This window comes from Protomyctophum bolini, assembly GCF_963924005.1.
Source record: "Protomyctophum bolini genome assembly, chromosome: 14".
Classification (NCBI taxonomy): domain Eukaryota; kingdom Metazoa; phylum Chordata; class Actinopteri; order Myctophiformes; family Myctophidae; genus Protomyctophum; species Protomyctophum bolini.
In genome coordinates this window covers 7,360,415-7,504,593 of record NC_137875.1, presented here as the reverse complement: position 1 = coordinate 7,504,593, position 144,179 = coordinate 7,360,415, and the positions used below count along the sequence as shown (strand labels likewise).

General features: G+C 42.2%; 5 protein-coding genes across 7 annotated transcripts in view; 2 read left to right on the top strand and 3 right to left on the bottom strand.

The window, feature by feature from the left end:
• The window catches only part of slc35f3b (solute carrier family 35 member F3b), a 90,016-nt gene extending 59,227 nt beyond the window's left edge, over positions 1 to 30,789 (top strand). The window contains exons 3-10 of the mRNA XM_080781511.1: positions 13,777 to 13,916; positions 14,082 to 14,296; positions 19,236 to 19,455; positions 23,570 to 23,695; positions 27,252 to 27,444; positions 28,738 to 28,827; positions 29,948 to 30,207; positions 30,541 to 30,789. Coding sequence (XP_080637637.1) covers positions 13,777 to 13,916; positions 14,082 to 14,296; positions 19,236 to 19,455; positions 23,570 to 23,695; positions 27,252 to 27,444; positions 28,738 to 28,827; positions 29,948 to 30,195 — 1,232 coding nt within the window. The 3' untranslated portion in view covers positions 30,196 to 30,207; positions 30,541 to 30,789. The remainder of the gene's footprint in view (positions 1 to 13,776; positions 13,917 to 14,081; positions 14,297 to 19,235; positions 19,456 to 23,569; positions 23,696 to 27,251; positions 27,445 to 28,737; positions 28,828 to 29,947; positions 30,208 to 30,540) is intronic.
• Positions 1,222 to 3,243, bottom strand: LOC308328271 (broad substrate specificity ATP-binding cassette transporter ABCG2-like; the record flags this gene model as incomplete). The annotated part of the gene is made up of 1 exon (XM_080782042.1): positions 1,222 to 3,243. The coding sequence occupies one exon, from the start codon at positions 3,241 to 3,243 to the stop codon at positions 1,222 to 1,224; it is 2,022 nt and encodes a 673-aa protein (XP_080638168.1).
• A 52,627-nt stretch (positions 30,790 to 83,416) lies between the features above and the next one.
• Positions 83,417 to 119,768, bottom strand: tarbp1 (TAR (HIV-1) RNA binding protein 1). 3 transcript variants are annotated; one of them, XM_080781349.1, is made up of 32 exons: positions 119,296 to 119,768; positions 116,597 to 117,129; positions 114,300 to 114,486; positions 113,787 to 113,884; positions 113,435 to 113,504; positions 112,289 to 112,443; positions 111,048 to 111,100; positions 110,849 to 110,946; positions 110,407 to 110,542; positions 109,846 to 109,942; positions 109,074 to 109,163; positions 108,753 to 108,849; positions 107,965 to 108,216; positions 107,588 to 107,688; positions 106,594 to 106,752; positions 106,043 to 106,275; positions 105,669 to 105,800; positions 104,776 to 104,887; positions 101,602 to 101,784; positions 100,269 to 100,483; positions 99,643 to 99,714; positions 99,342 to 99,462; positions 98,448 to 98,558; positions 97,908 to 98,057; positions 97,346 to 97,432; positions 90,716 to 90,939; positions 90,292 to 90,373; positions 89,993 to 90,164; positions 88,983 to 89,219; positions 86,699 to 86,823; positions 86,232 to 86,368; positions 83,417 to 84,277 (listed from the first exon to the last, which is right to left on the bottom strand). In XM_080781349.1, the coding sequence occupies exons 1-32, from the start codon at positions 119,675 to 119,677 to the stop codon at positions 84,124 to 84,126; spliced, it is 5,055 nt and encodes a 1,684-aa protein (XP_080637475.1). In that variant the 5' UTR covers positions 119,678 to 119,768; the 3' UTR covers positions 83,417 to 84,123. The 3 variants fall into 3 exon arrangements, with proteins under 3 accessions (XP_080637475.1, XP_080637477.1, XP_080637476.1); XM_080781351.1 differs by having other exon boundaries at positions 88,983 to 89,180; XM_080781350.1 differs by having other exon boundaries at positions 114,300 to 114,477.
• On the top strand, positions 102,870 to 103,166 carry LOC308328270 (SRA stem-loop-interacting RNA-binding protein, mitochondrial-like; the record flags this gene model as incomplete). The annotated part of the gene is made up of 1 exon (XM_080782041.1): positions 102,870 to 103,166. One exon carries the CDS (start codon positions 102,870 to 102,872, stop codon positions 103,164 to 103,166), a length of 297 nt encoding a protein of 98 aa, XP_080638167.1.
• A 2,736-nt stretch (positions 119,769 to 122,504) lies between the features above and the next one.
• Positions 122,505 to 143,670, bottom strand: LOC308327813 (FERM domain-containing protein 6). The gene is made up of 15 exons (XM_080781366.1): positions 143,533 to 143,670; positions 138,528 to 138,737; positions 137,567 to 137,657; positions 133,701 to 133,780; positions 133,163 to 133,239; positions 132,023 to 132,218; positions 131,338 to 131,493; positions 129,979 to 130,044; positions 128,785 to 128,853; positions 128,439 to 128,613; positions 127,352 to 127,641; positions 126,891 to 127,029; positions 124,800 to 124,967; positions 123,948 to 124,018; positions 122,505 to 123,281 (listed from the first exon to the last, which is right to left on the bottom strand). The coding sequence occupies exons 2-15, from the start codon at positions 138,603 to 138,605 to the stop codon at positions 122,997 to 122,999; spliced, it is 1,941 nt and encodes a 646-aa protein (XP_080637492.1). The 5' UTR covers positions 138,606 to 138,737; positions 143,533 to 143,670; the 3' UTR covers positions 122,505 to 122,996.
• Positions 143,671 to 144,179: the final 509 nt, after the last annotated feature.

Below are 144,179 nucleotides of genomic sequence, written 5' to 3'. Positions count from 1 at the left end.
GCCTAAAGGGCGAGGTTGTGCACTGTACACGCATATGCCTGGGTGACGGCAGACTGCTGGGCGAGCACTGGCGCTTTGGCATAACTATGAGCTGACTATCAGCTCCACATATGGAAATCCATGTGTTGTACCACCTTGTTTCATTTGCAAGTGTGAGTCGCGTGAGTCGCGTCACAGCAACCACACTGGTTATCATGAGACTGTCACAGTATGGCCATATATTGACATTCCCATATATGGGCTTAATATTGATGACAAACCAAGGATTTCCATATATATGGGCATAACAATGGATTGTATTAGGGCATCGTCTGGGAATGCCCATATAGCCTATATATATGGGCATATATGACCTTATTTTCTTTTATTTTTTATTTTTGAGAAGTCTATTCTTCGCCGGCACTATAGCCACTGGTCGGATTTCCATTACCGTGGTGTCCACTTGTTTGTCACTGTTGTGTCTCCAGCTTGACTCTGTTTATGAAGACATGACTGGTCGAGGTTACTTTTTGAAAGACGTTTTCGAATGCAGCCCCATCAGTGTCTCCATGATGTCACGAGATGCGATACCATAATATGGTATCGCATCTCATGACATATATTATATGGAGAGACATGGGTGACTAACTAACTAACGGACGGAGATGCAGGTTTTCATAGTATACGCGACTGAACTAAGGTTGCAATAAAACAAATTAAACGCAATCACATTATCCACAAAAATGCACAAGGGTGTACATTATTAACTTCACTGGCAGTTGTCGAGCAGTTAAAGGGACACTTCACCCTTTTTGCAAAATAATATATGTTAATGACATTTAGAAGATTTAGAACACTTTCCTGGAGGTCTTTGTGTGTGTACTATGTGGGTTTAGATATTTTAGATTTTAGCAGTGAGCCCAGTGTCTCTGATGTCATTGACACTGGGCCTACTGCTAAAATCTGAAATATCTAAAACCACATATTACACAGTTAAAGACTCCCAGGAAAGTGTTCTAAATCTTCTAAACGTCATTAACATTCTTTTGCAAAAAGGGTGAAGTTTCCCTTTAACCTAAAAAATGACAGTTGAATTACTTTGTCATGATACGTGACCTAACAGATAACTGACTCTGTGTTTCTGCTCTTGTTCTCTCCTCTGTCTGCTTGATTGTGCACTCACCCTCTCCTTCTCTGGCTATCTCAGTGAAGAGGAAAATAATCTGTACCAGAGACATGCTCTTAAGTAAACTTCTTGATGAAGCGTAGTTTCAGGTAGGCGATGGTGAGGTAGGCGACAGCCATTAGAATCAGAGCCAGGTGATTCTTCCACAGACCCCATTGGTTGTATTCTACTCCTAGATACTCCAGGTACTGTTCCCCTGTGCACGCTATGCCCACATTGCAGTCGGTGGAGACATCGGACATGGTGGTATTGGGCATGACAAGGTCATCGCAGAACGTCAAACCCACAAACTCGTTGATTGCGAGGGCCGCCAGACCATAGCGAGGAATGCTGAAGTACTTGGCCCAGGCCAGCCATAACTCGACTGTGGGCAGGTTCACCAGCAGACCAGAGAAGATCATCATGAAGGCGAACACGATGGTCATCAAAATGTTTGCTAAAGTGACCGTGTTCAGGTCCGCTGATATGGCCATGGTCATGGCTGTGGCGGTGTACGCCACTAGAGCCACTGTCAGCGTGAAGGTGGCGAAGGCGGCAGCCGTGAATTTCAACCCGATCATGTAGTAGGCGATGACACTGAAGACGATGATGGGGACGGTGCGCAATATGATGATGTCGGCGAGGATCTTAGTCAGGAAGTAAACGGACACTCTGTAGTAGCCGCTGATGTATTCGTGCATGAAGAACTTTCGCTCCGTGATAAAGAGTTCCGCTGCGGACACGGCGCTGAAACACTGGTAGGTAGAGATGAAGAAGAGGACTCCCATCCTGTTCTGGATCCCGCTATGGTCGTCTTTGATGTCGAAGAAAGTAGCGCCCACGATCAAAGCCAGGATAATGTTCACTGCCATCTGGGCCACTGATGTCTGTGGATTCAGCATGAGATCCCATAAGGTTCTCATGAACACAAAGCGGAACTGGTGAAAGAAGGAGGTGTTGTAGGTGATGACGTGGGACCTTGGCTGGGTGTTTAACTCTTTACCGTTGGTGATGCGCTCCAGTTCGGCCTGCGTGTCCCTATAGTTGCTACTGTTCCTGTACTCCTCCGCCAGGCACTCTTCGATGGTCTTTACGGGGCTGCTCGACTCCTCGATGTCCAGTTCTTCAGAGCCTGGCATCTTGATGACAGTGGTGATGGTAGCGTCCGCCAGGCCCTCTTCAATGCTCTTTACGGGGCTGCTCGACTCCTCGATGTCCAGTTCTTCGGACCCCGGCATCTTGGTGACAGTGGTGATGGTAGCGTCTCCATTGATGATATCCAGAAAGAAGTCTGCTGGGTTGTTGTGAGGTTCACAGGCATATCCAATGTTGCTGAAGTAGTCCAGAGCATTCGGTGCAGGCCCGTGGTACACCATTCGGCCACCAACCAGCAAGGTCAGGGTGTCAAAAAGTCTGTAGATGGAGTACCGTGGTTGGTGGATGGTCATGACGATGACGCGTCCCTGACTAGCTATCTTTTTCAGCAGCAGCAGCACAGAGTTGGCCGTGCTGGCGTCCAGGCCCGTGGTGGGTTCGTCCAGGAACATAACGGAGGGGTCCGTGATGAGCTCCATGCCAATGCATGTCCTCTTCCTCTCCCCGCCCGAGATCCCCCGTTTCATCGGTGAGCCCACCTTTGAGTCGGCCACCTTGGTGAGTCCCAGCTCTTCGATCAGGTGGTTCACGCGAGCCTCCTTCTCGCCCTGAGGCACCGAGCTGGGGAGGCGCAGCGCCGCAGAGAAGTGGAGGTTCTCACGCACTGTCATCGTGCCCATCACCACATCGTCCTGAACCACGTAGCCCGAGGAACACTTGAAGTTGTGAGGCTGCGGCGCTCCGTCTATGAGGACCTCCCCGGAGAGACCTGCCGGGTCCTTCCTCGCGGCGAGGATATCGAGGAAAGATGACTTTCCGCTTCCCGTCGGCCCGAGGATAGCGTTCAGACCAGGTCTCATGATTCCATTGATGTCCGTCAGTATTTGCCTGTGTGTGGTCTTCCTCTTGCAGGAGACGGCGGACTTAAGGCCCACTTTGTACTGGATGTTATGAAAGCTCAAAGTGGAGACAGATGGCTGCCTGGGAACCTCGACAACTGTCATGACTTTTGTCAGCTGAGCACCAATATAAAGACTAATACTACTCAAACTAGTGCTGGTTGTCTGGTTTAGGATCAGCACTTAGCTGGGATGTCGAAACTTCTAACACAACGACATCTGGGTTGTAAGGCCAAATATTCCGTCTCGTGCCGATGGCTTTAATGTATCTCACGACAAGAGTGGCAGTTGCTGCTAGCTAGTAATAAACCTCTTCTGATTCTTATATGGGACAGCCATCTAGGTGTGTGTCACAATGATGTCAGACGGTTATATATGAGGTTTCTACATTAGTCTGATGTCAGTGCTGGATGTCGCTGTTGTCCCCATATATGGAGGTCCGATTACATCGGGGTCTTGTTCACGAGTGAGGGGAGGACGGAGAAGGAGATCAGCCGCGTGGAGAATCAGAGCGGCAGGGGTGGTATTGCAGTCGCTGTACCGCACTGTTGTGACGAAAAGAGAGTTGAGCCAGAAGGCAAAGCTCTCCGTCTACCGAGCAATCTCCGTTCCTACTCTCACTTATCGTCATGTGTGGGTCATGAATCATGGCCGAAAGAATACGGCCGTGAATACAAGCGTCCAAAATGAGCTTCACAACATAGGACCAAATGAAAAAGGGGTCAACATGATCCACAACATGTCAAATCTGCTTGGGTTTGGCACAAAATACTAATTTCAATTAATTTAAGCTTGTACTGTAGATATTTTCTTTCTCAAGTCTTTAGGTCCTCTTTTTAGAGTCCAGTGTCCCTCTGTGACAAATAATCCTCCCTATCCACGGACAGGAGTTGGTTTGGCCCAATTAGTGCTCAGCTGTGCTTCCACCTATTTAAAGCCACAGAACCAATTGAACAGGTTTGATGGCTGAACAGAGATATACTGAGATCTGATTCGTTTGTCGTTTTGTATGTCCATACCCTACCTAACCAGTGCGCACTACACTACTGACAGGCATTTAATGAGCAAAACATGAACTGTGACAGGGTGGGGTCACTCTGTTACACCATGTGCACTATTTTCGGAGCTCGGGTAAGCCTGAAGACCTCTACTTCAGTCTAGGGTCATATAGGATCATATTACCAGTAAGACGCGCAAACGCGGGAAGCGAACGCAGCTGAGACCCTGCAGATCATGTCTGTCTGTCTGTCTGTCTGTGTGTCTGTCCCGCTGTTACTGTATATGTGGACCTGGCCCCTTTTGTGCCCATATATGGAGCTGAGTGGACCTGGCCCCTTTTGTGCCCATATATGGAGCTGAGTGATTGCTGATGCAACACACTCCATATTTGGATAGCGGGACAGACACACACACAGACAGACAGACATGATCTGCTAGGTCTCATAGTAAGTGCTCACTGCGTTCGCAACCAACACCTGGGGAAATAGTCCTGGGTACAAAAAGCACCTTCTCCTCCAAATAGACCGACTGCCTAATGCTTCTAATGGAAGAGATTGAACAGTATGTTGCAAGTTACTTTGCCTCACACTTTTCTGTGAAACACAACAGAGGAATCAAACATAGGTGACACATCTTTGGCAATAATGTTAAAGGTATATTCAGTGATTTCACTTAATTCAAATATCACTTCTTTTTTTGTTTTGTTGTGATAATCCTCAATACTATAGGGACCGCTGACCATAAGGAGTTGATCCCAGTTTAGTGGGATGGGGGGGTTTTGTTTTTGGCTAGGTGGCCCAGCCTTCATCCAATCAGGATAGAGAAGGGCCTTCCACCAATCATGATTGAGCGGGGGCGGGCCTTGGTGTGTGTGCTGTTGGTCTGTTGCGTGTCCCCCCACTGTAGTGCGTGCATGTGCACATCTTGTTACCGGGGCAGACCGGGGGGGGGGTTTTCCAAATCACCCAAATCACTGAATGCTCCTTTAACAATTCTGTCATGCCTGGCTATATACAGACTCTATGGTCTGATGGTAGACATAAGGGTCATGATTATTTATTGGGATACCAGATGGACAGATTCAGTTTGGTTGGCAACACTTGGAGGCGTGCCTTTACTGTGAAGATGAGACTAGACTAAGCACTTGACCTATTGGAGAGAGTTATAACCTTGACGCTCGAGTTTTTGATCATGCAATGATGAGGCTCATCATTGAGCCTCTGGAGTGTGAAGCTCGTTCTCTGCCACTTAATTTGCGGAGGATCCCTTTTCTCTCGCTCAACCACTCACTCAACCGACACCAGCTTCCATCTCTCTCACACACATGTATTCAGCAGCCTGCATGTGCACTCCAGCACCAAGTCAAGCAAGTCATGGTCGATACTGTTGCCATATGTCAGCATCAAACAAAGGTGTAAAGAAGCACATTACCACTAGCTCACATTACTAAATGCTCCAGACAGTGACAAATTCTTGCACGTGTGCATGACCGCACGCACTCACACACACACTCAAAGTGGGGTCCGGGGACCTCCAGGGGTCCTTGGGGCGTTTCCAGGGGGTCTCCAGCAATAGTAGTTAAGTTAACTATAGCATCACAATCATTTTAACCACTTCATCCATTTTGGCTCTTCAAAAATAGCAGACCTATACAAGCTCACAGTGTGTCACTTCGTGCCACGCTGCGAGCTTGTACATCTGCTATTTTTGAAGAAAATTTTAGAAGAATATATTATATTATATATTTTTTGCGTGGTGCAACCACTCCCTTATGGAGCTACAGGATGTGTGTGGCTGGGTGGCTGGCTGGGTGGGTATGAGCACGAAAACAGCATGGTTGTTTTTCACCACCTGTGCGCAACCTAACACACACACAAACGCGTACAGTACAGTACAGTACAGTACAGTGCAGTACAGCAGACGGACACACGGTAACTGTCATTTCTCAACCGTTTCAGACGCGGGCGAGCTCGCCGGAATCGGCCCCGCCCCCCTGGGTGCGTTCCTGGGGGTCTGGACGTCCCGGGGGACCCCCCAGGGACCCCCCAGGGACTCCCCACATGGTCACTCTCTCATGTCACTATACCGTTTCGGACGTGAGGCGAAAGTCAGGTCGGCACCCTGACTGTGGTCCTGTGGGTCTGGAATTTCTGGGGACCCCCGGGGACCCCCGGGGACCACTCCCTTCACACGGTTGAAGTATATCATAAAGTCTGTGCAGGTAGATCACATGACATGCCCATAAAACATATATAATTTAAATTAAAAAAATATATAATTTGGAATCTGACACTTGAATTGAATTAAGGTGACTTGATTGATTGACATAAAAAAAAATACCTATTAAGCCACAAAGGAATATTTGTTTTCAAGAGTGTTGAGCACAAACATCAGTAGCATTACAAAGTTAGACATACAAAAACTATTTCCATTTCGCCCCCTCAGGTACATTTGTTACTTGCGCAAGCAGAGCGCGCAAGTAATCGTTTCGCTTGGTCTCTTCGAAGTGAAGACAAGTTTTCTTCAACGGTAAATCTGTGCCTGGTTTGCTGGGACTAGTTACAACATTACGTCATCCTTGAGAGAGTACATGGTGTGTATATGACGTAATGTTGTAACTTGTAACTTGTAACTTGTAACATTACGTCATATACACACCATGTACTCTCTCAAGGATGACGTAATGTTGTAACTAGTCCCAGCAAACCAGGCACAGATTTACCGTTGAAGAAAACTTGTCTTCACTTTTTGGAACCAAGTAACCACAGTATACTGCTAATCAAATTACAACTACATACTCTATATGTAGTTGTAACTAGAACAACTACATACAGTCTGTGCCTGGTTTGCTGGGACTAGTTACAAGTTACAAGTTACAACATTACGTCATATACACACCATGTACTCTCTCAAGGATGACGTAATGTTGTAACTAGTCGCAGCAAACCAGGCACAAATTTACCGTTGAAGAAAACTTGTCTTCACTTTTTGGAACCAAGTAACCACAGTATACTGCTAATCAAATTACAACTACATACTCTGTATGTATCTCTTACGTCATCACTGACGTAAGTGTTTATATCACCGTAAGTCTGTGCCTGGTTTGCTGGGACCAGTTACATACGTATACACACCATGTACTCTGGTCCCAGTTCTCAACGATGACGTAATGTTGTAACTGGTCCCAGCAAACCAGGCACAGACTTATGGTTGAAAAAAACTTGGCTTCACTTTTTGGAACCAAGTAACCACAGTATACTGCTAATCAAATTACAACTACATACTCTGTATGTATCTCTTACGTCATCACTGACGTAAGTGTTTATATCACCGTAAGTCTGTGCCTGGTTTGCTGGGACCAGTTACATACGTATACACACCATGTACTCTGGTCCCAGTTCTCAACGATGACGTAATGTTGTAACTGGTCCCAGCAAACCAGGCACAGACTTATGGTTGAAAAAAACTTGGCTTCACTTTTTGGAACCAAGTAACCACAGTATACTGCTAATCAAATTACAACTACATACTCTGTATGTAGTTGTAATGTGATTTGTAATTTGTAAATCTGTGCCTGGTCTGCTGGGACCAGACTACACAGATGACCATATCTCTTACGTCATCACTGAGAGCTAGTCATACATATACACACCATGTACTCTGGTCCCAGTTCTCAACGATGACGTAATGTTGTAACTGGTCCCAGCAAACCAGGCACAGACTTATGGTTGAAAAAAACTTGGCTTCACTTTTTGGAACCAAGTAACCACAGTATACTGCTAATCAAATTACAACTACATACTCTATATGTAGTTGTAATGTGATTTGTAATTTGTAAATCTGTGCCTGGTCTGCTGGGACCAGACTACACAGATGACCATATCTCTTACGTCATCACTGAGAGCTAGTCATACATATACACACCGTGTACTCTGGTCCCAGCTCTCAACGATGACGTAATGTGGTATCTGGTGGGACCAGATTACACAGATGACCATTTCTCTTACGTCATCACTGAGAGCTAGTCATACATATACACACCATGTACTCTGGTCCCAGCTCTCAACGATGATGTAATGTGGTAACTGGTCCCAGCAAACCAGGCACAGACTTACGGTTGAAAAAAACTTGGCTGTCACTTTTTGGAACCAAGTAACCACAGTATACTGCTAATCAAATTACAACTACATACTCTGTATGTAGTTGTAATGAAAAAAGTAGAACACGTATGTATACATGTAAAAAATAAAGATCTATATATCATTCTTATGTACAGATCACCTAAAACAAACCTTTCGGAATTAAACACATTTCTCAAAAAAATGGTAAAGTATCTATCATCTCCGACTTCCACAATTATGATAATAGGAGATTTCAATGAAGACCATTATACTGAAAAAGATATAAATATAAAGACCTTCATGTCAAGATTAGGCTTTAAACAATTAAATACAAATCCAACTACAGATTTCGGAAGTATTTTAGATCATGTATATTTCAACAAATTTGTAGTAAAGTATTATTACAGAAATTGAAGTTAGAGACACATATTACTCTGATCATGATTTAGTATTAATATCACTATAGTACAAAATGAAATACATTTAAAACAATTGACAATTTACAATAAGTAATAAAATAATTATACTGTATAATATATTTTAATTCAGTTTATATACCTTTTTTTCATCACATATCAATGATTCATTTTTCTGTAAAAAAGTAGTTAGGTAGCAAATAGTTACACGTAATGATTATACATTTCAAACGTTCCTTCACAGAGATACTGAGATGTGATAGTTTCCAGCGGTTGAAAGTACTTGCGCGCTCTGCTTGCGCACTAGTAGGCCATTTATGGCCTACTAGTGTGCAACAAGCAAGTATGCACTCGGCAGAGTGCAGTTCTAGTTTATACTATTTTCAGCAATGAGATCATACTTCTTTGTGGGTAGATCTTGTTGAGCTGGTCATTTTTAAAGTAGCTCTTAAGTCAAAAAAGTCTGGGCACCCCTGATCTAGACTCTAGAGTCTAGAGAGTGCATAGGGTGCATAGGCTGTAAAAAATGGAAGCCAGTGTGTGTGTGTGGGGGGGGGGGGGGCAGTGTGACAGGAAACGTCCGACGGCAGTATGGTTAATGTTGCTGTGACACTTTTGTGTTAGCCGTGTGGAACGTGTGCCAGGAATGAAAGTGCTTAGCTGGAGTTCCAGCGTCTCCCTCCCGCGGAGCTGATTGGCCCGCCTCGGTGCGGGGCCCGTCACTGCATTTGGAAGATTAATCCATTCTGGGCGGGAACCCCTTTTTGGTGGTAGCATTACGTTGTGCTTTAGCTATTTAAAAATAGCAGATCTACAAGCTCGTATAGCGCGCCACTCGGTGGCGCGCTACGAGCTTGTAGATCTGCTAATTCTTTTTAAATCGAAGAACGACTGATGTAGAAGACATTTTTAGAATCTGATCTCAGGTCAGAATGGAAAACTGTCAGGATGTAGAAGACATTTTTTGAATCTGATCTCAGGTCAGAATGGATTAAACTGTGGTGCAGTATGGAGCCGCTGCTGGGCTCAGGTTGTGGAAGACAAGGTCCATGAAGGACAAACTGGGCGGCGCTCAGTGGCGGGGGAAAATTACTCACATTTATTACTTCAGTACAAGTATCAATTAAGTGGAAATACCCTAGTTTCGAGTAAAAGTCTGGAATTCCACTTGAAAGTATACTAAGGTATTGGTATCGAAATGTAGTTAAAGTATACCACAAGTTGAAAGTACTCATTGTGCAGAATGAATGCACCCATTTCACAAGTTTTCAAATGTATACATTGTATACAAATCTTTTGAAAATAGCAGATACAAGCTCTCAGTGTGCATTGTGAGCTTGTAGTAATGTATTCAGGGCTTGAAGTGGTTAATGTATGTTTCGTTATAATAATCTAAATCTTAGTAACTATAGTAACTAAAGTTTTCAAATACATGTAGTGGAGTAAAAAGTATGTATCTTTTAAATCAGAGATGTAGTAAAGAAGCAAACGTATCGGAAATTAGAAATAGCAGTAACATACAAATACGTCAAAATAGTACTTAAGTACAGTAGTTGAGTAAATGTACCGGTATACTTAGTTACTTTTACACCACTGTAAGAAATGACCTTAACATCAAGAGAGAAACACTCTAGAACAGAATAAGCTCAGTTCCCACCCTTTGTGTAAAGATTTGGATAGTGTGTGTGTGTGTGTGTGTGTGTGTGTGTGTGTGTGTGTGTGTGTGTGTGTGTGTGTGTGTGTGTGTGTGTGTGTGCGTGTGCGCGAGAGAGAGAGAGACACACACACACACACACACACACACACACACACTAGTGTCTGCCTATTCATCATTTTCATCGCAATAGCAGACACGGCTTCTTGAATTGTCTTTCACTCCCAAGGCCAAGTATGGTTTAAGTGCTGTCAGTGAAGTGAAATGTGTACAGTATTATTGTATCAATCAAACTTATGCTTGCTTGGGATGCCAGGGCGTCAATATTGATATACAAGTCTCCCGATCTATCATATTGGCTAGGGGGCAGTGGCGAACAAAGAGAGCCCAGTAAACAATGGAAATGCAACCCCCAAGCCCGCTATGCATGATGTGATGGATAGATTAGTACTGTAGTTACTATCTCTGAATGTGAGCCATTCAAATGGTGATTTCCCTGCTTAAGGGTTTTAACTTGACCTCTAAGCTGTAGTTTAAAAAAAACGATTCACTCAATCTAATTAACCAATGTCTCATTCTTTTTTTCTATGGTTTTCTGCTTTCATCTGACATGAAAACAAATTGCAAGACGACTTTAAGCTTTATTAAAAGTCATACAGTATTGTTGGCATACTGTATTGTACACACAATGAATTAAGAATATTAATTGAAGCTATCAGCAATAGGTTTGGAATCGGAATCGGTATTTTTAATCTCCCTAATATCAGTATCAGCCCCAAAGATCATATTATTTGTATTGTTGGGACTCTACTGGGCACATATTATGTCTGTATGAAGGCAGTCACCAGTCCCAACAGAGCTGCAGTACAGCATATCTCTGTTGGGTGGGAAACCTCATAGCGGTATGTTCAATATTGTTACTTTTCAAGATTCAAATAAAAAAATGGCAGATCCTCAATCTCAAAAAGCTCTTTCGCTCTTTGGTGCTTTAGTGTGACGGGACTACCTTTTTCTCAGAGCTTTCAACCAGGTTGGCGTGGTTAAAAACCCTAATCTTAAACTCAAAGCTTTGCGACAAAGGTAGTCCCCTTTGTGTGATGCTGTACTAGACAGGCGTTAATTTATAGCAAAAAAGACACAAAAAGTTAAAATATGATAAGAGAGTTTCTGCCCAGGCAGCGATGATATATCTGACCTGCATGACGTGTTCAATGCTTTGCAATAATTAACACATCAGGTGTGTACTGTATATCTTTCCTAGATGAGAGGTCCATGGTGGTACGTGGAGGGAGGCTCCCTGGAGAGCGTCGAGGCATTAGGTCTCTTCCAGGCATGAGAGTCGATAGTAATCACGGAAGGTAATCTGCGGTCATCTGGGAGCACACCTCAAGGTCAGATGCAGCAGTGCCATCAGAAACACAAAGGAAGCAACTCTCTTATCAAAGACTCTGATCAGCTTCATTGAGCTTGATGAGTTTTTAATTGGGTTAACCCTATTCAGCTATTGAAAAAAACAGCTGATCTACAAGGTCACAGCGTGTTGTGAGCCCTCCCTGGCCCAAACTCCTTTCAGATGGTAGATCAGTTTGGGGGCACGCCAGGTCAGAAGTACTTAAATGGTATTATGCCATAGAGAGATGTCCCTTTGGTGAGTGTGCACTGTGCAGTAATTAAACAGGACCAGAAAGCAACAGAGAAGCAGTCTAACAATCAATAAAAGAGAGATACATGACTTCTAAAACAATTATGTGATAGACTTCAGTGTAGAGTTTTCTCTCACTGAGGTTATTTTGGTCTATATTTAGAAACGGAATGCATCAGGATTCACTTCTTTTTTTGTCTTGATGAAAGTTGGCAAAGCCATCGGAAATGCACGCTGTGATTTATACGGCTAGTTACATAACCAAACTGATACGGGATGTCGTCGTTTCATTTTCAATTACGTAAGCCGTAAGGGCTCTCATGTTCTGGGTCCTCGTGCTTAAAATAAAAGTGTGTCGGTTTTGGCACCATTATTTTGTCAGCCCAGAGCAGTGGTTCTCAAACGTTTTCATCTTAACCCTAGAACACTAAACATGGGTGATTTTCACCCGGACGATTATATTTTTTTGCAATTTTCATAATGTTGCTGATGTCTGAGGTGGGTGGGTCTTTCAGTACCTTCATGATGCTCAGTGACATCATAGAAGGTAGGTTTGTGTCCCTGCCCACATCCCTGGTTTTTCCTACAGGCAGGTGTTCGGGTGAATTTCACCCGTGTTTAGTGATATAGTGTGTGAAAAATCCAATACACACACAATGGACTTTAATTTTTTTTGCAAATGAATTGCGATCAGCTCAAATAATTGCGATTCCGGGATCATGTAATGATTGTGACATCAACTGACATTCCAATAGCGATAAGCCACACATGATGAATCCTGTAAAACAACAGTGGCTATACAGTAGCCTATATATTGAAATTACTGAGTTACGGAGAGTCACAGAGAGTCAGCATAGATTATCAGAATGACTGGAGAAACATTAAGGATGTAAGCCAGGGCCATTATGTGTGACCACTAGCAGTTATGTCATTGTCGCACCGCAGAGTTTGCCTTCATCAAAGTACATTTACTCAAGCACTGTACTTAAGTACAGATAAGTACGATTTGTTTGGTATTTTTGAGGGCCCCAGCTTTTGGTGTCTGTATAAACACAGACATTGAAGCTTGTACATCTTTTGTAAGTTTAAAAAAAAATCTTGAAAGTGTGAGAACTACTGATTTAGAAGGTCTTTGTAGAATCGGCCTCATGCAGGTCTCAATGGATGGTACTCGAGTAAATGTACTTTTTGCTTAGGTACTTTCCACCACTGTATTGAATGTCAGACCTGTCCTCTCCTGTCCTCTGTTTGGACCGCAGCCTGCCACGCACGATCATGTGAAGTTCTGGTCAAATGTCTGATTGATTACGTTACGGGTCAATTCAACCTGAGCTATTTTTATCCACACACATGGAAAGACTGCATGACCCGAGGTCACTTGAACAATTTGGAAGATCCTCATGAATTGACGAGAGGAATTAGGGATTTAAACCGTGTGACGAGATTATATGTAATGTGTTTTACCAAAGGCGGTTTACCGGCCGGGCACTTTGCAGTCTCCTCTAGTGGTACTGGTTGCCCTAGTGCTGATTCCTCTATCGGGCTTCCTTTTAATGAATTCCCTCAGAGCGGGGCCGGCATAGTCCCTGTAGGGCCTATATAACAATAGCCTGACTTTAAAAATGAGAAAACAAAACAAAAATTACTTCTTCAGAATGTGACAGCGGTGATACGAATGAGGTTTCTTGTCACTTTAAGCGCACTCTTGTACAGTATAGCTGTTCGATGGGTTCGAGAACCGTCACAATCGAATTTGGTTGTGAATGTATAACCTCAGTGTGTGTGTGTGTGTATGTGTGCCTACAGGAGAAGACCGTGTCAGGGAGACTGTGGTGGCTCCCCCAGATGGACAGACGGCCTCCAGCGGGACAGCGCTGGACTCCACCAGCACCAACCATCGCAGCAGGTGTCATGCCCGTTGCTGCCTCAGAGTGAGCGCCCTGCAGGTGTGTAGGCCTGGCACAATATTATTACATAGGATCCCGAGGGGAGTTTTCAACGTGGCGTGTGTGCGTGTGTGCGTGTGTGTGTGTGTGTGTGTGTGTGTGTGTGTGTGTGTGTGGGTGTGGGTGTGGGTGGGTGTGTGTGTGTGCGTGTGTGCGTGCGTCCAGGTGCAGAAGGTGCTGTGGGGAGTGTTCATCGTGGTGTGTGTGTGCTCGTCATGGGCCGGTGCCACGCAGCTGGCCAAGCTGACGTTCAGGCGGTACGACGCGCCCTTCACCCTCACCTGGTTCGCCACCTCGTGGAACTGCCTCTTCTTCCCCCTCTACTACATCGGCTACGCCTGCAAGAACCCCGAGAGGCAGACGCCCAGGCAGAGGTTCAGGTGAGAGGACATATACAGCCGCATTACGTGGTCATACTACAGCCGAGCGTCACACAAAAAGCACCGAAAGTATTTTAGCAGATCCACAAGCTCGAAACTGCTGCGTTTGCTATTTCCGTGGTATCCGTAATTCCGGATAAAAACTAATCCAATCCTGAAAAGTAACATAATGAGGTTTCCACCTGGCAGAGGTCGTGTAGAACACAAGAGACAAGAGAGCATACCATTACCCTTACCACATTTCTGGTAATTCTTCTGTATGAATATAATTTTGGGGCATAAGCATCACTCGCAAGTGAAAAGTGTTTTATGGTGTTTAGAGAAGTTGTAAAAAAACAAAAACACAACAACACATTTATGTGGAACGCTTACTGTGGAAAATATACCAATTAAAAGATTAACTGACATTTTATTTTGTTTAATTGAAAATGTTGCACAGTATGATGTTAACTTAGATTGAGTGTACACTCAATATTCTACACTAGAGCTTTCAGATTCATGCCTGTTGACTGGAGTCAATGACATCTCATTTCTTCATCTGCAGACAGACGTACCTGTGTAGTGTATATACTGTACATACAATCACGTCTACAGTAAACAGTCTTATGATTAGCCACATCCTGTCTTGTTATTTGCCGGCTTCGCAGGCTTATCATTTAATTAAATTCAAAGGCCCATTTATCAGGATGTATAGCGGGGAGTCTCAAGTTGGTAACAAAGTACTGTGACCGCTGTGATCTGGAAGTGTAGTAGAGACCACCGCAGGATCCGTCCATTAATTCTGAGCCCTCTGACAGGGATCTTATCTTTTCTCTGCTACTGTATAGCACCTGCTGCATTCCTGTAGCACAAAGACTACTAGAATAAATTGCATTACTGTCTGGTAGTCCGAGTTACAGCTGGCCTTGGCTCTTCTCATGCACCTCATGTCTGGTGGAAAAAGTACTCAAATGTTTACTAATAGTAACTATAGTAACTAAAGTTTTCTAATAAATGCAGTGGGGTAAAAGTACAATATTTGGATCCGAGATGTAGTGGAGTAGAAGTTAAAGTATCGGAAATTGGGAATACTCAAGTAAAGTAGAAATTCCATAATTGCATAGTGGTATAGTCAGAGTTGGCTCATGCCTTGGGACTGCTTCAGTCCAGCAGCCTCGCTCTGAGACTCCCCCTCTCCCTTCACTGTCTGCAGGATGTGCACGTGCTCGGAATCCCCAGCACACAATCTGCTTTCATTCAACTCGCCATCTAGTATGAGAAAAACATGTAAAAATGTGTTTTATGCAGGACAGTACATGGTTTTAAATCCAGTATAAAGGTGCTTGGGCTCACACTACAAGATAATCTGGGATATTTGAAGTCGGGCAGGGCTGTTGCAGAAAGCACTGAGGGGGCAGGGACCCAAACCCAAGAAAAGGGCACGTGTGTGGTCTTTTTTTCTGTAGGGTGTATTTTGGCAAATTATTTTGGCAAATTATTTAGGCAAATAATTTGCCAAAATAATTTGCCAAATTATTTTGCCAAAATAATTTGCCAAAATAATTTGCCAAAATTGTGCCCTTGTGCCATTTCACACCAGAAATGTGGTAGGCCTACATTGGATGTCCTATGCTAAGATGTTCCAAAATAACTTGGCTCATGTCATTGGACATTAAAAGAAGCAATACATTAAACATTAAAATATTGATGATGATATATATATATTTTTTAAACCTGCCCCCATAAGCCCATAATGTTCGAGAATCATGCAGTGTGTCATGCCCCATCATTTTAAAATCTTGTAATGTATGCGTGTTAGAATCTTGTTATATAAGTGTGGTGTATGATCCTGTAATCTGAGCGCATCTTAAATTAATTTGTACACACAGGGCTCAAAGGTTGTGTGAGCATCACTCTGAACAAATTAATTTTAATTCAAGCCACTGTATTCTGACATTTTAACACTGCTCTTGGCAGTTTTAATTTAGCATAGAGGAGCCTTGTCAAATAAACATTTATGTTTTCTTGTGACGGACAATAGAATTTCCTTGGAGCTTAAATTACATGATTTAATAGCGAGCATGTCTTCATAATAGACAATGTGACCGTCCAACACGAATGAACTCCATTCTTAAATGTGGTTCAAGAGTCTGATGCTCATCTCTCTCCATGATATTGCCTTCCCTCTTCGCTGACTCATATTGTACTTGTGTAACCCTGACAGGGATAGCTTTCATTTGAGAGTCTGACAGTCTGACAGTGGTCTTTCATCACAGCAGCTTTACAGGTGTAAAGAAGTGGGTGAAATGATTTGTGTAGTTTCTGTGAGAAGAGCAGGAGAAAATAGAAAAACACATTGCCTGGCTTCAGAGTCCAGACCAAAGACCACGCCCCGTGGCGCCCACCAGTGGTGGAAACTGGTAAAGAGATCTGTTGGGAGAGCACGTATAAGTTATAACACAGTTTAATAACATAATGAGACAGACACAATTCAGACTTTTAAAGTATTATAATTTTATGAGTTTTCGAATACGGAGCCAGCCTCAAAGCGTTACAATGGAACACCACGTACGGACTCAAAGCACAGCAGCTGAACGCGACCCTTTTATACTGCTGTCGCAAACAAGTCACTTATAATAACGCAGCTGACTCCCATACACAGAAACAGGATTTGCACAGAAAGAATGAACACAGCTTTCAGTTTCTCAAATTAATAACATAAAATCAATAGCATTGCTTAGTGTATTCCAAATTTCCTCGACAAAACCATGCACTCCTGTGCTTTCAGGAGTATTTCCAATTTCCAGTCATTTTACTTCTACTCCACTACACCTCAGAGGCAAATATTGTGCTTTTATTTTACTCCACTACAATTATTTGACAGGTTTAGTTACTAGTTATTTTTTAGATTTAGATTCAGATTTTGAGAGAGAGAGAGAGATGGAGAGAGAGAGAGAGAGAGAGAGAGAGAGAGAGAGAGAGAGAGACAGACAGACAGAGAGACAGAGAGAGACAGAGAGAGAGACACAGAAGCAAAAGGACAGACAGATAGAGGGGGTGAGATCGAGAGAGCCATATAATAAATGTACAGGTCGATGACTGTCTGTCCTTGGCTGATATACTGTTGACAGTGTGATACCTGTCGTTCTTCACTGTCCATCTTTGGTACAAAGAAATGCCTCCACTGCTTTCCTCAGTCAGCACATATGTCAACGTATCAAGGCATGGGGCTTAGCAGAGATGGAATACTTCACATTATATAAGTACACCTATGTCACAACACACGCACACACACACACACACGCACACGCACAGCACGATAGCAGAACTGACACCCGTTGCAAAAGGCAGGCTGTTATTGTTATCGACTTTTGGAGTATGGCCAGTTTCAGTGATGCCACGAAGCTATATGCTTTGACCCACCTTTCATTTAGGTGTGTGACCCGTTTGTAAAGTAAAGAACCGAACGTTCAGCGTGTTTCTGTTTTAGTGTCCACTCAGCTCCCTGCTGGACCCACATCTAAACAATACGCTCATCATCATCCTGGCCTGAGTCCACAGTCTGCCTTCTGTTGTTCATGCACTTATTGACGATGACTCAGCGTGTCGCTGCAGTCGGGCAGAAACTGAAATGAATGCCCTACAACTTGATCACACTACAGTAGTGGTTTTCAACCCTATTCATATCGAGGCCCATTATTTATTTTGCATTTGAGCCACGGACCACCATTTGATGACACTATAGCCTCTCAGACCCAAAGCATAGAATATTTTGTTGTCGGTTTTTTACACGAGCCAACTAAACATATTGGCTTTGTTGCGTATTGGCTTTGGTGTGTATTCAGAATGAGAGTAGGGCTGCAACTATCAACTATTGTTAGCTATTGTTCCATTACTTTCGCAGTGGATCGAAAGGTCCATGCTCCCAATACTCCGATCTTGCACGTTGGAAGAACTCTAAATGTAAATTGACTTGCAATCAATTTAGCTGCAGTACATTTCGGTTTGCATTTACTGTACATTTACATTTACAGCAGAGCAAGATGGGTCCAAAATAACCATCATCAGTATATTTGACACACTACAACTGCTGACTGCCACATGCAAATGTCTGTAGAGAGGAGCTCGAGTTGAATAAACTATTTCAGAGTTAACTGCAGTATTAAATGTGCTCCTGCCAATGTTAACTACTGAGTGTCAGAATGTGTTATTCATTGAGTCATTGTCATTCCTGGCTGCTGTAGCACAGATCTCGTCAATGCCCGCAGCCCTAGCCCTTTATCTTTCAGCTCTTATCTCCTCTTATCTTTTACATGTTTATGTAATATTACTACTACGTTAGTACTTACAGTACTACTACTACTACTAATAGAGGGTATGCATTGTGATTGTCTTCTATTAAAATAATCTAGTCTAGTAAAATAGTCTGCACACTGAATCCAGTTCTAAGTAGGCACATAACGATATATCGTAAATCTATTCAAAGTTAAAAACTTGCGCGTCTTACTGGTAATAAAAAAAGATGTTCGATAATTTTTCTTGGACAATGTGTTTTGTATTGTTGAAAAAGAGGGTTCCAGCCCTCAGTGTGTTCTCCGAAAACTAAATAAAGGTTGAAACACTTCGGACGTGTGTTCTCTATGATCGCTGTTTAATTGTTTTATGATTTTGGGCGTGAACCCCTTTTGGTGTTAGCATTACGTTATGCTTTAGCTATTGAAAAATAGCAGATCTACAAGCTCATAGACGAGCTTGTAGGTCTGCTATTTTTGAAGAATCGTGAAAAGTGACATGAAAGTGTTTGAGAACGACTGACATAGAAAAACTGCTTTTTCAAGAAAACAGTCAGGATTTAGAAGACATTTGCAGAATCGTTCCCAGGTCAAAATGGGTTAAAAGCTCTTATCCTGCTCTGTGCTTGTGTGTGTCGTGTGTGTGTGTGTGTGTGTTGTGTGTGCAGAGAGTGTTGTCGGCTGTACGGGGACGATGGCCTCACAGGGAAGGTGTTGGTCACCAGAGTGGCTCCGTTCGCCCTGCTGTGGATCCTCACCAACTACCTGTACTTGCAGTCCCTCAGGAAGATCCACAGCACCGACGCCTCAGCGCTCTTCTGCTGCAACAAGGCCTTCGTCTTTCTGCTCTCCTGGATTGTGCTGCGAGACCGCTTCATGGGCGTCAGGGTGAGTAGCCCAGTAATAATGTCATTTGACCTCAATCTAATTGCAAAAAAAACCCCAAACTCAGCTGATTTAGCAACTTGAGCCCAATGAGTGTTTTTGTGCAAAGCTAATGCTTGGAATGGCTTCAGCATCATGAAAACCCATGTGTCACATGCCACTCAAAGCATAAGGACATTTAGAGAATATTGCCTTATAATAGGATGTCAATGGTGGCTATACTATACAGGCCATTTTCAACACTTTCCCCTCAGACAATTCCAGGCAACTTTTTTTCTGTTATTCAGGATATGCGATATTTTCCATAGATTTCCTGTACTAGAGTCAGACCTGGGACTGTAGACCACGTACTGTTTCCCAAATGGTGGGTCGGGACTCGGACCCATTTTGTATGGGTCACGACTTGAGTAAAAATCCCATTTTCTTTTAAAATATATATATAAAATGTAAAGTTATGCGCAATCGTCCTTTCTTTCACCCGGAAAATACATTGTGTAACCGCGATCATCTGTTTAGGTATTGGCCCGTGGATAAAGGTTGTTTTGGCCAAAAATAATCCTATATGCATTTTTGTAAATCTATTTACATTGAGTCGGATGGGATCATTTACTTTTTTATCAGTTGCCTAGCAACCTAGAACCATTGAACCGTTGGCGAAGGGCGTAATGTATTAGGAAAAAACACTAAAAAGATCATAGGACTTAAATCACCATCTTAAGCAGTCAATGTGTTAAAAAAGAAAGAAAATGAAATGTGTTTCATGCACATCCAAAATAGCAGGGAGGGATGCCTTCCGACTATAGTTACTAGAGGAAGGAACCAACACAGGGAAAAATACCCAATTTTCTTGTGGGGTTGTGGCCTGTGTGAGATTTTTGTAGGTGCGCAAGAGGGTCGTTTGCATATGCAACTGATGTGTCTCCAAGTATGTTTGCGTAGGCAACCGGTGTAACAGAAAGTATGTCTGTTAATTTGGCTCAGGCTCCCCCTCTCACAGGCTGCAAATGAGAGGTGGCATTTCTGGCCCTCATTCATTCATTCATTTCTTTCTCCTCTTCTCCCAGTATCAATGACTATCTGGTAGTCATGCAGTTCAAATAACTCATTGTCAATGCCGGACAGTAACTACACATTCTGAAAATGTATGAGTATATAGTTGCTATCGGGCAGAAACCTCTTATCTCCATATTCTAACTTTCTGTGTTTTTTTGTAAATTAACTTCCTATTTGATACTGTCATGCAAAATTATCAAAAGTAGCAGATCTACAAGCTCGAAACACTGTGCTATTATTATCATGTTAGTATCATGGTCAATGTCATGTCGAAGGCCTTGCATTTTTCATTTCCAAATTATAAATGTGAAGTCTCTCTTTATAGACGTCATAATGAAGATTTGTCACACGCCACCTGCGTTCAGTCTTTACCAAGGAGAGCTTTTCTTACCAGAGATGTCCTTCACCGTATATAGTGGGTGTTCTACAAGCTCGTTGACGGGGGACGGGTGTGGAAGAGAAAGCCTGCATAAATGTGTCGCTGGTGGCTTCAGTAATAAATGTGCACACAAACATTTTATACTTGCCCAAGGGCAATAATAAAATAAACATAATAAAATCTAAAAATAAACCTCAATCCCCTATCCCACCCTCCCCCCACCCACAATCCCAAGGATTGTGCACACAAAAACATTTGACAGCAATGATCAGATAGTGCCCTCTCTCTGAATTATGGAGCTTCCTTTTTTGTAGTCCCGGTTACTAGAACCTTCATACCCTGAAGAAGACATTTTGTTGGCCGAAACGGTTCAATAAAAGTTCCGTGCATTGTGACTACGAGCTGTTTTATCTCCTGCGGTCAGCACCTCCCCACTATAGGTGTGCCTCTTTGTTTGTACAGTAGAACCTATAACATATGGGCTGCCTGTTAGACTGCATGTTGGGTGTGTGTGTGATACAATGTGCAGGTGGGGAAATATGTCTGCGTTGAGTAACAGGGATGAGGTGCAGGTCAGCCGAGTGGATTAGCGCTGCATTAGGGAGGTGACAGCAAGATAAATGAGAAATGTTTGTTGTTGCTGCTGCTTGGCCAGAACCCAGAGGCACCCTGCATGGCCTCTCACTGCAGTGCAGGCTGCCTGTCGGTCACAAACTGTCCCGTCCAATTCCTGGAGAGTGCTGATTCTTTCACTGGGTCAGACACCTTGTATGTGTCAGTGTTTTCTTTTTTTTTTTACTGCGTCAGAGAGACCCCTAACTCTGGATGTTTCAGCACAATGCAAGCATCAGAGAGGAAATTAAATTAACCTATTAACGTCTGAGGGCGATTATACAAATGCCTTCTAAATCAGGTCTCACACTTTCAAGATGTTTCAAAAATTACTGAGGCAAACGCTCCCACCAATTTCATTGTGCATCAAGGTCCATTCAAGATCCACCATTTGTAACCCATTTCTTCACACGGTGCCTAAACTGTAATCCTGGGCGCTACTCACCCTCTGACAAGTGACAACCTGGTGAGAGCCCCAAACTGAGCCCATGCTTTGTTCAATGCATGAGGAGAGAGCAGGCCGCTTCTTATCACCTGACAGGGGGGAGTGTAGGACGTAGCGCGTGGAAATTACATATCTGTGCAGAAACATCCTATTCTACATTCAAGGCAATAATAACATACACCTTCTATGACCTATGAGAATAAACCAAGGCAAACCAGGCTCGGTTTTTTTCCTCACTTTCTAATCCATTAAGAGTCGTAATTCAAATAATTCTGTGCACACTACACTACCCGTAACTCGGAAGCGTCCTTGTGTGTGATGATGAATGACCTCTACGGGGGGCCTATAGGCTGTAGCGGTGCTGTACATCACCTAGCCAACATTACATTGCTGTTGTTGCACATAACAAGGATGATTGGATTTGACTCCCCCACACCGTGCTCTCCTGCCTCATTATCATATGGAGGAGCCTCAGATGCCCTGCATTGCTGCAGACGTCAAAACACTGCACTCCTCGTCGTGAGAGGGGGGGGGGGGGGGAGATGGGGGCTTATAATGTTTACCTAAGGCAATAGGGAGAATGGGATACAGCTGCTGGTTCACAACATCGGGGCCGTGCGACCACTGGTCCATTTTGGTTCCATTTGTACACCCTCAAAGTTTAATTAACACTGAGGATTTGACAGTGTAGCCCATAGGGATACCAGAGATAGGGCATTGTATCAAATTGAAGTTTGTGGCCTAATGCATAACAAACCGTGCAGGGGGTCCTTGAAATGAACAAAAAGATTGAGATGGAGAATGGTTGGAGTACAGCCTGGGGGAGAGATGGGCGGGCTGAATGAATGGTTGGGTTACAGCCTCGGGGAGAGATGGGCGGGCTGAATGTATGGTTGGGGTACAGCCTGGGGGAGAGATGGGCGGGCTGAATGTATGTGACAAAGACACAGTGGAAGAAAAGGGGGTGACAGATGAAGATGTGATGAAACACAGCTTGGAATGCACTTCCATTAACCTTATAGGCAGCCTCTTTGGACTGCTTTAAAGCACAGCTCAAGACCTATTTATTTCTTTACGCTTGCTTTTAGTTTTTTAATCTCTGTGTTGTCCTCACTGTTATGTACGGAGCCCCTGAATGGCCATGCATTAAAATATATTTTTTTATCTTGTCCGTACAAGATAATATCTCGTCCGTACAAGATAATTATTATCTCGTCCGGACAAGATAATTCACTCTAGTCCTGGACAAAGTTTGGGAACATAATGAAATCGTCTCAGGTGGAAACCTCATTATGTCCAAAACAGTTACTCTTCAGGATTCAAATTAAAAAATAAATAACAAAAGCAAACATGACAATTTGCGCCACGTTTCGAGCTTGCAGATCTGCTACATTTGATGATTTTGTGTGACGCTGTTGTATAGTATGATATCAAATTGTATTGCATTTATTTAGGAAAACAATAAAAAGTTAAAATAGGTATGGAGATATTAATGACGTTTCCTCCCAACAGCAACGATATAACGGAGAACTCATTCCGAGACTGAACACACTGATGTGAGCAATGCATCCTTGAGACTGAACACACTGACGTGAGCAATGCATCCTTGCCTGTTCTCCTCATTCCAGATAGTGGCGGCCATCTTGGCCATAGCAGGCATCGTGATGACGACGTATGCGGATGGTTTCCACGGTCGCTCCGTCATCGGCATCACTCTGGTGGTGGCTTCTGCTTCTGCATCCGCACTCTACAAGGTACACACTATGACACACAATGACACACTCTACAAGGTACACACTATGACACACAATGACACACTCTACAAGGTACACACTATGACACACAATGACACACTCTACAAGGTACACACTATGACACACAATGACACACTCTACAAGGTACACACTATGACACACTCTACAAGGTACACACTATGACACACAATGACACACTCTACAAGGTACACACTATGACACACAATGACACACTCTACAAGGTACACACTATGACACACAATGACACACTCTACAAGGTACACACTATGACACACAATGACACACTCTACAAAGTACAAACTATGACACACAATGACACACTCTACAAGGTACACACTATGACACACAATGACACACTCTACAAGGTACACACTATGACACACAATGACACACTCTACAATGTACACACTATGACACACAATGACACTCTACAAGGTACACACTATGACACACTATGACACACTCTACAAGGTACACACTATGACACACTATGACACACTCTACAAGGTACACACTATGACACACAATGACACACTCTACAAGGTACACACTATGACACACTCTACAAGGTACACACTATGACACACAATGACACACTCTACAAGGTACGCTGCTATGTGGCACACAATTACTGTAGTAATATTATATATATATATATACTAACCCTAACCCAGCCCCAGGCTGCCAACCCTCACCCCCCAGCCCCAGGCTGCCAACCCTCACCCCCCCAGCCCCAGGCCGTCAACATAAAGTATTGGGATGCCAACCCTCACCCTTCCAGCCCCAGGCCGTCAACATAAAGTATTGGGCTGCCAACCCTCACCTCCCCAGCCCCAGGTTGTCAACATAAAGTATTGGGCTGCCAACCCTCACCTCCCCAGCCCCAGGTCGTCAACATAAAGTATTGGGCTGCCAACCCTCACCCCCCCAGCCCCAGGCTGCCAACCCTCACCCCCCCAGCCCAAGGTTGTCAACATAAAGTATTGGGCTGCCAACCCTCACCCCCCCAGCCCCAGGCTGCCAACCCTCACCCCCCCAGCCCAAGGTCGTCAACATAAAGTATTGGGCTGCCAACCCTCACCCCCCCAGCCCCAGGCTGCCAACCCTCACCCCCCCAGCCCCAGGTTGTCAACATAAAGTATTGGGCTGCCAACCCTCACCCTTCCAGCCCCAGGCTGCCAACCCTCACCCCCCCAGCCCAAGGTCGTCAACATAAAGTATTGGGCTGCCAACCCTCACCACCCCAGCCCCAGGCTGCCAACCCTCACCCCCCCAGCCCCAGGCTATCAACATAAAGTATTGATAGACAAAATTGGTATATTTTTTCATCCTATAAATGAGTAGTAATAAATTGCTAAAATTTGTGGTTATGACGGGGGGGAAAAAATACAAAATACATAATCGTGCGCACATACTAAAAATACAAATGAAATTAAGTAGGTGCTTGCCAATAAAATAAATAAAAACTAAATATATTTATAAGCTGCAGTCCCCACATCCGAAGTGAGGTTTAAATCTTGTTAAATTTAAGTGTGGTTCAACCTCTGATCAATAAATGTATATTTCTCACCCAAATAACGTCCATAAAGGAAGGAGTTTTATCCCATTCTGACCTGAGATCAGATTCTAAAAATGTCTTCTACATCCTGACAGTTTTCATTCTGACCTGATTATCAGATTCAAAAAATGTCTTCTATGTCAGTCGCTCTTTGATTTTTCAAAAATAGCAGACCTACAAGCTCGTAGCGCGCCACTCGGTGCCGCGCTATGAGCTGCTATTTTTAAATAACGTAATGCTAACACCAAAAGGGGTTCTCGCCTCAAATGGGTTAAAGTACCTCAAACTTGGCTCTATCTTTGCCCTCACGCAGCCTTCCAGGACCTATTACTTACATCAGTACTGTGGGGATACGACTCAAGAGGACCCAGTAGTCTACACCCATTGAAATCACATCTTCAATTGTTCACTTTTATAGCCAATTTGTTGGTAAATGTGGAATTTCAAGTTATACATGCATGCGTAATTGCGTATTGAAACATGCATTTGCCATAACATGTGTACAACACAATGACGGCGAATTATTCATTATTACACCCTGTGTTTCTGTTATGAGAAGACAGGAGGAATGTCAGGCTGATTTACAGTGCGTTGTTATATGCACATCATAGCATGCATAATATACTCACGTTAAATGTGCACATCAGTGAGGTTTAGTGGTGTCATAAAACGCCACAGCAACAGATGCATGCACGGCAGTAGGCAATCAAGCAGTCCCATAAAAGTTCAGTGTCCTCTCTCTTCTCTTCCATCTTGTGGAGGAGATATCCACAACACATGTGCACGCACGCACGCACGCACGCACACACACACACACACACACACACACACACACACACACCATTCTACATAATGGCTACTTTTACTTTAGGTAATTTAAGTACATTTTGACACCAATACCATGCAAGCCAAATTATGTCATGATGACGTTATGATGAAGACGTCCTCTGGTGATGTTCAGGACTAGGCCAGATCACAGCCCATATGGGGATGATCTTCACGTTCAGGACTAGGCCAGATCACAGCCCATATGGGGATGATCTTTACGTTCAGGACTAGGCCAGATCACAGCCCATATGGGGATGATCTTTACGTTCAGGACTAGGCCAGATCACAGCCCATATGGGGATGATCTTTATGTTCAGGACTAGGCCAGATCACAGCCCATATGGGGATGATCTTTACGTTCAGGACTAGGCCAGATCACAGCCCATATGGGGATGATCTTTACGTTCAGGACTAGGCCAGATCACAGCCCATATGGGGATGATCTTTATGTTCAGGACTAGGCCAGATCACAGCCCATTTCCAGGACGTCTTCACCAGTTGAAATAATTTGCGACTTTCGGTCGCAATTATTTCAACCGGGTGACTGCTGTGAAGACTGGGTGACTGCTGACCATGGGGGACTGCTGTCCAGGGATGTCCGTCTTAGTGGGCAGAATTTACGTTGGTTGAAATCAGGTGATATTCTGGGCCAGATGTGACTAGTCTTGGTTTGACTTGATTTGGCCCCAATAGAGACGTCACTGATTTGTCCAGGTCCTGACCGTGCTTGCTGGGATACATTTAGAATACATTTCTAAAAATGTCTTCTACATCCTGACAGTTTACCATTCTGACCTGAGATCAGATTCTAAAAATGTCTTCTACATCCTGACAGTTTACCATTCTGACCTGAGATCAGATTCTAAAAATGTCTTAGACTACATCCTGACAGTTTACCATTCTGACCTGAGATCAGATTCTAAAAATGTCTTCTACATCCTGACAGTTTTCTGAAAAAGCTATGTTTCTACGTCAGTCGTTCTTCGATTTTTCAAAAATAGCAAACCTACAAGCTCGTAGCGTGCCACTCGGTGGCGCGCTACGAGCTTGCTATTTTTCAATAGCTAAAGCAAGAGTGTTTCTACAGAACCTTGCAGTATTGATACTTTTGGTATTGGTATATGTCTCTGCTGCTTCCATCCACTCTAGGTGCTTTTCAAGATGCTCCTGGGCAGTGCCACGTTCGGGGAGGCCGCCCTCTTCCTGAGCATTGTGGGCTGCGCCAACTTCGTCCTGCTCAGCTTTGTGCCGGTCATGCTGTATTTCACTCACGTGGAGTACGTGGGCTCGCTAGAAGACGTGCCCTGGGCCTACGCGTGTGGCGTGGCAGGCCTGCTTCTAGGTACGTACACGGAGGTTGGATATATCGATGTTGTTGCCAGGCAGAAACCCCCCTATCTCCATCTCCCATCTCCTATCACATCTTATTCTATCGCAAATTCATACGTAATGGTAAACGGTGCATTTTATGTAGCGCTTTTCATCCAAATCGCTTTACAATGAATGGATGTAATTGTGCATTACATCCGTTCACGTAATCACCCCCATTCATACACCGATGGCGGAGGAAACCATGCAAGGCACCAACCTGCACATCTGGAGCAATCAGAGTCTTGCTCAAGGACACTTTGACACTAACTCTGTCAGACAAAAGCTTCAAAAGTAGCAGATCTGCTGCTTTTGCCTTTTTTAATTTTTTATCCTGAATCCTGAAAGGTAACTGTTTTCCACCCGATAGAGATGATATACGTAGTCCATAAATGCTTGTTAAAGGTAGAGTGTTTATTTTAGTTATTTATTTTTTGTTTAAAAAGTGAAAACTCTATTCTGATAATCACCGTTTGTTCAGTGACACGGGTCTCCCCGTCTCTCTAGTTCTGCTCTTTAGTTAAAAAAAGAACTGGAGAAGAAGAAGAAGCATTTTTAAGCTCTTTGGAAATGGAACACTATAACGTTGGAGCTGATAAATTGGTTCTCATTCCTGATTGGCTGAAACTGGCAACCCACCTGATTTTTTTCCTTTTTATTAACAAGGGTCTTTCTGACAGGAAGACCCCTGTTAGAGCTAGTTAACATGTAGGCTATTTTAACACAAGAATGTCACTTAGGGCGGCTATATTATCTTTAGAAATGCCAATGTATGCAATTGTATTAATAACTTTCATTATTTTTTGCTGACTAGTGCTCCCTGTCGTATTGTCAGTTTGCAAATACTTGTTTTCCAGAAGTCTTGAATTCATGGAGTTTTTTATTGTCGTTGCTGTGGCTGTGCAGAGGCTGCGCTTCCGGTAGGAGACACAAAGAGCCTCCTTTGTGTCTCCATAAGGAGCATAGGAAGCATAGGTTTTTGGCATATAGGAATGCGACAAAAACAAACTAAAAAATAATAATTATCCATGAATTCAAGTCTCCATGGGGTGAGTAAGCAGGGTGCATACTTAGTTTAGACTATAGTCATTGGTTAGACATGGGTTAAAGTTAGGTTTAAGTGTGCTGCCCCGTGGGAATGACTAGTCTAAACCAAAAACTGTCTAAACTAAGTACTGCACCCGAGTAAGCGATAGTTATTTTGGGGTGAACTATCCCTATAAGTATGCATGTTTTGAGGTGCTGTGCTTGTGCTCTCGCCCGGCAGCGTTCAACATGCTGGTGAACTTTGGTATCGCCATCACCTACCCCAAACTGATCTCCCTGGGCATCGTCCTGAGTGTTCCCGTCAACGCCTGTAAGCTCCTCTTCACTGTTTTTTACCTTCTTTTGTCCACAGACGGCCCGGCAACCCCCAGGGGTCATTGAGGGAGTTCCAGGGGGTCCCCAGCTATTTGATAGTTTGGAACATAGACTGTAAAGAATATGGACAAAGCGTTCCCCGGGTCTAACATGAACGTAAAATGAAGCCTGTCAGTCCTTGCAATGGAAGTCGCCATCTTTCTAGATCCGTTTTGGTCCAGCTGGCCATTGGCTGGCCCAGACAACGAGGCGGGACTTCCCCACTTCTTCTCCGTTGGTTTTTATTTTGACTCGAGTGGGAGGTGAATCCCTATCATAGACTGTAACGGTAGCCACGCCCCTCAGAACATACGCGACTTTATGGTCATTTTTTTAATTAATGGGACCATAATTTTCCAAAAAGAATATTATGACATTAGAAATGAGACTTTAAACTAGTGACTGGAAGAAGAAAGTATTCATGACCATGTTTATTAAGGTAATACAGTCTAGGTGAAGTTGGGCCCAAATACATGGACTTCTATGGGGCTATGGGTTTTTCTGGGTCCAATGACAGCTCCACAACAGGCCATTATATGAACTTTCATTTCCTTAGTGGCTTCACAAAATATCTGTCTGACTGCCCCCCTGGTTTGGAACCAAATTCCGTTCCATTTGTACACTCTCAGAGTTAAATTAAACCATTCTGGGCGGGAACCCATTTTGGGCTTTAGCTATTGAAAAATAGGAGCTTGTAGGTCTGCTATTTTTGAAAAATCGAAGAGCGACTGACATAGAAGACATTTTTAGAATCTGATCTCAGGTCAGAATGAAAACTGTCAGGATGTAGAAGACATTTTTAGAATCTGATCTCAGGTCAGAATGGGTTAACATTGATTTTACAATATAAATTGGGGGTCCCAGAGATCACATCACATTACAAGTAAGGTTGGTGAAAAAAATTAATAGAAGTGCCATTAAATGTGGGGCCGTATAGACTAATGCATTTCAAACTGCGGGGGTCCTTGAAATGAAACGAGTTGAGAATCTCTGCTAGAGCTGTAAAAAATCTTCCCCGGCATATCTTTTCAAATGGGGGTCCTTGTCATGAAAAGGTTTGTGGTCTTTCTTCACAGTGGTGGACCTGCACACGTGCGACATCCACTTCAACATGGTGCGTCTCATCGCCGTGTTCAGCATCTGCCTGGGCTTCCTCATGCTGCTGCTGCCCGAGGACTGGGACGAGTGCCTCATCCGCCTCCGCGCCAAGATGCTGCGCAAGCGCGACGAGCAGCCAGCGGAGGGCAGCGGAGAGCCGGGCGCCAACACGGGGCTCAACTGGAGCCGGAGGGCCAGGAGCTCCATGTCCACGTTCGCACATTGATTCAGAGCAAAGGTTAGGGTTTTATTTTATTAATTTATTTAGTTTTTATTTTTATTCATTTAGTTTTGACATTTTTGTTTGTTTTCAATGTCAATTTAGTTTTGGTTAGTTTGTACAGTACAGGGGTTCATCAATATACAGACAAAGGTGTCCATGGCAAAGTATTCACACAAAGACACAATACAGTTTCATATTAGTTAGCATACTTTTTTATTTAAATTAATTAAATGTTTCCCCTTCCTTTTGGACCTTTTTCACCATTTCATCAGATCACATTCTCGTACCTTGGAAAACTTGCAACATTGCCCAAATAAAATATAATATTTATTTCTTTTTCAATTCCAGGTGTGAGGAAGTTACAGAACTTTTGTGTTTCTGAGGCAGTTGAAAACCTGTCGACTTTGGCGGCTTTTAATGACAAACACCTACCCATCACCACCTACCTTTTAAGATCCAAAGACGAATGCCTGACAATACTGAATGCCTGACAAAGTAACAAAACAAGAGGAGAAACGGTCGACGGTCGGTGGCATCCCCTCAGGTGTAAAACTCTGGCATAGCTGTATATCGTGCACTGTACATGCATGCATATACGTTCACACCTCGTATGGATGGATGTCCCTGCTGCTGTGAGCCGGCGGTGTGAAGAGACAATGTCAGGATGTGTCATTGTTGCGCTGAATGAAGCCGTCACTGCGTGTGCCTCTCTGCGCTTGGCAGGTGAGAGGAGTGTATAGGCCGTCTTTGACCGATTGGGCCCAGGTGTGGACCTGCTGTGATATAGAACGCCGTCCCGGGGCGGAGCTCTCTCTCTCTCTCTCTGGACAGCCGATGTCGACAAACACACCCGCAGCTCCGTCTCACCGCTTAGTCACAAAGGAGAGACCCAAATGAAAAATATTTGCATTAACCTTTTTTTATCATTATCTGATGGTTCAGGTCTGTCATGATGTTTTTCTGAGGCTGGACTCACATGCACTTCAGCCAAGAGCCAGCGCATCTGAAATGCAAGCCGATCCATTTCAACAACATTTATGTTGTGGTGGTGGTGGGCACGGGTGTGTAGTTCCTTTGACGTACGTTGGAGTGTTGACTCGCTGAAAGAAAACTACAACTGAAATGGCTGCCAAGTGGGTTAGGGTCAGTGTGCACCTCTGTCCTATTGGTTGGCGGGCCGATCGAGGTTCATCAATGTTGAACTTGCTGCGTCACACCCATCGAACTTTGCGCGCTTCAGCGCCTCCAGCGATCCGCCTCTTTTCCTCCCATATGATGGAACTGAACGGGGAAGGGAACACGTTCTGAAGCGCACATGTGAGTCCAGCCTGATTCACTGCGAAGGGTGAGATCTTGCAGGCATCCATAGGACTCTCTCTGTACACCAATTCCAAAGACCAATGCCTAAAGGACTAGGTTGGTTCACACCAAGCAGCATAACTATAACTATAATCAAATGATGAACGATAATGTTATCGCTAACACACACTGTGCAGTCCAGCTGTGTCAGAGAGTACGCACGCACGCAAGCACGCACGCACGCACGCACGCACGCACGCACGCACACACGCACGCAGAGGCAGAGCTCTCTACCTCTGTGGTGCTGTAAGACACATGCATAATGGATCATCTTAACTCTGATGGTTATTTCTAGGATTGTGGTAGCAGGCTACCTAAGGCAGTGGTTTCCAAACAGAAGGGTCTAAATGGGTTAAATCAACATAGTTCTCGTGCTTGGTGTGAATAGCGCTTGCAATCAGTGTTGATTTTGACGGCAAACTTTTATTTCGTTTTAGCCATAGTCTTTTGAATACAAAATTATATTTTAGTCATCTGAAATGTTAGTTTTAGTCTAGTTTTAGTTGACTAAATACCATAAGATATTAGTCGACTAAAATGTATTTTGGCGGGCCGTGATGGCCTGCCGAAAATAGCACATCGGCTATTTTCAGCACAGAGCTCTGAGTTCTACTGGATCTCTTCTCCACTAGTCCCTCCCTAACATTTTATTCTCGTTTTTATTGTTGTCGAAAATGTCAGTATATTTAGTCTCAGTTTTAGTCATCATAGCATAGTTTTTATTCCTTTTTTTTGTCAGTGAAAAAAGGGTGTCGACGAACATTTTTCGTCACGGTTTTAGTTGACGAAATCAACACTGCTTGCAAAGGGGTCAAGTTCTCAAGCTGATGATGGTAAATAAATACCTTCTAGGTCATAACACTTGCCGACTTGGTCTCATGGAAAGTTTTTATTGAAACTGTGGATTTTTTTAAATTTCTTTTTACTCTAGAGCATGTTGGTAATGGTAGTGTAAATAAGAGGAGAAAAACATGAGTTTCCTCTTGCAGCAGCTTTCCAAAACTCCCCGCTACTCGATAGCTTATCTCTGCGACATTATAATCACACTAGCAAGTAGCAACCGTCTGCGAATACTCACCAATCAACTCAGTCAATGAATAGATACAACTTCTTTCAACTGTGATGTGGTGCACAGCAAGTACCATTGTGGGTGGACCAAAAAAAGAAGTAAGATGAGCGCTTTTAATACTTGAACCATAGATCCATTTATTTATTTATTTATGTATTTATTTTTAAATGCAACCATAGGTATATATAGTAGCCTCCCCTTTGGATTCTAAATCACAAGACTTTTCGGACGGGGAGCAACAACGCCTGCCTTATTCTCGCTTGGATCTGTGACGAGGTCACACTGCGCTCCTCGTGTGAATAAACAATTTTTTATGTGTAGGAAAAACACACATTTCAACTGTTGCAGAGAGGCGGGCGTGTGCCAAAGATGAGCGTGGACGGTTTGTCGCTCCGCCCGCCATTACCCACACTTTCCTACCTGCCCTCGGCTCTTGTTGAAAATGAAATAAAAGGCTCCCCGTGTGGAAAGCCCGTAACCTTACAATGTCAGAAGACACTAAAATTGTGTTCTGAATAACTTGCAAAACTGACTGATGCAAAAAAAGAAAGAAAAAAAGAAAGTCTCACTGTGGCTTTAGTTTCACTATGCGATGTGTCCATCTGTGCTACATGAGGTAAAATACTCGGCTATTGTATCTATTTTCATTCATGACACATCCCGAGGCACTCTTGAGAACTCCTGAGAAAAAATAATAACTTTAGGAATATTATTTCCAAACGTATGCTCGTTACGATATGGTGGTGAGATTGCAGATGCTATTTTGGGGGGCGTGACTCACGCTCAAAACGTGGCACGAAGTGAGCTTGCGGATCTGCTACTTTTGCCATGTTTGAATTTGAATCCTGAAAAGTGACAGTTTTGGACCTACATTATGAGGTTTCCTGTGGTGAAAGTAGCTAATCTACAAGCTCACAACGTTAGTGTTAATCTTGGACCGCTATTTATTTATTTTTTAATCAATTAATTTGTTACTTCATTCACTGAGAAGCAATGGGACAAAAACAATGAGTTCATTTTTGAATACAGGGCTTCACCGGGTGACTAGTCTAATTGCGGGAGGATTATACAACAGGTCGTTCGAGGACGCATCTGATTGGTTGAAACAGCTTTCTAGCCATGCTTAATCGAGCGTAATGGAACGCCTAATCAAAACGTAGAAATCAGTTGCTCTGTTCTCCCAAAGCGCAGCCGACTGAGTGGCTAGGCTAGCGAGTTTCTTGGGACATTTGTGGTCGTAGTGAGAATATCTTCGTTTTAAGGGTAACTGTATAATTGCAATATTACACTCAAGGGTGTCATTAATGCACTTCTGCATCAGAGTGTAATATTGCTTAAATAAGTCATTTTGGGGGAGAAGTGACACTTTAAGGCCATGGTTCTCAAAATGGGGACCAGCGGTCCTTGAGGGTGTTCCAGGGGGTCCCCAACAAAATGAGTTAAAATCCCTTTTACCCTATCGATAATAGGTGATCTACTAGCTCTCAATGTGAAAACATTATATGAAAGATTTGGAATATCCTCTGGCACCAAATACTTTCAGATGGGGGTCCGCGGGCGAATACATTTTTGGGGGTCATTGACATGAAAATGTTTGAGAACCACTGTTTTTAAACGGCACTGAAGACTGATTAGTGTGTAAACTGCCTCATTGTGAATGTATTGCCATCACTCAACCATGCACGCTAGCTATGTAGCTACTACTGTATGTACTTTTTAAAAATACTAACAAACTGGTGCAAAATAATCAGACTTAAAGCAGACTTTTTTTCTTTTTTAATTTGTATTCTTTTTCTGCTGGTTGCCGACTAATCCGAGAGGACAGTGAGAGACTTGTATCTACAGAGGATTACGCATGCAGATATGACCAAAATAAGTCATATCTGAGGAGTCCACTTTCACTGCCTTTTGATTTTTTTTTTTGCAATTGAGCAATGCTGTTTTTTTTTGGAGGGGGAAGGGAGGGGGGGGGGGGGTCATACATGAATACCCTCTTTTTATACTTTATTGTATGACAGTGTTGCGCGAAAGTATCTTGTAGATCAGCTATTTCCGACACGCCATGCCGTCATACAGACAACGTATAAAACAGGGTTTTATTCAGCACTGTTTCCCATTGTCATGCTCTATGACAATAAATAATGATATTGTATTCCTCTGGAATTATTGCTAGACATAAATGTAAACCTTTGTAAGGAATGATGATTTTTACACTGAAATGCAACAATATGATTTTCACATTTGAGGAGGAAAAAAAAGTGAGATATATTTAGAGCTCTAAAAATAAATGTGTTATAGTTCTACTGTTGGTTGTCCTCGAGTGTAATCACGTGTCCTACATTAAAAAAAAAATACTTAACTACAAAACAAAAAAACACATTTACATGTATTTTCTCCTTGATTATGACAATACAGTATAGCATGGCATTATTTTATATCCGTGCTGTCAGGAAAATAACAAAACAAAACATGGTTGGTATGGTGACTTAGGCCTGAAACAACAGTTTCTTAATATGGCACAGTTGAGAAACACGAGTTAAACAATTTTTTCTTCTAAAATATTTATCCCACGATTTTGCAACTCATTTTTTTCACCCAGTCAAAACTGGCCATTCATTTCCAACAGAATTCAAGTTTGTGTTAGGAGAAATATTTGTGTTTATACACAAACCGTCAAAGCTGGACATATAGAGGCTGGCGCCCCTCAAAGAACAGCAAAAATAGCCGATTGACAATTAGCTCAAAACATGTCGCCTCACGTCGTGCTTCGAGTTTATGGATCTGCTACTTTTGAGGCTTTTGTGTGACGCTGTAGTATGATCAAGGGTTAACCCATTCTGACCTGAGATCAGATTCATACGAGGTTTCCACTGGACACACACACTGGTCTGATTAAGCCATTCTGACCTGAGATCAGATTCTAAAAATGTCAGTCGTTCTTCGAATTTTTCAAAAATAGCAGACCTACAAGCTCGTATCGCGCCACTCGGTGGCGCGATATGAGCTTGTAGATCTGCTATTTTTCAATAGGTAAAGCATAACATGATGCTAACACCAAAATGGGTGCCCGGTCAGAATGGGTACCGTTAACTGATGAGGTACTCAAAAAACGTGTGCCCTGCAACCCAACAAGGCCATGACAATATTCCCTCCAAATCTCTCAGAGACTCAGCCATCTCCATGGCTCCAATCACCACCCACATAATAAACCTCTCTATCAAACAGGGACTTGGCCATATATCACCTGGATGTGGGTGTTTAATTGATCCATTCTACAAAGTGAATACAAATTTCAATCAATCAAACACAACATACATTGTAATTTGACGACTGGATAATGCAACATGTATAACCTTTTCAGACTCATGAAGGAAATTGACCCCATGTTTTGCATATTGTGCATATTTAATTTAAATAATTTACATATATTGCAAGACAGGATGAAGCATGACTGGACAACATACTTGATGGACTGGGATGACCTTACCGTTCGCCACAGCCATGCAGGTGCGGCCGAGGAGTTCATAGTAACTAATAACTATTAACTAATGTGTAATAGCAAAGTTATTACAGTGCAATACTGCCAACATTTGGTGGCCAGTTATACTGGTGTGACGTGTGCTACCATCAAAGTGGCGCTATGCTGCCTCCACTTGGCTGGATATTGGCACTGCAGGGCCTGGTGGTGAAAACCTGATGTGATTCTATTGGCTGTTGGTGTGTTAAGCCATATTCCTTCTGTACAGATTCAAAGATCTTGAGTGCCCCCTTGTGTACAAAAGTGTGGTAATTTGTTACACCCTTAACTATGTGAGGGTACCTAGGTTTCTAGGTGTAGCCAAGTATGTAGTTAGTAGGCTTATAATTGGCTTGTTTAATCTGAATCCACCATATATAAAACATTTTAAAACTATTATAAACAATATCAAACGTTTAAAAGTTGAGTCATATAGGCCTATACTTCAATGCAGCCAGATAACGTCAGTCAGTCAATACATAAAATAATACATTTTAAATGTGTGTGTGTGTGTGTGTGTGTGTGTGTGTGTGTGTGTGTGTGTGTGTGTGTGTGTGTGTGTGTGTGTGTGTGTGTGTGTGTGTGTGTGTGTGTGTGTGTGTGTGTGTGTGTGTGTGTGTGTGTGTGTGTGTGTGTGTGTGCGTGCGTGCGTGTGTGTGCGCCTTTGTATTGGGGCTGGGAGCAGTGGCGGGGGGGCGGGGGGGTCCAAAATAGCGCACGTGCATGTATTTAAGTCATCAGGTCGCGCGCGCCACCCCTTTAGTCTCACCACCACCACACACAGTCACTGACACACACGCTGCTATAGTGTTTGTTACAACAAACAACAACGAGCCGTTTGTTTTAATATTAAACACCTCAGAATGTAACTTTCGTTGACATGAACATGGAGTTAATGATGAGAGTCGACAGTGTTTTTTTACCAGGCTGTGAAAAACTAAACGAAAAACAGCTTCTACAACAAGACTACAACAACAAGCTGATCAAACGGAAGTATAGACCTCATCAAACTGCAGGCGAGTGTTTTCAGGTGTAGCTCAGCTCAGTGGTTTTCAACCTTTTTTTTAATATCTATAGGCCTATCTTTATTTATTTATTGGGCATTTGAGCCACGGACCACCATTTGATGACATTTAGCCTCTCAGACCCATTTGAGCCACGGACCACCGTTTGATGACATTTAGCCTCATTGACAATTATTTTACATCTAAACGTGTTAAATTATTAAACAATACTTTTACTGTTGACGGGTCCATTTGGTTTAATTCTATCTCAAGAGTTAAAGATCTAATATCTGCATGCGGACCACCTGGAACCAGCATCAAGGACCACTGCCGTGGACTGGCTTATTTTAGCTGCTTAATTACCTTTAAAGGAGTTGATAATTTCACTTTGATGTAGCAGCAAATAGTTAGTTGTGGTAGTTGTGGTTCCCAAAGTTTGTCATGTCAAGGACCCCCACATTGACACCAATCAGCCCCGTGGACCCCCATTTGAAGAGATATTCCAGGGACCCCATAAGAGAAGATTTGTAAGGCTCTGGCAGTGATTCTCAACCCGTTTATAATTTCAAGGAGCCCCATTTAATGGCATTTCTATCTCTGCTACCCCCAATTTATATTGTAAAATCTTTACAATATAATATCTTTACAAGATGTTTATTTAATTCCGAGAGTATAAATGGATCCATTAGGGTCCATTTGGTTCCAAACGATCATTTAGCTGGGGACCCCCTGGAACTCCCTCGAGGACCCCTGAGTTTGGGAACCACTGATAGTTATAGAAGCATTGTTGTTTTGTGTGATGTGATATGAAGCTTTTATTTATACTGGAGTATTTCAGATTGCAATACATTGCACTTTTCTACTCTATCTCAGAGGCTATTTCTTGTTTACTTTTGTTTGTGTGTGTGTGTGTGTGTGTGTGTGTGTGTGTGTGTGTGTGTGTGTGTGTGTGTGTGTGTGTGTGCCCATTGGCTGTCTATGGGAAGTTGCACCTTGTTAGCGCCTTGCCATTAAGTATATGCTATTGGTAAGAGTGTGTCAAAGCATGAAAATATAGTGTGTGTTCACCGCCAGGTGTCACTGTTGCACAGCCTAACGGACAGATACACTACAGTACCACTCACTTCAGGGTCAGATTTTTGTCTTAAAGTGTTGGGAGTTTGGAAGCACTCATTGTTGTTAACTGTTCCCATAATGCTCTGCACTGCTCCTCCTTGTGGATAGAGGGAGGGCTGTCTTACTGAGACAACATGTAGTCCAGGAAGTAAGTGAGCCCAGTGTCCATGACATCATAGACACTGGGCTCACTGCTAAAATCTAAAATATCTAAAACCACATATTACACTCGTAAAGACCCCAAAGGAAAGTGTTCTTCTTGGTAATCCAGTCCCAATGCAATGCCCATATGGGATGGAGTGTCACGGCAGCCTCCGTGTCGCTCTGTTCTCGCTTGTGTCACGAGGCGTGACGGACTGATGCCCGTATATGGTGGAGTGACTGATGGGTCACGCTACGGGTTTTGCCGGTTTTCATAGTAATCTACGGTCGCAATTATTATGCAGAATGTCCCATTTCACACACGTTTTCAAATGTATAAATTGTATACAGACTAGAATTTCGTGCCCGCTTTTCGAACACTCAATCCCAGAGTTACTTCGCCACACACTATGGGAAGAAGGAAATTGCGGGAGTTGACTCCACATGTAGTAACGGATGGGTTATTAGTTATTATTATAGCACAATGACAACTGTGATTGCATTATAAATAGATACATGCCTTAATACATAATGTACAGTACAGTACAGCTCACCTATAACGACATGCAACACATAATGTACAGTACAGTACGGCTCACCTATAACGACATGCGACACATAATGTACAGTACAGTACGGTTCACCTATAACGACATGCGACACATAATGTACAGTACAGTACAGTACGGTTCACCTATAACATTTGGTCTCATTTGGTATAGAAATGTTGAAAGGGAGAAGAGGTAGAAACCTGATTCTGTCCACTTTGATGCGTTAATATAATTCAACCATAATCCCTCCATGTCACCCTCAATAAATAAATATATGTGAAACCACAAGCCGACTATGGTCCTGCATGGTTCTCTAATAGGCACACTGGTGTAAGGGTGATATAGCCTACAACCAGCAAACCCCTTCATACAGTATACAATTCTTTCATGGTCCTTCGAGCACGGATCACCCTGCCATCAGAGATGGACCGGAGTCCCCCTCCCCAGCTCCACCGCCACCATCGGCGCAGCAGCGACCATGGGCCCCAGCCCCCCAGCAGCCATGGCCCTCAGCCCCCCAGCAGCCATGGCCGTACTGTACTGTACATTATGTGTCGCATGTCGTTATAGGTGAGACGTACTGTACTGTACTGTACATTATGTGTCGCATTTCAGGTTTTCTATAGACAACCCCAGCGGCAGGACCGCTATCTGGCCATTTTGGCAAGGAGGAGCAGGAGGAGCACTGCCAGAGCCCTACAAAATGATCTCCAGCAGGCCATGTGCAGGTTTCTGCTCAAACTGTGAGAAACAGACTCCATGAGGATGTCATGCATGCCCGACGCCCACAATTGGGGCCTGTGCTCACAATCGTACACCGTAGAGCCCGACTGACATTTGCCAGAGAACACCGGGATTGGCAGATTCGCCACTGGCGCCCTGTGCTCTTCACAGATGAGAGCAGGTTCACACTGAGCACATGTGACAGGCGTGATAGAGTCTGGAGACGCTCTGGACAACGTTCTGCTGCCTGCAACATCCTCGAGCATGACCGGTTTGGCGGCGGGTCGGTGATGGTCTGGGGAGGCATTTCCTTGGAGGGCCGCACAGACCTCTACGTGCTAGCCAGAGGTACCATGGATGCCATTAGGTACCGGGATGAGATCCTCAGACCCATTGTCAGACCATATGCTGTTGCAGTGGGCCCTGGGTTCCTGCTTATGCATGACAATGCTCGTCCTCATGTGGCTAGAGTGTGTCAGCAGTTCCTGCATGACGAAGGCATTGATGCTATGGACTGGCCTGCTCGTTCCCCAGACCTGAATCCAATAGAGCACCTCTGGGACATCATGTCTCGTACCATCCACCGACGCCAAGTGGCACCACAGACTGTCCAAGAGTTGACTGCTGCCCTGATCCAAGTCTGGGAGGAGATCCCTCAGGAGAACATCCGTCGTCTCATTAGGAGCATGCCCAGACGTTGTAGGGAGTGCATACAGGCACGTGGAGGCCACACACACTACTGAGCCTCATTTTGAATTGTTTTGAGGAATTTCCACAGAAGTTGGATCAGCCTGTGTTCTCATTTTTCACTTTGATTTTGAGTATGATTCTGAATCCAGACTTCAATGGGTTAATGATTTTGATTTCCATTGATCATTCTTATGTTATTTTGTTGTCAACGCATCCCACTATCTAATGAATAGATAGACACTGTTGAACACATGATCACCACCTGTCTCCTTTTAATGTTACTGTCGATCACATAATCACCACCTGTCTCCTTTTACTGTATCACATGATCACCACCTGTCTCCTTTTACTGTTGTACACATGATCACCACCTGTCTCCTTTTACTGTTACTGTTGATCAGTGCTGTTCTGTGCTGTGTTCTGCTACGGGGTCCCCACTCTCGGCCTGCACCTTGTCGTGGTGAGTGGGCTTTAAACCAAGACAGGCCATTTTTACCCATTAACTCATTTACTGAATGAATAAATGTTGCAAAAATAAATAACAGCCCGGGTTACTATTTGGTAATATACGGGTATATATTCTTTCAGAACATTTTTAACTAAAATCTTTGCTTCTGGTGGGGTGTCCCTGGAACAACATATTTTCAGATGGGGGTCGGCGGCCAAATACATATAATTCTGGGGGTCTTTGACATGAAATAGTTTGAGAACCACTGACATAGAAACAGAGTTTTTTCAGAAAACTGACTATTTAGAAGACTTTTTGTTTTTTTGAATCGGTCGGGTCTAATTAGGCTAGTTGGGGTCCGTTGAAAATAGCATGCAGGCCAAAAATAGAGGAACATAACTGAAGACGAGCATTTATAGAAAAGCTTCTCTCTTCACCACTGGTATTAAACATAAAATAGTTTTTTAACCCATTTAGACCTGAGGACGATTCTATAAATGTCTTCTAAATCCTGACAGTTTTCTGAAAAACCCCATGTTTCTATGTCAGTCATTCTCAAACATTTTCATGTCAAGGACCCCCAAAAATATATGTAATTGCCTGCCATCTAAAAATGTTGTTTCAGGAAAGATTTAAGTTAAAAACGTTCATCCTGGAATATTATATTCAAAGATCTGCGCCACATTTTCACGATTTTTCAAAAATAGCAGACCCACAAGCTCGTAGCGCGGCTACGAGCTTGTAGATCTGCTATTTTTCAATAGCTAAAGCACGACATGATGCTAACACCAAAAGGGGTTCCCGCCTAAAATAGGTTAACATGGGTTAAGAAAATGACCTCTCATTCATGCTAGATAAACAATCAAGTTAAAACAAGTTTAAAAAAAAAACGGCTTGACCTTGAAACGATAGTGGTTTTCAACCGGTGGCCTGAGGACCACCGGTGGTCCTTGGATCACGTTCCAGGTGGTCCCCTGTAGTATAATGACGGAGAGTTGGTAACCAAATAGATCTTTATGTGTAAAATGAGTTGGGTTGACTTTTCTGTATGTATGTATGTAGGGTGTGTGTGTGTGTGTGTGTGTGTGTGTGTGTGTGTGTGTGTGTGTGTGTGTGTGTGTGTGTGTGTGTGTGTGTGTGTATATATATATATATATATATATATATATATAGGAGCCATTATGATGGTGCTATATTATTAGGTGTTAGGTTTGGCATATTATTTTTGGAACACTTGGTGACGGGCTTTAGATTTGACAGCACTGGGTGTGTATTTTAGAGAGGGTCACTCAGGTGCACTAATCAGATTTGATAGGACACAGGAGGGGGTGGTGGGAGCACACCGCTTCAGATCTGATAGGACACAGGAGGGGGTGGTGGGAGCACACCGCTGCAGATCTGATAGGACACAGGAGGGGGTGGTGGGAGCACACCGCTTCAGATCTGATAGGACACAGGAGGTGATGGTGGGAGCACACCGCTTCAGATCTGATAGGACACAGGAGGGGACGGTGGGAGCACACCGCTTCAGATCTGATAGGACACAGGAGGGGACGGTGGGAGCACACCGCTTCAGATCTGATAGGACACAGGAGGGGACGGTGGTAGCACACCGCTTCAGATCTGATAGGACACAGGAGGGGGTGGTGGGAGCACACCGCTTCAGATCTGATAGGACACAGGAGGGGGTGGTGGGAGCACACCGCTTCAGATCTGATAGGACACAGGAGGGGGTGGTGGGAGCACACCGCTTCAGATCTGATAGGACACAGGAGGGGGTGGTGGGAGCACACCGCTTCAGATCTGATAGGACACAGGAGGTGATGGTGGGAGGACACCGCTTCTTACCAGCAGCAGAACAGAGACAGAGACAGACACACTTCTACGATAACATCACTGGTATGTTCCTTCATTTCAACTGCTCAACAAACTTGTTCAACAAATACACTAAAGACTGGACATCCATCTGTTATGTTTCTGTTAGTACTCTGCGTATAGGATCACTCCCAGCACCTGTGAAGTAACGTGCAAATATACATTGGAAGGTGAAAGATTGCCGTTACTATCTAATTTAACATTTGTGGAGTTGGTCACCTGACCAAAAGCGGTTGACAGAAACTGGTCGACATGTTCTGTTGCCCCAACAGCGGCACAAACAAGGCCTTTTAACCAGGCTACTTGCACACACTACAACTCGCTTACAATTCGCAAACCTGGCAACACTGCCCTGTGTTCATGCTGTTGTCAGAGGCCCGCCCCCGGCTCACACGTCACTATTTTCTCCGTCTCTCAGCTCGCAATCGGCAGCCATCTTGCTTTTTATTTATATGGGCGAGTCGATCGGATCGGATCGGCCGTGCAAAATCCACCGATCCGCGAAACCGATCTCCAAAGCAAAAATCTGCGCCGTTTACATCCAAATATAATGTGTCACTTTCTCGGTTCTGCACCGCTTAATGGAGAAGTATAGCACTGGCAGCGCAACGAATACCCCCCCCCCCCCACACACACACACACACACACCAGGGAGGGAGGGGGGAGAGAGAGAGAAAAGAGAGAGAGAGCGAGAAAGAGCACGCACGTCTTCACCCCAGCGAGGGAGGGAGACGGAGAGAAAGGGACAGAGCTCATCATCTCCAGTCCAGTAGTTAGCAAAGGGAGCTCCAAATTGTTAGACAAGTAGTGTGCCCTGGCCTGACACAACTTTCTTAGAAATGTGCATGTTGCAGCCAGCCAGTAAGATGAGCCTATGCAATTCACGGTTTTCGGGAGGGCGGGGGGGCAGTCGGTTTGGGGGGGGGTTCCCGACGGCTGCGCGTCGCTTCCTCCTCTGACAGAGGGGAGGCGAGTAAGCGACACAGTCAGAAGCCCCCTTTGTTCAATCGAAGGCCCCCTCACTCAGACACACAACGTGTGTTGTTACATGTGAATGCTACAGAATTCTATAAGTCACCACTTTTGGTGTGACACACAGTTTCTGTTTACAATGCGTTGTCAACACGTGTTGAGTTGACAACGATTGACATATTTCGGATAAGACTGATAGTTTCTCCGTTAGTAATTAGGCTGAGGCACACAGAATCACACTACTTTTTGAATTATTGGGATTGGCTTTTTGGGGAAAAGAGGGGGAGGAGGTGATCAAGCAGCTCCACAAGACCACAACATATTTGGTAGGCTCAAGGCTGCATTTATTTTCCTTTTTTTTTCTCTCGAGGGTGCATGGGATGATGGGAGCCCCTCCAGCAGGCTAGGGAGCTCCGCTCAGGCTAGCGGAAAATGACCGCGGGCGCGGGTTGCCAGGTTTTTTTATAAGTAAAATAAAAAATAAAAATAAATAAATACAATTAAATTAAAAAAAATATTTTTTAACAAACAAGCAACCAGGTCTATAAAAATGTTAAGAGGCCAGTTCAAAGTAGGTAAATCAGAAATGGTCCGGAAATTAGTCTTAAAATAATCAATTATCGTGTTGACTGTCAAACTTTGTTGTCTAATGTTGTTTCAGAGCAGTGGAACTCAAACATTTCCATGTCAAGGACTACCAATAGCCAAAGTAGCTTATAATGATCAGACTTGGCAACACTGTCTCTAGGTTGAACGTTCTACTTTACAAGCTCACACATATGAAATATGTTTTTTTTAATCTTCAAACTGAGACATATTTTATGATAATACTGTTAGCACAGTCATCATACTCCAAGAGCATACAAATGGAACCAAATGGACCCTGATTTTCCCAGAGAGCAAATGGTAGCAAATGGGGGTCTGTGGCCTAATGCATTTCAAACTGGGGGTTCTTGGTATTATATTCTCTGCATATCTTATCAACTTGGGGTGAATATTTCACCACAATACTTTACTGAATATTTCACACGAATATAACACAAGAGTCAAATGTACGGTCAAATGTAATCACAATATAGGCTACAGATGTAAATATTTATGACACAGTAAAATGTCGAAAAATAGTGCTATCCCCCCCCCCCCCACACACACACACACACACACACACACAGTCACACACACGACAGGCAAGGCTGTTGTTTGCATCGTTAGCAGGCAGCAGCTACCTTGCCACTGCTCTCTGTGACTGTAGTTGTTTCACCATGTTTGCGTATTTATGAGAAATAAAAAACACTTTCTGTTATTATAATAATTCTGTCAACTCCCGCAATTTCCTTCTTCCCATATTGCGCTGCAATGTAACTAGGATTCGCCGGCCAAAGGCCGGCGAAATTCTAGTATATATATATGAGACAAAAAAGGGACTCCTGCACATCCAAAAAGACCCGTAGGAGGTGCAAGTCTAGTTAGAAGGCATAGACATCAAGGGACATGGAAGGGACTGCACACTCCAGGGAACACAGACGGACAACTTACTGCATCAAACTTATTTATTAGCACGACACGTTTTGCCGTGCAGCTTCGTCAGGTGCATAGCACTGTTCTCTGTTCCCTGGAGTGTGCAGTCCCTTCCTTGGAAGGTTTTTCTCTTTTTTGATATATATATATATATATATATATATATATATTGTAATGTGTGATTGTGTGTGTGTGTGTGTGTGTCACCTTCAGCTAAATGTGTTGTTATTGTAACTGACTTTGATTGTTCAACATTGGTTATCGCTCTGACAAAGAAAATGTCTTTAGCAAGCACTCAAAACATCAGTGAGAACAGGATTAATAAGAAAATACATGCACACGCACGCACTGACGTAAACGCACGCACGCATGTGCCTTTTATGAAAAGAAAAGAAAGAAACATGCCTGCGCGGTTGTCTTTGTATGTGCACGCACACACAAAAGCATATACACACATCCGACAATCGTTGTATGTCCATGTGCATACCATGGAGGGTTAGGGTTACATCTATCTATAAATGCACCATGTCTGTCTGTCTGTCTGTCTGTCTGTCTGTCTGCCTGCCTGCCTGCCTGCCTGCCTGCCTGCCTGTCTGTCTGTCTGTCTGTCTGTCTGCCTGCCTGCCTGCGTGCGTGCGTGCGTGCGTGTTGATCATTGTATTTTCTTCCTATTAAAAAAAAGGAAAGGAAGAAGCAAATTGCAGTTATTATTTTGAAGAAAATTACAGTGATCATTTTGGTACATTTATTGTACCTGCAGTGAATTTGCATTTGTTGGTATTTAATGATAGTAAGTATTGGACTTTACTCCACCCATCCTCACGCCTACACCTGTTTACACCTACACCTGTTTACTCCTGCTACACCGGTTTACACCTACACCTGTTTACATGTAGTATTGGACTTTACTCCACCCGGCTATCCTCAGCCTACACCTGTTTACATTTACACCTGTTTACATGAGCTATCCTCACGTTTACATGCAACATATGTTGCACATCTTTTCCCAACAGGTTTAAGTAGGCCTACTTATAATGCATTGTTCAAGTGATTATACATGCCTATTTTGTTATTTCACTTTGATATTTTGAGCACACATATTTTTCAGCCAATGATTGTGCCTGTTATTGCACTTTATTGCCTCAATACAAGTCAAGTTGCCTCAAACATTATGGAACAACTGTCTTTTATTTAAGAAGGGAGGTGTAACACACTGCATGTATTTAAACCACCACAAGATGGCGCTTTAGCAACAACAGACCACCTGTTACACTCCACACTGTGCAGATAAAGTCCCCCGAGACTTTGGGACGGGAGTTGAGTTGATGCATGAAATCCAAGATGGCGGAATAAACAAACCTATGAGCCTGATACAGACAGCCACAGACACACACGTCCTTGTGTTTATTAATATAAGTGTTTTATAACCAACCAAAGGGTAAAATAATGCACGTGCGTGCGTGCATGCGTGCGTGTGCACACAGCTGTGATGATCAACAGTGGATGATGCAATCACTTATCACTCTGACCAACGGACCAATGACGGACAGGTGACCGGATCCAGTGGGCGGGGCTTTGGATTTAAATAGGAGCGGCCATGTTGTTTCCCAGCATGCAGTTTGATTTTGGATCCAGTCTGTGATCCACTGCATGCTGTCTGTGAGCAGAGCTGTTTGTTCCAAGGTGAGAAGCGTTTGTTTGAGAAACACGGTTTTATCCTTGAGCACTGTTATTGTTTAGACATTAGACTCAGAGGATTTATAGGACTGTTGTTTATTGTGACACTAAATGGACAACAATATCAGGAATGTTTGTCCTTTTAGGACTCATTCACACATAAAGAACACATGTTCTGTTGCCCTGCCTGTGTTTGATGGCCTTCTCAATGCTTTTCCAATGGGAGGCAAATGGTTTGACCAAACACTTGTGTTTGATTGCCCGCCTCCATCAAACACAAATGTTTGGTCAAACCATGCGGAAATTGCGGATTTTTTTTTCCATTTTTTAATTTTTTTCGAATCCTCAAAAATGATGAAAAACGGCGCGCTATAGTATGCCGTACGATATGGGCTATAGCCCACGGTCCAAAATGATGAGAAACGAGGCTAACTTTTTTTTTCAAAATTTCAAAAAACATGGGCTATAACCCATCGTTTTTGTCATTTTTTTCAAATCTTCAAAAATGATGAAAAACTGCGCGCTATAGTATGCCGTACGATATGGGCTATAGCCCACGGTCCAAAATGATGAGAAACGAGGCTAACTTTTTTTTTCAAAATTTCAAAAAACATGGGCTATAACCTTTCGTTTTTGTCATTTTGTCATTTTTTCAAATCTTCAAAAATGATGAAAAACTGCGCGCTATAGTATGCCGTACGATATGGGCTATAGCCCACGGTCCAAAATTATGAGAAACGAGGCTAACTTTTTTTTCCAAAATTTCAAAAAACATGGGCTATAACCCATCGTTTTTGTCATTTTGTCATTTTTTTCAAATCTTCAAAAATGATGAAAAACTGCGCGCTATAGTATGCCGTACGATATGGGCTATAGCCCACGGTCCAAAATGATGAGAAACGAGGCTAACTTTTTTTTCCAAAATTTCAAAAAACATGGGCTATAACCCATCGTTTTTGTCATTTTTTCAAATCTTCAAAAATGATGAAAAACTGCGCGCTATAGTATGCCGTACGATATGGGCTATAGCCCACGGTCCAAAATGATGAGAAACGAGGCTAACTTTTTTTTCAAAATTTAAAAAAACATGGGCTATAACCCATCGTTTTTGTCATTTTGTCATTTTTTTCAAATCTTCAAAAATGATGAAAAACTGCGCGCTATAGTATGCCGTACGATATGGGCTATAGCCCACGGTCCAAAATGATGAGAAACGAGGCTAACTTTTTTTTTCAAAATTTCAAAAAACATGGGCTATAACCCATCGTTTTTGTCATTTTGTCATTTTTTTCAAATCTTCAAAAATGATGAAAAACTGCGCGCTATAGTATGCCGTACGATATGGGCTATAGCCCACGGTCCAAAATGATGAGAAACGAGGCTAACTTTTTTTTTCAAAATTTCAAAAAACATGGGCTATAACCCATCGTTTTTGTCATTTTGTCATTTTTTTCAAATCTTCAAAAATGATGAAAAACTGCGTGCTATAGTATGCCGTACGATATGGGCTATAGCCCACGGTCCAAAATGATGAGAAACGAGGCTAACTTTTTTTTCCAAAATTTCAAAAAACATGGGCTATAACCCATCGTTTTTGTCATTTTTTCAAATCTTCAAAAATGATGAAAAACTGCGCGCTATAGTATGCCGTACGATATGGGCTATAGCCCACGGTCCAAAATGATGAGAAACGAGGCTAACTTTTTTTTCAAAATTTAAAAAAACATGGGCTATAACCCATCGTTTTTGTCATTTTGTCATTTTTTTCAAATCTTCAAAAATGATGAAAAACTGCGCGCTATAGTATGCCGTACGATATGGGCTATAGCCCACGGTCCAAAATGATGAGAAACGAGGCTAACTTTTTTTTTCAAAATTTCAAAAAACATGGGCTATAACCCATCGTTTTTGTCATTTTGTCATTTTTTTCAAATCTTCAAAAATGATGAAAAACTGCGCGCTATAGTATGCCGTACGATATGGGCTATAGCCCACGGTCCAAAATGATGAGAAACGAGGCTAACTTTTTTTTTCAAAATTTCAAAAAACATGGGCTATAACCCATCGTTTTTGTCATTTTTTCAAATCTTCAAAAATGATGAAAAACTGCGCGCTATAGTATGCCGTACGATATGGGCTATAGCCCACGGTCCAAAATGATGAGAAACGAGGCTAACTTTTTTTTCAAAATTTCAAAAAACATGGGCTATAACCCATCGTTTTTGTCATTTTGTCATTTTTTTCAAATCTTCAAAAATGATGAAAAACTGCGCGCTATAGTATGCCGTACCATATGGGCTATAGCCCACGGTCCAAAATGATGAGAAACGAGGCTAACTTTTTTTTTCAAAATTTCAAAAAACATGGGCTATAACCCATCGTTTTTGTCAAATTGCGGAATTGCGGAAATTGCGGAAATGGTAATTGCGCAAATGGAAATTGCGCAAATGGAAATTGCGGATTTTTTCATTTTTTTCGAATCCTCAAAAATGATGAAAAACGGCGCGCTATAGTATGCCGTACGATATGGGCTATAGCCCACGGTCCAAAATGATGAGAAACGAGGCTAACTTTTTTTTTCAAAATTTCAAAAAACATGGGCTATAACCCACCGTTTTTTTCATTTTTCATTTTTTTCAAATCCTCAAAAATGATGAAAAACGGCGTGCCATAGTATGCCGTACGATATGGGCTATAGCCCACGGTCCAAAATGATGAGAAACGAGGCTAACTTTTTTTTTCAAATGAAAAACTGCGCGCTATAGTATGCCGTACGATATGGGCTAAAGCCCACGGTCCAAAATGATGAGAAACGAGGCTAACTTTTTTTTTCAAAATTTCAAAAAACATGGGCTATAACCCATCGTTTTTTTCATTTTTCATTTTTTTCAAATCTTCAAAAATGATGAAAAACGGCGCGCTATAGTATGCCGTACGATATGGGCTATAGCCCACGGTCCAAAATGATGAGAAACGAGGCTAACTTTTTTTTTCAAAATTTCAAAAAACATGGGCTATAACCCATCGTTTTTGTCATTTCGTCATTTTTTTCAAATCTTCAAAAATGATGAAAAACGGCGCGCTATAGTATGCCGTACGATATGGGCTATAGCCCACGGTCCAAAATGATGAGAAACGAGGCTAACTTTATTTTTCAAAATTTCAAAAAACATGGGCTATAACCTTTCGTTTTTGTCATTTCGTCATTTTTTTCAAATCTTCAAAAATGATGAAAAACGGCGCGCTATAGTATGCCGTACGATATGGGCTATAGCCCATGGTCCAAAATGATGAGAAACGAGGCTAACTTTTTTTTTCAAAATTTCAAAAAACATGGGCTATAACCCATCGTTTTTGTCATTTTGTCATTTTTTTCAAATCTTCAAAAATGATGAAAAACTGCGCGCTATAGTATGCCGTACGATATGGGCTATAGCCCACGGTCCAAAATGATGAGAAACGAGGCTAACTTTATTTTCAAAATTTCAAAAAACATGGGCTATAACCCATCGTTTTTGTCATTTTGTCATTTTTTTCAAATCTTCAAAAATGATGAAAAACTGCGTGCTATAGTATGCCGTACGATATGGGCTATAGCCCACGGTCCAAAATGATGAGAAACGAGGCTAACTTTTTTTTCCAAAATTTCAAAAAACATGGGCTATAACCCATCGTTTTTGTCATTTTTTCAAATCTTCAAAAATGATGAAAAACTGCGCGCTATAGTATGCCGTACGATATGGGCTATAGCCCACGGTCCAAAATGATGAGAAACGAGGCTAACTTTTTTTTCAAAATTTAAAAAAACATGGGCTATAACCCATAGTTTTTGTCATTTTGTCATTTTTTTCAAATCTTCAAAAATGATGAAAAACTGCGCGCTATAGTATGCCGTACGATATGGGCTATAGCCCACGGTCCAAAATGATGAGAAACGAGGCTAACTTTTTTTTTCAAAATTTCAAAAAACATGGGCTATAACCCATCGTTTTTGTCATTTTGTCATTTTTTTCAAATCTTCAAAAATGATGAAAAACTGCGCGCTATAGTATGCCGTACGATATGGGCTATAGCCCACGGTCCAAAATGATGAGAAACGAGGCTAACTTTTTTTTTCAAAATTTCAAAAAACATGGGCTATAACCTTTCGTTTTTGTCATTTTTTCATTTTTTTCAAATCTTCAAAAATGATGAAAAACGGCGCGCTATAGTATGCCGTACGATATGGGCTATAGCCCACGGTCCAAAATGATGAGAAACAAGGCTAACTTTTTTTTCCAAAATTTCAAAAAACATGGGCTATAACCTTTCGTTTTTGTCATTTCGTCATTTTTTTCAAATCTTCAAAAATGATGAAAAACTGCGCGCTATAGTATGCCGTACGATATGGGCTATAGCCCACGGTCCAAAATGATGAGAAACGAGGCTAACTTTTTTTTTCAAAATTTCAAAAAACATGGGCTATAACCTTTCGTTTTTGTGATTTCGTCATTTTTTTCAAATCTTCAAAAATGATGAAAAATATGCGCGCTATAGTATGCCGTACGATATGGGCTATAGCCCACGGTCCAAAATGATGAGAAACGAGGCTAACTTTTTTTTTCAAAATTTCAAAAAACATGGGCTATAACCTTTCGTTTTTGTCATTTCGTCATTTTTTTCAAATCTTCAAAAATGATGAAAAACGGCGCGCTATAGTATGCCGTACGATATGGGCTATAGCCCACGGTCCAAAATGATGAGAAACGAGGCTAACTTTTTTTTTCAAAATTTCAAAAAACATGGGCTATAACCTTTCGTTTTTGTCATTTCGTCATTTTTTTCAAATCTTCAAAAATGATGAAAAACGGCGCGCTATAGTATGCCGTACGATATGGGCTATAGCCCATGGTCCAAAATGATGAGAAACGAGGCTAACTTTTTTTTTCAAAATTTCAAAAAACATGGGCTATAACCTTTCGTTTTTGTCATTTCGTCATTTTTTTCAAATCTTCAAAAATGATGAAAAACTGCGCGCTATAGTATGCCGTACGATATGGGCTATAGCCCACGGTCCAAAATGATGAGAAACGAGGCTAACTTTTTTTTTCAAAATTTCAAAAAACATGGGCTATAACCCATCGTTTTTGTCATTTCGTCATTTTTTTCAAATCTTCAAAAATGATGAAAAACGGCGCGCTATAGTATGCCGTACGATATGGGCTATAGCCCACGGTCCAAAATGATGAGAAACGAGGCTAATTTTTTTTTTCAAAATTTCAAAAAACATGGGCTATAACCTTTCGTTTTTGTCATTTCGTCATTTTTTTCAAATCTTCAAAAATGATGAAAAACGGCGCGCTATAGTATGCCGTACGATATGGGCTATAGCCCACGGTCCAAAATGATGAGAAACGAGGCTAACTTTTTTTTTCAAAATTTCAAAAAACATGGGCTATAACCTTTCGTTTTTGTCATTTCGTCATTTTTTTCAAATCTTCAAAAATGATGAAAAACGGCGCGCTATAGTATGCCGTACGATATGGGCTATAGCCCACGGTCCAAAATGATGAGAAACGAGGCTAACTTTTTTTTTCAAAATTTCAAAAAACATGGGCTATAACCCATCGTTTTTGTCATTTCGTCATTTTTTTCAAATCTTCAAAAATGATGAAAAACGGCGCGCTATAGTATGCCGTACGATATGGGCTATAGCCCACGGTCCAAAATGATGAGAAACGAGGCTAACTTTTTTTTTCAAAATTTCAAAAAACATGGGCTATAACCTTTCGTTTTTGTCATTTCGTCATTTTTTTCAAATCTTCAAAAATGATGAAAAACGGCGCGCTATAGTATGCCGTACGATATGGGCTATAGCACACGGTCCAAAATGATGAGAAACGAGGCTAACTTTTTTTTTCAAAATTTCAAAAAACATGGGCTATAACCCATCGTTTTTGTCATTTCGTCATTTTTTTCAAATCTTCAAAAATGATGAAAAACGGCGCGCTATAGTATGCCGTACGATATGGGCTATAGCCCACGGTCCAAAATGATGAGAAACGAGGATAACTTTTTTTTTCAAAATTTCAAAAAACATGGGCTATAACCTTTCGTTTTTGTCATTTCGTCATTTTTTTCAAATCTTCAAAAATGATGAAAAACGGCGCGCTATAGTATGCCGTACGATATGGGCTATAGCCCACGGTCCAAAATGATGAGAAACGAGGCTAACTTTTTTTTTCAAAATTTCAAAAAACATGGGCTATAACCTTTCGTTTTTGTCATTTCGTCATTTTTTTCAAATCTTCAAAAATGATGAAAAACGGCGCGCTATAGTATGCCGTACGATATGGGCTATAGCCCACGGTCCAAAATGATGAGAAACGAGGCTAACTTTTTTTTTCAAAATTTCAAAAAACATGGGCTATAACCCATCGTTTTTGTCATTTCGTCATTTTTTTCAAATCTTCAAAAATGATGAAAAACGGCGCGCTATAGTATGCCGTACGATATGGGCTATAGCCCACGGTCCAAAATGATGAGAAACGAGGCTAACTTTTTTTTTCAAAATTTCAAAAAACATGGGCTATAACCTTTCGTTTTTGTCATTTCGTCATTTTTTTCAAATCTTCAAAAATGATGAAAAACGGCGCGCTATAGTATGCCGTACGATATGGGCTATAGCCCACGGTCCAAAATGATGAGAAACGAGGCTAACTTTTTTTTTCAAAATTTCAAAAAACATGGGCTATAACCCATCGTTTTTGTCATTTCGTCATTTTTTTCAAATCTTCAAAAATGATGAAAAACGGCGCGCTATAGTATGCCGTACGATATGGGCTATAGCCCACGGTCCAAAATGATGAGAAACGAGGCTAATTTTTTTTTTCAAATTTTCAAAAAACCTGGGCTATAACCCATCGTTTTTGTCATTTCGTCATTTTTTTCAAATCTTCAAAAATGATGAAAAACGGCGCGCTATAGTATGCCGTACGATATGGGCTTTAGCCCACGGTCCAAAATGATGAGAAACGAGGCTAACATTTTTTTTCAAAATTTCAAAAAACATGGGCTATAACCTTTCGTTTTTGTCATTTCGTCATTTTTTTCAAATCTTCAAAAATGATGAAAAACGGCGCGCTATAGTATGCCGTACGATATGGGCTATAGCCCACGGTCCAAAATGATGAGAAACGAGGCTAACTTTTTTTTTCAAAATTTCAAAAAACATGGGCTATAACCTTTCGTTTTTGTCATTTCGTCATTTTTTTCAAATCTTCAAAAATGATGAAAAACGGCGCGCTATAGTATGCCGTACGATATGGGCTATAGCCCACGGTCCAAAATGATGAGAAACGAGGCTAACTTTTTTTTTCAAAATTTCAAAAAACATGGGCTATAACCTTTCGTTTTTGTCATTTCGTCATTTTTTTCAAATCTTCAAAAATGATGAAAAACGGCGCGCTATAGTATGCCGTACGATATGGGCTATAGCCCACGGTCCAAAATGATGAGAAACGAGGCTAACTCTTTTTTTTCAAAATTTCAAAAAACATGGGCTATAACCTTTCGTTTTTGTCATTTCGTCATTTTTTTCAAATCTTCAAAAATGATGAAAAACGGCGCGCTATAGTATGCCGTACGATATGGGCTATAGCCCACGGTCCAAAATGATGAGAAACGAGGCTAACTCTTTTTTTTCAAAATTTCAAAAAACATGGGCTATAACCTTTCGTTTTTGTCATTTCGTCATTTTTTTCAAATCTTCAAAAATGATGAAAAACGGCGCGCTATAGTATGCCGTACGATATGGGCTATAGCCCACGGTCCAAAATGATGAGAAACGAGGCTAACTTTTTTTTTCAAAATTTCAAAAAACATGGGCTATAACCTTTCATTTTTGTCATTTCGTCATTTTTTTCAAATCTTCAAAAATGATGAAAACCGGCGCGCTATAGTATGCCGTACGATATGGGCTATAGCCCACGGTCCAAAATGATGAGAAACGAGGCTAACTTTTTTTTTCAAAATTTCAAAAAACATGGGCTATAACCTTTCGTTTTTGTCATTTCGTCATTTTTTTCAAATCTTCAAAAATGATGAAAAACGGCACGCTATAGTATGCCGTACGATATGGGCTATAGCCCACGGTCCAAAATGATGAGAAACGAGGCTAACTTTTTTTTTCAAAATTTCAAAAAACATGGGCTATAACCTTTCGTTTTTGTCATTTCGTCATTTTTTTCAAATCTTCAAAAATGATGAAAAACGGCGCGCTATAGTATGCCGTACGATATGGGCTATAGCCCACGGTCCAAAATGATGAGAAACGAGGCTAACTTTTTTTTTCAAAATTTCAAAAAACATGGGCTATAACCCATCGTTTTTGTCATTTCGTCATTTTTTTCAAATCTTCAAAAATGATGAAAAACGGCGCGCTATAGTATGCCGTACGATATGGGCTATAGCCCACGGTCCAAAATGATGAGAAACGAGGCTAACTTTTTTTTTCAAAATTTCAAAAAACATGGGCTATAACCTTTCGTTTTTGTCATTTCGTCATTTTTTTCAAATCTTCAAAAATTATGAAAAACGGCGCGCTATAGTATGCCGTACGATATGGGCTATAGCCCACGGTCCAAAATGATGAGAAACGAGGATAACTTTTTTTTTCAAAATTTCAAAAAACATGGGCTATAACCTTTCGTTTTTGTCATTTCGTCATTTTTTTCAAATCTTCAAAAATGATGAAAAACGGCGCGCTATAGTATGCCGTACGATATGGGCTATAGCCCACGGTCCAAAATGATGAGAAACGAGGCTAACTTTTTTTTTCAAAATTTCAAAAAACATGGGCTATAACCTTTCGTTTTTGTCATTTCGTCATTTTTTTCAAATCTTCAAAAATGATGAAAAACGGCGCGCTATAGTATGCCGTACGATATGGGCTATAGCCCACGGTCCAAAATGATGAGAAACGAGGCTAACTTTTTTTTCCAAAATTTCAAAAAACATGGGCTATAACCCATCGTTTTTGTCATTTCGTCATTTTTTTCAAATCTTCAAAAATGATGAAAAACGGCGCGCTATAGTATGCCGTACGATATGGGCTATAGCCCACGGTCCAAAATGATGAGAAACGAGGCTAACTTTTTTTTTCAAAATTTCAAAAAACATGGGCTATAACCCATCGTTTTTGTCATTTCGTCATTTTTTTCAAATCTTCAAAAATGATGAAAAACGGCGCGCTATAGTATGCCGTACGATATGGGCTATAGCCCACGGTCCAAAATGATGAGAAACGAGGCTAACTGTTTTTTTCAAAATTTCAAAAAACATGGGCTATAACCTTTCGTTTTTGTCATTTCGTCATTTTTTTCAAATCTTCAAAAATGATGAAAAACTGCGCGCTATAGTATGCCGTACGATATGGGCTATAGCCCACGGTCCAAAATGATGAGAAACGAGGCTAATTTTTTTTTTCAAATTTTCAAAAAACCTGGGCTATAACCCATCGTTTTTGTCATTTCGTCATTTTTTTCAAATCTTCAAAAATGATGAAAAACGGCGCGCTATAGTATGCCGTACGATATGGGCTTTAGCCCACGGTCCAAAATGATGAGAAACGAGGCTAACATTTTTTTTCAAAATTTCAAAAAACATGGGCTATAACCTTTCGTTTTTGTCATTTCGTCATTTTTTTCAAATCTTCAAAAATGATGAAAAACGGCGCGCTATAGTATGCCGTACGATATGGGCTATAGCCCACGGTCCAAAATGATGAGAAACGAGGCTAACTTTTTTTTTCAAAATTTCAAAAAACATGGGCTATAACCTTTTGTTTTTGTCATTTCGTCATTTTTTTCAAATCTTCAAAAATGATGAAAAACGGCGCGCTATAGTATGCCGTACGATATGGGCTATAGCCCATGGTCCAAAATGATGAGAAACGAGGCTAACTTTTTTTTTCAAAATTTCAAAAAACATGGGCTATAACCTTTCATTTTTGTCATTTCGTCATTTTTTTCAAATCTTCAAAAATGATGAAAAACGGCGCGCTATAGTATGCCGTACGATATGGGCTATAGCCCACGGTCCAAAATGATGAGAAACGAGGCTAACTATTTTTTTCAAAATTTCAAAAAACATGGGCTATAACCTTTCGTTTTTGTCATTTCGTCATTTTTTTCAAATCTTCAAAAATGATGAAAAACGGCGCGCTATAGTATGCCGTACGATATGGGCTATAGCCCACGGTCCAAAATGATGAGAAACGAGGCTAACTTTTTTTTTCAAAATTTCAAAAAACATGGGCTATAACCCATCGTTTTTGTCATTTCGTCATTTTTTTCAAATCTTCAAAAATGATGAAAAACGGCGCGCTATAGTATGCCGTACGATATGGGCTATAGCCCACGGTCCAAAATGATGAGAAACGAGGCTAACTTTTTTTTTTAAATTTCAAAAAACATGGGCTATAACCTTTCGTTTTTGTCATTTCGTCATTTTTTTCAAATCTTCAAAAATGATGAAAAACGGCGCGCTATAGTATGCCGTACGATATGGGCTATAGCCCACGGTCCAAAATGATGAGAAACGAGGCTAACTTTTTTTTTCAAAATTTCAAAAAACATGGGCTATAACCTTTCGTTTTTGTCATTTCGTCATTTTTTTCAAATCTTCAAAAATGATGAAAAACGGCGCGCTATAGTATGCCGTACGATATGGGCTATAGCCCACGGTCCAAAATGATGAGAAACGAGGCTAACTTTTTTTTTCAAAATTTCAAAAAACATGGGCTATAACCTTTCGTTTTTGTCATTTCGTCATTTTTTTCAAATCTTCAAAAATGATGAAAAACGGCGCGCTATAGTATGCCATACGATATGGGCTATAGCCCACGGTCCAAAATGATGAGAAACGAGGCTAACTTTTTTTTTCAAAATTTCAAAAAACATGGGCTATAACCTTTCGTTTTTGTCATTTCGTCATTTTTTTCAAATCTTCAAAAATGATGAAAAACGGCGCGCTATAGTATGCCGTACGATATGGGCTATAGCCCACGGTCCAAAATGATGAGAAACGAGGCTAACTTTTTTTTTCAAAATTTCAAAAAACATGGGCTATAACCTTTCGTTTTTGTCATTTCGTCATTTTTTTCAAATCTTCAAAAATGATGAAAAACGGCGCGCTATAGTATGCCGTACGATATGGGCTATAGCCCACGGTCCAAAATGATGAGAAACGAGGCTAACTTTTTTTTTCAAAATTTCAAAAAACATGGGCTATAACCTTTCGTTTTTGTCATTTCGTCATTTTTTTCAAATCTTCAAAAATGATGAAAAACGGCGCGCTATAGTATGCCGTACGATATGGGCTATAGCCCACGGTCCAAAATGATGAGAAACGAGGCTAACTTTTTTTTTCAAAATTTCAAAAAACATGGGCTATAACCTTTCGTTTTTGTCATTTCGTCATTTTTTTCAAATCTTCAAAAATGATGAAAAACGGCGCGCTATAGTATGCCGTACGATATGGGCTATAGACCACGGTCCAAAATGATGAGAAACGAGGATAACTTTTTTTTTCAAAATTTCAAAAAACATGGGATATAACCTTTCGTTTTTGTCATTTCGTCATTTTTTTCAAATCTTCAAAAATGATGAAAAACGGCGCGCTATAGTATGCCGTACGATATGGGCTATAGCCCACGGTCCAAAATGATGAGAAACGAGGCTAACCTTTTTTTTCAAAATTTCAAAAAACATGGGCTATATCCTTTCGTTTTTGTCATTTCGTCATTTTTTTCAAATCTTCAAAAATGATGAAAAACTGCGCGCTATAGTATGCCGTACGATATGGGCTATAGCCCACGGTCCAAAATGATGAGAAACGAGGCTAACTTTTTTTTTCAAAATTTCAAAAAACATGGGCTATAACCCATCGTTTTTGTCATTTCGTCATTTTTTTCAAATCTTCAAAAATGATGAAAAACGGCGCGCTATAGTATGCCGTACGATATGGGCTATAGCCCACGGTCCAAAATGATGAGAAACGAGGCTAACTTTTTTTTTCAAAATTTCAAAAAACATGGGCTATAACCTTTCGTTTTTGTCATTTCGTCATTTTTTTCAAATCTTCAAAAATGATGAAAAACTGCGCGCTATAGTATGCCGTACGATATGGGCTATAGCCCACGGTCCAAAATGATGAGAAACGAGGCTATTTTTTTTTTTCAAAATTTCAAAAAACCTGGGCTATAACCCATCGTTTTTGTCATTTCGTCATTTTTTTCAAATCTTCAAAAATGATGAAAAACGGCGCGCTATAGTATGCCGTACGATATGGGCTTTAGCCCACGGTCCAAAATGATGAGAAACGAGGCTAACATTTTTTTTCAAAATTTCAAAAAACATGGGCTATAACCTTTCGTTTTTGTCATTTCGTCATTCTTTTCAAATCTTCAAAAATGATGAAAAACGGCGCGCTATAGTATGCCGTACGATATGGGCTATAGCCCACGGTCCAAAATGATGAGAAACGAGGCTAACTTTTTTTTTCAAAATTTCAAAAAACATGGGCTATAACCTTTCGTTTTTGTCATTTCGTCATTTTTTTCAAATCTTCAAAAATGATGAAAAACGGCGCGCTATAGTATGCCGTACGATATGGGCTATAGCCCACGGTCCAAAATGATGAGAAACGAGGCTAACTTTTTTTTTCAAAATTTCAAAAAACATGGGCTATAACCTTTCGTTTTTGTCATTTCGTCATTTTTTTCAAATCTTCAAAAATGATGAAAAACGGCGCGCTATAGTATGCCGTACGATATGGGCTATAGCCCACGGTCCAAAATGATGAGAAACGAGGCTAACTCTTTTTTTTCAAAATTTCAAAAAACATGGGCTATAACCTTTCGTTTTTGTCATTTCGTCATTTTTTTCAAATCTTCAAAAATGATGAAAAACGGCGCGCTATAGTATGCCGTACGATATGGGCTATAGCCCACGGTCCAAAATGATGAGAAACGAGGCTAACTCTTTTTTTTCAAAATTTCAAAAAACATGGGCTATAACCTTTCGTTTTTGTCATTTCGTCATTTTTTTCAAATCTTCAAAAATGATGAAAAACGGCGCGCTATAGTATGCCGTACGATATGGGCTATAGCCCATGGTCCAAAATGATGAGAAACGAGGCTAACTTTTTTTTTCAAAATTTCAAAAAACATGGGCTATAACCCATCGTTTTTGTCATTTCGTCATTTTTTTCAAATCCTCAAAAATGATGAAAAACGGCGCGCTATAGTATGCCGTACGATATGGGCTATAGCCCACGGTCCAAAATGATGAGAAACGAGGCTAACTTTTTTTTTCAAAATTTCAAAAAACATGGGCTATAACCTTTCGTTTTTGTCATTTCGTCATTTTTTTCAAATCTTCAAAAATGATGAAAAACTGCGCGCTATAGTATGCCGTACGATATGGGCTATAGCCCACGGTCCAAAATGATGAGAAACGAGGCTAACTTTTTTTTTCAAAATTTCAAAAAACATGGGCTATAACCCATCGTTTTTGTCATTTCGTCATTTTTTTCAAATCTTCAAAAATGGTGAAAAACGGCGCGCTATAGTATGCCGTACGATATGGGCTATAGCCCACGGTCCAAAATGATGAGAAACGAGGCTAACTTTTTTTTTCAAAATTTCAAAAAACATGGGCTATAACCTTTCGTTTTTGTCATTTCGTCATTTTTTTCAAATCTTCAAAAATGATGAAAAACGGCGCGCTATAGTATGCCGTACGATATGGGCTATAGCCCACGGTCCAAAATGATGAGAAACGAGGCTAACTTTTTTTTTCAAAATTTCAAAAAACATGGGCTATAACCCATCGTTTTTGTCATTTCGTCATTTTTTTCAAATCTTCAAAAATGATGAAAAACGGCGCGCTATAGTATGCCGTACGATATGGGCTATAGCCCACGGTCCAAAATGATGAGAAACGAGGCTAACTTTTTTTTTCAAAATTTCAAAAAACATGGGCTATAACCTTTCGTTTTTGTCATTTCGTCATTTTTTTCAAATCTTCAAAAATGATGAAAAACTGCGCGCTATAGTATGCCGTACGATATGGGCTATAGCCCACGGTCCAAAATGATGAGAAACGAGGCTAACTTTATTTTTCAAAATTTCAAAAAACATGGGCTATAACCCATCGTTTTTGTCATTTCGTCATTTTTTTCAAATCTTCAAAAATGGTGAAAAACGGCGCGCTATAGTATGCCGTACGATATGGGCTATAGCCCACGGTCCAAAATGATGAGAAACGAGGCTAACTTTTTTTTTCAAAATTTCAAAAAACATGGGCTATAACCCATCGTTTTTGTCATTTCGTCATTTTTTTCAAATCTTCAAAAATGATGAAAAACGGCGCGCTATAGTATGCCGTACGATATGGGCTATAGCCCACGGTCCAAAATGATGAGAAACGAGGATAACTTCTTTTTTTCAAAATTTCAAAAAACATGGGCTATAACCTTTCGTTTTTGTCATTTCGTCATTTTTTTCAAATCTTCAAAAATGATGAAAAACGGCGCGCTATAGTATGCCGTACGATATGGGCTATAGCCCACGGTCCAAAATGATGAGAAACGAGGCTAACTTTTTTTTTCAAAATTTCAAAAAACATGGGCTATAACCTTTCGTTTTTGTCATTTCGTCATTTTTTTCAAATCTTCAAAAATGATGAAAAACGGCGCGCTATAGTATGCCGTACGATATGGGCTATAGCCCACGGTCCAAAATGATGAGAAACGAGGCTAACTTTTTTTTTCAAAATTTCAAAAAACATGGGCTATAACCCATCGTTTTTGTCATTTCGTCATTTTTTTCAAATCTTCAAAAATGATGAAAAACGGCGCGCTATAGTATGCCGTACGATATGGGCTATAGCCCACGGTCCAAAATGATGAGAAACGAGGCTAACTTTTTTTTTCAAAATTTCAAAAAACATGGGCTATAACCTTTCGTTTTTGTCATTTCGTCATTTTTTTCAAATCTTCAAAAATGATGAAAAACGGCGCGCTATAGTATGCCGTACGATATGGGCTATAGCCCACGGTCCAAAATGATGAGAAACGAGGCTAACTTTTTTTTTCAAAATTTCAAAAAACATGGGCTATAACCTTTCGTTTTTGTCATTTCGTCATTTTTTTCAAATCTTCAAAAATGATGAAAAACGGCGCGCTATAGTATGCCGTACGATATGGGCTATAGCCCACGGTCCAAAATGATGAGAAAAGAGGCTAACTCTTTTTTTTCAAAATTTCAAAAAACATGGGCTATAACCTTTCGTTTTTGTCATTTCGTCATTTTTTTCAAATCTTCAAAAATGATGAAAAACGGCGCGCTATAGTATGCCGTACGATATGGGCTATAGCCCACGGTCCAAAATGATGAGAAACGAGGCTAACTCTTTTTTTTCAAAATTTCAAAAAACATGGGCTATAACCTTTCGTTTTTGTCATTTCGTCATTTTTTTCAAATCTTCAAAAATGATGAAAAACGGCGCGCTATAGTATGCCGTACGATATGGGCTATAGCCCATGGTCCAAAATGATGAGAAACGAGGCTAACCTTTTTTTTCAAAATTTCAAAAAACATGGGCTATAACCCATCGTTTTTGTCATTTCGTCATTTTTTTCAAATCCTCAAAAATGATGAAAAACTGCGCGCTATAGTATGCCGTACGATATGGGCTATAGCCCACGGTCCAAAATGATGAGAAACAAGGCTAACTTTTTTTTTCAAAATTTCAAAAAACATGGGCTATAACCTTTCGTTTTTGTCATTTCATCATTTTTTTCAAATCTTCAAAAATGATGAAAAACGGCGCGCTATAGTATGCCGTACGATATGGGCTATAGCCCACGGTCCAAAATGATGAGAAACGAGGCTAACTTTTTTTTTCAAAATTTCAAAAAACATGGGCTATAACCTTTCGTTTTTGTCATTTCGTCATTTTTTTCAAATCTTCAAAAATGATGAAAAACTGCGCGCTATAGTATGCCGTACGATATGGGCTATAGCCCACGGTCCAAAATGATGAGAAACGAGGCTAACTTTTTTTTTCAAAATTTCAAAAAACATGGGCTATAACCCATCGTTTTTGTCATTTCGTCATTTTTTTCAAATCTTCAAAAATGGTGAAAAACGGCGCGCTATAGTATGCCGTACGATATGGGCTATAGCCCACGGTCCAAAATGATGAGAAACGAGGCTAACTTTTTTTTTCAAAATTTCAAAAAACATGGGCTATAACCTTTCATTTTTGTCATTTCGTCATTTTTTTCAAATCTTCAAAAATGATGAAAAACGGCGCGCTATAGTATGCCGTACGATATGGGCTATAGCCCACGGTCCAAAATGATGAGAAACGAGGCTAACTATTTTTTTCAAAATTTCAAAAAACATGGGCTATAACCTTTCGTTTTTGTCATTTTGTCATTTTTTTCAAATCTTCAAAAATGATGAAAAACGGCGCGCTATAGTATGCCGTACGATATGGGCTATAGCCCACGGTCCAAAATGATGAGAAACGAGGCTAACTCTTTTTTTCATAATTTCAAAAAACATGGGCTATAACCCATCGTTTTTGTCATTTCGTCATTTTTTTCAAATCTTCAAAAATGATGAAAAACGGCGCGCTATAGTATGCCGTACGATATGGGCTATAGCCCACGGTCCAAAATGATGAGAAACGAGGATAACTTCTTTTTTTCAAAATTTCAAAAAACATGGGCTATAACCTTTCGTTTTTGTCATTTCGTCATTTTTTTCAAATCTTCAAAAATGATGAAAAACGGCGCGCTATAGTATGCCGTACGATATGGGCTATAGCCCACGGTCCAAAATGATGAGAAACGAGGCTAACTTTTTTTTCCAAAATTTCAAAAAACATGGGCTATAACCTTTCGTTTTTGTCATTTCGTCATTTTTTTCAAATCTTCAAAAATGATGAAAAACGGCGCGCTATAGTATGCCGTACGATATGGGCTATAGCCCACGGTCCAAAATGATGAGAAACGAGGCTAACTTGTTTTTTCAAAATTTCAAAAAACATGGGCTATAACCCATCGTTTTTGTCATTTCGTCATTTTTTTCAAATCTTCAAAAATGATGAAAAACGGCGCGCTATAGTATGCCGTACGATATGGGCTATAGCCCACGGTCCAAAATGATGAGAAACGAGGCTAACTTTTTTTTTCAAAATTTCAAAAAACATGGGCTATAACCCATCGTTTTTGTCATTTCGTCATTTTTTTCAAATCTTCAAAAATGATGAAAAACGGCGCGCTATAGTATGCCGTACGATATGGGCTATAGCCCACGGTCCAAAATGATGAGAAACGAGGCTAACTTTTTTTTTCAAAATTTCAAAAAACATGGGCTATAACCTTTCGTTTTTGTCATTTCGTCATTTTTTTCAAATCTTCAAAAATGATGAAAAACGGCGCGCTATAGTATGCCGTACGATATGGGCTATAGCCCACGGTCCAAAATGATGAGAAACGAGGCTAACTTTTTTTTTCAAAATTTCAAAAAACATGGGCTATAACCTTTCGTTTTTGTCATTTCGTCATTTTTTTCAAATCTTCAAAAATGATGAAAAACGGCGCGCTTTAGTATGCCGTACGATATGGGCTATAGCCCACGGTCCAAAATGATGAGAAAAGAGGCTAACTCTTTTTTTTCAAAATTTCAAAAAACATGGGCTAAAACCTTTCGTTTTTGTCATTTCGTCATTTTTTTCAAATCTTCAAAAATGATGAAAAACGGCGCGCTATAGTATGCCGTACGATATGGGCTATAGCCCACGGTCCAAAATGATGAGAAACGAGGCTAACTCTTTTTTTTCAAAATTTCAAAAAACATGGGCTATAACCTTTCGTTTTTGTCATTTCGTCATTTTTTTCAAATCTTCAAAAATGATGAAAAACTGCGCGCTATAGTATGCCGTACGATATGGGCTATAGCCCACGGTCCAAAATGATGAGAAACGAGGCTAACTTTTTTTTTCAAAATTTCAAAAAACATGGGCTATAACCCATCGTTTTTGTCATTTCGTCATTTTTTTCAAATCTTCAAAAATGGTGAAAAACGGCGCGCTATAGTATGCCGTACGATATGGGCTATAGCCCACGGTCCAAAATGATGAGAAACGAGGCTAACTTTTTTTTTCAAAATTTCAAAAAACATGGGCTATAACCTTTCATTTTTGTCATTTCGTCATTTTTTTCAAATCTTCAAAAATGATGAAAAACGGCGCGCTATAGTATGCCGTACGATATGGGCTATAGCCCATGGTCCAAAATGATGAGAAACGAGGCTAACTTTTTTTTTCAAAATTTCAAAAAACATGGGCTATAACCCATCGTTTTTGTCATTTCGTCATTTTTTTCAAATCCTCAAAAATGATGAAAAACTGCGCGCTATAGTATGCCGTACGATATGGGCTATAGCCCACGGTCCAAAATGATGAGAAACGAGGCTAACTTTTTTTTCCAAAATTTCAAAAAACATGGGCTATAACCTTTCGTTTTTGTCATTTCGTCATTTTTTTCAAATCTTCAAAAATGATGAAAAACGGCGCGCTATAGTATGCCGTACGATATGGGCTATAGCCCACGGTCCAAAATGATGAGAAACGAGGCTAACTTTTTTTTTCAAAATTTCAAAAAACATGGGCTATAACCTTTCGTTTTTGTCATTTCGTCATTTTTTTCAAATCTTCAAAAATGATGAAAAACTGCGCGCTATAGTATGCCGTACGATATGGGCTATAGCCCACGGTCCAAAATGATGAGAAACGAGGCTAACTTTTTTTTTCAAAATTTCAAAAAACATGGGCTATAACCCATCGTTTTTGTCATTTCGTCATTTTTTTCAAATCTTCAAAAATGGTGAAAAACGGCGCGCTATAGTATGCCGTACGATATGGGCTATAGCCCACGGTCCAAAATGATGAGAAACGAGGCTAACTTTTTTTTTCAAAATTTCAAAAAACATGGGCTATAACCTTTCGTTTTTGTCATTTCGTCATTTTTTTCAAATCTTCAAAAATGATGAAAAACGGCGCGCTATAGTATGCCGTACGATATGGGCTATAGCCCACGGTCCAAAATGATGAGAAACGAGGCTAACTTTTTTTTTCAAAATTTCAAAAAACATGGGCTATAACCCATCGTTTTTGTCATTTCGTCATTTTTTTCAAATCTTCAAAAATGATGAAAAACGGCGCGCTATAGTATGCCGTACGATATGGGCTATAGCCCACGGTCCAAAATGATGAGAAACGAGGCTAACTTTTTTTTTCAAAATTTCAAAAAACATGGGCTATAACCTTTCGTTTTTGTCATTTCGTCATTTTTTTCAAATCTTCAAAAATGATGAAAAACTGCGCGCTATAGTATGCCGTACGATATGGGCTATAGCCCACGGTCCAAAATGATGAGAAACGAGGCTAACTTTATTTTTCAAAATTTCAAAAAACATGGGCTATAACCCATCGTTTTTGTCATTTCGTCATTTTTTTCAAATCTTCAAAAATGGTGAAAAACGGCGCGCTATAGTATGCCGTACGATATGGGCTATAGCCCACGGTCCAAAATGATGAGAAACGAGGCTAACTTTTTTTTTCAAAATTTCAAAAAACATGGGCTATAACCCATCGTTTTTGTCATTTCGTCATTTTTTTCAAATCTTCAAAAATGATGAAAAACGGCACGCTATAGTATGCCGTACGATATGGGCTATAGCCCACGGTCCAAAATGATGAGAAACGAGGATAACTTCTTTTTTTCAAAATTTCAAAAAACATGGGCTATAACCTTTCGTTTTTGTCATTTCGTCATTTTTTTCAAATCTTCAAAAATGATGAAAAACGGCGCGCTATAGTATGCCGTACGATATGGGCTATAGCCCACGGTCCAAAATGATGAGAAACGAGGCTAACTTTTTTTTTCAAAATTTCAAAAAACATGGGCTATAACCTTTCGTTTTTGTCATTTCGTCATTTTTTTCAAATCTTCAAAAATGATGAAAAACGGCGCGCTATAGTATGCCGTACGATATGGGCTATAGCCCACGGTCCAAAATGATGAGAAACGAGGCTAACTTTTTTTTTCAAAATTTCAAAAAACATGGGCTATAACCCATCGCTTTTGTCATTTCGTCATTTTTTTCAAATCTTCAAAAATGATGAAAAACGGCGCGCTATAGTATGCCGTACGATATGGGCTATAGCCCACGGTCCAAAATGATGAGAAACGAGGCTAACTTTTTTTTTCAAAATTTCAAAAAACATGGGCTATAACCTTTCGTTTTTGTCATTTCGTCATTTTTTTCAAATCTTCAAAAATGATGAAAAACGGCGCGCTATAGTATGCCGTACGATATGGGCTATAGCCCACGGTCCAAAATGATGAGAAACGAGGCTAACTTTTTTTTTCAAAATTTCAAAAAACATGGGCTATAACCTTTCGTTTTTGTCATTTCGTCATTTTTTTCAAATCTTCAAAAATGATGAAAAACGGCGCGCTATAGTATGCCGTACGATATGGGCTATAGCCCACGGTCCAAAATGATGAGAAAAGAGGCTAACTCTTTTTTTTCAAAATTTCAAAAAACATGGGCTATAACCTTTCGTTTTTGTCATTTCGTCATTTTTTTCAAATCTTCAAAAATGATGAAAAACGGCGCGCTATAGTATGCCGTACGATATGGGCTATAGCCCACGGTCCAAAATGATGAGAAACGAGGCTAACTCTTTTTTTTCAAAATTTCAAAAAACATGGGCTATAACCTTTCGTTTTTGTCATTTCGTCATTTTTTTCAAATCTTCAAAAATGATGAAAAACGGCGCGCTATAGTATGCCGTACGATATGGGCTATAGCCCATGGTCCAAAATGATGAGAAACGAGGCTAACCTTTTTTTTCAAAATTTCAAAAAACATGGGCTATAACCCATCGTTTTTGTCATTTCGTCATTTTTTTCAAATCCTCAAAAATGATGAAAAACTGCGCGCTATAGTATGCCGTACGATATGGGCTATAGCCCACGGTCCAAAATGATGAGAAACAAGGCTAACTTTTTTTTTCAAAATTTCAAAAAACATGGGCTATAACCTTTCGTTTTTGTCATTTCATCATTTTTTTCAAATCTTCAAAAATGATGAAAAACGGCGCGCTATAGTATGCCGTACGATATGGGCTATAGCCCACGGTCCAAAATGATGAGAAACGAGGCTAACTTTTTTTTTCAAAATTTCAAAAAACATGGGCTATAACCTTTCGTTTTTGTCATTTCGTCATTTTTTTCAAATCTTCAAAAATGATGAAAAACTGCGCGCTATAGTATGCCGTACGATATGGGCTATAGCCCACGGTCCAAAATGATGAGAAACGAGGCTAACTTTTTTTTTCAAAATTTCAAAAAACATGGGCTATAACCCATCGTTTTTGTCATTTCGTCATTTTTTTCAAATCTTCAAAAATGGTGAAAAACGGCGCGCTATAGTATGCCGTACGATATGGGCTATAGCCCACGGTCCAAAATGATGAGAAACGAGGCTAACTTTTTTTTTCAAAATTTCAAAAAACATGGGCTATAACCTTTCATTTTTGTCATTTCGTCATTTTTTTCAAATCTTCAAAAATGATGAAAAACGGCGCGCTATAGTATGCCGTACGATATGGGCTATAGCCCACGGTCCAAAATGATGAGAAACGAGGCTAACTATTTTTTTCAAAATTTCAAAAAACATGGGCTATAACCTTTCGTTTTTGTCATTTTGTCATTTTTTTCAAATCTTCAAAAATGATGAAAAACGGCGCGCTATAGTATGCCGTACGATATGGGCTATAGCCCACGGTCCAAAATGATGAGAAACGAGGCTAACTCTTTTTTTCATAATTTCAAAAAACATGGGCTATAACCCATCGTTTTTGTCATTTCGTCATTTTTTTCAAATCTTCAAAAATGATGAAAAACGGCGCGCTATAGTATGCCGTACGATATGGGCTATAGCCCACGGTCCAAAATGATGAGAAACGAGGATAACTTCTTTTTTTCAAAATTTCAAAAAACATGGGCTATAACCTTTCGTTTTTGTCATTTCGTCATTTTTTTCAAATCTTCAAAAATGATGAAAAACGGCGCGCTATAGTATGCCGTACGATATGGGCTATAGCCCACGGTCCAAAATGATGAGAAACGAGGCTAACTTTTTTTTCCAAAATTTCAAAAAACATGGGCTATAACCTTTCGTTTTTGTCATTTCGTCATTTTTTTCAAATCTTCAAAAATGATGAAAAACGGCGCGCTATAGTATGCCGTACGATATGGGCTATAGCCCACGGTCCAAAATGATGAGAAACGAGGCTAACTTGTTTTTTCAAAATTTCAAAAAACATGGGCTATAACCCATCGTTTTTGTCATTTCGTCATTTTTTTCAAATCTTCAAAAATGATGAAAAACGGCGCGCTATAGTATGCCGTACGATATGGGCTATAGCCCACGGTCCAAAATGATGAGAAACGAGGCTAACTTTTTTTTTCAAAATTTCAAAAAACATGGGCTATAACCCATCGTTTTTGTCATTTCGTCATTTTTTTCAAATCTTCAAAAATGATGAAAAACGGCGCGCTATAGTATGCCGTACGATATGGGCTATAGCCCACGGTCCAAAATGATGAGAAACGAGGCTAACTTTTTTTTTCAAAATTTCAAAAAACATGGGCTATAACCTTTCGTTTTTGTCATTTCGTCATTTTTTTCAAATCTTCAAAAATGATGAAAAACGGCGCGCTATAGTATGCCGTACGATATGGGCTATAGCCCACGGTCCAAAATGATGAGAAACGAGGCTAACTTTTTTTTTCAAAATTTCAAAAAACATGGGCTATAACCTTTCGTTTTTGTCATTTCGTCATTTTTTTCAAATCTTCAAAAATGATGAAAAACGGCGCGCTATAGTATGCCGTACGATATGGGCTATAGCCCACGGTCCAAAATGATGAGAAAAGAGGCTAACTCTTTTTTTTCAAAATTTCAAAAAACATGGGCTAAAACCTTTCGTTTTTGTCATTTCGTCATTTTTTTCAAATCTTCAAAAATGATGAAAAACGGCGCGCTATAGTATGCCGTACGATATGGGCTATAGCCCACGGTCCAAAATGATGAGAAACGAGGCTAACTCTTTTTTTTCAAAATTTCAAAAAACATGGGCTATAACCTTTCGTTTTTGTCATTTCGTCATTTTTTTCAAATCTTCAAAAATGATGAAAAACTGCGCGCTATAGTATGCCGTACGATATGGGCTATAGCCCACGGTCCAAAATGATGAGAAACGAGGCTAACTTTTTTTTTCAAAATTTCAAAAAACATGGGCTATAACCCATCGTTTTTGTCATTTCGTCATTTTTTTCAAATCTTCAAAAATGGTGAAAAACGGCGCGCTATAGTATGCCGTACGATATGGGCTATAGCCCACGGTCCAAAATGATGAGAAACGAGGCTAACTTTTTTTTTCAAAATTTCAAAAAACATGGGCTATAACCTTTCATTTTTGTCATTTCGTCATTTTTTTCAAATCTTCAAAAATGATGAAAAACGGCGCGCTATAGTATGCCGTACGATATGGGCTATAGCCCACGGTCCAAAATGATGAGAAACGAGGCTAACTATTTTTTTCAAAATTTCAAAAAACATGGGCTATAACCTTTCGTTTTTGTCATTTCGTCATTTTTTTCAAATCTTCAAAAATGATGAAAAACGGCGCGCTATAGTATGCCGTACGATATGGGCTATAGCCCACGGTCCAAAATGATGAGAAACGAGGCTAACTTTTTTTTTCAAAATTTCAAAAAACATGGGCTATAACCCATCGTTTTTGTCATTTCGTCATTTTTTTCAAATCTTCAAAAATGATGAAAAACGGCGCGCTATAGTATGCCGTACGATATGGGCTATAGCCCACGGTCCAAAATGATGAGAAACGAGGATAACTTCTTTTTTTCAAAATTTCAAAAAACATGGGCTATAACCTTTCGTTTTTGTCATTTCGTCATTTTTTTCAAATCTTCAAAAATGATGAAAAACGGCGCGCTATAGTATGCCGTACGATATGGGCTATAGCCCACGGTCCAAAATGATGAGAAACGAGGCTAACTTTTTTTTCAAAATTTCAAAAAACATGGGCTATAACCTTTCGTTTTTGTCATTTCGTCATTTTTTTCAAATCTTCAAAAATGATGAAAAACGGCGCGCTATAGTATGCCGTACGATATGGGCTATAGCCCACGGTCCAAAATGATGAGAAACGAGGCTAACTTTTTTTTTCAAAATTTCAAAAAACATGGGCTATAACCCATCGTTTTTGTCATTTCGTCATTTTTTTCAAATCTTCAAAAATGATGAAAAACGGCGCGCTATAGTATGCCGTACGATATGGGCTATAGCCCACGGTCCAAAATGATGAGAAACGAGGCTAACTTTTTTTTTCAAAATTTCAAAAAACATGGGCTATAACCTTTCGTTTTTGTCATTTCGTCATTTTTTTCAAATCTTCAAAAATGATGAAAAACGGCGCGCTATAGTATGCCGTACGATATGGGCTATAGCCCACGGTCCAAAATGATGAGAAACGAGGCTAACTTTTTTTTTCAAAATTTCAAAAAACATGGGCTATAACCTTTCGTTTTTGTCATTTCGTCATTTTTTTCAAATCTTCAAAAATGATGAAAAACGGCGCGCTATAGTATGCCGTACGATATGGGCTATAGCCCACGGTCCAAAATGATGAGAAAAGAGGCTAACTCTTTTTTTTCAAAATTTCAAAAAACATGGGCTATAACCTTTCGTTTTTGTCATTTCGTCATTTTTTTCAAATCTTCAAAAATGATGAAAAACGGCGCGCTATAGTATGCCGTACGATATGGGCTATAGCCCATGGTCCAAAATGATGAGAAACGAGGCTAACCTTTTTTTTCAAAATTTCAAAAAACATGGGCTATAACCCATCGTTTTTGTCATTTCGTCATTTTTTTCAAATCCTCAAAAATGATGAAAAACTGCGCGCTATAGTATGCCGTACGATATGGGCTATAGCCCACGGTCCAAAATGATGAGAAACAAGGCTAACTTTTTTTTTCAAAATTTCAAAAAACATGGGCTATAACCTTTCGTTTTTGTCATTTCGTCATTTTTTTCAAATCTTCAAAAATGATGAAAAACGGCGCGCTATAGTATGCCGTACGATATGGGCTATAGCCCACGGTCCAAAATGATGAGAAACGAGGCTAACTTTTTTTTTCAAAATTTCAAAAAACATGGGCTATAACCTTTCGTTTTTGTCATTTCGTCATTTTTTTCAAATCTTCAAAAATGATGAAAAACTGCGCGCTATAGTATGCCGTACGATATGGGCTATAGCCCACGGTCCAAAATGATGAAAAACGAGGCTAACTTTTTTTTTCAAAATTTCAAAAAACATGGGCTATAACCCATCGTTTTTGTCATTTCGTCATTTTTTTCAAATCTTCAAAAATGGTGAAAAACGGCGCGCTATAGTATGCCGTACGATATGGGCTATAGCCCACGGTCCAAAATGATGAGAAACGAGGCTAACTTTTTTTTTCAAAATTTCAAAAAACATGGGCTATAACCTTTCATTTTTGTCATTTCGTCATTTTTTTCAAATCTTCAAAAATGATGAAAAACGGCGCGCTATAGTATGCCGTACGATATGGGCTATAGCCCACGGTCCAAAATGATGAGAAACGAGGCTAACTATTTTTTTCAAAATTTCAAAAAACATGGGCTATAACCTTTCGTTTTTGTCATTTCGTCATTTTTTTCAAATCTTCAAAAATGATGAAAAACGGCGCGCTATAGTATGCCGTACGATATGGGCTATAGCCCACGGTCCAAAATGATGAGAAACGAGGCTAACTCTTTTTTTCAAAATTTCAAAAAACATGGGCTATAACCCATCGTTTTTGTCATTTCGTCATTTTTTTCAAATCTTCAAAAATGATGAAAAACGGCGCGCTATAGTATGCCGTACGATATGGGCTATAGCCCACGGTCCAAAATGATGAGAAACGAGGATAACTTCTTTTTTTCAAAATTTCAAAAAACATGGGCTATAACCTTTCGTTTTTGTCATTTCGTCATTTTTTTCAAATCTTCAAAAATGATGAAAAACGGCGCGCTATAGTATGCCGTACGATATGGGCTATAGCCCACGGTCCAAAATGATGAGAAACGAGGCTAACTTTTTTTTCCAAAATTTCAAAAAACATGGGCTATAACCTTTCGTTTTTGTCATTTCGTCATTTTTTTCAAATCTTCAAAAATGATGAAAAACGGCGCGCTATAGTATGCCGTACGATATGGGCTATAGCCCACGGTCCAAAATGATGAGAAACGAGGCTAACTTTTTTTTTCAAAATTTCAAAAAACATGGGCTATAACCCATCGTTTTTGTCATTTCGTCATTTTTTTCAAATCTTCAAAAATGATGAAAAACGGCGCGCTATAGTATGCCGTACGATATGGGCTATAGCCCACGGTCCAAAATGATGAGAAACGAGGCTAACTTTTTTTTTCAAAATTTCAAAAAACATGGGCTATAACCCATCGTTTTTGTCATTTCGTCATTTTTTTCAAATCTTCAAAAATGATGAAAAACGGCGCGCTATAGTATGCCGTACGATATGGGCTATAGCCCACGGTCCAAAATGATGAGAAACGAGGCTAACTTTTTTTTTCAAAATTTCAAAAAACATGGGCTATAACCTTTCGTTTTTGTCATTTCGTCATTTTTTTTAAATCTTCAAAAATGATGAAAAACGGCGCGCTATAGTATGCCGTACGATATGGGCTATAGCCCACGGTCCAAAATGATGAGAAACGAGGCTAACTTTTTTTTTCAAAATTTCAAAAAACATGGGCTATAACCTTTCGTTTTTGTCATTTCGTCATTTTTTTCAAATCTTCAAAAATGATGAAAAACGGCGCGCTATAGTATGCCGTACGATATGGGCTATAGCCCACGGTCCAAAATGATGAGAAAAGAGGCTAACTCTTTTTTTTCAAAATTTCAAAAAACATGGGCTATAACCTTTCGTTTTTGTCATTTCGTCATTTTTTTCAAATCTTCAAAAATGATGAAAAACGGTGCGCTATAGTATGCCGTACGATATGGGCTATAGCCCACGGTCCAAAATGATGAGAAACGAGGCTAACTCTTTTTTTTCAAAATTTCAAAAAACATGGGCTATAACCTTTCGTTTTTGTCATTTCGTCATTTTTTTCAAATCTTCAAAAATGATGAAAAACGGCGCGCTATAGTATGCCGTACGATATGGGCTATAGCCCATGGTCCAAAATGATGAGAAACGAGGCTAACTTTTTTTTTCAAAATTTCAAAAAACATGGGCTATAACCCATCGTTTTTGTCATTTCGTCATTTTTTTCAAATCCTCAAAAATGATGAAAAACTGCGCGCTATAGTATGCCGTACGATATGGGCTATAGCCCACGGTCCAAAATGATGAGAAACAAGGCTAACTTTTTTTTTCAAAATTTCAAAAAACATGGGCTATAACCTTTCGTTTTTGTCATTTCGTCATTTTTTTCAAATCTTCAAAAATGATGAAAAACGGCGCGCTATAGTATGCCGTACGATATGGGCTATAGCCCACGGTCCAAAATGATGAGAAACGAGGCTAACTTTTTTTTTCAAAATTTCAAAAAACATGGGCTATAACCTTTCGTTTTTGTCATTTCGTCATTTTTTTCAAATCTTCAAAAATGATGAAAAACTGCGCGCTATAGTATGCCGTACGATATGGGCTATAGCCCACGGTCCAAAATGATGAGAAACGAGGCTAACTTTTTTTTTCAAAATTTCAAAAAACATGGGCTATAACCCATCGTTTTTGTCATTTCGTCATTTTTTTCAAATCTTCAAAAATGGTGAAAAACGGCGCGCTATAGTATGCCGTACGATATGGGCTATAGCCCACGGTCCAAAATGATGAGAAACGAGGCTAACTTTTTTTTTCAAAATTTCAAAAAACATGGGCTATAACCTTTCATTTTTGTCATTTCGTCATTTTTTTCAAATCTTCAAAAATGATGAAAAACGGCGCGCTATAGTATGCCGTACGATATGGGCTATAGCCCATGGTCCAAAATGATGAGAAACGAGGCTAACTTTTTTTTTCAAAATTTCAAAAAACATGGGCTATAACCCACCGTTTTTTTCATTTTTCATTTTTTTCAAATCCTCAAAAATGATGAAAAACGGCGTGCCATAGTATGCCGTACGATATGGGCTATAGCCCACGGTCCAAAATGATGAGAAACAAGGCTAACTTTTTTTTTCAAAATTTCAAAAAACATGGGCTATAACCCACCGTTTTTTTCATTTTTCATTTTTTTCAAATCCTCAAAAATGATGAAAAACGGCGTGCCATAGTATGCCGTACGATATGGGCTATAGCCCACGGTCCAAAATGATGAGAAACAAGGCTAACTTTTTTTTTCAAAATTTCAAAAAACATGGGCTATAACCCACCGTTTTTTTCATTTTTCATTTTTTTCAAATCCTCAAAAATGATGAAAAACGGCGTGCCATAGTATGCCGTACGATATGGGCTATAGCCCACGGTCCAAAATGATGAGAAACAAGGCTAACTTTTTTTTTCAAAATTTCAAAAAACATGGGCTATAACCCACCGTTTTTTTCATCATTTTGGACCGTGGGCAAATGAAAAAAACGATGGGTTATAGCCCATGTTTTTTGAAATTTTGAAAAAAAAAGTTAGCCTCGTTTCTCATCATTTTGGACCGTGGGCTTTAGCCCATATCGTACGGCATACTATGGCACGCCGTTTTTCATCATTTTTGAGGATTTGAAAAAAATGAAAAATGAAAAAAACGGTGGGTTATAGCCCATGTTTTTTGAAATTTTGAAAAAAAAAATTAGCCTCGTTTCTCATCATTTTGGACCGTGGGCTATAGCCCATATCGTACGGCATACTATAGCGCGCCGTTTTTCATCATTTTTGAAGATTTGAAAAAAATGACGAAATGACAAAAACGAAAGGTTATAGCCCATGTTTTTTGAAATTTTGAAAAAAAAAGTTAGCCTCGTTTCTCATCATTTTGGACCGTGGGCTATAGCCCATATCGTACGGCATACTATAGCGCGCCGTTTTTCATCATTTTTGAAGATTTGAAAAAAATGACGAAATGACAAAAACGATGGGTTATAGCCCATGTTTTTTGAAATTTTGAAAAAAAAAGTTAGCCTCGTTTCTCATCATTTTGGACCGTGGGCTATAGCCCATATCGTACGGCATACTATAGCGCGCCGTTTTTCATCATTTTTGAAGATTTGAAAAAAATGACGAAATGACAAAAACGATGGGTTATAGCCCATGTTTTTTGAAATTTTGAAAAAAAAAGTTAGCCTCGTTTCTCATCATTTTGGACCGTGGGCTATAGCCCATATCGTACGGCATACTATAGCGCGCCGTTTTTCATCATTTTTGAAGATTTGAAAAAAATGACGAAATGACAAAAACGAAAGGTTATAGCCCATGTTTTTTGAAATTTTGAAAAAAAAAGTTAGCCTCGTTTCTCATCATTTTGGACCGTGGGCTTTAGCCCATATCGTACGGCATACTATAGCGCGCAGTTTTTCATTTGAAAAAAAAAGTTAGCCTCGTTTCTCATCATTTTGGACCGTGGGCTATAGCCCATATCGTACGGCATACTATGGCACGCCGTTTTTCATCATTTTTGAGGATTTGAAAAAAATGAAAAATGAAAAAAACGGTGGGTTATAGCCCATGTTTTTTGAAATTTTGAAAAAAAAAGTTAGCCTCGTTTCTCATCATTTTGGACCGTGGGATATAGCCCATATCGTACGGCATACTATAGCGCGCCGTTTTTCATCATTTTTGAGGATTCGAAAAAAATGAAAAAATGGAAAAAAAAATCCGCAATTTCCATTTGCGCAATTTCCATTTGCGCAATTACCATTTCCGCAATTTCCGCAATTCCGCAATTTGACAAAAACGATGGGTTATAGCCCATGTTTTTTGAAATTTTGAAAAAAAAAGTTAGCCTCGTTTCTCATCATTTTGGACCGTGGGCTATAGCCCATATCGTACGGCATACTATAGCGCGCAGTTTTTCATCATTTTTGAAGATTTGAAAAAAATGACAAAATGACAAAAACGATGGGTTATAGCCCATGTTTTTTGAAATTTTGAAAAAAAAGGTTAGCCTCGTTTCTCATCATTTTGGACCGTGGGCTATAGCCCATATCGTACGGCATACTATAGCGCGCAGTTTTTCATCATTTTTGAAGATTTGAAAAAAATGACAAAATGACAAAAACGATGGGTTATAGCCCATGTTTTTTGAAATTTTGAAAAAAAAGTTAGCCTCGTTTCTCATCATTTTGGACCGTGGGCTATAGCCCATATCGTACGGCATACTATAGCGCGCCGTTTTTCATCATTTTTGAAGATTTGAAAAAATGACAAAATGACAAAAACGATGGGTTATAGCCCATGTTTTTTGAAATTTTGGAAAAAAAAAAGTTAGCCTCGTTTCTCATCATTTTGGACCGTGGGTTATAGCCCATATCGTACGGCATACTATAGCGCCCAGTTTTTCATCATTTTTGAAGATTTGAAAAAAATGACAAAATGACAAAAACGATGGGTTATAGCCCATGTTTTTTGAAATTTTGGAAAAAAAAGTTAGCCTCGTTTCTCATCATTTTGGACCGTGGGCTATAGCCCATATCGTACGGCATACTATAGCGCGCAGTTTTTCATCATTTTTGAAGATTTGAAAAAAATGACAAAATGACAAAAACGATGGGTTATAGCCCATGTTTTTTGAAATTTTGAAAAAAAAGTTAGCCTCGTTTCTCATCATTTTGGACCGTGGGCTATAGCCCATATCGTACGGCATACTATAGCGCGCAGTTTTTCATCATTTTTGAAGATTTGAAAAAATGACAAAATGACAAAAACGATGGGTTATAGCCCATGTTTTTTGAAATTTTGGAAAAAAAAGTTAGCCTCGTTTCTCATCATTTTGGACCGTGGGCTATAGCCCATATCGTACGGCATACTATAGCGCGCAGTTTTTCATCATTTTTGAAGATTTGAAAAAAATGACAAAATGACAAAAACGATGGGTTATAGCCCATGTTTTTTGAAATTTTGAAAAAAAAGTTAGCCTCGTTTCTCATCATTTTGGACCGTGGGCTATAGCCCATATCGTACGGCATACTATAGCGCGCAGTTTTTCATCATTTTTGAAGATTTGAAAAAATGACAAAATGACAAAAACGATGGGTTATAGCCCATGTTTTTTGAAATTTTGGAGAAAAAAAAAGTTAGCCTCGTTTCTCATCATTTTGGACCGTGGGCTATAGCCCATATCGTACGGCATACTATAGCGCCCAGTTTTTCATCATTTTTGAAGATTTGAAAAAAATGACAAAATGACAAAAACGATGGGTTATAGCCCATGTTTTTTGAAATTTTGAAAAAAAAAGTTAGCCTCGTTTCTCATCATTTTGGACCGTGGGCTATAGCCCATATCGTACGGCATACTATAGCGCGCAGTTTTTCATCATTTTTGAAGATTTGAAAAAAATGACAAAATGACAAAAACGATGGGTTATAGCCCATGTTTTTTGAAATTTTGAAAACAAAGTTAGCCTCGTTTCTCATCATTTTGGACCGTGGGCTATAGCCCATATCGTACGGCATACTATAGCGCGCAGTTTTTCATCATTTTTGAAGATTTGAAAAAATGACAAAATGACAAAAACGATGGGTTATAGCCCATGTTTTTTGAAATTTTGGAAAAAAAAGTTAGCCTCGTTTCTCATCATTTTGGACCGTGGGCTATAGCCCATATCGTACGGCATACTATAGCGCGCAGTTTTTCATCATTTTTGAAGATTTGAAAAAAATGACAAAATGGCAAAAACGATGGGTTATAGCCCATGTTTTTTGAAATTTTGAAAAAAAAAGTTAGCCTCGTTTCTCATCATTTTGGACCGTGGGCTATAGCCCATATCGTACGGCATACTATAGCGCGCAGTTTTTCATCATTTTTGAAGATTTGAAAAAAATGACAAAATGACAAAAACGATGGGTTATAGCCCATGTTTTTTGAAAATTTGAAAAAAAAAGTTAGCCTCGTTTCTCATCATTTTGGACCGTGGGCTATAGCCCATATCGTACGGCATACTATAGCGCGCAGTTTTTCATCATTTTTGAAGATTTGAAAAAAATGACAAAATGACAAAAACGATGGGTTATAGCCCATGTTTTTTGAAATTTTGAAAAAAAAAGTTAGCCTCGTTTCTCATCATTTTGGACCGTGGGCTATAGCCCATATCGTACGGCATACTATAGCGCGCAGTTTTTCATCATTTTTGAAGATTTGAAAAAAATGACAAAATGACAAAAACGATGGGTTATAGCCCATGTTTTTTGAAATTTTGAAAAAAAAAGTTAGCCTCGTTTCTCATCATTTTGGACCGTGGGCTATAGCCCATATCGTACGGCATACTATAGCGCGCAGTTTTTCATCATTTTTGAAGATTTGAAAAAATGACAAAATGACAAAAACGATGGGTTATAGCCCATGTTTTTTGAAATTTTGAAAAAATAGTTAGCCTCGTTTCTCATCATTTTGGACCGTGGGCTATAGCCCATATCGTACGGCATACTATGGCACGCCGTTTTTCATCATTTTTGAGGATTTGAAAAAAATGAAAAATTAAAAAAACGGTGGCTTATAGCCCATGTTTTTTGAAATTTTGAAAAAAAAAGTTAGCCTCGTTTTTCATCATTTTGGACCGTGGGCTATAGCCCATATCGTACGGCATACTATGGCACGCCGTTTTTCATCATTTTTGAGGATTTGAAAAAAATGAAAAATGAAAAAAAACGGTGGGTTATAGCCCATGTTTTTTGAAATTTTGAAAAAAAAAGTTAGCCTCGTTTCTCATCATTTTGGACCGTGGGCTATAGCCCATATCATACGGCATACTATGGCACGCCGTTTTTCATCATTTTTGAGGATTTGAAAAAAATGAAAAATGAAAAAAACGGTGGGTTATAGCCCATGTTTTTTGAAATTTTGAAAAAAAAAGTTAGCCTCGTTTCTCATCATTTTGGACCGTGGGCTATAGCCCATATCGTACGGCATACTATGGCACGCCGTTTTTCATCATTTTTGAGGATTTGAAAAAAATGAAAAATGAAAAAAACGGTGGGTTATAGCCCATGTTTTTTGAAATTTTGAAAAAAAAAGTTAGCCTCGTTTCTCATCATTTTGGACCGTGGGCTATAGCCCATATCGTACGGCATACTATGGCACGCCGTTTTTCATCATTTTTGAAGATTTGAAAAAAATGACGAAATGACAAAAACGATGGGTTATAGCCCATGTTTTTTGAAATTTTGAAAAAAAAAGTTAGCCTCGTTTCTCATAACACTGAGGATTGTATTGTGTACTTAAATGTATGTAAGAAACCCCCACAATGGTATTTATCTTGACCGACATAATTATCTATAATTAATTACTAAAACGTCATATACACTACGAATTAAGTTTAAGTTACATTACATAAAAAATAATTGTGAAAGTAAATTTCTCTTACTATAAAAGGAACACAAAATGACAGTAAACAAACAAAAACAATGGAACATTCAATAAAGATAATAGCAGCTGATAATACATTTTAAACTATCTTTTTTACATTTTTATTTTCCATTTCTGCTAAGCAGCAAGCTATATATGCGTAGATTATCTCGATTTATATTAGGATGAATTTGCGCGACCGTAAAGACAAAAACGGAAGTGGGGAGGAGGCTTCACTTCCACTTTATCGCCTGATTATCATGATCAGAGCTTCCGTTCTCCAGATCCTCGTTTCTCATCATTTTGGACCATGGGCTATAGCCCATATCGTACGGCATACTATAGCACGCCGTTTTTCATCATTTTTGAGGATTTGAAAAAAATGAAAAAATGAAAAAAACGATGGGTTATAGCCCATGTTTTTTGAAATTTTGGAAAAGTTATCCTCGTTTCTCATCATTTTGGACCATGGGCTATAGCCCATATCGTACGGCATACTATAGCGCGCCGTTTTTCATCATTTTTGAGGATTTGAAAAAAATAAAAAAAATTAAGAAACCATTATAGTTGTATTTATTGCAAAAAAGTAATTCACAATTTACATTTGCATTAAGAAACATTGCAAAAAATCTTAGGTTATTGTACAACTTAAAAAATGTTTGGCTAAACTAAGACGAGAGCTAAAACTTTATATTCTTTTTTTAAATATTTTTTGCAGTCTTTTAGAGGCACTGAATTTTCATGCAAACAAGAAACTCGGGTAAAGGAATATCCATAGTTTCCATTTAGACGAGCCCACTGGAATATGTTAATGTAATGTACTAATATATCCAGTATGTATTTATTCTCTCCCTGATTAACAGCCACGAGGAGAGTTGAATGGCCATCAACTGAAACAAACCTTGGGGAAATTAAAGTCCAATCTGGCCCGAGACACACTGTACTCCCCTGTACACCGTATTCCCATCAATAATGTGACGGAATCTTAAAGGCAGTGTACTGTAAGTGATGTTTTTTTGTGTTAAAAGGTTAAGATAGTCCAACTAAAATAAATACTTATTTTCTATCAATGACACACCCCATGACGGCTTGCATTCATGGCAATTTTGTTTCGTTTTTTTGTGGCATTCCTGAGCAAATAATTTGATGAGACAGCAAATCGTTTGATGAGACAGCAAATCATTTGAATTATTGTCTCAGGAATGCAACAAAATCTCCATGGATTCAAGGCTTCATGGGGTGTGTGTGTAGTTGAAAAGGAGTATTTTTTTGGGTGAACTACACTCTAGATTCTGACGTCTCCAGCAGAAGGTGTCTGTAGCCTGTCCTGGACACAGATAGAAACACCTAGAGGCCTCATTGACCGCTGCAGTTCATTGGAGCGACGGTGTATCGCACCGTAACGCCAGGACTCCACTGGGCGCGTTTGGGGCGCGTTGCGTCTCCGTCGCGTGCGTCAAAAAAAGAACCGGTTCAATTTTAATGGTGACGCACGCGGCACGCGGGCAGTGGAGCCACCCTTCATTGATTAAAAAGGTAACATTCTGTGACGGTGACGCGACGCAGACGCGCCCAGTGGAGCCCTGGCGTAAGGCGGTGAGGCGCTGAGTCGCTGCCACTCAAGGGACCACTGGCCACAGCACAGCGCAATCTATTCCAGGACTTGTCAATTCAATCCAAAGGAGGTTTATTGACATGAGAAAACAAACGTTTACATTGCCTCTGATTGGCCTATACCGAACGTCAAGCTTCCGTTAAAGCTTGCGTTATAGAGCACCGAAGTCCTGACGTAACTTGCTCATCCCTTCGATTCCCCAGGTTTGCGGAAGTAATTTCTCTATGGCTCATCTTAAAATCGTTTCATATAAGTGTTGTGGTCCAAAAATAAACAAGCTGTCTCGGCGTTGCAGTTACTGTCATGGAGGTGTCTCTGTATCGTTCGCAACAGTCAGTCACTCATATATGATACAATCTGTTTCTAGCGAAAATTTTATTAATTCAGTAGCAGTAACATTAGCATTTTCTCTCAGTCAGTTGATTCTTAATATCAATATGAGTGAAGCGGCCGGGGTGACATGTTTATTTTTCAAACACAGTTCTTATATGAGGCGATCTAAAATCCCCTTATGGGGATTATAATGCAAATAAAAAGTACATGAACCTGTGGATTTGCGCCCTCTACCGATATTGACGTCAGACTTCGGTGCTCTATAGAAGCTTTCCTCCTCTCGAGATGCCCGAAGGAGACGTCTACCTTTCTATGTCCACGGTCCAGGAGTCTCCAGAAATTGGCAATCCAAGAGCTACAGAGACGGCAGAGGCTTCTGTAACTGATAGCAATGATTCATCATTGCTACAGAGACGTCTCTGTAGCTCTTGGATTGCCAATGTCATCCAACCAGGAGAGAGTTCCCATTCATCTAGCTTCTATTTTCAAGTGTTCCACTTCCAATTTGGTTTGCTCACTTCTTTGTGTCATCACTTCCAATTTCAACAGTTATTACGGTATCGTATCCTGTATGAGTTCTCCCTCCTGATGGAATAAGAACGATATCGCAACCTGAAAATGCATTTTTCTAAAGAGTTTACTAAAGAGCAGGCAGACCCCTGTGGCAGAACAAACACTCTATAGCAATGCTTGCTATGGGGAGCATAGAGCTATTTAACACTTATTTTAACAAAACATCACTTAATGCACCTTCATCATAGGTTACCAGTACATAGTGTTATCATTTTGATACAAGAAGTAAACCAGAAGTAAAATCTCCTCACTAAACACAATGCATAATGATGCATGCTTGCTGAGAGTGAAGTCTGCATAAGGTCAGAATAAAGCCCAATGTACTGTATGGGCCGATTCATACTCCTATTTTACCGCTGTTTCGGCGCTGTAGTGCCGAAATTATTTAGGCTCGTCAGAAATTTTCAGTAGCACCGAAGAGCCGACTTTAGGACGGTACCCGCCCCCCCCCCCCCCGAACCTCAAATGACGTCACATTGTAGGCTCTACAGCGCCGAACCGACTTTTATTCGGCTCTAAAATAGGAGTATGAATCGGCCCTATCTCTCTGAGTGAAGTCTGCATAAGGTCAGAATAAAGCCCAATGTACTGTATCTCTCTGTGACAAAGGTCTTGTTCCCATTGCAAATTAATCACATTTGTTATTCAAATGTGATCTTCAGGACTGACTGCCCACGCAAGTGAGTCAGCGGCGAAGATTGCAGAGCTACGAGCTCACAACGTGTCACATTTGCGACACGTTGTGAGCTTGTAGATCGGCCATTTGTGGGCAAGCGACCTACTGTAGGAATTTGATCAGATTCACAATAATCCGTACTGTTATGTACGGTTTTATGCTGTTCAGACTTGATAAAACAAATCAAATTCGGGCTGTCGCCCCACAAAAGTGCGTTACCTACCTATGTCGCTAAAGCATAAATAAGGCTTTAATGTGTGCGTTGATAGCTTTCGTTAAGGCCATATAGGGGAAGGGCTGATATTCCAAACACAAGAACTGGTGACTCCGGCTCAGCCAGAGGTGAAGTGCTGCCGTGTGTACTCCCAGATCAGCAGGGCGGCGCTCACGTGCACGTTGAGCGAACGGATGACGCCTTGCTGGGGAATCTCCACACACACATCCAGCAGCTGCAGCAGGTTGGCCGGGATGCCTTCCCGCTCGTTGCTACGAAAGGAACGCGGAACAAAGACACGGACAGGGTAGGAAAGGATAATTAACCGTGGTCGGGAAAAGTACTCGCATGTTTTGTATCCATTCTGCAATATAGAAATTCAAAATGCAAAAAGTACAAAAGAATTGACTTAAAAATGTACTTAAAAAGTACCAAAAGTACTGAGAACGACTGACACAGACATAGAAACATGGGTTTTTTTTCAGAAAACTAGACATTTGTACTAGAATCTGGTCTCAGGCATGTGTTAATGCTGAGGTAAATGGGCTGAGATAACAGTGTAGTAATAATGTAATAGTCCATTAAGGCAGCAGGACCATGCTGTGCGCTGTGGGGACAGCACAGCTGCTCACACACCCATTAACTCATTAACAGATAAACTGAAGCACACGCACGCACACCTTTATGAATGAGGTGGGCTAGAACAAACAGTGGCATTTGCAAACCAATGTTGATTTTGACAGTACATTTTGATTTTGTTTTAGTCATAGTCATTTGAATAAAATTCCATTTAGTTTTAGCCATATTTGATCCGTTTTCTGATGTTACATTTTTGGTTGCATGCGGAAAAATAGACAAATCTACAAGCTTGTAGATAATATTGTAGATCTGCTATTTTCAGAGTGCAACACCCGGTGCACAACCAAACATAAAATGACTTGTCTTTTAGTTCTACTGGATGTCTTCTCCACTAGTCCCTCCCTAGCCTGGAACTCACCTATGCTTTCTATGGCATAGGCAGCTCCCGGCTAACCTGACGCTGCCAGATGAGGGCGGTATTGGGGAAACATATTCCCCAACACAACACTCATCTGGGATCTCTGACGGAGTTGAGCCCTGAGTCAGATCTGCTTCGTACCGAACCAATCAGCGTGAGCTAAAGGCGGGATATGTGCAAAAGCGGATGTGACGGTATATAGACACGTCGATATGATTGGTTGTGTTTGCACGCCCACACGGTGATAGACAGACGCTCCCATCCAATCATCTACCATGCATCTTGAAAAAAAGGAACAGCCCCGTCATCGAATTTGCTTCCGCGATCCCAGATCCAAATAAGCTGTGAAACAAATTTGTGTAGCAAGCTTTTTGGATCTGGCAGCGTCAGGTTAGCTCCCGGCAGGATCCGCCGGCAGAAACTGTGCGCAGCTGCTGGACATGAGACTAATTAATTAGAGCGACAGAGAGAGAGAGGAGTGTGTGTGTGTGTGTGTGTGTGTGTGTGTGTGTGTGTACGGGTGTGCGTGTGTGCGTCAATTTAACAAATACGGCTACTCTATGCCGTATTGAAGTGGACTCGGACCCACACTTTTTTTTCTCCCTGGAAATAAAAACGTCTGGGTTTCCGAGGCTAGTCCCTCCCCAACATTTAGTCATTTAGTCTATGAAAAAAGGTAGTCAACGTTTTTCAACAATTTGAGTAAAAGCTACTCAGTTAAAGCACCACGGAACATTCTCCCTCTAAACAGTTCAACAGCAACACTTAATGGGTTGTAAAGTGATTCATATTTCGTCGGGCAGAAACCTGAAAGCTCTTATCTTCACATGGTTCTACTTGCACAGACTACAGCATCAGAAGTAGCAGATCCGCAAAGCTTGAAACTCTGTGTCCGAGCCGGGTACTTTTGAATTTGAACAGTTTTGGACCCAGGTTGAGAAACCCAAAATGTTTGAGAAGCTGTTCTGAGCTATACAGAGAGCATGATGGTGAAGTCATCATACTGTACTGTACTGTACTCCTCTTACCCCAGAAGCAGCAGTGGACCATGGACCTTAATGGACCATGGACCTGGTCTCATGGACCATGGTGGACCTGGTCTTAATGGACCATGGTGGACCTGGTCTCTTACCCCAGAAGCAGCAGTGGACCATGGACCTTAACGGACCATGGACCTGGTCTCATGGACCATGGACCTGGTCTCATGGACCATGGACCTGGTCTCTTACCCCAGAAGCAGCAGTGTCTTCTCGGGGAACTGATAGTCCTGCAGACTGTGGCTGTTGGCTGTCTGCTCCACTCCCACAATGCAATAGTCTTCACTCTTCTTCAGCAGCAGGAAGTCAGGCAGCGCCGCAGGCTTCACCTGACCAGACAAAAACACATTTCTTTATCTCCACATTCTAACTTTGTGTTTTTCGTAAGTTAATGCCCTGGCCTATACTAGTATAAGCCCTATAAATGTGACAGCATGAGCGGGTGGATTTTGCGGGAAATCTCGTACTTTTATCCGTCGTTCATAATGACTAAAATGATACGCATAGCTTTACTGTACGTTTTTTCTACTGTTAGACAAATGCTAGGTTCTTAGCTTCCTTGATGATTCTTGCCGACTATTTTTATGTACTATCGCTCTGGATTAAGAGGGACTGCTAAATTGTAAATTGTGATCACGGACAAGGCCGTTCTACTCCACCTCTTGCAGCGGGAGCCACAGCTCAGAGGAGACACTCAGGGCCTGGAAGTGTTTGTCAGTGACGTGACGGAGGCTGTCCAACACCAACACACTGGCACCAAAGATCTCACAGGTCCGGCACAGACCTGGGAGACAGAAATACACACGTGATCCACAGCAGGGGTCATCGAATCTTACTGGACATATTTGTCAAAGTTCCCTTTTTTTTTGCCATGGACATACAGTACAGAACGAGTGGATAATGCATTTACCAGAAATACTTGAACGGCGCTCACACTACAGCTTCACACATCATCAAAAGCAGCAGATCCACAAGCTCGAAACATACGAAACGCTTCGAACTTGTAGATCCGATACTTTTGGAATTTCAATCTTGAGAAGTAAGAGTTTTGGAGTCGGACATAATGACGTTTGCACCCGACAGTTACGATATTGTCCAGTTGTGAATCATGTGTGAATTCCTACCAAAGACGTCAATCATTTTTAATACCCATGTACCCATGTACCTGTCTAAATACTTCCTTAATGTAAACGAAGTCCACACCCACAACACCAGAGGGAGTGCAACAAACCATGTACAACCCAGATTCGGCACAAACAAGGGACTAAATTATTTTCGCTCCTATGCGACCAAAATGTGGAACGCCCTACCAACAGTCATTAAGACATGTGAATCCCTTGGCTCCTTCAAAACTGCTCTCAAAGGGCACCTACGGATGGCTGCAATTCGAAACTGGCCTCTGTAAAAGCTGAATTTTTATCTGGATTGTACTATGTTTTTGTATGGACGTGGTGTTGGGTGCCTGCACATATGCACACATGGCATCAACGCATGGTGTTGTGTGCAGGCGCCCTACACTCTGTCTTTCGTTTTCTTTTATCCCCCTGTTCCCCTCACTGTATATATATATTTTTTCCCTTTTCGCTTCCTATATGATGAATTCCTGTTCTGTTCTTTAACTACATAGAAGTGTCTATTTGTTTGTCTCTAAATGTTTTGATGAATTGAACAATGTGGACCCTGTTGTAAACAAGTGTAAGGCTTAATTGGGTCGTCCACTCACAGTTAACAGTCTTTGTATTGAGTTTGTGCTTGAAATGTACTGTAATTCTGCAAACTGTTAATAAAGATTTCAATCAATCAATCAATAATTGTTGTTAAAACGGGTATGGAGTCTTAATATAGGGCCATAGACAACATAAGAGTATAATGTGTAATATTGAGTGAATTAATTCATAGTTACATATTTACACAACACACGTGGCGGCTTTGCCTGCCCCTGCACACTTAAGAGCACATCAAATATCAATATTGGTTTGGCCCACAGGGCTTTTTCCTCTGTCCACACACGTTCAAATAGACTCAGCCGCTTATCACCTGCAGCCGTTTATGGTGTGAGGAGAGGTACAGTAGCAGTGGGACAATACATGGGCAATATGAGGACATCCTTTCATTCACTGTATGAACCGTGAGAGAGCATTATGGAGATTGTTTCTATAGAGACCGTCATCTAAATGTGGCCTGAATCACAGATCTCGTCTCTGACCTCCAGCCTGAAAGTGCCCAAGTAAAGTTTTTCTACCCAGTGTTGCTTTTCGGTAACATTTTTATTTTAATTAATTACTTAATTATAGAAAAAAAATTCAGTTCTTTTTTCACCTAAACGTCATCATTGATGTTCATTGCAATGCCATTGCAATGCCATTGGTCATGATATGTGCATATAAATACCCCCCACAGAGGCTGAAATTCACACAAATTAAACATTTCTGGTCTAAAAGTAAGTAAAATTATTGTAATATATGTTTTTTTGTTATCATTAGAATGTCTAGAAGATGTTTTATTCATTATTGTGAAAGATAGATAGATTAATGTATTATATTATTATATAATTATATAAATGTGCATAACATTTTCATCAAACTTTTTATTTTTATTTTTTTTAACATAATTTCCTCTGCAAAGTCCTAGTAGTACAAAGTAGTAGTGCGGTTGAAATCTCTTTTTTGCAAGTAGAAATATATCCGGGTCTTACAGGGATAGGGAATAGGGAAACGGATGCCGGCTCCCTATTGGTTCAACCAACCTATGTACCTGCCTCCCCTCTCCCATTCGTCCCCTCTGGGTCGTTTTCACAGGCTTTTTTTTTTTTACTTTTGAAATATGATGGCCTGGGTCTCCAGTCTGAGGCTACCGTACTGACCTCCTAGGTTGGGTCTCCAGTCTGAGGCTACCGTACTGACCTCCTAGGCTGGGTCTCCAGTCCGAGGCTACCGTACTGACCTCCTAGGTTGGTGGGTTTGTCGATGAGCGAGGCGACCACCACCAGGGCTCCGTGGAGCTTCATGCCCAGACGGGAGGCTCTCTGCTGGGGGCCCAGCGGCTGTAGCTCAGGCTCCTGCTCGTGGATGCCGAGGCGCCACGGCGTGATCTTCTTCTGCACCTCCGCCCAGCGCTCCTCCCGGTCCTGTTCACCTGCTGCTGCTCGGACGGACACGGACAGATACCAAGTGTTTGGATCTTTTGGATGAAAACTGGTTTTAGTCATATTTTAGTCGACTAAATATTATAAGTCGCCAAAATAAATATATATTTGGCCGGCCTTGATGGCGTCGACGTCATTTTGTTTTTCACTGACAAAAACTAAACAAAAACTAAACTATGCTGCTAAAACTAAGACTAAATATATTGACAATTTGGTCAAAAAAATAAAACTAGACCAAAATGTTAGGGAGGGACTAGTGCAGAAGAGATCCAGTGGAAGTAAAAGATGAGTCATTTTATGTTTGGTTGCGCTCTGAAAATAGCAGATCTACAAGCTCACATCGCATCGCAGGGCGACTAAAAACGAAATAAAAAGTGACTGTCAAAATCAACACTGCACAGTAGACACGTTTATGGTCAGAGTAAACCAATAGGGCAACAGAAAACACGCTCAACATCTTATCCACAGCATTGGAAAAACCTAAATCATGCAATTATCTATTGTCTTGATTATTGTTATTTTCTTCTCTCCTTTACCTTTCATTTTTCAACTGTATTGTACTGTACCCGATTTATTTTCTTCTTCAGTTCTTTACTGTATTGTCACTTTGTATTTATTTGCTTACTTATCCTTCCTGTCTATGCTGTTCAACCTGTGAGGTGTGTGTGTGAGTGAGTGAGTGAGTGAGTGAGCGAGAGTGTGTGTGTGTGTGGGGGGGGGGGGGGGCAACCCCTTTTTTAATAAAATAAAATAAAATAAAAACTTGATCACAAAAATAGGTTTATGGTCAGACCGTAGGCTCTGTTACCTTTGTCCTGCTGGACCCAGTCTCCCGGCGGCAGCTGGCTCAGGTCTGGGACGGGGTTCCTGAGCGGGAGAGTGGGACTCTCGGAGAAACCCGACAGCTTCTCAAACTTCCACGGCGGGATCCACTCGTCGTCCGATACCTCGGACAGACTGGGAAACGTGTGGAATATGGTCTAGGATATATACGGACGAGGGGTATGAGACAAGGCGAGGGGAACAGAGTTACTGGTACAGCTCTGTTTTTTACAAAACGGGTGAACGATACATTTTTCACATATTTGACGTGATATGAAGAGGCACCTCGATGCTGTAGTCCCTGATAGGATGGAAGGCACCGAAGAAGAAATGTTCCTGGATTCTGATCCAGTTCTTGTTGGCATTTCTACAGGGCACATGGGTGTAGACAAACAACACTTTTATCACAGCATCGCAACAAGTGAAAAAAAATCACCAACAACACGTCACATCATGTCACGTCATGAGTTTATAGATCGGCCCACCAAAGAGATTTGGTGGGCCTCGTATAGACCCCTGGGGGGCTCCGGGTCATAGCTACGAGCTTGTAGCTCTGCTATTTCTGAAAAATCGAAGAACGACTGAAATAGAAATAGCTTTTTCAGAAAACTGTCAGGATGTAGAAGACATTTATAGAATCTGATCTCGGGTCAAAATGGGTTAGGTCGTCGAGGCTAGTGCCAGTGCTGCGCTGCTATCCTATACTCACCCAGAGTTCTGCATGGCCTCGGCCTGGTTGAGGCAGGTCTCCACGACGGAGGCTAACCCTCCCAGACCGTCGCATGGACCCTGCTGGCCCTGGGCCTCCTCCCGGACCCCGGGGCCCAGGGCCCACACTCTCTTCAGGGCCAGCAGGGCGTACAGACGCACGCTGAAGTTGTGGCAGAAGCACCACTGCAGGCACACGTCCAGCGCTCTGCGCCACTGCACTGCCTGAGAGAGAGAGAGAGAGAGAGAGAGACACACACACACACACAGAATAAAGCAGAGCAAAATTTCATGACTGAAGGTTCTATTTCGTCCCTGCTGACCGCCAGAGGCGGTGCTTTAAGCACTGAATACGTCCCTTCGCGCATGCGCAGTCGAGTATTTATACCAACAATGTCAATTTTGACCCCGTGATGACCCCCGGAGTAGTCTATAACTTCCGGCAGTCACCTGGGGCTCAGTCCCTAATTTCTTCTCGCTGCGCAAGTTGTACACAGTACAGAGTTCTACAGCAGAATTGAACTGCATTGTTACAGAACTATTGAGTTGCTGGTAGTCCCGTGACCATTATTGGTCGGAGTAGCGACGCGCGTTCGCCCTCCAGGAACTGCGACTCTTATCATCTTATCATCTTATATCTTCTTTTCCCCGTGGGAACGAACTAAAGGTAAGCAAACAACCCCTGTGCGCATAGGCTGCGTGCGCGCTGCTTCCCTGCCACACACACGGTTGCGTGCTACGATCGGTGACCTGATAGCGTCCCGTTCAGCACTGGTTAAAGCTGAACGGATAAGTTCGGGTCTCTTTGCCAGCTTACACTGTTTGATTCCCATGCATGCATTTAATTGAATTGTATGCTATGCGGTAGTGCTAGTGACGGCAAGCGTAGCGCTGCCCGCTCCCAGCACGTTAGCCGACATTGCTAATTTGCTATTGTTTATTGTTTAGTTTTCTGTTTAGCCCGTGTCTGCGACGCGGCACGCCGCAGCACGGTGCAACTCGAGTAACACTCATTCTGTGTACTGTAGTGTACTTATTTAATGATACTATTAAGCTTATAGTTTAAGTTTGGCGTTACTTCAGTAACCCCGGATATGTGAATTAGCTTGACTGATTTGGTCGTCACTGTTTTCAAGAGTGTACTTTAATTTCGGCATAGAGTCACTGCCTCTTTATAGGTTGTTGTTTGTCAAATTAGATATATGTAACTATACGTTGTATTGTTATTATTATTATATACTAATTAATAATATAATATTAATAGTATATATTAATATAATAATAATTATATATTATATATATTATATTATTATTATATACTGTATGTAATTATATATTATATATATTGTATTATTATTATATACTATATATAATTATATATTATATATACTGTTCTATCGCTGTTAAAGCACCCCTTAGCCGGCATAGGTGGCGTGCGCGCCCCCTTCCTCCAGCTAAGCGGCCTTTAGCACAGCCAACAGTAGCCTCTGCTGGCACAGGCAGCGTCTGCGCTCCCTCCCTCCAGCATACGGCTCCACCTCTAGCAACCACTAGCGTCCGCGCTCTGGGCTACATCTGTGGGTTACCGATGGACGAACCCTGCCACCACCTGTGCACCTCCTGTCAGGCTCCTCTGCGGCCAGAGGATGGGCATGACCTCTGCCCTGGGTGTCTTGGCCCCCAACATCTGAGGGAGGCACTCGGCGACAACCCATGCATGAACTGCACCATCATGCCCCGGGAGGTGAGGATAGCCAGGTTGGCACAGGTGGAGAAGGTGGACGGTGAGCTTCCCCCATTGGGCATGCTAACCCAACGACAGACCAGGGCTTCCAAGCGTCGATCCACCACACCTGCTACCTCGACCCCTGCTTCCAAGAGAAGGGCGGGGCCTGACCATAGGCTATCATCTAAGGTCGACCAGATGTCTGCCGACCTGGCCCTAATGAGGGCCATGTTCATGGCCCGTCAGCCCGAGATCCAGCCGGAGGACGTAGAACCACCTACTCCGCCGATGCCGCACCTGATCCCTGAGGGTCAGGACCCGGACACACTGTCCCTGGCGGCCTCAGCCACCCACTTCCACGACTATGACGAAAGTGAGGCGGATGGGGCAGAGGCGGCTTCCGAGGCCTCTGAGCAGGGCTCGTACTCATCAGCCCAGACCGGTCTGACTGAGACGGCTGGCGGCTCCATGAGGGCCGCCCTGTACATGGCTCTTGATCATCAGGGCCTGGCTGGACCGCAGCAGGCGGAGTCAGCCCCGTCAAGCCGTTTCTTCAAGAACAAGCCAGCCCCCTCTAGCTTTACCGTTCCTCACTCAGAGGACTTCCTGAAGGAGCTACACACTTGCTGGAGAGACTCGAAGGCTTGCTCTCGTCTCTCTGCCGATGGGCGTATGCTCGCGGCCATGGACAACCCGGAAGGAGTCGGCCTGCAGCGCATGCCGGCTGTGGAGCCCTGCATCGCTTCCTTAGTTGTCGACCCCGACGAGGCGCTACGGCAGGACACCAGGTGCCCCCGACCCCAGTGCAGGACCACCGATGACCTCCTCATAAGGGCTTATGATGCAGGAGCCCGTGCCGGGAGGATCTCCAACTCCCTGTCACACCTCATGCTCGCCCTCTCTGCATCTCTGCAGGCGAACAACGCGAGCGCAGAGCCCGCAGACGCCAACACCCTCTGCGACGCATCACTGGAGGCATTCGGCCTCATGTCAAGAGAGCTGGGACGGATGATGTCCACTCTCGTTCAGGCGCGGCGCCAAGTCTGGCTCTCTCAGGCCAACCTGACTGAGAAGACCAGGGCAACCCTGCGCGGTCTTCCAGTGGTGCCGGGAGCGATATTCGGCCCAGCTGCGAGGGAAGCGCTGGACCGCACAATCCGGGCCAGGGCGGACAAGGAGCAGCTGTCAAGCCTGAGGCGACAGCGCATGCCTCCCCCAGAGGGACCTCCCAACAGGAGCAGAGGCCCCTCGGCCGCCACCCGAGCTCGCCTGCCACAGGCCCCCACTTGGGGCCAGCGCACTTCCCAGCGGACTGAACAGAGGCAGGGCCATAACCCTGGCCGGCCCTCTACTAGGCAGTTTCGTGCCCCGGGCCCTGGGGGACCCCCCCCCAGGGCCCCTAGGGGCCGGGGGGGCAGACGCTGAGACCACGCGGCCGGCCGTCGGATACTTTACACCTCAGCAGCTCAGGTACTGGGCTGCTCAAGCTTCGGACACGTGGGTGATTGCCACCTTAACCCACGGGTACAAGCTTCAGTTCCGACGCCGGCCCCCCACAGCCGGCCGGGTCAGAATGACCACTATAGCCGACCCGGCAAAGGCCCTTGCCCTAGACCAGGAGCTGTCCATCCTCCTGGCCAAGGGCGCCATCGAAGCAGTAGACCCCCGGGAGCACCCCAGGGGGTTCTACTCCACATACTTCCTAGTGCCAAAGAAGACAGGCGGTTTTCGCCCCGTCTTAGACCTGAGGGTGCTAAACAAATACATGAAGGTCATTCCGTTCCACATGTTGACCTCAAGGGACGTCCTGCAATCCATCGCCCACAGGGAATGGTTCACATCAGTGGACCTAAAGGACGCATATTTTCATGTCCCCATTGCTCGGCAACACCGCCAGTTCCTGCGGTTTGCCTATCGAGGCCGCCACTGGCAGTTCAGAGTTCTGCCGTTCGGACTCTCCCTCTCTCCGAGAGTATTCACGAGGTGTGTGGCAGCGGCGCTGGCGCCTCTCCAATCGCAGGGCGTCAAGATCCTGCCATACCTCGACGACTGGCTGATCTGTGCGCCATCCCAGGCGCTGGTGGCCGAGGACACAGCACGTCTCCTGTCCCATGCAGCCCGGCTGGGGTTAAAGGTAAATGTGGGAAAAAGTTGCCTGATCCCATCCCAAACCACAACATTTATTGGTCTGGCGTTACACACCAGAACGATGAAAGCCTGTCCGTCCTCACGCCGGGTGGACGACATTATGAAGTTTCTTCCCATGTTCCGGAGAGGCAGTCGGCTGTCGCTCATCACATTCCTCCGCCTCTTGGGCAAACTGACGTCCGTGGCGGCCGTTGTCCCCCTGGGTTTGCTGCGACTGCGCCCCATGCAGAGGTGGCTGAACAGTTTTCAGTTGGACGCCGAGCGACACAGACACAAAAAGATAACCGTGTCACAACAGTGTCTACTCGCCCTAGCCCCATGGAGAGACAGGGCTTACCTGTCGAGGGGGGTCCCTATGGGGTCCATTCCCTCTCGCAGGGAGATCGTCACCACCGACGCTTGCCCCCTGGGCTGGGGTGCGGTGTGGCAGAGCAGGACAGCTCGCAACCAGTGGTCGGCGGAAGATCGCCGAGACCACATAAACGTGCTGGAGCTACGTGCGGTGCACATGGCTCTACAACGCTTCCTGCCATACTTGAGAGGCAGGCACATACTCGTACGGTCAGACAACACCTCAACCGTATTCCACATCAACCACCAGGGCGGAACCAAGTCTGCACGACTACTAGAGGTGTCCACAGACCTGCTGACGTGGGCGGCCCCCCGTCTCACCAGCCTACGGGCGGTGCACATACCAGGGGAGCGGAACCACCTCGCAGACTTCCTCTCCCGCCAGAAGCCCCCGTCAGGGGAATGGCGCCTCCATCCAGAGGTGGTGCACACCATCTGGGCCCGCTTCGGGAGAGCACAGGTGGACCTATTCGCTTCAGGGGAGTCAACCCACTGCCCTCGCTGGTTTTCCCTAGCGGAAACCATCAGTCCTCTAGGCCTGGACGCACTGGCGCACCCCTGGCCACAGGAGCTGCTCTATGCATTTCCACCACTTCCTCTGGTACGTTCAGTTCTCCAGAGGGTCGTTCAGGAGGGTCACACCATCCTGCTGGTGGCCCCTTTCTGGCCAGGGAGGACATGGTTCCCCCTGCTCCACAGCCTCTGTCACGGAACGCCTTGGCGCCTCCCCGACAGGAGGGACCTACTGTCACAGCTGGGAGGCCGGATCTGGCACCCATGCCCACAACGCCTCCAGCTGTGCGTCTGGCCGCTCAGGGGCCGGAGCCACTGCTGAGCAGCCCGGTGAGATACACCATACTGAACGCCAGAGCGCCGTCCACCAGGCTACAGTATGACAACAGGTGGAAGCTGTTTTCCAGCTGGTGTAGGGATCTGGGCGAAGACCCAGTACACTGCCCTGTACCCAAAATCCTGGAGTTCCTACAATCTCTACTAGGTAAGGGCCGGTCCCCCTCTACCTTGAAGGTTTACGTGGCAGCAATTTCCTGCCGCCATGTGGCAATTAACGACCGCACAGTAGGGAGCCACAACCTGGTGTCCCTCTTCCTGAGAGGGGCTCGGAGGTTGCATCCCCCGAGAGCTCCGAGGGCTCCGTTATGGGACCTTAACCGGGTACTGGACGCCCTGTGCGGGCCTCCCTTCGAACCCTTGGCACAGGCCGAGCTGAAGTGGGCGTCATACAAGACATCCCTTCTCCTGGCCATTACATCGGCAAAGCGCGTCAGTGAACTGCACGCTCTGTCAGTCAGTGAAACATGTCTGAGGTGGAACGCAGACGGCTCGGGGGTCACGCTGTGGCCAAACATAGCATTCCTCCCGAAGGTGCTGTCGCAGGCTCACCTCAACCAGCCTATCAGGCTGGCTCGATTTAACCCCCCACCTGGAGAGGGGACAGACAAACTGGAGCTGTTGTGCCCAGTCCGGGCTCTGAGAGCCTACATTGAAGCTACTGCACGCATCAGGCGGGCAGAGCAGCTATTCCTTTGCCATAGTGGTGTGAACAAAGGCGGCGCTCTCTCCAAGCAGCGCCTGTCCCACTGGATTGTAGACACAATCAGCCACGCCTATGAGGTAAGTAACCTCCCCGTACCATCAGGTGTACGGTGCCACTCTACAAGGAGCATTTCCACATCGTGGGCTGCCATGAGAGGGGTGCCCTTGGAGGACATTTGTGCCGCCGCCTCATGGGCTTCGGCAGGCACTTTCTCAAGATTTTACAGGGTGAACGTGGCCACTCCCCACCCATTGGACGTGGTCCTCTTCCCCGAATCCTCCGGTTCTACCCTTTGAGGTTTGTAATCAGGATTCCTCGTGACTTGTCTGGTATAAGTCATTCAGTGCTTAAAGCACCGCCTCTGGCGGTCAGCAGGGACGAAATAGAACGATAGTTACGTATGTAACTACGGTTCTATGAGTCCTGAATGACCGCCAGAGGCACTCTTGTCACTCAGAATCCTCGTGTTCTCGCGAGAAGATTCTGTAGGGACTGAGCCCCAGGTGACTGCCGGAAGTTATAGACTACTCCGGGGGTCATCACGGGGTCAAAATTGACATTGTTGGTATAAATACTCGACTGCGCATGCGCGAAGGGACGTATTCAGTGCTTAAAGCACCGCCTCTGGCGGTCATTCAGGACTCATAGAACCGTAGTTACATACGTAACTATCGTTTTAGGATGTTTAGGTATCTTTCTAAACATAACAGCCAACGTTGTTTTGCGATCTGACACGTTGTGAGCTTGTAGATCTGCTATGTTCACTATACTAGTTTGGGTCCCGGGGAGACATCAGATGTCTCTTTTGGGTGACAGGCTGAAAAGGTTTGGGAACCGGTGCCATACTGTACCTTATCTTTCGTTAAGGGCAGAATGATGTTCAGATGGACGAGGACTGACAGGAAGGTGCAGATGCTCGTCTTGGTCTTTTCTACATCCTGAATACAAGCAAAACGCCAACCGTACAAGACCATTAAAAAAATGAAACACAAGCGGTTTGAGATGACCGACTGTCATTTTGACTGTGACCCATGTTCGACTCCAAACTCTAATTCTCTCCCTTCGGGGCCTACTAATCGTTCCCACCAAATTATTATATATCTGCTATCTTTGAAAGAATTGTGACACGCACACTGCAACTGCTTAACCCATTTTAGGCGGGAACCCCTTTTGTTGTTAGCATTATGTTATGCTTTATCTATTGAAAAATAGCAGATCTACAAGCTCATAGCGCACCACCGAGTGGCTCGCTACGAGCTTGTAGGTCTGCTATTTTTTGAAAAATCGAAGAACGACTGACATAGAAACATAGCTTTTTCAGAAAACTGTCATTTTCAAACAGACATTTTTAGAATCTGATCTCAGGTCAAAATGGGTTAAAATCATTGGTCAGATGTGCATTGAGGAACTCACCACATTGAAGCAGGCCCACAGCCGCTCTATGTGTTGTGGGTAGTGGAACAGTATGAGGATCATCATCCACTCCATCAGGTACTTTACGGAGGCCTGGTTACTGCAGAACCCTGCCTCAAATACCTGGTTCAGCACCGTGACCACAAACTCCTGCACACGCAGTCGCACGCACGCGCGCGCGCGCACACACACACACACACACACACACACACGCACACGCACACGCACACGCACACAGTTACTTTCTCATTGTTAGTTTTAGGGGTGCACTTAATCGGGCTAATCGTTAATTTCACCAAAATAATCATTGAAAAGCTTAAGACAATACAAATAGTTCAAATAGACTAGCAAGAAAAACAAGCTCAGAACGTGTCACAGCGCTTTGCAGATCAGCTATTATAACACGACACTGCATAATATGAAGTATAAACAAATAACACTTAATTGATTCATTGATTAAGAAATGAATATAAAACACGCTTCTTGTTTTGATTTTAATCTAAAGACAATTAATCTAAATAAATAATGACAGGCCTTCACCTCCTTCAGTTTGGGCAGCAGCAGCAGCAGCGTCTGCCACACCCGGTTCTTCACACGATGCTGCAGGGAGTTGTTATAGTAACGCACTTTTGACCGCGATATCTCCTTGTCCTGGAGGGAATGGGGAGAGATCATTGTCAAGATGTTAGACCTTGATATATCCTTGTCCTGGAGGGAATGGGGAGAGATCATTGTCAAGATGTTAGACCTTGATATCTCCTTGTCCTGGAGGGAATGGGGAGAGATCATTGTCAAGATGTTAGACCTTGATATCTCCTTGTCCTGGAGGGGATGGGGAGAGATCATTGTCAAGATGTTACATCTGGTGTAAAGTGGACTTGACTTACTTGACTTTTTCCTGTAGGCTCCTAGGTGGAGCATAGGGCCGCAAAAGTAAGTGGTGTAAAGTAACTCAGTACATTTACTCAAGTACTTTATAAAAAAAAAACAATACAAAATGTGCCCAAAATATGAGACACTAGTCCAACCCTTAATGCGTCCATGTGTTAAGGGAAGAGAGACAAATGACATGCACATGCCAAGGGGCTCCAACGTTGAAGCGCTGGGCCCTAGTGGTAAGAGGAGGGACTGCAGGCGGACCTGTGTGGATTCATGACCGGGAAACCCAGTGCAGCTGGGCTTTAACATTGAGCGCTCGGTTGCACTTCCGCATTTGACCACCAAAGTTTGGTGGTCAAACGAGGGCTCCAATGCAACAGATGCATTTATTGCACCATATTTATAAGTGACACATTGAGTCTGCTCTTCCGCAGAATAAATGTAAAAACAGAGAGAAACACATCTTTATTACAACCCACTGGAACAATCAACATGATCAGATGGAAGAGAGCTGTTGACAATCTCACGTGAAGGGTTCACAGGTCAAAAGGTCACCTTGTTCAGGAGAAGGGTAACCAGCTCCTCCATCAGCTTCTCGTGCAGTGGATCGGAGCCCTCCAGGCGGCTGAGGAAGGCCAGCGCACACGTACGAGCCATCTGCTCATCCCTGTCCTCACTGGAAGCAACAGGAGGATAAGACACATGCAGAGAAACAGCTAAGTTACACTCAAAGTACAATCAAATATGTAAGGGGTTCCTGTTCTAAATGGCCCGTGCTTCAGGAGCACCCTCTAGTGGCTGAAGTTAAATTCACAGCTAAAAATAAATGGGCTAGAGGAAGGGCTGATCAACTCACCCAGTCACTACTGCGTTGGTAGAACACCGCTCTCCCAGCTGCTCCACGTACGTCTGGACCTCCTGAATTAGCCTACAGAATACAGACCCTCCTGAATTAGACTACAGAACACAGACCCTCCTGAATTAGCCTACAGAACACAGACCCTCCTGAATTAGCCTACAGAACACAGACCCTCCTGAATTAGCCTACAGAACACCAAAATAAACCCTCCTGAATTAGACTACAAAACACCATCAGAAACCCTCCTGAATTAGACTACAAAACACCATCAGAAACCCTCCTGAATTAGACTACAAAACACCATCAGAAACCCTCCTACACAACACCAAAAGAAACCCTCCTGAATTAGACTACAAAACACCATCAGAAACCCTCCTGAATGTTGAACAAAACAGTGTTGTCCTGTAGTAAGCCCAAGGACAAAGACCCCAGCCGGGAAGAAGCTCAGTTACTGTTTTTATCCACCCTCCCTTTCCCTCGATGTTATTGAATAAAGACCCTTTCAGTTTTTGCAAACTGTCTCTGAGTCTCCAGTTTCATGGTGAAACCTTACCTCCACCATCCCTGGGTTGCCACACTAATTAGCTATTCTAAAATGACACGTTTTGAAGGTTTATATATACCGCTGGTCTCTCCTGAACACTGGGCCGTAGACGCACGCCTCGGTCAGGATGTCGATGTGGACGAGGCTGCTGGAAAATGTGGCGTTGACGTCCCAGCGCCGGCTCCCCCCCGGGCCAGCGCACAGACCGGGAAGCCACGTGTGACAGCAGTGCTGGATGAGAACGTTGAACACGCCCGTCTTCAACTGGGACAGCTCCACCAGGTCACTGGCCACCTGGCGCACACACACACACACACACACACACACACACACACACACACACACACACACACACACACACATCTATCACCACCTCAGACCAGATTATACAAATGTCTTCTAATTCCCAGAACAGTTTTCTGAAATGCCTACGTTTCTATAACAGTGATTCTCAAGCTAGTTCATGTCAAGGACCCCCAGAATTGTACGTATTCGGCCGCTTGTAGATCTGCTATTTTCAGTGCGCAGCAGGCTTTCATAGAGGACACGCTGGCTTCTATGGAATCCAAATGAGTGAAATAAGCCGTGGCGACTGAGAACTTTAGTCCACGAGACTGAGGGCTGTATTTTGCGTGTCTTAAGTACAAGGTCTTATTCCCTAACTTGAGTAAACTAAAGACCTGGAGGCGTGATCAATGCCATTTGGCTATTCTGAGTGGCCAAAGAGCATTGATCACGCCTCCAGGTCTTTAGTTTACTCAAGTTAGGGAATAAGACCTGGTACTTAAGACACGCAAAATACAGCCCTGAGAGTGCAGTGCTCATTTTTCTCCTCTTCTACTGGAACCCTGCCATAAAGTAAACCATTGTGAATGGCATTGACTTCCTATCTATCAAGAACAGTTAAGTTTACCTCCTGCATGTAGTGTTTTATATAGAAAACAGTCACTGTACAATAGTTGCCGTTTCCACAGACTCGATTTTTGGTAATAATCTACCTTCGCCGAGGTATCACCATAACCCATTTTGGGCAGGAACCCCTTTTGGTGTAGCTATTGAAAAATAGCAGACCTACAAGCTCATAGCGTGCCACTCGGTGGCACGCTATGAGCTTGTAGATCTGCTATTTTTGAAAAATCGAAGAACGACTGACATGGAAACATAGCTTTTTCAGAAAACTGTCAGGATGTAGAAGACATTTTTAGAATCTGATCTCAGGTCATGGGTTAATTAGGTAAATAAATGCCATATTATTATTGGCAATTTGCCGATTGAGCGATCCCATCGGCAAAGCAGGAGTGGAGCTGGAAGTATGAATCAAGTTGAGCTGCTCCTCCTCGCCCCTCTCAACTGAACTCCAGCATTACCATGCCATTACGTCCAAGTTGGGAAACACTGCTTTCTTTAGTCACCTGTTTGAGGAGGGCAGTGAACTTGGGCGCGCCCGTCAGTGCCAGCAGCTCGCAGTGGAACGCCATGGAGACGAAGCTTCTCAGACCGGGCCAGAAATCATGAGGGTTGTTGCTCAGGCCCTGCACCAGCTCCCACGAAACACTCACCGCCTCCGCACACAGATCCTCCTCCGCATGCACCACCTGGCAGCAAGATACAACATGGAACACAATCTAAGACTTGACCCAAGAGAGATTACAATAGTAATCGTTCAAGGTTTTTTTTAGGATCCTTAGGGTCATCCAAATAACATATTAAAAATCAAACCCGTGTGAACTGAGTGGTGCAACTCCCCTCTTCCCCCCCTCCTCTCTCTCTCTCTCATTAGCAGGCAACAGTGCAGCACGTGCAGCACTATCTCTCTCTCTCTCTGTTTCTGGCACAACAGCGCCCCTACTGGTACTAATAGTCATACTGGTGCTCATTAACACATACATAGGCGGACGCATAGGTGAACCAACACATAGGTGAACACGGACATTGCCGTTCCTTGGAGTGGTTGCACCACTCAAAAATGGATTATTATATACATTTTGGATCTTGGTACATTCAGGGTTTGAATGTTGGAGTATACCATTGAAAACCTATAGGCAACATTTTCAAATTTGAATTATGCTTCAAGTAATATGTGACATGTCATACTACAGTAGGTTTCATTCATGTTTTTCGTGCAAAACGAATGCTTGGAATGGGTTAGTATATGGCTATACTGTATATGGACCTGGCCCATTGTTGAACCCATATATGGAGCTTTAGTGATCGTGCCTGATGCCATGATGACACATTGAGGTTAGACAACACACTCCATATATGGGCATGGCCATATAGATTTTAATATGATGGCCATAATAGGGACACAGACGGGCAGATAAAGAGATCTCCATATTGGAGACGTGATGTTACAGAGATGACCCTACATGGACATCCCCCTACTAGGAATCTACAGGTCGTCCTTATATGGCGAGGTGAATTACTGCCGTATAATAATAATAATAATAATACACCTTCAATTTACCTCTATATAAGGCTGAGCCTGCCACAGATAATGGAATTCAATAGAAAGTGCTAAAACCAGGAGAGAATAGGATGCCTTCACAGAAGATCTGAACTAGAGCCTCAATCCAAGAAAGACGCTAAACCTAACGTCTTCCAATACCTCTACGAGGATTCTGTGGGATTCTACGAGGTCGTCTGTGAACTGTTCAAGTTCAGCCCAACAACACTCGACATGGCAGCGCCGGTGGCGACCCGGTCCAAGAGGGTGTTTGAGCTGTTTGTGTCCAAGATACCGTGGACCGTATACACCAAGGAGATGAGGGAGTACTTTGGACAGTTTGGACCAGTGAAGAGATGTGTGCTTCCCGTGGACAGGGACACTGGGTTCCACAGACAGTACGGTTGGGTTACCTACTCCAACGAGGAGAGTCTGAACCACGCTCTGAATAAAGAACCGCACGTTCTGGAGGGAGCCACGCTGCAGGTCCAGAAGAACATGAGATATAAGAACAACAAAGAGACGGAATAATGATATGGCCTCGTCACCCTTAAGGTCCTTTCAGATACCCTAGAAACAGCAAGTTTAGAAGACGAGTTGAGTGTCTTTCCACTACAGATTCCATCCCGTTAATATTAACATTGCAGCAATATTTAATACAAAAAAGATGCATCATTAGTCCTTATGATAGGATTATTAAGGCCTTTCAGATGGGCAGCGTGTGATGCAGAAACTATAGTAAAATATCACTTAGTGGAGGTGCTGGGTTCAAAAAGTAACATAGGAAAAGAGAAGGGAACCCGCACACTCATATGCTCCAAAAGATACATTTATTGACAGAGCCAAGCCTCTTCATCCAGTCAAACAGCGTGTGATGCAGACGTTGTCGCCTGGATCAACGACAGGTCTGCTCATGAGCGGCGTGACAACGCAAGCATAATTTATTTTTTAGAGAAATCATACCAATGTGAAGTGAGGGGCGTTCTTATCGTCATACATCATCTCCTTCTGGCCATTCACAATTTACGTCTTCACCTTTCTGTCCTCACTACTTTACCCTCAAGTCCTTTTATCCTCAAGGCTAATCACTTGTTGCGTCCTCAATTCACTTCAAGTGAGGGGCGCTCTTATCATTACCATACATCACATTCCATGCTCAGCCAATCAAATCATCACAAATGTCATTCCAGCCAATCACTTTTGCCGTCTTCACTTTTCTACCCTAACCTTTATCTTCAATATGTATTTTGCTCAGCCAATCAAGTCATCAGCCAATGTTTGTGTTCACACAGACCCGGAAAGCTGGGCATAGGAGGGGCTAGCGCCCCTCAAAAAACACTTCTGTCTCTGTGTCTCTGTGGCTCTATACAAACAAAATTCCATAAACTTTGTGACAAAATGACAAAATTTCGGAAAGCCGTGCACTGGAGGAGCTAAAACATGATGCCGTCACAGGAGGGAATGAATAAAGAAAAAATAACAAGTCCATAGACTTGGCTTCCACATGACTTCCAAGGGGGCACACACAAAGCTGAGCGTTGGATGGGGCTAGCACCACTCAAAATAATATATATATATACACCGGTATTGCAACATACAATATTCCCAAATCCAGGGGATAAAGGGCCACTTCACCCATTTTGCAACCAGATCTTATCTGAATGATGTTTAGGACATAAGAAAGACTTTACTGTTTTTTTTGTTTTTGTGTGTAATATGCGTTTTTTTTATTTATATTTTAGTCATGACGCCATCTTCATGGGAGGAAGTCTGACGTGAAAATGTGGTCTCACGTCCCTCCTGGACTACATGTAGTCTCAGTAAAGGCTCATACATAGTCTGGATTTCCGGTGGTTAGGTGACCACCGAACTACAACATGACGTCACGAGCTGCGGTGAAGAGCAAACCACCACCACCGCTCCAGCCCTTCTCTGTTTTTACTCACCACCGCTCAACGTTATTTCGTGGTGGTCAGCTCACCACCGAAAATCCAGACGATGAATAGGCCTTAGGCCAGCCCACATGGGGTGTCTCCCCTCCACAAGTGCACCAAAGTATTATGGTCATTGTAGGAATTCAACAATCCAGTCAAGCTCTAGTCAAACGCACAGTCTTAATGCTACGGCTTGGAGAACTAACCTTTGGCAACACTTGCTCCATGAAGGCCAGTACGGGCAGCACCAGGTCGTTGGGCAGCAGAGACAGGGCCTCCACACAGCAGGCCAGAGCAGCCTCCAGGCCCCCAGGGATCCTGGAGGTAGGGGTGGGCCATATGGATTAATATCTCTTAAACAGTGAAACAGTATGCCCCCACACTACTGGCACCGTTTCCTAAACAATTCATACAATTATGTAAGTTAAATTATGATGTTTTAGTAATATTGTTTCTGCCGTTACATACTGCCAAGCAGGTGAAGAAATCACAGACCAAGGCTTTAATATGGTTTGCTTTTATATGAAATATCCGAGACCATAGGGTTTTATGGAAGATGCTTCTGCACATAATATTAGTTTGACCACTTAAAATGCTCTAATCTTAAAATAAGCTAAAGTAGCCAATTCTACAAGCTCTGAATGCGTCGCAGACGCATTGAGAGCTTGTAGAATTGACTACTTTGGCTTATTCTTAAATAGAAAGAAATGCTGGCATCCAAATGACTGAAATCAGTTGTGGCGACTGAGAACTTAAATCCATGGAGGCAATATGGTGATATCAGATATCGTCGACATGATACAAAGTCTCCACGATGTGCCTTTTCAGATATATTGAAGATAACCGTGATACAGTGAATACATTGTATGATTTGCAGTTCCATACCTTCATTTATACTTTATGTTTCGTTCTACAGGTCAAAATTATGTTACTCCTTTTCCTTTTAAGTTTTTGTTAGCTTGTAGGTACTGTTACATATCTTGGAAAAACAACCATACAAACTAACATGAAAAATAATTTTGATAATATTGTGGTTTTCGTGATACTGCTTGAACAATAACGTGATATTATATTTCTCCATACTATGGCCCAGCCCTACCTGGAAGTCTCCTCAGTATCAGACACGACTCCGGCCCTCATCAGGAAGCCCAGGCAGATCCACTGGTCCCTCATGAAGTGGGCCGACATGCGGCCCCAGTTCTGCAGCACAGGACCCTGCAGTCCTGCATCACTGTAGGCAAAACATAAATAAAAGCCCCACAAAAATGGATACTTTTTCGTATTTTTCTTTTTGTCACATGCCAAAGATTGTGGGTCTGCTGTGTTCGGTGTTTGCAACACCATCGTACGACGAATCTTCATATAAATCAGGCATACCTCTCAAATCACATCGGACGGCCTTTAACCACTTGAACCACTTTAAGTAGGGCTCTTAAGTGGATAATGCTTTTCCGTAAAGCAAAACACACTAACCTTGTGCCGTCTATGGTCTGTGGCTTCAGCAGTCTCTGGTTGAACCGTCCCAGAGGGCTCTGGCTGTTTGAGGCGCATTGCACCGAGCTGTACAGGTAGTCATTCAGAGCGCTCAGAGCGGCCGCGGTCTCCGAGCGCTGGTCAGACATGTGCTGCTGCTCCACCAGGACACACACTGTGGCCAGCGACGCCATGGCCACCGCCCTGGACACCTGGCACGGTACGGAGAGGATCTGGCAACACACGGAACAACATTTAACCGTGTTATGCAAGTCAGCAACTAGGGCATAGATGCTACTTTTGCCATTTTTTTAATTTGAACTCTGAAAAGTAACAGTTTTGGACATACTGTATGAGGTTCTCTTCATAATCATCTAACTCAAGGACATCACCACAAACAGAAGACATCTTACTAAAAAATACTGTCTGTACCTCTCTCATGTCGTCATATTTAGGGCAATAAAACAAAGAGTTAACCTCATTTTCAATGTCACAAAACAGACAGGCATCTCTTTTCCTCTGCCAGTCTCCAGTGGTAACGGTGATGGTACCTGTGGTGTTGGTTCCTGCAGGGTCCTGAGACAACCTCTGATGACTTTAGGGAAATAGGTCTGTTGCATCCTAGAGCGATACTGGGGAACGCCGCCGTACATCGCCACCAGATGCCTCAACACGCCGAAGTACAGCTCCGCCCGCTCCACGTCACATACCTGCGAGTAGGCGTGGAAAACAAAACCCAGTCATAGATTCATCGCGATGCGGACACGGGCGATTATGAATCGTCATTTCTTAATGTTTTTGTTTGTATATGTAATAAAAGATAATGGAAGTGAATTAATCTGCTTTCATTATGGATCATTAGAAAGCAATTTGTTTATTAGTCACACAGTGAGGGGGAAATAAATCGTATTATTGGAATGGAGATGCATCGTGGTGCATTGGAAATGGATTCATCATCGAATTGTAGCCCTCTGAATCTGAATGGAATCGTCTGGTTAGGTACCTAGAGATTTACACCCCTAGCTCCCTAGCTACAAGGCACAACTAACGCTGCATGGACAACAGTCATGTATGCCAGTGGTTCTCAACCCGTGGGTCGGGACCCACAGGGGGATGGCCACATCATTTTGTGGGGGGCACTGATGACACTGAAGTCCCCCTGTTCAAATGGGATTCTGTGTGGGCGTTGAGAAGAGAACCACTCATCCATGCTAGGCTGCATTGAGGCGACAGCATGCAGGGCCTGTACCTCTACAAGTTCCCCTGTTCAAATAGGATTCTGTGTGGGCGTTGAGAACCACTCATCCATGCTAGGCTGCATTGAGGCGACAGCATGCAGGGCCTGTACCTCTACAAGTTCCCCTGTTCAAATAGGATTCTGTGTGGGCGTTGAGAACCACTCATCCATGCTAGGCTGCATTGAGGCGACAGCATGCAGGGCCTGTACCTCTACAAGTCCCCTGTTCAAATGGGATTCTGTGTGGGCGTTGAGAACCACTCATCCATGCTAGGCTGCATTGAGGCGACAGCATGCAGGGCCTGTACCTCTACAAGTTCCCCGCACTGCAGTCGTCTCAGGATAAACTCCTGAACAGGATCAAAGACCCGAAGCATGATCTTCTCCATGTCCACCGCCACTCGGTCACCTGCGATACACAATTCAATTACACACGGAGCAGAGAGTCATCTGAAACAGTGTTTGGCATTTAGCGTGACAGTATTTGCCAGTGGTGTACAGTCATTAACTCACGTACTGTACTTAAGTGGATTTATTTTACTTTAATGGATTTTCCTATTTTCAATACATTCACTTCTACTCCACTACATCTCAGAGGCAAATATTGTACTTTTTACACTATGATTAGTGTCATAGACAAACTCAACACCGTGTGCTGCAGTCAGAGAGATTACTGCAAACAAACCTTGCTTGTCTGCCGCCGTGCGACAGCGAGGCGTTACTTTGAGCTGCAGCAGTCGCAGCAGCAGCTGAAGGCACTTGTCCGTCTTGCGTAGCGGGAGGTAGACGTTGGTGCTGATCCGGCTCAGCGAGTCCAACAACGGACACAGTAGCACTTCCAAGCCAGAGTCTGTGTCCTCCTGCATGTCCACGCACAGCAGCACGGCTCTGGCCAGCTTATCGGCCTCTTTGGGATCGGGTAAGCTTTCATTTTGACCTGTAGAATGACGACAGTAAAATGATAGCCTTCTTGTAACATATCATACATGAAATATACAAACCATAGGACAATTCCACAAGCATCAACATTAAATTAAGTATAATGAATCCATGAAACGTGTAGAGAGAGAAAAAATCCCAAGGCCTACATTCTGTGGTAAGGTGTTCGATCTAATGTTCCTACTTTAGACTAGAGTTCTAGACTAGAGGCCCCGGATTCCATGAAAAAGAAAACGAAAAAAAAGAAAAAACATTTTAACGGTGCCATGCGGCATACCGGTAAGGCAGACGGAAATGGACGTGGATCTGTGGGATGCAGCTTAAACTGAACTTTACTCAGGTATCTAGTTCATCGCCGTCCGACCGACCTGCACTGAATGTCAGATGGATGTGACATCTTCGTCTTTTCAGACTCACCTGTACTAGCTGGGGCCTGGAGGAAGGTGTGAGACTCACCCGTACTAGCTGGGACCTGGAGGAAGGTGTGAGACTCACCCGTACTAGCTGGGACCTGGAGGAAGGTGTGGGACTCACCCGTACTAGCTGGGACCTGGAGGAAGGTGTGCATCTCTGACTGGACGTAGGCTCTGACATTGAAGGTGTCTTCGTTGATGGACAGCCAGGCACACAGCTAGAGTGGAGAAAGGTTGGTTTTGCACTTTATCTATTATGTACTATTAACTGTGGTTCTCACAGCGTTCGGACCGGGGACCACAAGGGGTTCAAATGGATCTCCCAAGAGTCACGGCCTGAAAAGGTTGAGAACCACTATAAATAAACTCACTTTCTCTGCTGTACTATAAGCACATTGTATAGGTAGCAACGGTCAGCTTTTCTGTTGCGTTCAGCCATTACCTGAATCCACAGTGACGTCCCCCTGCACAGAGACTCATCTGGGCGGAAATGCGTCAGGAAACTGAACACATCATCAACGCTGACAGCGGTCTGCAGCACAAACAATGAAATACACAACCCCCATGTTATCTAGCGACATTGAACGTTTCAGTAAAGTAGATATTAGAGCCGAGCAATACGACTTCAAATCGTGATTTGATCATGACTATTTCAAACTTTCTCCTCGATTACAACGAATGAATGATTTATTTTCTTTACACTGCCTAAACCATGTGACAAAAGGTCTGTACTGTAAATGATCCGGTCATCAAATCTATGGCTCAGGAATGCGTCATAGTCCAGTTTTCGGTGAAGAGCGAAAGAAGACGCTCTTCGGCGAAGAGTGTTTATGTGAGCGGTGACCACCGTGGCATGACCGCCATGTCGTAGTTTTCAGTGGTCATCTCTTCACCGAAAACTGGACTACAGATTCATTAAAGTATATTCAACGGAGGAGCATGCATCATCATACAGATTAAAATATAGAATCTATAGTTTGCAACTACTTCCGGGTGAGTCAGATGGCCCCTGTGCACATGGGTGTGTCCCCAGGATGGTGTCGGAATGGAGCGCGGGTGCCACTTGCAACCTGACGCCCCATCCATTAGTGCAACTCATCACTCTCACCCCACTCCAATAGGCCTTTAGCCAGTAAGAGGTTCTACATTTTGGGTACATTTGCCCAGCGTTAGTAGATGGATATCCCATTGATTTCATTGTGTCTTCATCTTACCACGTCGGTGAGACGCAGAGCGCTGCGTAGGAGAAAGCACTGGGCCGCTCCTCTCAGCAGGACCTGATGGGTAATCATAGTGCAACGCATCACTTCCCTGAAAGACACCACAGAAACAAAGTTCATCCACACGCGGTCCATTCTAGTTACGACGGACCCTACAGTGTGTATGTGTGGCGTCTGTGGACATGGTCTGGTATCGACATGGCCTGGTATCTTAGTTAGTTAGTTCATTTATTTCTGTAATTCTTTTTTTTTTTTTAAACAAGCAATTTACAGTAGACCTTAGTCAACAAAGTGACTATTTGGCCGAAAAGGTATGGGCTGAAGTCGAAGCTTATTTTGCCCACCTTAATAAAATATAATAAAAATAAAATATCACAGGAGCATATAGAAACGTAAGAGTATACAAAAGAAAATTAACTATCACGAAGATTCAAAAACATTTCAGACCAGATGAAACAAAAATAAACATTATTTTTTCAGACGAAAACATTTTATAATTTTATTGTTGATATTTGTATTTATTCATTTGTTATGGTCTTCCAACTGAACACGTACCTGAGAGCATTGAGCCCGTCAGTGCCCAGCAAAGGGCTGTCAGGGAGGCAGGACAGCGCCTCCGACAGGAAGAGGATGGGTACTGCACACCAGTGCTGCGATCCAAGCCTCTGAATCAGCTGCAGCAACACCGGCCCTGCAGTCAGAGCATGAGCAGCAGACAACCAGTCAGAGATGGCATTCTGCAACCGGGCGGGGCTGCACAACTAAAAGCATTAAACATCAAACAATTAAACCCCAATATACGTGGATATTATCTCCATATTTAAACCTTTTCCATTTACATTTAGACAGGAAAGTCTGTGAAAGATTTCACGTAAATTGCCCGATGCGTACATGATTTGAGGCTTTTTGTTCCAAACGGGCCAGCGCAGCAGTTAGTGACTCTCTGCTTTCCCATAATTCCCAGTATAATAAGTATCATTGTGTATGTTATCTGTACCTCTGTCCTCCAACGGTAGGCTAGTGAAGAAAGTAACCATGAAGGCTTGGAGTTTCACCCCCAACTCGGGACAATCCCCAACGCTCTGACCAGCCGCCCTGGGAAGAGATATAGAGTTGTTTAATTAGGAAAGGGAGTAAATCAACATATTTTTGCAGTCGGTAAAATGATTGTACAGTTTGGTAAGATTCCTTCCTACCTGTGAAAGAGGGAGCTTTCAGAGAGTACATCCATGAAGGGGCCAACAATGAACTGCAGAGCAAGAGTACAGCGGAAAAATCAAACTCAGATCTAAATCTCAGCATTTTCAGTTGAGTGCAAAACTAGTGCACATGTTAATTATCCACCAGAGGGTGCTGAAAACACCAAATGCAGCATAATTGTACCACATCTCAATAGCCAGATCCCAATATTCAAGTCCCTGTCTACTTGTCTCCTTCATCTTTCAGCATGACGGGGTTACAATGATATTGGTGACCTGACAACATGGGTGACTAGCTTATTTATGGATTTTGTTTATTGATAGGGTTAAATCAAGGGGGCACGTTGGCACAATTAGTAGTGCTGTCGCCTCACAGCTAGAAGGTCCTGGGTTCGATTCCCGCCAGGGACGCTGTGGGTGCTGGCGGCGTGTTCTCTCTTCGCACAAAGTCGCTAATGTTGCTCTGGAGAGGGAAATCTGGAGCTCTCTGGTGGAGCTGTTGCCCCCGCGACCCGACCACAGATAAGCAGTTGAAGATGGATTGATGGAACAGAGTTAAATCTAGTCGTGTTTACGTATTGCAGGACATTAATAAGAGTTATCCACAAGGTGGTCACATAATGTGTCAGGTCATCAATTTCACCATAACACCGTCATGCTGGAGGACGGAGGAGGCATACATTTGGGTGTAATGATCGCAGACTATGAATCAGCGATCATTATAAACATTATAAATAAGTAAACTTTGTGACGCGTCACAAAGTCTTGCTTGCTTCTGCGGGGCACTAGGTAATCTCTCTCCAATGCAATGCTATGGACAATGGCGGCGCGCAATGAGCGGCCATATTTTTCTTCACTGGTCATCATGGAATATTTTCCGACATTAGGACATTCGATCGCGCTATTTTAAAGGCACCCGTTGGTGCAATGGAGCGATGTACACTATCGGGTAATTCTTCAAAGGCTAGTGAAAAACAACGGCAGTGAAAGGGGAATTACGGTTGATTAATTCAGCACTAAATGTGTTAGGATTTAGAAGACATTTGTAGAATCTGGTCTCGGGTCTTAATGGGTTAACACATTTAGTTTTTACATAGCTACAGTTTTCTGTAGCTATGTCAGCGGTGCTCAAACGTTTTCATGTCAAGGACCCCAAAATGCCCAAATATCATATGCATTTGGCCGCCGACCCCATCTGAAAATGTTTTGTACCAGGTACAACATAAGTTTGTGTGGACCTTTGAGAAGGCAGAGGCGAAGGCTGGCTGTCGGAGAGCCTGCAGGTCCAGGAGGTGATACACTCCCTCCTTCATCAGGGACTTGTTTTCACTGTGAAACATGCGCTGGTAGACGCATAGCAGCCACGACGGATGGAACAGACCACAGCCTGACACTGCAACACACAGACGAGAGCACTGGTCAGCACAGCAACATCAAAACCACCATCCACAAACAACATGTCGGTTCATTAAATAGAACCTCCAGAAAAATGCCATTATAATATTCAGCGAAAATGTTCATATTCAATGAAAAGTTTTCAAAAAGGTCACATAATCGCGTTAACTTCCCTCATATTTGTCAACTTCCTGCATATTTCACAACACAAAATAAAATGTATATGTTGTGCAACTTTTCGCATACATTTTATAAACATGAACAAAAAAAATCAATTTAAAAAACATTTGTTCACGCACAATAAATACATTTTTATGAACACATTTCTAGATGCTGACCATGTCGACTGGATCATTGCAGAAGTACTACTGTAGACTACTGCACTCTAAATGGATTATAAATGATTTCCCCCCAGAATATAGGAAGCGACCCATCTTCTTCTTCTTTCGGAAATTAGCTGACAGATTAAAGAAGAAGATAAATGACTTCCCCCCCGCTCACCCTATCATTATGCAACTGCTTGGACTGTGCCGAGTCAACAGTGCAACCACTGGGGGGGGGGGGGGGTGCTCAGCTGCTTGCGTCTGTGGTTGGGCCACACCTCACCAGTGTTATTTTAGTTTTAATAAAATTTGATTTAGTTGTGGTCATAGTTTAGTCACCTGAAACGTTTTAGTGTTAGTCTAGTTTTAGTCAACTAAGTATCATAAAACTTTAATCTACAGTTAAGTTTTGAAAAAAATTTGCTGAAAATAGCCAATCTACAAGCTCACACAACGCGCTGCAGGTGCGATCATACGATTATGTAACAATTGTGACAGGCCTAGACATGTACGTGTAAAAAGTAGAAGGGCATGTGCTTTGGGTTGCATCGTTGCTTAAAGATGAAGTGTCGCGATATTATGACCACACATGGTTAACTCCATAGACACACAAAACAGAAAAAGTACAAAAAAATGACGGCACTCCGTCTTTAAGTCTTACTCCACCTTCACTGTCAGATGCTGTTGTTTGGATCAGCATGTCGATTCTGTTCAGAACTGGTCGGATGACATGAATCTTCACAGAAAAACAAAACAAAAAACAAGCAGAAATTAAAGCTGCTGACGACATCCGAATCTGAATGGTTTGTATTGTTGCCTGGTATCATTGTACACATGGAGGTTGCTGCATTGTAGTAAATTAACAACGCAAAAGACATATTTACATAATAAGGATCTCAACAATATAGAAAGTGGTATTGCTGCGGGGCGTTGGGGGACAGGGGACATCACTGAATCACTGACATGGTGGTCATAGCCCACATTGAAATCACCTTTTTTTTTTCTCGGGATTACCTACCTGGTTCTCCTCCAACGTCTCCATCACCAGTGCATAATCCTCCCAGAACTCTCTGAGCAACTTGCTTCTACTAGGATCCCATCTGAACAAGATCTCATCTGTTGACGATTGAAAGAGTTGCTGAGAACACATGGTGTTGGATTAACCCATTCTGGGCGGGAACCAACCCCTTTTGGTGTTACCATTATGTTATGCTTTAGCTATTTAAAAATAGCAGATCTACAAGCTCATAGCGCGGCGCGCTACGAGCTTGTAGGTCTGCTATTTTTGAAAAATCGAAGAGCGACTGACGTAGAAGACAGGTAAAAATGGAAAACTGTCAGGATGTAGAAGACATTTTTAGAATCTGATCTCAGGTCAGAATTGGTTAATCATGTCTACACCATCAAGGCCCGCCGTCTTGAATCTCTTGAAAAATAGATTTTAGTCGACTAAATAATTGTTTTGCCATCTAAATCAACACTGCGCTGCCTACGGACCAGAGCTACTTGCTGGGAACCAGCAGCTTTTTACCTTGGTCTGATGAAGAACTGGGACAGTGGCACGCCTCCTCCTCCTCCGACCGGGACACGGCCCTCTTCAGCAGGTACAGTGCGCGCTTGCGCGACACGTTGTCCGCGTGCGTCAGTCCGTCCTGGACCATCCGCCAGAACTGGACAGAGAGACGCGGGTCAGGGTGGCCGGATGGCGCCTGCTGGCTCTGACACGGAGGAGGAATAAGATAATAATAATGAAAGAAATGGTGGGAGAACAAATACTCCTGAACACGACTTAAGTGCCTGTAGAACAGCTTCCCTCCGAATAACGACTTACACGAGTTATGTTTTCATTGTTTAATCCGCGTTTATAATACGTTTTAGGGGTGTAGTGCCTAAAGTCCTATACTTAATGGCACTACTGGTTGCCAGGTGGAAGTTCCTACGTGTGCCAGTACAAACTGACCAAAACATGTCCGTTGAATTTAACTTTGCTTTATTCTCTGCAGTCATTTTCCTATACAACATACAGATAAAATAATAAGAAAGAAACACAGGGTACCAGCCCTCCTCTGAACACAGTAGAAAACTGTTAGCCTCTGCTGTCTGCCACTGGCAGCCTGGTTAAATACCTGGCCTGGCCCAGACACTGACCAAGCTGCAGTGACACTGTCAATCAGCAAAACATTAGGTCATAATGGCTCTTACACCATAGACTAGAGTATTAAAAGGATAGAGACTGATCTGCCGCGAAGCTCCGCCCCCTCCGCTATTCATGTCAGTGGAAGTTGCTCAGTGGCGTTTTGAAGCACCCGGAAGGACCGTCTAAACTTCCGCCTTTTTTCGATTTGGGCACCAAACTTGGAATATTTTTTAACACTACGACAAGCGATTACACCATTTTAAAGTGGATTTTCACGACATGCAACGATCAATTCAGCGCAGTGGCACTTCAAAGTTTAGTGAAAGCTAGGCAGGGAGGTCAAGAACACGATTGTTTAGTCACGGCATTAAAACTGTTAAAGGAGCACTTAATCTATTTTCAACCACATCTTCATATAATTGGTCTATAATCATATAGTCATATTTGAACTGGGGACACCTCATCCCGACAAGCACTTGGAATTGTGGGAAATTTGTGAGCTGGTAGATCGGCTTTTTTCACAATGTTTGCCTTCTTACGTAATATTTAACATATTGTATTAAAATGGTCTTAAAAAGTCATTCAATTGTAACTTTAGAAATCCAGACCTAGTTTTTCTTAAAAAATGTATAAAGAAATTATAAAAAATAATTATGTTTCCATATATACAGTATTGTACATTGCAACAACTACCCCAAAAGGGATTCCCGTCCTATAAGGGTTAAGCTAATCGTCTGGGGATTGGGGAACACCCCAAAATAATTTGGGGAACCTCAGTTTTAAGATTGCATTATAAGATGGCACCAGTCCATTTCCGTCGATTCACTCTGTCTCATGGGTGGAATGTGGACAGTTTAGAAACCTGCCTACCGATGTCATGGTCGACGGGGATTCCAAGCTCACAGAAATAAAACTGCAGCCTTTCTCAAAGAAGTTTAGGGATAAGGGGTAAGGCACCACCGGCGAAAACAGGGCCCTGTCAGTGCGTAGACGGAAATGGTGCCATTAGTGAGGACCAATAAGCCCTTCGCTAAATCCCACCTAAAAAAGCGATTTTGTCCAATGCCAATCCAAATAGTTTAGCAACGGTTGCTATGCAGGTCAAGCTTTCGCCACCTCATAGCTGTCAGGGTTATATTGAAACGTATTTAAAGGAAAGCCCCTTGAGATGCCTCGTCTCGTTTTAGAGGGGGTTATTTTGCATGGCTGTGTTGTTGAACAAATACACTGCTTAACGTAGAGAAAGTTACACGACTGACCCACTCAGGTGATGGCAATAATACTAATGACCATAGTCTTACCGGTCATTAGTATAGTATCCTGTCGGTCGTTAAAAGTTGATTTATCCCTCTGCCATTTCCTCGTGTTTCTAGTTTATTTAAATAATGTCATGCAAATTTGTCCAGTGCATAGCCTACTGCAGGCCTAGTTGACTAGATTTAGAAGCCATTTTGATGCTCTTGCTACTGAAATGATTGATTATTTATATGGAGAAATGCCGTCATTTAACATGCATCTCTATGGGGGAGGAGGACAGCTTGCCCTGTCTCCTCGCTGCTAACGTGCCTATTGGACAAGGACGGGTTGGGGAGGGACTTAGCGAAGGGCTAATTATATTGTATGAAAATGGCGTTATGTGTTCCTTTATTAGCTGAAAGATAAAGAAAAACGAATGAAAAATGCAATTATACCGTGGGAGGAAACAGATGATCGGAGAGGACCGTCAAGCACAGTAAGGTGCGTTCCGTGACCGCGGCCGTGCGGTCGCTGGCGTGCCACCTGCACAGATCCTCCACGATGAACCGCAGCGCACTCCCCAGCTTTGAAACCCTGCCGCCGCCGCCGTCGTAACAGTTGAGGAGGGTCAACAGAATCCTGACGGCCACTTTGGAGACCGCCACGGTGTCGGGCGTGCGCCTGACAAAAGACAAGGCGGACGACAGCACAGCGTGTGCAAGGCGTTCATGTGTGTCGTCCGTCGATGACGTAAGGGTAGGCAACAGGACGGCCATGACTTCCACGGCAACGTCCACGTTTGCTATCCGGTGGACCAGAGACGCTTCTTCTTCTTCCGACGAGTGGTGGTGGTCGTGCTCGTCTGGCGGCTGCAGGGCGGGCAGGACGCAGTGCCACAGTCTCTCTGGGACGGAGGCGTCGCACAGGGGGGCGCACGCACCCAGCAGCCTGCACGCAGCGCCGGTGCTTTCCTGCGCGGTGGCGATACCTGTTGTAAAGATAGGAACAATGTCAATTCATTGTGTGAATCTTCTGAAATGTCTGGTATATCTGGAATACATACAACATATCACACATCTGACAACTGTCACATGTTGGACGCACAAGAAAATGAAAGCAAAGCCGGGTCAGAAGGCAAAGCTCTCAATGTACCGAGCAGTCTTCGTTCCTTCTCTCACCCATCACACACGCACATGAAGTGTGATTGCGGATACAGGCCCAGGTGGTTGGCGTAGCCGTCTGGGCACCTAGGCTGGTGATCCAGCCTGACAGCGTGTCACGGGTTTGAGTCCCGATTTGCTGCGTGTCACAGCCCCCTCCCCTCCCATCTCTCCCCATTTCCTGTCAACCTACTGTAAATCTATCAATAAAAGCCCCCAAAAAAGGAGATTAGAAGCGACCGAAATGAGTTTTCTCAGACGGCTGGCCGGCCTATCCCTTAGAGATAGGGTGAGAAGATCAGTCATACATGAGGGACTCAAAGTAGAACCGCCAACTTAAGTGGCTCGGGCATCTAGTACGGAATACGGATGCGTCCTAAGTGTCTCCCCAGGAGGACCGTGAGGTCTGCATGTGCCACTGGGGAAAAAAACACCTCAATATCTCCAGGAGGAAGTTGCTAAACCCCGTGACGCGAATCTGGATACGCGGGATGTTGTATTCCCAATTTCCCATTAAATATTTTTCTTGCATTTGAAGACAGTGTGGGAGTTTTGTCTTTCAATGCAGTAAAAATCTTTTTTATTATACCCGTCCCTCAGTGTTAATTCAACACTCAGGATCGTTCATGCACGTGCATAGTGCATACGTGTGCGTGTGTGCGGGACTCATGTGATTCTCTTGCAATTAAGTTAGATTATTTCAGTAACTCTTTTAACTCATATACTACATTAAATGTAATAACATCACACACTTCCTCTTAGCACATACTTGAAGAAGTACAAAATAAATTGGAAATTTTAAATAAAGATATTAATGTTTTTGTGAAGCAGCATATTTCAACACAGTGCAAGGCAATACAGTGTGCTTTTATGAAACATACAAAAACTAAGACACAAAGCATTAAAGAGTATGCATGCAAAAGAAACACATTATACAAGGAAGGATATTTGACTCCAATTACATTAGCTTTCCAGTCAGCCGTTTAACATTATGGAAAACATCATCAAGTCCATGTGTCCATCAATTATTGGATGTTAAAACCAGTGGGGGTGGGGGGGGATACTGTTACTTACGAGTAAAAGTCAAAATATACTTAAGCTACCAAAAGTAAAAGTGTGTGTTATTCATGATATTTCATTTCATAACCCCTTATATCGTTTACCCTTTTTTTCTGCATGAATTCCCCAAATACAGAAAGGGTAAGGGTCCTGCAAGGGGCTATCCCATTCCACAAAATATGTGAAATATAAGTGTCCCTTTCGGGACACTTATATTTATGTCCTTTCCAAATTTATAAATATCCTCTGAAAATAGCCATGGCCTACGTGGTTATTATAATGCAGTGATGCAAATAGCCTGTATCCTGCATGCTTGACTCACTAAATTCAGAAAGGACTAAATCAGGTCACCCTCTGCTCTGGGGGTCAGAGCCGGCAATACTCACTCAGTACTGTACTCTAACATCGTAGAAGTACTAGTAGGACTCATAAAATGTCCCTGGGACCCATCTAAAAGACCACAGACCCATTACATTGAAAACCTATTTAGTTACATCACTGAATAACGTATGTTTTACAAAGTAAATAGTAGCTAAAGTTTTCAAATAATTTGTAAAAGTACTGTACAATATATGATTGCCTCTGAGATGGAGTGGAGTAAAAGTATATAGCCTACTGACAATTGGAAACAGAAAAGAAAGAAATACATCAAAATGGTACTACAGTAGGTGTATCTACTTAGTTACTTTACACCACTGGTTAAAAGTGCTCGTCATGCCATAATATAGCACAGTCACGGTTCTCAAAGTGGGGTCCAGGGACCCCAGGGGTCCTGAGGGAGTTCCAGGGGGCCCCCAGCTAAATAATAGTTTCGAACCAAATGGACCCTCTTCTCTTATGGGGAGGTCACTGGCATATCTTTTCAAATGGGGGTCCGTGGGCTAATAAGTGCAACTTTGGTGGTCCTTGACATGAAAAAGTTTGACAACCAGTACCTCCTCTGCTCGCCGACGCTGTGTCATCTGCAGAGATCCTTGCGAGGAGGGCGATGCACTGCGACCACACGACATACTCGATCTTTCCTATTATAAGCCATCTTTTAAGGGCCGTGAGACGACAGCGAGCTTTCTTGGCATTTTCTCCCGCTGGTGATGATGAGGAGCACGGGGTCGTGTCCTCCTCGTCGTCGGGGGTCTCATCGTCGGTCAGCAGCAGAGGTCCATGCAGCCCCTCTATGAAGGCTGTCAGCGCGTCTATCTGGTGTGTGCGCACCGGCCACTGGTCGCGGTGCCAGCACAGACTGTCGAACAGCACGTCGTAGTCGGGACCGCTGGCCAGGAGAGCGTTGATTAGCACGGAGGAGGAGGAGGAAGCCATCCTGGACAGTGAGTGAACTGAACTGCCACACAGCAGCGAGTTGATCGGTGTTTTCGCTCTGTTGTTCTTCAGCTTCTTCTCTCGCTCTAGTCTGGTGTGATGTGATGCGACACCACCACGCGTTTCCAATGCGGAATGTAAACTTCCGCGTACGTCACCTGATACTCTCGCGAGACAGTAATAGTATCTCTCTCTCTCTCTCTCTCTCTCTCTCTCTCTCTCTCTCTCTCTCTCTCTCTCTCTCTCTCTCTCTCTCTGTGGGTGTACCGGTGTAATAATATAAGTTTGCTGTAAAATCAATGTAAACTGAAATGTACTTACAATCATTGTATACTACTTGTTTACTCGCTATATTTATTTGGCATTTGATAAAACAAAATTGCAGATCTTGACAATTATAAATCAACTAATTAAATTATGAGGCAATATGTAATTATGTATTCAAAGCATGAACTCAGCTCTGTGTGTGTGTGTGTGTGTGTGTGTGTGTGTGTGTGTGTGTGTGTGTGTGTGTGTGTGTGTGTGTGTGTGTGTGTGTGTGTGTGTGTTTATGTTTGTCCACTTTTTCCAGTAACGGTATTACTCTGCCAAAACAGTAATATTATAACTATTTACTTTGTAAAAAATAGCACATATTACATATTACTCTGGATTTGTTGGCTACCGTTTGAAAACATTTTATTAAAAAGGTCAAGAGAGATTGCTGCTTTATTTTATAGCCTTTTTGGTTGATTGGCGATTCTTCTTATTATTCAAAACAATTGGATTCAGTTCAAAAAATAAGCTGACTAAACATATTGTGTTGTTGTAGGATCCTTTTTTGCAGGTGGGGGGCGCAAAAGCAATAATAATAAGTAACATATTGCCCAACAAATGTTTATGTATACAATATACTGTCTGTTTTGAGATGTTGCAGCCAGTACATGTGTGCAGTTCAGTTGGAAATTGGAATATGCAGTTGAAAATGACTGATGAGACTTGATTCCAAGTAATAACTAATGTAATATTATTACTTTTTCTAAGGAGTAATATGTTTACTTTACTTATTACTCCTTAGAAAAAGTAATATTGCCCAACACTGCTTATACCTGCAGGCTTCTTGCCAGGAAGTCAAACTTTTTAGGCGAAACTTTTTTTTAGCTTGAATCAGTTCCAGATACATATTGTGAAAATATAGCAGATCTATACAAGCTCAAAGCCTCATTGGGAGGCGTGAGCTTATCAGTGTTTTACCAGTTTGTTTGTTGGTCATTAAAATATCACTTCACTGTCACCTGGGGACCCCCGAACCAGTGGTCAATAACACTGTTTGATTTCCTAAACATGATTTGCATCAAATAAATCTGTTTGTGAAATAACTCACTCACTTGCACCCCAATCACTTTCCAATAAGCTCAGTTTATCTGGGTTGTCGGGTGGAGGGAATGCAATGCCCTTATTGACATGTCTGGGTAAACGGATAAAAGGTAAAAAGGAGCGCTTTAGGGGACAAAAATAGATCCATTATATACACCTCAGCAACAGAAATAGTTCCTTTACAAATATAATGGTCATGAATTAGTAAGAAACAGCACAATTAAACACTGGAAAAACAGAGATATATTTGACATTCCATTTGAAGGTTGAATATTTTTGGACCATTTTTGCAGCATAAAAACACCCAAAACACACTTTGTAGTAATGTGTGTAATTTTATACAGGTATACGCAATGATTCCATATAGTCTCTACACAAAAACACATTTCATTTTCATGAAATACTATCAAAAGTGATTCTCAACTTTTTTTTAAAATATGCATTTGCCTCGTCTCTCGAGACAAGACTGTTGATTACACTGACACTGTTTCTTCTTTATTTGCTGATGGGTTCTCAGATTGCCATTGGCCATGGAACCCTATTTGATACAATCGTTTCACCTCTGGGACCTCAATCGCCACTGTACAATTCTCTGTGTTAGTTCTAACTCTGAGAATGTACCAAAATGTAAGGGTCTATTAGGTTCCATTTGTAGTTGTACACTCTCAAGAGTGACAAACCCGAAAGGGTCCATTTTAGACCCCCATGGACCCCAGAACCAACATTGAGAACCAGTGATATAAAACACACACGCACGCACGCACGCACACACGCAGAGGGTGAACAATACAAGCAGGTAATTCGATTAGTTTTCTGCTGAACAACACAAACCCTAGCGTCTCTAATCGGCGATGAACATTCAGCGAAAATAATAGATCTACATGCACCGTTGTGAGCTGGTAGGTCGGCTATTTTCAGTGAAGAGATTTCGGTGTTGTTAAGGGGGGAAAACAATCAGCGAAAATACAATCTGCTGAAATGCTCACGTTAGTGACCAAAGTTTATGTTCTTTGCATGTCACATGGCAAGTATAACGGTCTGACAGTACAAAAAAGAATCATGCACTCAACAGTACGCCGTTTCAGAAGTCATAAAATATGTTTTTCAATTTTGCAAAACTTTAAAAGGTTAGACAGTTTTTTTTTTTTGTTCACCAAAGTTTGAAATGAGTAATAAAAAAGTGCAATAATGTACATAATATACAATACAATAAAAAAGGTAAATAAATAGGTTCCGATTAAAACATTGGAAAACAGAACTAAAAACAAGATTGGTATCAAGAAGGCCCTCTCGTCATCTTTTTCAGCTTCTTCAATACTTATGGAAATACTAGCATGCCGCCCATCACCGCCACCACAAAGATGAGTCCTATAATGCAGTGCCCCTAAACATTTTCATGTCAAGGACCCCCAAATTGATATGTACAGAATTTGGCTGCGGAGAGACCCCCCCCCCCCCCCCCACACACACACACACACACATTTTAAAAGATCAGTGCCAGCTGGCAATATATCTACAAGCCCAGAGCTCTGCTATTTTCCAATAGCTGAATAATAAGGAGTAGTTCACCAAAACCATTACTTATTTTTTATCAATTACACACCCAATGAAGCCTTGAATTCATGGAAATGTTTTAGTTCATGTCTCATTCCTCAGCCAATAATTACATTTTGATCTACTGCGTCTCATATTGGCCGATGAATTCAAGGCTTCATGAGGTATGTACAATTGATAGAAATTAAGTATTTTTTTACTCCTTTAAGTGATTGAAACTGTTCCTCATTTTGCTGGAACCCCCTGAAAGTGCCCTGGAGGGGCCACACGTTTTGAGAAGCAGTGCTATAATAACGCATGCAAAGACATTCCACATGTGGACACTCCTCTTTATAATGGAGTGTAAATGGAACACACGGTAAAAAGGATAGATTTATGTACAAGGGGGGAATCAAGTGCTTTGTGGGGTTCAGAGTATGTACTCCAGCAGCTGTTCGTCTCCTAGCAGGTCCAAGGAAAGGCAGTTGGAGGACCTGCGGCCGTAGAAGGAAGGTTTAGCCTGGTAGCCGTGGTCCCCCCCGGCCCCATTGGGGGCCTGGGTGATTGTCTGGGGGTCCGGGAGGCCAAAGGTGAAGATGTGGGAGGCGTCCGGCAGCGCGGTGGTCCGCAGTGGCACAGGAGGGGAGAAGAGACGCACGTCGTGAAGGCTTTGGCTGTGTCCATCCACGCAGGTGTGAGCCGTAGGCTTTTGCAACTGTAGAAAAGAAAAGGGTTAGATTACGATTTAGGCCGGGAGTCTTCAACAGGGGGTCCGGGAAGCCCTAGGGGTTGTTCAGAGTAACTACAGGAGGTCCACCAAAAGGGCCATTCACACCAAGCACAATAACCATCACCTTAACTATAGAGCGTCGCAGTCCCACCCCCTTTCAGAACGACGAGTGGCCCAGGAAATGATTCTCCATTCATTTTCTCCATAGGCTTTTCAAAAAGTATTTATATAAAGACGGTTACGCCGCGGACAAAGCCAACTTGGATCGTGACAAATCATGACAACAAACACAATATTTTGTGCCGATCAAATAATTTGAAAGAAGAAAATAAAGGCAGGATACAACACTATATATATTTTTTTTTCTTACTAATTATTTGAACGGCCCAAAACATTGCAATTATTGTTATGATTTGTCACGATCCGAGTTGGCTTTGTCCGCGGCGTAACCGTCTTTAAATAAATACCTTTTGAAAAGCCTATGGAGAAAATGAATGGAGAATAATTTCCTGGGCCACTTGTTGTTCTGAAAGGGGGCGGGACTGCGACGCTCTATAACGATATTGTTATAACAATCGTTCTAACTAAGTGGATGATAAGAGTAGGTAGAAAGGGAGGGTAATTTAACATTGAAGAAAAACAACAACAAACCTGTCCTAGAGTGTCCTGGCTATGCAATGCTCCTAGATCATGGTCACTGTCTGGGGGAAACGCTTTGCTTCCTGTAGAACACAAAAAAACGACAAAATAAGAAACTAAAAGTCCTTCTAGGGTGCTGTCATACAAGTCCAGGGGTGCCTTGGGATATTTGGAATTTATCAATCATCACTTCAGTTTAACCACAATCTACACCAAATCTCTTCTCCATAAATAGCAGATTTACAAGCTCAAAACCCGTCAAGTTGTGATGTCACATGTGGTGACGTGTTGTAGATCTGCTATCTTTGGTGAATGTTTCCTCCAGAATAGGGATGCTGGTGTTCAAGTGGTTAATCGTCAAGTATAAGTAATTTTCATTTCCAATCATCTCCAATCAGTCCTATAATGGAAACTGATATTTATAAGTTTTCCTTGTGACATACTGTATCTTAGGTGGAAAAGATCTACGCATTTACACCCAGCAGGTCTCGTGGCAATCCGCCCATTCCGATTAGACATATCCTGTGTGCAAGTGAGAACATTAATTTGACCAAAGGGTGGCGCTAATCAGGATGGTTCATCCTCTGGGAAGGTGCATGAAGGTGCGCCCCAAATTTCATTGCAAAATGTATTTGTTTATAGAAAAAATAGTTTTTTTCTCTTATTTGGATGTATAGTAACGGAACCACCCATAGACCCCCACTGCTAGAAATCTACAATAATGGCAGACTACTGAGGAGGAAACATGCATGCGTTCATTCATCGTTTCCATTTGGTTCCGAGATAGGACTTTAAAAAACTGAATTATTTAACACAAATTAACATAGATTACATGATTTTATTTAAACAAATTGTAATTCCCACCGGGCCAGTGAGTGTGTGCAGTTCCTATTGGACAGTCCACTGACGCACAGTCCAGAAGATCAGCCCCCATTGGACAGTCCACTGACACAAAGTCCAGAAGATCAGCCAGATGAAGCATCTCCACAGGGTCTACAAAAGTCTTCGGGCTGCTGGTACTGGCCTGGATGTCTGGGGAGGAGAGATTTATTTATTTGCATGCGTCAGACAACAACAACAACAGAAGTGGGGACATTTCACACAGTTGATGTCAACCACTTCCATTCAATCAACATAGTAGCACTTCAGCAGACAGACTAACATTCAATCTGGGAAAGCATCTGTGTCATTTTAGATTTTAGCTATGTGTACACCTGTATAACAACATAGTGTTTTTCAGAAACCTCTTAGGATTTAAAACATTGGTTTAGAACAGGGGATCTTCAAACTAGCAGATTGCGTACCATCTGGTTTGAGAACCACTCAGTTAAAAGTCAACTTTAGATACAGTGCACTAGACCCTACAAAATGTATGCTAATTAGTCAGACCGGGAAACTTTAAACTACTACTCCCCCAAAAAAGAATTCAACTGCCCCTATAGCGGTCTAACGGTAAGGCAGACGGAAATGGAAGTGAATGTGTTGGATGCATGCATGCAAAGTGCAGATACCTGGACTTTACTCGGGTATCTAGTTTGTCGCCGTCCCGCTGTCCGACCTTCCAAGCCTGTGTTATTAAAGTTTTGGGGCGACAGTGGCCAAAACTCAATCGAAAATCAGCGATCGAAAATGGGCGAAAGTGGCCGTTGTCCAATCTGCTCAGTTCAAAGCTTGTTGGATGCGTGACTTTTGATTAATGATCTTTTCCGATTTTCAGGACCTAAAAGTATGGGAATTGTTCATGCCAGGCCAAGCCTCGGGCCGGCCCAGTGGGGCCCAGGCACCAGTTTCCACTGATATCAATCGATAAGTCCGCAGTGATCACTTAGGATCAGTACCCCGACAGGATTAAGGTTGGCGAACATGCGTTAATATTAGGACCGCGCTGTGACATGCTTGCGGTAATGTTTAGGGGAGGATATGAGGAGGCTTGTCGTTTTTAGTAGGCAGTAGACCAAAACGACAGGATTAAGGTTGGCGAACATGCGTTAATATTAGGACCGTGCTGTGACATGCTTGCGGTAATGTTTAGGGGAGGATATGAGGAGGCTTGTCGTTTTTAGTAGGCAGTAGACCAAAACGACAGGATTAAGGTTGGCGAACATGCGTTAATATTAGGACCGTGCTGTGACATGCTTGCAGTTATGTTTAGGGGAGGGTATGAGGAGGCTTGTCATTTTCAGTAGGCTCAGTAATGATAATGATAATGAACTGTATTTATATAGCACCTTTCAGAGCAAGGTTCCAAAGTGCTGTACAGTACAAGGTTAAAAAGCACAAACAACATATGGCAAATCATAATCAAGGGCAGTTTAAAAACTGGAAACATAAAGAAAAGAAGACAACATAGCAGCAGTTACAAATGAGCAATCTCCTATATAAAGGGTAAAAAACATTATGTGTAAAGGTAAGTTTTCAAAAGTGACTTAAATACAGGCACAGATGGTGCTAATCTTACATGCACCGGTAAAGCATTCCATAGTCTAGGTGCCCGGGCGGCAAAGGCCCGACCACCTCTGGTGACTAGGTTCGTCCTAGGGATCTCTAGTAGGGCCTTATCTGAAGATCTGATTTCCAGGATGTAGGTAGGGGCCAGTCCGTTCAGGTGAAAAGTAACATTTTAAAGTCGCATCTGGCGCTCACCGGCAGCCAGTGCAGAGTCGCAAGTACGGGTGTAATATGGTCTCGTTTCTTTGTATTGGTGAGCAGACGGGCAGCAGAATTTTGAATTAACTGTAGGCGGGAGGCAGTAGACCTGACTAGACCGATAAGATCGGTTAACGTGTCATCAACGCCAAACGCAGCCAGTAGGCTCCAGGCAAGCCGATCGGCTGGATAAGATCGGCGTAATAAGTAACCTACTGGGAATTATCGGTTGATTTTCGGTCGAAACGGCTAGCCCAGGCCTTAATTTCCAGGCCCGTTGAGAACCCTACAGTGTACACGGCTTCTGACCTTCCTCCTGGTGCCAGCCCTCTTCCTCCGGGCGTGCCTTACAGCCCATCATCACGTCGATGCCAGAGGTCTGGGAGCTGCCGTGGCTGGCCGCCGAGCTCAAGCACGTCTCTGCTTCTTCCTCTCCCTCCGTGTACGGCTGTCACCATTAGGACATTTTATTATTATTATCTCCCTCCGTGTACGGCTGTCACATTTATGACATTTTTTCAACATGAAAACAATTATGACTATTAAGCAAAAAGTGTATACTCACTCATAGTTTTACTGTACAGTTTTTCTACTGTTAGACATATGCTAGGTTCTTAGCTTCCTTATGATTCTTTACTACTTTTTTATGTATTTGATTATTGTATTACCATGTGTTGTTCTCGCTTACTGTAAAGTGACAAGTCGCTCTGGATTAAGAGTGTCCGCTAAATGCCTAAATTGTAAAATGTATTATATTGTTCCAGGCCTACCTCCATGTTGTCCATGGAGATGCTGTGCTGACGGGCGTCCGCCTCGATGCCCGAGCTGCTGGTGGAGCGCCTGGACAGGCCTGGGCTGCCCCCCAAACTGCCTCTGGACAGGCCTGGGCTGCCCCCCAAACTGCCCCTGGACAGGCCAGGGCTGCCCCCCAAGCTGCCCCTGGACAGGCCAGGGCTTCCCCCCAAGCTGCCCCTGGACAGGCCAGGGCTGCCCCCCAAACTGCCCGGAGGCTCCAGGTCCATGTCGTCACTGATGTACGACTCCCTGTAGCGCTTCTTCTCTGGACGTGCCCGAGGGGAACAGACAGACATTATTGATCAATCACAGTGAAATGGAAAAACTATATCCTGTTCTAATCGACACTGGGAGGGAATTCATAATATTAAAGACAGCCAGAATTAATACCAGTCTGTCCAGTCACTGCCATAATGTACTGTGTACTTATTCAAGGGGCAAAAAATACCCAGAGTCTTGAACCGGAAGTTAGTGAAAAGACCACCCGAGGCATGAATTTTGTAATCGCGAGCAGCGACACTTTTCTTATGAGCCGGGAACATTTTGACATTTCGACATTTTGATCATAAACGCAATCTGGGAAAAGAACCCGAGATATAAGGGTTTTGAGATTTCAGTCATCAAGCAAGTGGACGAGGGGGAACACTTTCATTGACGGACCGACCATTTCCGGTTCATCTCCTAGCAACGGAGATGCTGATCGCTGATAGTATAGCGCGATCTCTTTCTGAATTCATAGAAATTTTAAGAACCACGTAAAATACGTCCTTGTCGGGTTACGAGTACATAATAATTAAATAGATTTTCAATTCAAATTCATACGATTATTGTGCGAGTTTAACCCACCCAGCTCTTGGGCCAGACCGACACGTGATAATGTGAATTTCACGTGACCGGGATGGTTTAGCAGGCTACAAATTATTCAAAAAAAGAATCAAAACATTCAAATTCCACGCCCCACCATATGCTATGGCTATTTGGGATACGACGTTGGCATGGAAAATATCAGGAATGTCTAGATGAACTTAATGTGTGTGCATGCGTCCACTGCTCTCCGCTGACCTTCGACCTCCTCCAGCTGACGGAGGCGTCGGAGCACGGGCTGCAGGCTGAGGTGGAGGCGGTGGCTGCTGCTCAGGTGGAGGAGGAGGTGGCGCGAGCGGAACGGAGAGCCTGTGTAGTACACCAGTTTCCTGGCCGAGGGCAGGCCATCTGGCTGGATCTCAAATTTCTTGCCCTGAATGAATGAATGAATGGGACCGACGACATGGGCATTAATACACACCGTGTGCCATTGTAGTGTCAGTGCACGCACATTAAATAATTAGCACGGCTCCACGTTGTTTAACGGTGCAATGAAGAGAAAGTGCTTGTGTGTGTGTGTGTGTGCGAGCGCGTGCGCATGTACCAGGAAGGTGAGACGTCCCACGTTGGACCACGGGAAGTCGTATAACAGCTGCCGTATGTTGTTCACCTCCTATGAATGTCAAGCGTAGAGAGAGAGCGACACACACACACACACACACACACACACACACACACACACACACTTAAAATGTGGTACCTACTACCTATACAAATGAAGTATTATTATTAATAATAGTTTGGAAAGACGCCTTCCCAAATATACAAAAAAGCTAAATGGGGTCTACTTTGCCTACTTTGTAAAATACATTCAAGAGGAAGGCTAGTAGGAGGCCTACTACAGCTCTGATGAGGCTTATTTTTGATTGACTTCATTGATTTGGCAGTTCTAATTGCTTTGGTAATTAGTTGGCAATTAAAAATGACTTAAATTTGTATTATATTTTTTTTGGAATGAAACCAAGCCAATTGCTTTTACATTGAATTCAAATAAATTTGAAATGGTCCAGATTAGAATTTAACTGTATTTCACCATAATCTGTGTATTGTTAAATATTGAAAACAGACTTAACAAATAATCTTCCTCGTCAAGATTTTGTATCGATCTAATAATCTAGCAGTAATTAATTAATTAATTAATTTAACAATCTTTTTGTTCTTTTGAGCATCTGGACTTTACTTCATATGAGCCGACAGGGTCCTTGAGCCATGTCACGCTGTGTTGACCCTGGCTTTAACTAATCAGCCATGCTTGGAGGCCTAATCCACCCAAATGGCCTCTTGGCACATCAAACAACAGTCTTCTCTATCCATCTAGCTATCTATCTATCTCCTGATGCACCACTGCTGCCTGCCTGGTGGCAACCCCACACATTCCCAACGTCAGTGGTGGAATAAAGTACTCACAATGTTTTCTTAAGTAAAAGTAGCAATACTGCCAATATAGAAATAGCCTGATACACGTGAAAGTACTGGAAATACAAAAATTACCAAAAGTATTCATTATGCAGAATGTCCAGTTTCAAGATTTAAAATGTATAAAAAATATTTTGAAAATAGCACATCTACAAGCTCACAATGCGTCCCATCGTGAAGCATTGTTGAACTGAACATACCGATAGCCAACAGGGTAGCATTCCATGATCATAGACACCATTTGTTTTTGTTGTTTTTTTTACTCTTACATGTACGCCGACATGTGCACATTAATAACACTCTCCATGGGCTCCTCACACACCTGATAAACTTGCATTCCTCTCAGGGTCAGGCCCAGCAACGCCGTCCCTCTCTCCGCCTTCTTGTCCTGGACAGAATGAAAGATGAGACGTCAGGACAGGCATCCGAGCTCTCTGATAAGAAACCCTTTCACCGCTCAGCAGCCCTCCTCCACTCTCCCAGGCAGTTTCTTTATTAACATTTTCAAATCACATTATATAAAATTATATAAAAAGAAAAATATATACAACAAAAAAAGAAAATTCACCTCCCACCCCCCGGAGTTCCCGCACCGAAAGAGCCACAACCCTGTTATCTCGTAACTCTAGCGAAATATATATATAAATAAACAGTACATACAAATATACACATTCACAGGCAGCTCTTAACACTAGATTAAAGTGTTAAGAGCTGAAAAAAGTGTTAAAGTGTTAAGTCCGATTCTGATACCTGGTCCTGCATAAGTTAGTAGGAAGTACAGAATACCCGTGCATTAAAGAATACATCTCACTGTCGGGTGGAAACCTCATATGTCCAACATTTTTACTTTGAAAGATTCAGGATTCAGCCACGTTTTGAGCTTGGATCTGCTACTGGTTTGAGACCACCGATACGTTTTTTAGAAAATAAATTGTAGAATGTGGTCTCAGGTCTTAATGGGTTAAACACTTTGTAAATCATGTGTAGTACAAATACATAGAGAATGAATGCCATTTTGACAATGCCATTTTGCTGGCTCCTCCGACTAACATTACACCCTCCATTGGCACGTGTTGTTTGTTTGTTTATTTGTGTAGCATACAATGAGCACTATATACAGTCTTGCATATGGTGATACCCGATCCAGCAGTTTATTTAGGCCGTATCGGATCGGATGCTGGTATTGATATCGGAACAATGAACCAGGATAGATATGATGTGATGATATGAAGGTTATGCAACTGGCCCATAGCCATCCCTCCATTCAGCAGCACAGCTCAAGTGAACTGAAACCACCTTGAACAGGGCCCGGGCGGCAGGCGTCGCCGCCTAGCCGTCAGGGCCCGTCAGGATTCTCGGTCCAGGTCTGCACAGAACTATGAGTGCAAACTCTTTATGCGACATTGTGCAAATGTGCGGGGCAGATCGAATATAAAGGGGCAAGCTCTTCCAGAGCCTGGGAGTGCTCTTTTTGGTTATTCAGCCGTATCTGATCAATGGAACATTCATCCCCTATATTTAATGGTGTGCTTTGAAGCGAAGCAATTGCAGGATTCAAATTAGTTTGTTTGATGCTGCGCAGCCAAATTCGATTGAGCCTTCACACCATGCCCAAACGAAGCGCACTGGTGTCAATGCCACCTTGGTCAAATTAAATCAACACAGGCACCTGACCCCTGACCTTTTGCAGTTTGTAGAAGGTGACGGGCACGTCCTCCAGTCGACACGACTCCCTGATGAAGTGCAGGGCGGCGTCCCGCGCCGGCATCCCCCACAGCTCCCGGTGCACCTTGGGACCGTGGCACAGGAGGTAGTTTGAACCACGCTTGGCCACAATCTGCAAAAATAATAATAATAATAAACACAAACCTATTATTATAGTCTAGGGCAGTGTTTCCCAAACACTGGGTCGGACACATTTTTATGGGTCCCTTAATTATTTTCTTCCTACAGTTGTTTTTATTTATTATTTCAAAATATTCTGAAAAGAGCAACAAGATGTCATGAATTAAAAGTCAATGATTTTTTTCAGTAATTTCATGAAGAAATCAAAGAAAAATCGAAGAAACTATTTTTGCATGACGCCTTTGAACAACGTAAAAAACATTGTGGTTAAAATAATAAAAGTAATAATAACTTCAACTTATATAGCGCCTTTAAAAAAAAACATTGACACTTGAATAAGTGTCTCTTCAGGGAAAACGGTCCAGTATCAATACAAAACACGCTTCTCGAATTATGCAATGAATTTAAAAAAAAAAGGGAAAAAAAGCTAATCAACAGAATAATCGCCAAGAAGATAATCAGCGGGTTGGCTGCAGCCCTAATTGGACAGTCTATTTCAGAGGCCACACGACGACACCCACCCATGGAGGGAAGTAATCCTTTGGCTGGAAGTACGGCGTTCCCCCCTTCTCATCCCCGGGCAGCGGGTGGTCCGCCAGGTCAGCCTGCAAGGCGTAACCCGCCAGCTGGAAGTACACCTCCTCTTGCTGCCGGCATTCGGAGCGCAACACCCGCTCCCGCAGGTCCGAATAATACAGATGCCGCGCCTTCCGCTCGCTGCAGGCACCGCGCGGGGAAGGAGAGGAAGCAAGGAGAGGAGACGAGTGACTACAAGAGTTTACAGGGCGGCGACAAGAGGCACGTGGACATGGACACGCTACAACCAAAGCAATAGAATTAAAGGGGTGAATGTTGGCATCTCACAAATACAAAATCGGAATTATTTTGTCTTAAGCGTTGCCATGTTGAAAAACGTCCATACATTAAAATAGCTGGAATAGCAGATTTACAAGCTTATAATGTGAGCTTGTAAGTTTGTAGAACAGCTATTTCTGCATTTTATTTAAAAAATAATGAATATGTCAGTAATTTCTTTGTATGATTTCAGATATTTGTCATATCTGCCCTGTGCATTTTTTGATTACAGAAATGTAGTCTTTACTCTTTATTCATATGTCCAACGCCAAAAACACAATCAAATCGATAATAGCCATTATTTTCGAGACAATTAATCGTCAACTTAAATGTGTAATCGTGACAGCCCTAGGTGTTACGTGATTTGTGTGGTTTTCTTTATGCAAGTGTTACATTGCTTTATATTCTGATAGTACTCATTGCTACCTCTTAATGGGCGGTAAGCCGGTAACTCCTTTTGGTGTTAGCATTATGTTATGCTTTAGCTATTGAAAAATAGCAGATCTACAAGCTCATAGCGCGCCACCGAGTGGCGCGCTATACGAGCTTGTGGGTCTGCTATTTTTGAAAAATCGAAGAAACGACTGACACAGAAACATAGCTTTTTCAGAAAACTGTCAGGATGTAGAAGACAAAGTCAAAATGGGTTAACTAATCAGAAAATACAACAATGTCATCCAAACAGGAGAGAGAACCCATACAGGATACAAGATGAAGCAAAGTAAAATTGGACGTGATGAAACAAAATAATAATAATATTGTCACGCTCCAAAAAGATGAATGATAAAAACGACATTGAGACGTACCAAATGAGCCTTCCGTTCTCTACGTAGTACTGCACCTTGAGGAAGAGGACCAGAGGCAGCGCTCTCTTCAGGGAGCCCTGTGTTGAAAACAAACAGTGGTGGGGGAAAAGTACTCACATTTTTAACTTAGGTAAAAGTATCAATACTGCAATGTAGAAATACTCTAGTAAAAAAAGTACCAAAAGTAGAAAGTACCGTACTCGTTATATGCAGAATGTCTCATTTAATGTTAGTAAAAGTATTGGAAATACTCAATACAGTACAAATACCTCAAAATTGTACTTATGTAAATGTACTTAGTTACTTTCCACTACTGAAAACAAAAGGAATTAAGCCTAGTGATGCGCGCATAGGTTTTTGTCATGCTACAGAATAACGAGACACTCTTAAATAGGCCAGCGGACTGTTGCTGGGCGGTATAGGCTAATGAAGGCTGTGGGTCAAAGTTAAATGCTCCCAATTGTGACAACAATATTCTGATAATTTCTGTTCTCCACATAATATAATAAAAACACACCAAAAAAACATGATCTTATACCTTTCCTGAATCTTGCTTCCAATCCTTAGGAAAGTACTTGGTCAGTTTCTCGTCCATGTCTAAAAATATGTGCTCATTGTCTGGGGATGAAGGGAGACAGGCAGAAAACAACACCACCCTCAGTATCCAAACAAAACATCATGTAACCGAGCGTAAAATTTGTTTAACAAAGGAATTAATTAGAAGAAAAGAAAGAAGAAAACCTTGTTGTGCGATTTGTGAATGAGGCTAGTGGGAGGTGAATGACAGCTATGCTATACGGCCAAAGTATGTGGACACCCCTACTAATTATTGAGTTGTTGGAGGAGGAGGGCTGTTTTTCAGGGTTTGGGCTAGGCCCCTTAGTTCCAGTGTGGGCTAATCTAAATCCTCTACAGAAGTGGTGCCCAAACGTTTTAGCTCAAGACCCAAAAGAGAAATGAGACACAAACTAGTGAAAATAAAAGATCTACATACAAGCCTCACTTTGCGCCACGTTGGTTGCGAGCTTGTGGACCTACTATTGTTACTACTACTACTACTACTAATACTAACTTTCTTTTTTTTCTTTCATGGAATTTATAAGATTTATTTTATTTTATTTTATTTATGAAATACATTTGAAATATGTTGTAATTGTTTTTAATTGATGAAATGTAACTTTAAAAAAAAACTGTATTTTTTAAAACCTCTTGAAATAATAAACCGCGTCACATCATCAAGTGTCGTGAACTTTTGTAGTCAGATCTGCAATTTCTTTCGTTTTTATATAATATCGCCCGCACAATGTCTTCACTTGCAGAATTAGATTCATTGAGCAGGTCGTTCAGACTTTCATCAGGCATGCCTGAATAAATAAATCTAATTCTGCAAGTGAAGACAGTGTGTGGGATCCCTTTTCTCTCTACTTCTCCAGTTCCAGTTATCCAACGCACCTGTCCACTGTAGGTGTGCATAAGGACCTTTTTCTTCTACAATAATATCGCCCCAAACGTAGAAAAGATATTTTAAATAATTGGCTGCACTTTGTGGCAGTAGTTTGCCGGGGATAACCCTCTGCTGTTCCGGCAAGACTTGTGCACAAAGTGAGGACCATAAAGATACTGCAGGACGATGTGTTGTGGAGGACGAGTGCCCTGTACCGTAGCCTGGACCTTAACCTCCATCAACACATTTTGGAATGAAATGGAGCGCCAAATGAGAGCCAGCCTTCTCATCTAAAATTAGTGCCCGACCTCACAAAAGCTCTTTTGGCCGACTGGGCACACAAACACCCACAAGACACACTTCAAGATCTTGCAGAAAGCCTTCACAGAATAAAGACAGCGTCAAAAGGAGGGCAACTCCACATGAAATTCCAATGTTTTTCTAAAAGGAGGTCCACATCCATGGTTCAACAAGATCATATAATTGGGTGTGATGCTCGGGGGTCCACATATTTGTGGCGATGTAGTGCCAAATGTGGCCGTAATGCTAATGTTAGCTGGTGGAAAATATAGCCTAGTTGAATTGATTTAAATTTGTATTACCTTAATCAGTGTTTAGCTTCACTCTGAGCAGCCAGCCATTGGCTAGCTGCTCAGGTGGTTTGACTGCGCTCACACGGGCGCACGCACGCACGCAACACATTGTGTTTTACGTCAACAGATGAACAAATCGAATGAAATACCAAAGCTTGGTCTTGTTTTAACACCATCTATGATAAGATGTTCCGTCTCAGTGGGGGGCGGGGGGGGGGGGTTGTTAGAGCAGTTTTTAACCATCACGAGAACGGACATATTATTGCAACACATTACGTCTCACAGAACCCAGCGTACCACCCTGCCTCTGGTACCACGGTTTAAGAGTCACATTTTTGGCAGATCCGTCATCGTTATTCACCTTTTTTTTCCTCGGAAACTGCCGTTGTGTTGCGTAACCAATTTACCACGCCATGGATTTACTTAATTCAAACCTCACTCCTCCAAACCAACCATCCATCCATTTATTTGTGATCTCACCCCCCCAGCCCCTCTCTGACTCATTCTGACTCACTCTACCTCTCTCTCTACACTCCTCTTTCACTGGGGCTTTATTATTTTGAGTGAGTCTGTGTCATGTCCAGTTTCAATCCCTTACGCCCCTCTCCCTCCCCACCCCCCGGTGCAGTCATCAATCCGTCCCTCCCTTCACTGAAGGAGTGGAATGCAGGAGTGCATTCCTGGCTTAATGAAGTTAATATTGTTGGAATCCGAGGCCCAAGTGGTCGCTGGACCAACACCACAAAAACAAAAGGCTGCTTGTTCAAGAGGTGAGCCCATACAAGATTACGGAGGCATTGCGACATTAATTCGTACAAAAAGTGAAACCGAATCAGAGCGTGAACACAACAATGAAGGATATTACCCTATTATTAGTTGTCGCAGACATTTGTCCTGACCATTCCCGCAATGGTGTTGTGTAAATGGAACCACCGAATTAAAAAAGAATCCCACTGCAGCCATTCACTGCACATGGTGTTTTGTTTTAAACATGGTGCATGTGATGAACATGTTAAGCGCGTCATTACTGTGTGACCTCATCTTTAAACCTGGCATTCCCATTTTGGGCATGACATTATCAGTGAAACTTTCCCATCATTTTCAGGAATATTCAAAAATAGCAAAAAGATCTACAAGCTTGTGAGGCTATTGTCACTATATTCATCGTACAACAAAGTATAAGTTAGTTAGTTTAGTTGTAGTGCACTTTATATTTGAAACAAACCTCAAAGTGCTAAAGCAGTGCTAAAATTGATATGTTGTTTACACGTCATGTCAAGTTGGTCACTTCATCATATTCTGTTGGTCAGCACAGTTAGAACTGTGTTCCATCTTAGCTCATATTTTGTCATCTTGCCCTTTTTATCATTTTACTCCTACCCTACTGCCCGTTTACACCGGGTTGTTCATCTTATCCTATTAATGTCAGGTCACCATCCACGTGCCTAATCATCTCGGTCCTAGATTATCCTTTATATTATTTTATCATATTTATATTATGGGTTTCCTGACGCCAGGTTCAGATTTAATATCTTCCATTATACTGCCTGCCTGCAGCCACAAATTCACCATACTGAGAGCCCTGTTTTAGCTTACATGCATTTGGCCTTCGCCAGTAGATAACAGCTCTTGGAAGGAGACAGCTGGAGTGTTGGTAGGGAAAGAGAGTTATCAGGTCATGACAACAGCCAGGCTTGCACGCTCTCCCGGCTCCAAGCGCCATCCATGTGCTGGACCAATCGGATCGACTCCACGTGGGCGCGGACCGACAACGTGGGACTTTCCTCCAATCACGATGGACTAACATTACGTCATTTGGACTATAATTGTATTACCCACGCCGTCAGAAGGGGAGTTCGGATCCATCTTGGAACAATTTGAATACTCTAAATTATATTGATTGTAATTGTACTATCCGAATATGCAAATACACATTTCTCTGTGAATTGAATTTATTACCTACTAAAACATTGTAAAACCTGAAACCTTCCTCCGAAGTTTATTTGCGTCTGCCTTCAAATTACTTTTAAGGTCTTTCTATTTTTATGGTTGCAGTCTTGGCAATTCACTCACATTTTTAAGGTAAAGACAGTCCTTTAAAACTATTACAGTATTCATCTAGGTATCAATTTATACCTAACAGCAGTGGTTTAAAAGAAAAAAGGGACGTTTGATGTCTCCCTGTGACACGAAACTAGTGAAAATACTAGAAAATACTAGCACGACGTGTTGTGACTTTGCAGATCTGCTATTTTTTCACTACTTCTTTAAAGTATTTTCCCCCTCTAATTAATGGCTTTCCCCCCATTGTTTGTTTTATGGAGTTATTTTAAAACGTTTTAATTTGTTTTTAACTTGTGGGCTTACCCTTCACTACTGTGAGGCCGAAGAAGTGGAGTTCTTTCATTCCAAGCAGCTCCAGAACGCGGTCGAACACATCCTGGCCTGTAGACTTGAGCTGGAGCAGGAGAGGCGGAGAGGAAGTACGGTCGTTAATCCAAAAGTATGCATCAAACGTGGAACAGGGAGACAGGAAATTGCACTTAATATACGGAGCAGTGGTTCCTCAAAGTGGGGTCTGTGGACCCCCATGAGGTCCTTGAGGGGGTTCCAGGGGGTCCCCAGATAAATTAGATAATATCCAAGACAGTCAGTTTGAACACTTTAACTTAACCCCCATTTTATACTAGTACAATTAAAGAAAGATAGCTGCCAACCTACAAGCTCTAAATGCATTATGTTGTGAGTTTGTAGATCTGCCATTCTTTTTTTTTTTTTTTTAAACACATTCAAATTCTTTCCGTGCCACGCATGCGCACAACATAATTCTGATCTGTGAACTCGATGAGGTCCAAATATCGCCTAATTGCCAATATAACGCAGCTAAAGATCGTGGTTATAATAGGAGCAAATGGAGGGAGCATTTTTGGATCGCCCACCATTGCGGAATGAAATTGTCTAGGGAAACAACACCTGCCTACGGTTAGTATAATCGAGGGTCGTCTGTACCCAGAAAATGTCAAAAACTCTTTGAAATCGCTAAGGGCACAAATTGACACTTTGAAAAAGGTTGTCAATACTATCATGGGCATGGAAAGAGAACCGTTGAATCTGTGGCATTTTAGATTTTAGCCTTGGATATTCAAAAATAGCAGATATACAAAAGCACACAGCACACAGCTTGTACATCTGCCATTTTTGAACATTTCAGAAAAGTCTTGAGAAGTGTGAGAAGAAGAACTACTGATTTCGATTTGAAGGCATTTGTGGAATGGGTTCATGAACATTTAGTAAGGTCAAATAAGATGACAGACAGCTCGACACACACCCCTACAGTGACGTCCAGCTGTTCCTTGTTGGGGAGAAAGACGCAGATGGTTCTCTCCTGCTTGGCCGAGACAGACATGATGACGTCCAGGATGAAGATGTTTTGTCTCCGTCGCGCTTCTCTAATTATCCTCTTCCGCTCCCCCCTTGCTTGGAGTTGTGCCTCGCAATCACCGTTTTATCTGTCCTGGGGAAGCGCCTCTTCCATGTCCTGAAAAGAAGTTAAACATGTCAGCACTATATAACTATTAGAAAATGTAATAAACAACATAACTTATACAATCGGTGGGGGGATGCATTTGGTTTCCCTGCTCCTGTGTCTCGTTTGACAAGTGGTACTGCCTGAAAGTCCAAATTCTAGACCCATAGGTTCAAATCCGGGGTAGAACAGGAATGTTACAGCGGGCAGCTTTCAGATAACCCTTAAGCTCTGAAATGCTGTTGCGTTCACCACCCTAAACGTTTGATAAGTAATAGTCTAGCTTTTTGCATTGACGTGACGCTGGTATGCAGTCGGTCAGCCAAGGAAAGAAATCCCATATCCAGACATAAGTAAACACCATGGAGAGTCTGCATTCCTGCCATGATCCAACCACCTTCATTAACTCTCAGCTGGCCTGCTGTCCCATCCTAAAGACATTTTAGTATCGATTTAAGAAGCCACTGCACTCGGGTGGCGAAGTGTAAAGTCCCTGCCCACCACCACGGAGGTTGTGGGTTCGAATCCCCGTGGTGCGTCCGGCTTTGTCTGGCGTCTATCCGAACACAATTGGGCTGTGTTCGAGGGAGGGAAGCCAGGCGGGTGTGGTGGTCATTGCAAATACTCCCACGGCGTGGGGTGACACCTGTCAGCGGGGAGTGTTGGGTGGTAGGAAGGCCCTACCTCCTCCCGGTGGGGGCTCCTCACTGGCAGGTGAGTCAGTACTCAGTAGGATAAAACAGCAGTGACAACACAGAAATGTGTGTGTGGCGGAATTAATTGGCATCATAAGAAAAAAGGGGGGTAAACAATTACTACGATAAATTTAAAAACATTAAAAAACAAATCCAACCCAATATGAATCTATCAAGAATGACACTGATGGGGTGATGTAGAACCCGTTTACAAATATCTACCGGTATACTAAATCTCTTAATTACAAAGTGACAAAAACGAAGTGACAAGTGACAGATGACATTATTTGCTTTGTAATGGAGCAACCGCTAAATAAAATACATTATAAATTCCAACTGAGATAAATGCCTACCAACTAAAACCATGATCTGATTCAATCCTATGCAAACCTGGTCTATTGCAACATACATATCCCCAAACGTTTCAGCCCAAGTGCCAAAAGAGAAATCTAATTCTCTCCCCAAGACCCAAACTTACACAAATACTCTATTTTGGAAATAGAAATGTATGGGTTTACAAATTTAAACTCTGAAATTCTTTTGAAAAATGTTTCATTTCTTTTCTGAAACAAAACTACGTAAATAATATAGAAGTAAAAAAGGAGGATATACAATCACGACCCATAAGAATGGCTCTGGGGCCCACTGTTTGGGGAAACACTGTATATTACAACCTGCTAAGCAACAACAGCACACAATATAAAAAGTAAAAACTTAATTATGCCACGTTGAGAGGTTAAGACAAGTTGAGGATGGAAGAATCTGTACTGTGTGGCTTCAAAGTTAAAGTTAAAGGGAAATATAATAATTCCATGTTTGATTGTGAAGCAAAGAAGTGTGCTCTCATGATGCCAGTAAAAGAAACGTTGCATAAAAAGAACCGTCCAGCGAACCAACCGGATTATTGTTTTGTTTTGCAGAAAGTAACTACGTACAGTACTATACTTAAGTACACTTTTGAGGTTCTTTGTATTACTTTACTGGGGTATTTCTAATTGTCAGTAGTTTTACTCCACTACATCTCAGAGGCAAATATTATACTTTTACTCTACTACAAGTATTTGAAAACTTAAGTTACTAGTTAGTTTGTAGATTGATTATTATTACAAAACATACATTAACTACTTAAGCCCTTTATACTCACAGTTCACGCTCACAGTGCGTCGTGTTGCACTGTGATCATTTCTACGTTGTGGTATTGATACTTTTACGTAGTAAAAAAATCTAGTACTTTTTTACACCAGTGTTGTTTTGTATGTAGCATAACGTCTGTTTCCCTAAAGCTCTGCCGTTTCAGAAGCCATTGAACACTCATAATGTGAACATACTTGTTCGTAAGCAACATGATGCGACATGCCACTCTGCCGGATTTAGGAATAGAAGAAAAAAACTGATAGTAAGCCGCTTTCACACCTGTCATTATACCATGGTCCCAATACCTAAGGTGTGGGAACTGTACGACTGTGATTCTATCTAGAGAGTCACAGGACGATATGCTGGAGGAAAGACGTGTTCAAACACAGCCTCTTCTCACCTGCCCATGCAACAGAGCAAAGAGACAGACCTGAAAATCCAGTAGCCTAAATATGTTAGCAGCTCATCACAGTCGGAGCCAAAATTAAATTCAGAAAAGGGCTATGTTTCATACAGCTTTAGTGGTTCTGATGTTGTTTACTATATTATATTGAATTCCAATATTTCTCATCTGCTGCAGCTTCATGCAACATGCTACTTCTTAACCCATAAAAACCGGGAAAGCATCCCTGTGTCAGTATACTTTGGATATTCAAAAATAGAAAAGAAAATGTGTGCAAATATTTGAATATATTGATGAAGCAAACATTTTTAGCTTGAATCTTTGCTTCTGGGGGTCCCTGGCCTGAAACACAATATTTTGAGATGAAGGGGGGGGGGGTCTTATATTAGTATTAATTGTGGGGGCCCTTGACGTTAAAAGGTTTGAGAACCACTGATATAGTAGCCTCGATACCCAGGCTTTCATTTCGTCTGATATAGCAACATGAGTTTTTCAGAAAACATTTGTAGAATCAGCCTCAGGTCTTGAAATGACATCAGCCTAAATGAGGTCTGAATGAGCTGGGAGTGTTTCAACCAAAACACCAGTACTTGGATTACTGAGACACTGGAGGCAGGATTGGCATTCATGGTTAATGTTTTTACCAATTCTAAATATGTAAAAAAAGAAAAATATGTAAAATGAATATGTAAAAACCAAACTGAAATGAAATAAATAAATATGAAATGAAATGAAATCATTGGGGAGAGACTAGAGTCACTTGTGATCTCTCAATTGTTTTGTTTTTTTCCTCCTATCAAATGTTTCAAATGACTGCCTTCCAATGTAAAGTGTAGGGACAACTATACCGTCCCTCTAATAGCATGTGGATGTGGTTACCGTTTTTTTGGTGGAGCCGTTTCCCCTGCGACCTGACTACAGATAAGCGGTTGAAGATGGATGGATGGAATACTGTACAAGTATTTCTTAGAGCCGGAAAAGAGTCACAGACCAGGCCTGCAGGAAGGCAGTACTGTGCGTATCAGTGGTTTTCCATGAGAAACGCTAATGCTATTTTAAATAAAATACAAGGGTAGACTAGACTTTTCCCAAAACAGGCTATAAAATAATAGGTGTACTGACACTGTCGTAACCTTGCATCATTTAACATTTGATCAAAAGCCTACAATATGGGTCTTCCAATTAAGTGAATGAGCTTACGCAGTTAAGACTACAGTGACATTCACGTGTACAAGAAGCTGATGGAAGCTCCATCATATCAGACTTATCCAAGACACTGTGTCATCTTCAAAACAAGCCCAGACATCACTGTTGCCAGATTCTGTGACATAAGCAATGAGGTCTATGAAAACATGCCGAAAAGAAGCGAGTATAGGCTACATTTTAAACATAAGCATTGGCTATTTGAAAATAGCGACGCATTGTGAGCTTGCATTGTGACATTTTGAACATAAAATCTTGAAAAAAAGTGAAACAATTTGAACATGCTTTGAAACTTTTTAACAAGACAAATCTGGTCTGGCACAAAATATTTTAGATGGAAAAATGGTTGACATGAAAATGATTTGAGAACCACTGAACAACATTTAGGAAAGAAGCCCCAAATCAGCAACTACACTTAAGAAACAAGCCCAAAAACACCACAACTACCAAGCAACATTACAGATCATAAACGAGCCCAAAGTCACTTATAATGAATGGACATGGCAACACTGGCCTCTGGCCCACAATCAGTCAGACAGAGGTCTTGGGGTGTCTAGCAGAGTGGAAACTCATCACATGAGTAGCCATCTGTATGCCTTAATTCCCCCTCAAGACTGTTTTAATCCCTCCTCCTCAATACAAACATTCCCGCTTGCATGGTGGTGGTAGCAGGCTACTACTAGACCTCACAACAACTGCCTGCTCTGGCTCACTGACTGGATGCATTGAACACAACACTGGGATTAAGACCAGACTGAAATCATTGTCTCCATGGTGCTCTCCACCTTTGAGAGGAGGAGATGTAGTCTAATTAATATATAGAACATAGAGAGGAACAAGACATCAGTGTTTGGAGTGCAGAGCAAAATAAACAATTCTTCACTTCACTTCAACAATACACAGATTATGGTGAAATACAGTTAAATTATAATCTGGAGTCTGGACCATTTCAAATTTATTTTAATTCAATGTAAAAGCAATCTGCTTGGTTTCATTCCAGAAAATATATTTAATACTATTTTAAGTAACTTTTAATTGCCAACTAATTACCAAAGCAATTATAACTTCCAAAGTCAATCAAAAATACTAGCCTTCCTCTTGAATGGATTTAACAAAGTAGGCAAAGTATTAGCCCTTTTCTGGACCCCATTTAGCTTTTTTGTATATTTGGGAAGCCCAAACTATTATTATTATTAATAATAACAATAATAATAGTAAACTTCATTTGTATAGGTAGTAGGTACCACCTTTTAAAACGGTGTGTGTGTGTGTGTGTGTGTGTGTGTGTGTGTGTGTGTGTGTGTGTGTGTGTGTGTGTGTGTATATAAATAAAATATAATAGGCAACGAACGCGTCTCCAACAATAACTCACCTTTACATTATTGTGACAGACTGTAGTCATGGCTGTGTTGAGTAGAGTAGAGGCGCATGGACACTTGGACAGGCAGTTTGGTTCAGTTCAGTGACAGTCACTGTGCTGATAGTGATGATGATGACCGTACTGTTGAGCTGCAGCGCACACACTGACACAACACACACATTCACCAAAAGTTTTTTCCCACCGGTGCAAGGATTGGACCGTACCAATTCCATAGCTGGAGGAGGGGTGGTTTTGTGGTACTCAAACGCTTTCATGTCCCAAATTGATATATTTTTAGCACCCACAAAAGAGAAGCTTTGTAGTCGTGTTCTTTGCAGTTTATAATGTTTTGTTTTTATTATAGGCTATGGGATGGGAGGTTAGGTTAGGAGTGGGCCAAGACCAAAAACATCAACAACATAAATTGTTCTATCCAATGGATAAGATCTTTATACCGTATTAAAAGAAACTGCGCCACATTCCATTTCAACATCAAATAGACCAACCCATGTACAGTGCACTGATTGACTGATTGATTGAAGTATACAGTATGCAGAATGGATACATTTCAAACGAAAGCACAACTCAATACAAAAACTAACTGTGGACGACACTATAAAGCATTACACTTGATTACAATAGGGTCCACCATTTTCAAT

Bases quoted from the DNA above. Each gene is read 5' to 3' on its own strand.
- tarbp1 (XM_080781349.1), bottom strand. From the start codon at position 119,677: ATGGCTTCCTCCTCCTCCTCCGTGCTAATCAACGCTCTCCTGGCCAGC. The intron at 111,101-112,288 runs GTCCACACAAAC...CTTGCTCTGCAG, and splicing joins TCGCCTCTGCCTTCTCAAAG to TTCATTGTTGGCCCCTTCAT. The intron at 104,888-105,668 runs GTAGGGCTGGGC...CCCTACCTCCAG, and splicing joins GATACTGAGGAGACTTCCAG to GATCCCTGGGGGCCTGGAGG.
- LOC308327813 (XM_080781366.1), bottom strand. From the start codon at position 138,605: ATGTCTGTCTCGGCCAAGCAGGAGAGAACCATCTGCGTCTTTCTCCCC. The intron at 133,781-137,566 runs GTAAGCCCACAA...CTTCATCCCCAG, and splicing joins CGGCCTCACAGTAGTGAAGG to ACAATGAGCACATATTTTTA. The intron at 128,614-128,784 runs GTACATGCGCAC...TCATTCATTCAG, and splicing joins TGGGACGTCTCACCTTCCTG to GGCAAGAAATTTGAGATCCA.